The following is a 144179-nucleotide window of genomic DNA, read 5'->3' as shown; positions in this document are numbered from 1 at the left end:
GGTGGGAAATTATGTGAGATTAGCTTCAAGTACTGTCTATGGAACTGTAAAGGCAAGATAGGGCTAATGAAATATATAGAATGAGGGAATCTCTAAAATGGATGAGAAATACTGCTGTTACTTACTTCTCTAAAGGAACTTCTCTAAAGGCTCCAACTGTCCCTACAAGCATTCCAGTTATCCCTGGTGTTTCTTTACACTGCAGTTGTAGATACTGACTTCTATAAACTCTGGCTTTTCACCTGGCTTTTCCCTGACAGAAAAGCGTGTTACCACGCATCAGCACTTTTGCTGTTTTCTTCTTTTTGCAACAAACATAATGAAAGAGAAACCATTAAAAATTATACTGGCTCCTGTAAAGGCTTAGGAGCCCTCTCTGTTCTTTAACACTCATCTTACAGGATAAATTCCTCAATCCTTCTTTCACTTGGTAAAGAAATTGTACTCTCTAGAAAAATAAGAACTAAAATGGCTTTACCTGTATTAGAAAGATAAGCAATTGTAACAATAACTAAAAAACAAACAAAATAACTCTAAGACTTCTAAAATAAAGTGTCAGGGAATTCTCTAGCATTCTGACTCTTAGAATTTGCTCTATACTTGATTTCCTTTTTTCCTTTTTTTTTTTTTTTTTTTTTTTAATTGCTTGAGAAGCTATGTCCTATATATATACTAAGAAAAAACAACAACAGCCACCACCACAACCACCAACCAAAAAAATGCTACTAAAATGATCACATCTGTTCTCAAGTATGCCTTGAAACTTGATTATTGAAGAAACCTGGATTTGATTTCATTTGATTTAAAACCTGGTTCCTAATTCAGCAGGTAGCAAAAATGAAGTTTTATACCTAGCCTATAGTTTGCTGTTGAAAATAAAAAACTTCAGATTTTTTTTCCCCTTTTGTTGGAATATATACATGGATAACTAATAAATGAAATAGATCCTCTTTTGTTGATATAATCATTATTTCATGCCTCAGTTTCCTCACTTTCAAAAAAAGGAAGTGTTATCTTTTATGGTATTTTGAGAGGTACCGCTATAAAGATATTTTTTAAATTACAATTGTAATGATAATTAACTGATACTGGTATGAAATTCAATCGTTAGCAAAGCTATCCCTTTTACACCTAATAAGAATTTGTTTCTCCCAAGATCTACAGTCTTTAATAAAAGTTGCTTTCCTATGTACTTCAGAGTGTAGCAGGTTGGTAGTGTCAGCATGCACTATAGAGGAGCCAATAACTTATGTGTTTCGCTCTCTAGTTTTATTATTATTATTTTGTAAGCACTTAGGATGACTTAAAACTATTTTCTTAATCTTTAGATGCAACCTTGATTTACTGTTATCTGGAGATGCCATCTTGCCTGCTGGCTTGTGATGCCATGAGGCAAGTCAACTTGTCTGACAACAGCAACATGATGGTATCACAAAAACACAGTATTCATGAGAGCAGTCCTTGTACATTACAGGTAGGCATGTATGCTCACACTGGGGGAAATATGGGTTCTGTTTTGAAATAATTTTCTGGGACAATGGTAATAGTATGGTAGATGAGAGTGGGCATAACGACAGGTTTAAGTTTTGTTCTATTTATATCACATCTATCTAAAGATTCTGAGTTCCTCATATAAAAATAGAGGCATTTCTGGTTGTGCTTGCTTAATTTTTTTATCCTTTTTTGATGTCATAGTTTCCTGAACAGTGTGCTGGACTATTATACTCATGAAGATTAATTTCAGTATTATTATGAAGAGTTTCCAGATGACCTCCAAAATTTCAGAGGAGTTCCATAGAACGGTCTAAAATCATATGTCCCGTACTAAAGTAGATGGGAATATGGTTTGTCTTCTTTTTCATCACTTATAACTGGGGTAACTGAGGACATCAATAAAATTGTCATGAAGATTTTCAGGCTTCTGTTTTACCTCTGACTTAGCCTTTATGCACCATTGATAAATCAGTGCAATGTATGAGTTCGGAGTGGGTACTGTAGCTCTGCTGCTGCTCTACATGTCTATAGTATGGCAGCTGCACAGTGTGAGAGTCCTTGTGTTCATGCTCCACATTACTCTCCACTTGTCACCCTACTGTCAGGTCTGTGTTTACCCTGTTAGTTAAGCTATTCCCTTTTTTTTTTTTTTCCCCTAACCCTGTATTGCAGCTCAGCTATGCAAAGACCATTTCAGTGATAAGAAAAGGCATAGAAATGTCTGCTGTCTGTTACCCTGCCCAGAAGAAGAAAGAGCTGAATGAGAACCTCCCACATACACCCTTTGGAAGTGAGAGATTATTATTCTCATCTTTAAACTGAGAGCATCCACCAACACTTAAGGAGTAAATTGAGATTAAGGCTGTCAGCGGCAGCATTTCGTCCTTAAAAATCTATAGAATTATTTCAGTACATGGGGGGCTTGGTGTAAAAACATGATTCCAACTGCCGTGGGATAAAACCTCCACAGATATTTAAATGGTTTATTTAAACTACAGTTGTGGCTCTGAACCACAATATCATCGCTTTCAAAAAAGTTATGTATTTTTAATGTTTACAGTTTTCTTATGGAGGGTTTGTTGGTGGTGCTCACATAACTATCGCAGTACAATTGCAGTGTAATTTAGAAAATGCTGTTGCTCTTTCTGTTATTTAAATGTTTTTATTTCTTACTCATTTATGTCTTGCATCTTTAAACTTTTACCCACACTGAGGAGCCTCTTCAACCCTTCAAAACACAATGTTTATAAGAAAAAAATAGTACTAAGTAAAACAAGGCCTTCCTCCTTTTACAAACAAGCTTCCTCTGATGTTTCAGAGCTCTAGTGGAAAATAAAGTGCTTAAACATAGTGACATACAGTTCCACACTCAAATGTAAAGGCGCTATCAGTGTAGTGTATACAAAGTGATAGTGTAGTGTCTGTTCCCTAAGGAAGAGTAGATAAAGTAATCTACCAACACAAATGGACTTCAAACAGTAGCTTTTAGCTAACAAAAATAAACATAACATTGCAGATTTAAAAGAAAAATTAAAAATTCTTTGCACTTCTCAGCTTTCCCCCAGGAACATTCTTCCTTCCTCTGAGTTCCATGTTGTCATGGAGAGTGACGTGTTAAGGTCTGTGAAACTGGCAGGCTGCTTACTTTCAGTGTTTTAATGCACAACCAATGTTGGCTAAACAAAAGGAGACCTGGTTTCTGCAGTAACAGCAATAACTTTACAGTGCAGAACTGGCTACAAGATAGGAAACAGTCATCTTCTCCCATAGAGTCCATATTTGCTTAGGGGTTAAAATTAAGTATTTCACTGAAAACTCTCTGGTTTAAACCTGTAGATGTTGTGGGCCATCCTTGCAAGGTTATTTTTCAAGTTAATTTTAGGTGACATTGTAATGGGAGGCAACCTGTAAAAATTCCTGTCTGCATTTGAATCCATTCCAGTCAAATGTTCAAACCAAGAGTTTGGTTTGCCCATTGCTTCCAACTTTCAAACTGTGGTTCTAGGAAGAACCAGAAAGCTGTCTGTGGAAAAAGATCTGAAAAATAATTGTTAAAGTGAGGAATCAAGTCAATACCAGAAAGCTAAAGACTAAAATGGCAGGCATTGGTACAGGGAAGGAAATAGCAGGGCTTAACTGGCTACTGTAGGTAACTCAACCCTTAATGTACGTGCCACCTTGAATCCAAATTTTGACACCTAATACTTCTCTCCCTTCAGTACTGGTGCCTTTCAGGCACTGAGTTAGCTCATCCTGAGATTTCTGTGCTCAAAGTACATGTGAACTGGAGGATCTAGAAACCTAAGTGTTTCATTACTCAGCATCCTTTACCAAACGTTGGTAAATAGGGTCAGAGGGAATGGCCTCAAGCTGCACCAAGGAAGGTTCAGGTTGTACATTAGGAAGAATGTCGTCTCAGAAAGAGTGGAGAATTGAGAACATACAGCATATATCTGTATTTGCAACTACAGAGTATCTTATTTGAGTGTCTGGTGGACCGCATTGGCAGTACACATATCTAAGGAGGCAAAATTAATTAGATAACAATGTAGATTCCTTTGCTCTTCAGTTTAAATACATACATAAATTTTCTATTTTTCTAAGGAAATAATAAAAATGATGCAGACTTGCAGGATCAAAACTCTGAATCTAAGATCACTTTTTTACTGGTGTTATCAAAGAATTTACAGAAGCTAAAAGAATATTGTTTGCCTAAAAGTTTTCAGTGAAAATCTCTCTCACACTTAGTATATTCCATGCTTTCGATACATCAAGGTACAGTCATTCACAACAGATGTACTACAGACTCATCATCAATCTCCAGAAACTCTTTATCTGATACTTTGCTAGTCATAAAATAAAATAGCACTCTGAACTGTAAATGGTTTGCTTCTTCCTTTCTTCTTCTATTTATATTAACAGGCAATACATATAAGCAGTAGATAATGTATATTCTCATCACGGAGAATGAGTTTATTAAAATTCTTATTTTTCACAATATATTGATACTAACTAACCCATGAGTTGTTCTGGTTTTTGTTGTTGTTGTTGTTTGCTTGTTTGTTAGTTTGTTGTTTGGGGATTTTTTTGTACAGTCATATCTTAAAAGTATTTAAAGATAATTATTTATTCCACAATCAGTAGCATTCATATAAATAGCTGAAAATAAATGCAAATTTGATCCTTCCATTGCCTGGAAGAAATCAAGCTAAATTCCTCCCAGAAACCACTAAAGAAACAGTTTGTCAATATTGGCCTATAAAAATTAATAAAATGGACTAAAATTGTACGCAGCTTAAATATCCTGAAGATTAATTTTTACTCCTTCCCTCTGCATGATTTTGAGGGGAGAAAAAAAAAAAAGGGAAGTTGCAAAAGCTTTTGACATTCAGTGCATGGTATTAAATCAGAGTAAAATTAATTGTCTTGGAGGAAAAACAATTTGCTGAAATAACAAACAATACATGTTAACCATATGGTGGTTTAGCCAATAATAGTAAATCATTGCTGTGATCTAGCCACTGTGCATAACTCAAAAGTCCTAATCTGAGAACTTGCAGTAGCTTTTGTATATGTGAAATATTTGAATGACCCACCTGTTTTTTGATTCTTCTATGCTGGTGCATGTTTTTCTAGGTTGCATTTAAAAGTGGAGTAATAAGGAATGATATGTCTTAGTACTATAAAAAGCATATTTTCAAGGCTATAAAGTCAGAAATGCTGACCCGCAGCACCTTTACATTACTTCTTTGGGGATAGGGCTGACCCTTTGGACTGCCGTTGTGTTTGTTTTATTTTAAGGGATGGTATTTTTATCCTTTTTTCATACTGAGCTGGTATTGTAACTAGCTTGAGTCAGAGCCTAACTGTCAGCAGAAGATACTATGATACATTTCTTCTGTGTAAATCCAAGTACTGCTCTGTTCAGCCAACGCAAAGTTTGACATAGCTTTGGAGAACAGCCAGGTAGATGTAGTAGAAAGTCTTGAAAGTTAAATTAAGAGAAGATTATAGCAAAACATGAAAACAGCGATAGTTACAAATAAGTATACACGACAATATCACCAAAAGAAAACAAGTAAAAAGTTGTGATTATATTGTATTAAGTACAAATGTTCTCATCATCTACCACTATGCATCCTGGTATAAAGTTTGGAAAAGGGTATGTGTACTGGTAGGATTATGTTTTCCCTTTGCTGGACTTGGCAAAATATATTGATATATCAGAATTCATAATATTTCTCGCACCTCATTCCACCAGTATTTTGTTCTGAAATCATCTTTTTCTTTTCTTCCTTATCTCTTTTCCTATTAAAAAAAAAAAAAAAAAAAAAAAAAAAGGAAGGATGTATACTGTAAAGAATTTCTTTTATTGTTCATGCTTGGCTACATAGTCATAAATCAGATTTGTTATGTTTTTGTATATTCAGTGTGACCAAGTGATGAAAAAGACATATTCTCTCTACTGCTCTGAAGAGCCTGGAAGATCAAACTACCTAGACAGAGGTCCTTGTAACATTTTTCTTTTAAACAAATTTGTTGAGTAACTTGACTTACAGCAATTCAAAGTGGCAATAGCCTCTGCATATATCACAAAGTACAGGATATCAAAATATGCAAACTGTGATACAAGATACGACAGCCATAAAATTATAAACCATAGACTTTTCTTGTGGAATAACAAATTCTACATTTTTGATTCACACTGTGCAAAAGGGGACTGATAATGGAGAATTTTCATCTGCTTATGGTGAATGTTCTCTTGTCTAGAGGTAGGAAAAATAAAAGATGCTTATATGCAATCTTTGCAGTCTTTGGGGGATAAAGCAAATAAGAAAATAAAAACTCTTTTGTTTATACTCGAGGATAATTCAATTTCATCTCATTTGGAACATGACAGAAAGATGAAAACTAAAATGAAAACAGCTTTTGAATTAAAGACAATCTTTTCAAATCAATCAACATTAAAGAAGAAAGGAATTGGAACAATAAGTGAATGATATGCGCTATTGCTTGGAAACTTTTGAAATCTTAGCTTTGTAAACAAAATAAAATCTTCTATATTTGGGTATTGATGGGACTAATTTCATCACTTACATTCCTCAAAACCATAATACACAGGGTGACTCCAGTCATATTCTGTTCATAAAGCTGTTTGAAATTTATTCCCATCTTTCAACATTATGTCAGGCTTTATACACTTGAAAAAAAGTTTGCTCTTTTGTCAGAAAATATCTATCTGATATAAACAGAACTTCTCATGTCTACCTTTTGATTGATGAACCCAAACTTACAAAGTGTGTAGAAATATCCTTATAGCTTTATGGAAGATGGTATTCAGCATGCACAGAATCATAATCATAGAATGACCAGGGTTGAAAGGGACCACAATGATCATCCAGTTTCAACCCTCCTGCTAAGTGCAGGGTAGCCAGCCACGTGACCAGGCTGCCCAGAGCCACATCCAGCCTGCCCTTGAATGCCTCCAGGGATGGGGCATCCACAACCTCCTTGGGCAACCTGTTCCAGTGCATCACCACCCTGTGTGTGAAAAATTTCCTCCTAATATCTAACCTAAACCTCCCCTGTCTCAGTTTAAAATCATTCCCCCTTTTTGTTTTGGAAACAAACTGCAAGCTACTCATTACTCCACTGTTTTTTCATTGAGAATACAGTAAAATTTGCTGCAAGTAGTGCAAATTTATTGGTTTTGTATACATTATCTTTCTCTCACTTCTACGCTTGATTGCATAGTAACAAGATTTGAAATGTGCCTAACTAGAAATGCACAAAATGAGTGATTTGCACTTCATTTCTTTTATGCCACATATACACATGCAGTTCATGGCATATCCAGTTCCAAGGATGTTCATATAGTCAGACAAAATAGATGTTGCTGTAAGAAAGTTCTTCTGAGAGCAGTCATAAAGCTTGGGTTGAATATTATGGCAATTTGTGGCATATTCAGTCTTTTTAGTGAAAAAGTTTTTGAAGCCAGTTTTTAATTACAAAAGATCCTCTCTTTACATGTTCCCACTTATCTACACCCATCCCTCACACATTCCCCATGATGCCTGCTTCAGCTGCCACCTTCTCTGCTCATAAATGTCTTTGTGGCCTTTGTGCTTTCCCCCACACTATTCCTAAAGCAAGGAATTTCTTGCCTGAAGTAAATATTGATGTTCTTTCATGTCTCTTCTATGTTTCTACCACAAAACAGACAAAAATTAGCTAACTTGAAATGGCTAATTGAGAATCATTTGAAGCCTGAGGGACTAGTGGAGAAAGACTCCTTTCATACATATAATCAAAAACTGATCAAAATATATGTGAATATGAAAAGGCTTATATTGACTACCTACGTTTTTCCACTGCTTGTTATCTTTTATCTTTTCCTGAAATTTCTTTATGGAAAATTATTTTTTTATGAAATATTATGTCTTTATTTAGTTTCTGTTCTACAGCATCTAGTAGAACAAGTCAGTCCTTGTTTGAATTCCTGGGTTTTATGGTAGTGGCACTGTATAAGGCCAAATTATATGGATACAGTCATTGAGGCTAGCTCTTCATCCACTAGGAATTAGCAGCATAAAATTTTATCTTTGATGAAATAAGTCTCAAAGAATATTGTTTTTAATTGTAAATAAAAATAAATTCATCTCTGAAATTTTCACTACTTTCTGTTGATACCAAGTTGAGTACTTTATGAGTTATTGATATATTTACTTGAATATTACACCTGAGTAAACCCAACATCTAAACTGCAAAGCAACCCTAACACAATGTTTGTTCAAGGAGTTTTGAATCTCTACATTTGTTTGTTTAATTTCCAGCATCCTATGGAATAATTTTGTTGGAGCCCTAAACATAACTTCAAGTATTACATCTGTCATTGAGCCATCATTCTGGTGCTTAATAACCATGCTCAGTTCAGGAAGTATCCATTATTCATTTCCACTGTACCTTCTGGCTGATCTATTGAATCTACCTTCTGTTGGAGAATTTTTTAATAGATTGAATTGGCCTTTATGTGGCAGCATTTGAGAACCCAGCTTTTTCAGTTTCATCTTTTGCCATGCTCCATGCATCTGTAACTCCGCTTGACATCAGCCGAAGTCTTGGGAATTTCCAGCAGGAAATGCTATCCCCAGTACGATCAGACACACTCTTGTTGTCTGCAGTTGGCGTTTTATTTTGAACACCAAGCATTCCTCCCTTCATATAACTGAGAGTATTTCAGTTCAGTGATTAAGGCTGGTATTAGATGACCTTTACTCTTCTTTCCCTTGCTTTCCTCTTAAGAGTTAAATGAAAGCCTTCCGTTCCTCTACAGGGTACTTAGAACTAAGGCACTATGGCGCTAGCAGCAGGTTGGTTTCATTACATTGATAGGATACATGTGCTGGTTTTTATCTCTAGCATTTTCTCAGTAATTCAGCACTTTAAAGTCTCAGCTGTCTACCGATCTGCAGACAATTGTTTGGTGTAACACTATCCGGAAAAAGCTGATAAAACACAGATGTGACTAGGTCTCTGAAATTTGTGGTTTGCTAAGTGTTTTTTTGTTTTTTTTTTTCTGTTTTTTTCCATTTTCCTTTTTTTTTTCTCTGCCTTTTTTTTTTTTTTTTTTTTGGCCCATGGCAAGTTAGCTTCCCTAGTAGGCATGATGGCACAGACATATTAAAATGTTGTAACAAGAAGGTAATTGCTAAAAATTAAGGAAGTTAGTTGAAATGCAAAGCAGAAGCATCATATTTTTTCCCCTATTTTCAATATAGCTCTTGGCAATCATCTCTTCATATTTTGCCCAATATATACCCACAATGTTTTTTCTTTCTAAGCATTCATTCTAAAGTGTAGATTTCTGGCAATCCTATGCAGATCTTTTTTGAGTAAAATGTTTTCTAGGCTCTTTTACACCTAAGAACCAACAGCTTGATTTTTCCAAACAGGATGAAATTTTACAGCCACTGTGAAATTTATCTATATGAGATTTGCTAGCACTTGGACAAGACTGGAAGCAATCCAGTTAGGTGGCAGGATGTTGCCATCTCTTAGTGGTTAGTGTTTAGAAGAGAACAAATTATATTCACCATAGTATCAGCTGAACACAATTCTTCTGTCTTCCATTGACCTTTAACTAGTGACTGGCCCCGTGTCCTCTGACTTCGTTATCATAATTCCATTCAAACACAACCACATTTTGTAATGTGGTCAATCCTTACTGTCAGCATAAGGAAGTTTGCATGCATTCTGATCTTTTGCAAGCTTTGAAGTGCTATCTTTGATTTTTCTGCAAGAAGCTGTTGTTTAGAAAGTTTGCATACTGTAGATTTACGGTACATTCTCTCTCTGATGATCTCAATAGCATTTCTAATTCTTGCAATTGGTTTATAAATTCTTTAAATGATGTAAATGGACCAGTATAACTTGGAGTGTAAATGCTATTTGTCAGTACTTTGTCTATCTATGTCATAGCTGCCACTTACAACTGAAGTAGTACAAGCCTTTCCCCTCCTTCCTGAAATAAACCATCCCTAGTGGTGTAGTTACAGCTTCACTTAGGGGATGATGATTCACCAGTAGGCTCCAGGGTCCAAAGTACCAGGAGAATTTCTGAAGGCTCCATTTAAATGAACACATCTGAAAGTAAAACAGAATTTGCTGTGATATTCCTTTTTAGCTGCAGAATGTGGGGAGGGAAATAAATTCGCAGTAGGATGTTGATTGACAGCTGTGTGTCTGTATGACAGCTACATGCTGCTTTAGTGATTTATGCGCTAGACAGGTTTTCCATTCCAATTCAAAAGGAAGGCCATCTTGCAATTAAAGGCTCAGTTTGCAGTTCCTGATTTCTGAAGGAAGAGGGCGTTTCTATTTATTCCAGAAACATTTAGTGGTTACATGCATGGCTGGCAGCAATTTCCCACAATGTGTAAATTAGTCAATCCCAAAGTCAGTAAACTTTTGCTTTGAAGTGGACATTAATGAAGTGCACCATTAGAGCCTAATGATTGTTCACATTTGTATTTTAGGGGCCCCTCTTGCTTTTGATGTCTTAGTGCCTTGGTTTTTTGACTTTAGTTATCTAAATGCCAGGACTGCTAAACTCCTAAGAGAACTCAAAAAAAATTTAATGAAAAAAGTTAGTACTGGCCTGACTGATGTTGGCACTTCAAAGCTGGAACAGACTAAATTGCTGTAGACTGCTTAATTCAAAAGTGCTCCCTTGTGGATGACAGTGCATGGTGACAAAGTTCAATTGGCAACAGGAGACAGGCAAGATCAAAGGCCCTCTATTGTAATAGTTTTGTTCCATGAAGAATTGCTTATTGTCAGTAGTTTTTCAAGCCTTTACTGGCTCCAGCTTCATATCAGGATTCCCTGATTCAGAACCAGCTTAAATAAATAATTGTAATTACATCCTTCTGATAATACATTGCAGTTCTAAATGCTGCATGTTTTGTCTCTCCAAAGGTCCAAAAAAAACTATTCTGTGTTAGGAACTGGGACTTGGGTGAGAACCTTCATTTCTGGAACCAAAACACAAAGTTAATGCCATGTTAGCAGCAGTTGAGACTTGTTCCAGACAAAGCCGCTCTGCCTTTGCTAGCAAGGCAATAGTGCTGCATTTTCTAGTTTGCATCACCACCCTGTCTGCCAAACGCTTAAGCAAAAGCAATCCTGTAAATTGCTCTTTTTTCTCTGATTTAGGCTCTAGTCTGAATGAATTCACAAGAAATGTTAAACCCAGTGTTAGCAATGCTACAACTATACAAGCCTCAATAATATTTACCACTCACAGCAGTTCACAACTTCATTTTGCTTTCCTGACACGTACACTTCCAAAAAATGCTTTTTTTCAATCAGAAGCCAAAGACAGGCCTTATTTGAAATTATCCGGTTACTCTGGAAATCGTGCCTCTTTTCAGTATTTTTGCTATTGTTTATTATCCCAGCAGTATTCACCATGTGTAAGGAACTGTTGAAAGACAAGAAAGTCACCATCCCTCAATAACAATATTCAGAGATGTTGTCTCATAAAATGTACATGGCATTTTCAGAACAGCTTGTCTTGAGCTAATTATGAAAACATGTTTGGTGACAAGTAAACCACTGTACAATCATTTTCATGTATCATATTGATATAAGTTTCTTCTATTTCTGAATAATCACAAATGACAGCATTTTTTGAAGGATTTTTAATCGTTGTTTTAACAGATGAACAAGTATACTTAGGAAGGAGGCAAGAAAAATAAATGTATTGCAATCAAATCACAAGTAACAAAATGAGTTATGTTGATCTGATTCTATCACTTATTTCAATTTAAACAAACTAAAAGACCGCATGCTGTTCCAATCTTTCCTTAAAACTCATTTATGAAGTGCATTAGAAGTGTGGTTGGATTGTTTCTTTCTTCTTCTTTTTGGCAGAGTCTGAAAAAGCATTCTAAACAGGATTAGAAATGTACTATGCCTATACAATTTAGCTCCAGCAACTTCACGGTTGTAAATTATGATGGAACACATCATTAGCTGCAGACTTGTATGTTCTCCCTTAATCATGCTGAAGTACACATAAGCCCCAGCTGAGCAATTATGAATAATTAAATCAATTAGAGACAGTCTAACACCAGGTCTTGTGGCTAAACTGGTGTCAGCATCCATAATATTTTAACAGTAAATGCAAATGTGTGCATTTGGGTGGAGGGAAGGAGGTGGACAAAGGCTTATACAAATGCCAAAGCATGTTGCTTAGTGATGGATTTACAATAATATCATGAAGATTATAAGCTGCCTTCCCAAGGAAAACAATGGTAATGAAATTCCAATAAAATATTTCTGTACAAGGTTTAAACTTTAGAAATGAGTTAATTAAAAAAGGATAAAATGCAAGACCCAAGAAATATGCTGAGTTAATTAGAACTTTTCATACACCCCATACAAATGTTTTCCTTCGTGATTCCTGCCTAGTCACTTTTCTGCTGGTAAATAGGTTTCTGTAACTGGTCCTAAAAGCAAATAAATAAGCCAACATACTTTCTTTAGGACTGTCAGGGAAAATGTTACATTTTTTCCACTACATTTTATAGAAAGAAAAGAAAAGAAAAAAAACCTGAAGGAAAAAACATGCTCATCTTGCACCTCAACTAGACAGTACGAGACTTATCCTGATAAACTGTAGAGCAAGCCCAATGCATTTGCTAAAAAACAAAGGTTTTAGGACATCTCTGCATTCTTTCTGGGATGTAAAAGTTGTGAAAGAGTCCTTTTATTCACTTTCATGATGTGCTGAACTGCTGTGCAATGATGATAGAATCACAGAATGGTTTGGGTTGAAGGGACCACAAAGATCATCTAATTTCAACACCCCTGGCATGGACAGGATTGCCACCCACCAGATCAGGCTGCTCTAACCCAGCCTTGAATGCCTCCAGGAATGGAACATCCACAGCTTCTCTGGGCAGCCTGTGCCAGTGTCTCACCACTCTACAAGTAAAGAATTTCCTCCTGACATCTAAACTAATTATCCTATATTTTATTTTAAGACTGTTCCACCTTGTCACTATCAGTCTGTGTGAAAAGTTGATCTCCCTGCTGTTAATAAGCTCCTTTTTGCTACTGTAAGGCTGCAATGGGGTCTCTCCAGAGCCTTCTCCCCTTGAGAATAAACAAGCCCAGCTCTGTCAGCCTTTCTTGGTAAGTGAGGTGCTCCAGCTTTCTGATCATCTTCAAGGCTTCCTATGGACCATGTCCTTGTGCTGAGGGCCGTACTGGATTCAGTACTCCAGATGGGGCTGCACAAGGGTAGAGGGGCTGTCTGCCCCTCTGTTGATGCAGCCCAGGGTACAGTTGGCCTTTAGGCTGCAAGTGCAGACTTCTTAGCTCACATCAGTCTTGTCATCCGCTGAGATCCCCAAGTCCTTCTCCACAGGGCTGCACTTAAGGAGTTTTTCTCCCAGTCTGTACAGATATCTGGGATTGCCTTGACCCAAGTGCAGCTCCTTGAAATTGGTCTTGTTGAATTTCCAGGTCCCTTTGGATGGCATCTTTCTGATGTATCAACTGTACCAACAGCTTTGTGTCATCAGAGGACTTAACAAGGGTGCACTCAGTCCCACTAACTTGGTTGTTAATAAAGATATAGAGAGCACCAGTCCCAAGCCTATTCTGTGCCAGTTACCAAATTTAGTGCTTGTTCTGAAAACTTGCCAAGGTTTTGCTTGCAGAAAGTGTTGAGTCCTTCCCCTGCTATCTTCTTCCCAGTTAGAAGGAGAGGACAATCTTGGGACTTTCTCACCTTGTCCCCCTGAGCAGGGAAGCAATTTATTTCCACTTTCTCTAGATTTGCTATTGACTAATGAACCAATTCAGAATTAGCACCTAATCAGAAGGCTGCTTTCTTAAGTATCTGCTTAAAAACACATTTCTATCCTATTTACTGAGGTCCAAAGAAATTCCTTGCAGACTTTTAGTTGCTCTTCTGACCTAGATCTGTACAAAAATAAGGATTTGTGTTCAAGACTAAACATCACCACCCAACCAACATAATCTGAGAGGAATAGTTTGTTGTTGTTGTTGGCTATTTTGCCAGCAAAATTACTTATAGGTAGTATTTGCTATAATAGATCACCAGGCAATTGTACAAATACTGATTCTAGTTTTATTGTTATTAGTTATGTTATGGGTCAAGTTAAAGAGTCTGTTTCAGGGGCAAAAATGAGCAAACCATTCTGCTTTAAGATTTTTCAAGAAAATGTTTCATAACTGCCATTTATTATTACAGGAAATATTTTAATAAGAAAGTTTTTAACAGATGATAAACACAAGAAAAAAATAGTCATAACTAAAAATATTGAGTCAGTACTGTATTTAGGACTTGCTGAACACACAAACTGCATAGATGCAATCTTCTTTTTAAAAAAAAAAAGTAATGATCTGCATCCCATATTAGGTCTTTGGATACATTATGAAATCAATCACTGTAATTATTATCAGAAAGCCTATGTAGCAGTTTTGTGAGGAAGCCATAAACAGAATCTCTTTTCCTGATGTCAGCCCACTGCTCTACATGCCAGGAAACTGTTTCTTTGTCCCCCTGCCACTTCATGAACATTGAACAATTCTCACTTTTCATGTGTTCATTGTAAGGAACAAATCTTCATGTGCACTGTCTAATTCAGATCATGGCACACATGAAAATCCTTTCCTTCTTATTATTTGTGGAGAGCAGTTCAGTTTCTCTATAAAAAGCGTAAAATCTTAAACACTGTTTTACCTCTGACTAGGATTTCATTGGATTTACTATATAAACATATAGAGTTAGGTGCCAGTCTTACTACAAGAACTTCTAAGGAGAGATCTAATACAGGAATCAAGCTGTAAGTTGTATGGCAAGGAAGAAACTTTAGGTCTTTAGACCACAATATTTATTCAAGGACTATCAAAAGGGACTTAAGAGCCATGGGATGGCTGTTGGAAGCATCAAGACCACATGTCATCTTCTCTGCTTCCTCTCTGGCTTGAAGGGGAAGTGGAGTGATAGCAAGTATGACCACTGTAAGGTACAGAATGGTATGGTAGTTGGATTTGAGGGGCAGAGTGCTAACAGGGAACTCAGGCTGCTGCCTTGAGATGTGCTGCCTACACTACAGCACACTTGAAAACTTATGATAATGAGCCATGGAACACTGAGACAGTCTTCTACCATTACTATTTCAGCAGTTTTCCTATGTTGACTGGCAGTGTTGGGGTTTAGTGAACAGGGGAGGTCTCAAAGCAAAAGCCAATACTGGGAAATGTCTGAAAATGAGATGGACATTTAAAAAAAAAAAGTTAAAAGAACTTGCCAAATTTCTTCTTCTGCCTCTTCATCCTAAGGTTACACATTAGGCTCAGCTGTCTGAACTCTTACAGACTTCTGTGGATATGTATAAGCAGCTGTGGGAAGCTCTGAGCAACTTTTAGGGAAATAATAGTACTTTATACTTAGTGCTTTTGCAGAAGTACGAACAACAGGAAAGTGTCATTCAGAACAGAATAGAAACACATTACTCCTGCCAAAGAATAGAGTCGTTTAAGTATATGAATAGTATGTTTCATCTATCTGACCACAAGGCAATGCAAAGGTGCCAGATCCCTAACAGATAATCTGAGCACTAGACAGGGTGGTGAGCACTGATACCTGTGCTAATTCTATACAAGCCAGTTTAGGTAGAAAAGCAATCTTACTCAGTTTGCCAGGTGCTTTGCTAGGAGTCCTCATGAGGATGAGCTGACTGGTCCACCAGCAGTGTGCTGTACTAGACAGTCTTTTATTTTTCTAAGACTAGTGGTGCTTTCAGCCCTCTCCCTTATACAGTGTAGAAACTTTCTGCATGAATCAACTGCCAAAAATGATATGGTGATGACAAGCATTTGAATCTGTGAATCTTACATATATAATCCCCACATTTCAATAACTGGAACTGAAATTATTCCATTAAACTGGTTTGATGAGGTGGGATTGCTCTGAATATCTGGCAGATGACTTTCTCTGAAAGAAAAAAGAGATAGAACTTCTGTGGAAAGTGGACACTGAACAATTAAAATATCAAGTATGTCAGGGATTGGAAGGGACCTCAAATAATCATCTAGTCCAGTCCCCCTTGCCAGAACAGGAACATGTAGATTAGGTCACAATATAAGTGCATTGTTACCAAAAAATAATATTTCAAGGAAAGACATCCTGAAAAAAATGTATGTTACAACTGCCCAGCTACAGGATTGACAGCCTGGTACTAAAGTTAGAATTTCCTTATTTTACCTTGAATAATGCAATTAATATGCCTGCAGGTGGAAGTTCCTGCAGTCATTTAGTGACAAGCAGAAGCTAACAAGAAGAAAACATTCATTAATTTTTCGTTAGTCAAGTATTAAATTTCTGTAGCTTGCTTCATACCAGTTCACTCCACAACCGTTTTGCAGTGTTCTCTGGAGTCAGCCGTTCCTTCCAACTTCATCAGGGAATGAATCAGGTTTATCTTAATCTAGCTCACATTCCTTGTTGTTGTTTTGGTGATTAAGTTATTTTTTTAGTCTTACACTAAGTGTATTTTTTTCACTGAAAGCTGGAATCAATCTGAACTCTTTCTCACTGCACATTACTTATTGTGCCCCGTGTGAAGTACTGCTTGGAAGATACGGGGATGAGAATCAGGTGTTTTTTTTTAAAGGTATTAGTATACGCAGATCTGTGTTTGAAAGAAATTCAGTCTACAATCTTTAGCATCAAATCCAGGTCACCTCTACTTGAAGCAGGTTTGCTGAAAATACTGGATATACAGGATACCTCTGCTTAGCACAGCAATGCAGTGGTCCCTGCAGCAAATATATCTTCTCATTTCTGAAGTGTTTACTGTCCAGAAAAAGGACTCATTTAGTTCAGGAAGTTAAGTGATAAAGATAAAATAACAGGAAAGCGGTTTTCAGGTGTGAGGGTAGGAACTTTAAACAGAGAAAAGAAACAAGTGTGAAAAAAAATTGTAGGAGTCCTGGATATCACAGTATGTTAGTTTACTGAACATCTTAATTGTAGTGACAAGAATCAGGTGATATATTTATTTTTAAGGGACTCTCCAATTTTTTACAGACATTATTAATGTAGCATGATTAGGTGGCCTGAAGGGGAAAATTGAGGATAAATTGTATGGTTATCAACTGCAGGTTTATTGGTCTGAGACTTCCACCACAGGGAGTGGCTGCTGTATGGAATTGATAAACGCAGAGATTTATAAGGTCAAGTTTTATGAGCCTACAGATTCCTTGTGGTGTATTACCACATCCTTATTACAAGCCCTCGCTGCTGTCCAGCTAAGCCACCAGAGGTAATATATTACACTTGCTTCACTGTTTTTCAGGGTTGGGTTGTTTTTTTAGTTTTATTTTATTTTTTTCCCTTTTCAAAGGAAAGAGAAATAGGTAAAAATAAAGTGTGGCTTTCTGGAGATGTATTTGCAGCTTTCTTTGGTCTGCAGAGAATGTAAGGGCAGATTGTCAGGAACTAGGGAATCACTTTGAAAGATGTGGAAAAGGTGATCATATGTGACACTGAAAAACACCAAGTGAAAATTGTACAGGTGTAATGATTTTAATTTAATAAAGCTGAGGAGCAGTTGCATTACATAATGACAGCCTTTGAACAAAAAAAGCCAGTGGCTTCAGTACAATGGGGTAACAAAGCACAAGGGTCTCGGGCTGCATCGGAACTCTTGCCAAATGGTCATAACTAATAATTCATGAATTCTGGAAAATACAATTGTCAACAAGATATCTGACCATTCTAAGGTGTTGGGTCATTTAATAAAGTTAGATATGGTTTCAGTGTTCTATTTGTATAAGTCTTAATAGGATTAAGTTATATGTTGGTGTTGCAACATCGTGTGATAAAAACAAAAGTGTTCCTGTGTATTTATTTTATCTTTTTACAGAATTATTTCTTCTGAACAGATTGCTATTGCATATGCTGTCGATTATAGTGATTGAAACACACTTATCCAGTACTATGTGCTATACAAATTAATGGAAATACAGTTCTTCATTTATATCACATTTCTATGATGTGTCACAAAAAAGGACATTCATTGTGAAGTGTACAATGTATCTACATAAGCATATATGTAATTAAATCTAATATCTTCATGGTATCTTCATCCAATTATAGATTGAATGTATCCATGATCTTAAATTTTTTGCCAGTTGTAGTAATCCCTTTCTGCCTTAAGTATTGCAGATTGACAGTTAATTACCTTAAATGGCCTTAATGGCAGACTAATCAGAATTACAGCATATATATATATATTAGAATAACTTCTATTCTGATATAATTCCAATACTTCAGAAAATCTTTTTATTCGACAGAGATGGCAGTGCTCCTTACCAGTAAAACTTAGCTGTATTTGTGCCCAATGGAAAAGAGGTAGTTTTGAAAGAAGGCTTTGTTTTTCAGGTGATGATGTTGACAAAATGTTTTGTCAGACAATATCATCGGTCTTTTGATCAGGGAATGAAAGTAAGAGAAAGAGGAAAAGGAAAAAAATTATTTTCCTCGCCTTTATTTTTGCCCTTGTTTCAGTCTTTCTTCCCATTCTTTTCAATTTCTCTTTACTTTCTCCTTTTAACTCTCCTTCAGAGAAGGTCATTTTTTTTCCCCTCAGTTTAGGACTAAGTAGGATTTATATTTAAAATAGAATGTTCTATTCTCACTCTCAAAAAGATGCAGTGAAAGAGATCTGTGTATGGCAGGGAAAATAATAGAGCACTGCTTTTTACATACAATATTTGTGCAAAACTGGAAGAGAAAAATGTTCTAAGGCTGTTTAATATGTTTCCTGACCCATGGGACTTGTCAATTTCTCAAACAGTTCCACTTTATTAAGTAGTTAAAGAAACTGGAAAGTGCTTTGACCTGTTGGTACATCCTGAAGAGCCTCAGAGATTCTTTTATACTTAAACTCGGCACCAAAACGACATTAAATCACTGCAATTTCAAGTTTTTCTTTTGTGTCCTATTCTCTTCTCCTTGACAAGTTTTTAGGTTTTATTTGTTCCTATAATTGTTACCAGCTTTACATGTTATTACTGATTGTAGCCTGCTTGCTGAGATCAAACTAGGTCAGCACTGATTTTAAAAAAGACTGGATATGTTTTTTGACACTCAAGCTTTGCAGTACATGTCGTGAAATAAGGCAGTGATAATGCTGTTATATAAAGGGGTGATCGATCGATCCTAAGTATAAATACACAGCAAATGCTGACTTTTTTTTTTTAGTCTATACAGCAAACGGTAACTTATTTCAGTACTTAAAGTGTTAAAGCCTGAAGAGGTATATGATGTTTAGAAAAGTGTAAGACAGTTAAAATGAGATGTCATAGAGTGGCTGGCCATAATACACAATTTAGTCCTCTGTTTACATGGTTAAATGAAAGAAAATGTCTCCAGAAACTGTGGGTTTGTTTTGTACAAATCCATTCATCAGAGCATTACTCCAGTACCCTCATAGATTCAGTGGAGCAGAATACAGCTGACTACTGCAGAAATAGCAACTGCAAGAAGCCAGGCTGCTGCTATCAAAAGAGGAGAGAGCTTGATCCGAGGTTCAGCAGTGTACAAGGAAAAAGTTACACGGATTTCAGTGAGCTTTGGATCACACTGCTGTTCTTAGTTCCTCTTTTTCTTCCACCAGATTTTACACTCATGCATTTTCTTTGATTCCAAATGAGTTTATTCCTGACATAAACTTTTGTAATTGAGGAGATCAATCTCTATAACACTCACATACTTTCTGATTGTCATATTTTCTGTATGAAAGGAAAGGTAGGAAGGCACACAGTGATTCTGAAGTCAGTATAGCCACTGACTTTGACAGCAGTCTGTTTATACCTATACATGATCTGTTTCTCCACATTATGGTTGTTAGTAGTCAAGAGATACTTAAAAGGGGGACTTACCATTATTTAAATGTTACGCGCTTAACTCTGATGATCTTCAGTATTCAAGAGGAAGAGCTGAGCATTTCTAGTAGGTAATTCATCCTAACTCTTTTAGGAAGGAATGAATCATTGTCTAGAGTTACCACCTTCTCTTTACTAACTAGACAGGGAGCTTAAAGAATTAAGTTGTATGACTAATTCTTAGACATGCATCAAATCAGAGGAAACAAAGGTCTAAATTGCTTTAAAATTAGTTATCTGTATTCTGTACTTCCTAGACTTAGTATCGCATTTGGTTCATTTTAAAAAAATAAACAACAAAACAAACAAACAAAAAAAGACCCCACAGTGCATATGACCAAGGATTGTACCAGAAGGACAGAGCAACCCAAATTTGATCAGCTTGGCTGTTTCTTTAAGATTGCTTAAAGTTATTTGGGAAGGGTCTACATGAAATTCTTGGCTACAGTTAGCAGCTTGTAAATTTTAAATTAAGAAAAACAAAGTACAGGTTAAAATAATGTGTATAATTCTGAACATGTGAATTTCTAAACTTTAGAAATATCCTGAAATGTCCTCTGTAAGATGAAAGACAATTGTCTATTGCATTCAGAAAGTACTACCTTTGTTTTTCACTTTTGTTGTTTTTTCTCTTCCTATTCATTCAGAGATCAGTCATTTTCATAACACTGTGGAAGCATGACCTGACAGGCAGAGCATGGATCTAAGTTTCTCATAAAATCCATTTGTTTCTCGTCACCCAACCTTATGTACTCAGAGACTCTTTCTGACATTCCAGTTTCAGGTTTGTGTCCTTTTAAAGCCTGCTGATCTATGTTATTTCTCATTTGAAAAAAGACCTGAAAAATCATTACAAATACAAATCAAAGATCTAATATTTTGAAATGGAAAATGAATATTAAAGATTCATTTGTGTATCTGAATCTCTTCCTTCACAGAGCTTACCTTTTAATATTTGACATGGTCTGAGAATTTGGAGGATAGAACTAGCACTTAATTTCCATCTCTTGTGTCTCTGTTCATTGAATATGATAACCTTCTCTGGACATATCCATTCTGCTCTCCTCATAGCACCATTCTGACTCCACTGCATAGCTTCATAACACTGTCTTATTTCCCTTCTCTGTTATGTTCATCAACAACTTGCAAAATGACCCCTCTTCCTGATATACTTCCTGTGCACAGGATTGTCACTCTGCAAAATGGGCCAAGAAGGATCACAAGGTAGATCACAGTGTGAATCTTGTTTAGATGTTTGTATAATGAGCAACTAATAAAGGTTGGGCTTTTATTGCATAAAATCTTAGATAGTCGACCATAAGAGTTGTGCATTTATGTCTTCTATTACATGCTTGCGTTGCAGTAGGCTGAAAGATTTCATTTTGATCCATTTCTGTATTACGCTGGAGAGATGAAGAGTTAAATTGTTCATGATATCAAGGTCAAGTTATGGATATTATTATTTTAACCTTTACTCTATCTTTTTGTCCATAAATAGAATATTTTTGGTTTTACTGCTCACCTGTGATTCTGGAAATTTTCACTGTAAAGGCTTAGTTACTGCTCTATCTATGCATGTATGAAGCAGCTGTGCTTAGTGTTTGCATTCACTACCTTGAGATAGCAATGATCACTCTCCACTTTGGAAGGTAGGCACTGAATGCTGGGGTGCTGATATCAACACAACAATACAATAGACATACTGTAGGTCACTACTTCTACCAAAGAAGCCTGAAGTCTGTCTGAAGCTCTAGCACTAGCTCAAACTGAATTTCACACAGTCTTACTTGGCTGCAGAGAAGGTTTGTAATGATAGAGCTGTAGTAGTACCTGGCTGGGAGTGGATATGTCTCAAGAAATTGCCCCTGCAACACAAAGTTTATGCTTCTCTCACTGTGCACATTCACTCATGATAACAATAATCCTGATCAGACGTATCAGTACAGTACTAGCTCTTATCTCCCTCAGTACACATAACATGAAATAAAGATGTAATTTGCCACAACAAAGATGAGAGAAAGTAAATGTTGTGCGAATCCTCTGCAGGTAGCGTCTGCTCCTGACTGTTTATTTTGTTTTCATTTTCCATGTTGTTTCTACTCAGTGTCATTTTGCCCAGAGATCACTATTTTGACAAGCTCAGGATAAACCAATGGTTGTGTTCTGGGAGGCTCAGACTTTTCTGAGCAACACATGTACTACAGCTGCAGTTGAAATCTGTTTCATATTTAGTGTAACAAATTATGCAAAGTACACCAAATAAGACCCATTTCAAATTCCAGTGGGTCTTTCTGAAAACATTTTAGAGAAATGTTTTCTTTGCAGTTTCCCTTCTGCTCTCATTAAAAAAGGTGAATCACTAGAAGTAATTGTATAAGGAAACAAAATGAAAATAGGTTCTGAAAACGGAATGACAGGCAGCAGAAAACTGAAAATCTTTGTGTCTTTTATGTTAGTAAGATATTGCATAATACTAAATAGACTTTTCTTGCACATTCCTAGGCAAAAAGGAAAGTTTCGAATATTTCTCACCATAAAATATGCCAAACTATCCTTCCTGACATCTCTTCTGTACTGAGTATCTTTTCTTAAAAAATACCGTATAACATCAACAAGACTGAATGTTTCAGAGGGATGTTTAAAGAAACAAAAACATCTTAGTAGAAGAGATAACTAGAAATATCTGCAGCAGGGAGGAAAGGTAAAGGGAAAGACTAAAAGTAACTAGATGTCCCTGCTTCAGATAAAAACTGTACTAGCGATAACAAATGTAACAGCAGTTTTCCTTGGGGGATAGGGTTTTGTTTGTCTGTTTGTTTGTTTGTTTTATCACAACGTTAACTTCCTATTGTTAACCTTAGATATTAAAGTCACATCAGGCCACAGAAAGAATGACAGTTAAAAATACATAAAAACTTGGAGATTTTCTCTTTATTTGTTGCTTTGTTCTATAACTTTATTTATTTCATAGAAAATAATAATGAAAGAAAAAGTCTCAATAACCTTAGGGTCTGGAAACCTTCTGTCTGAAATAATCACGTGACTCCAAAACAGGGAGCTTACAGAGAAATATCGAATATCATATCTAATGCAAAAATTCACAAGAACAGACAATAGTCCTAATTACTTATTGATGATGGGTTGAGAGAAAAGTAAATCTAACTATAAGTCTTGCCTGTAGAAGTTACTGGACTATTCCTGTCCTACCTGAGGCGAAAATGCCTATGAAAAAAAATGCTACTCTATTTGTGTGTCCTTTATCATATTGGTAAATTATTTGCAATAGTCTATGTTGTCGAGGTGCAGACCTCTACGGGATCTTTTGGTTCAGCATTCCAAGCTACTAGTTGGGCAGCCTTCATAATCCTAATCTTTACTGGTAAGTCTATATTGCCATTTTAGTTTACAGATCAAGATAGCATGCAAGCCTATTCCCCAGCTATTATATATATGCTGGCTTCATATGGGTCACCATTCTCCTCTATCTAGATCACTATATGCCTTGCTCTGTATCTGAGTAGTTTCTCCCTCTTGCCGTTGCACAGTCAGCGAGGCAGTGCTGCTGTCCCTGTCAAGCTAAGTTAATAGGAAAGATTCAATGAGAAAAAGTATCAACCATTCTGCTAAGATGCAAGTATCTTCCCTCACTGTTATCATCTACTAATTTTTTACACTTTTCTATAAAGAAAAACAAATGAACAAGCAAACAAACAAAAACCCTCATCTGGATTGTATTACCCTTCACTAAACAGCTTTGGTTGATGGTTCCTAAAAGGAATGAATTTTCAAAAGCATTCAGCCACAGTTTTGTCAAAAATGGTATTATTTTTATTATTTTTACAATTTATATTTTGCAAAGTTAGGCTAAGTCTGAGCACTATTAAAGAGCCACCCTAATTCATCGCAGTGTATAGTTTTCTTGTTACTTTTAATGTATAATTTATAATTTGTGGTACTTTTACTGACTTACTAATGTCAGATCAAGAAAACTGATGGAAAAAATTGTTGATAATTCCCATCCTTTCTTCATTTTGAAAGAGTCACCTCTCCTCATCCATTTGTTTCAGCATCCCTGTGGGAAATAAACTTCGTTGCTGCATATTAAAATTAATTTACCTTCTGTTGAATTGCACTTAGCATTTCTCCCTCTCTTTCCCTCTTCTTGTTATTTCCACTATATTTATCCTGACTGTATTCATCCCAACCAATACTGACTTTAGCTGTCTATTATTTTTCAAATATTTAATTTTCATGGAGTGTAACTTCTTGTAGCTTCCAGTAGCTCAGCTCTTATGCACACACTTAAGTTCAGATTTGTTTGTGTTTGATATTCTATAATTACCCTGATATTTAAATTTAATCCATCCAATATAATCCAATTTAATCCATCCATATAATTACCCTGATATTTAAATTTATTTAAATAATAAATAATTTAAAATTGTTTTGTCTTTGTCTGCAGTCCTGGGGCTCTGGATACAAGAGGTACACAAGACATTCACTATGGATACATAAACCTGATTTTAAGATGACTTCAATTTCTATGCCTCCTCTTCACATATGATATTTCACTTGTATTGATAGGATGTTGCTATGAACTTGCTTTTATTTATAATGCAAAAGACATATCATTTTTCTGTTGATTTCTTTCTTACAGTTGCACTAGGATTTTTCTTCAGAATCCACCCATCAGGATTTCCATTATGCTTTCAAGGACATAATCATTGACAGATGCTGTATCATTCCTCCTGATCATTTGATTTATTCCTTAAATGCATGTAGAGACATGGAGGTAATTAAACTCATGTATCCTTACTATTCTTTTTCTCTTTTTTCAGAAAACCTTATCTTCTTTATTTAGCAAGTAACAACATTTTAGGTAACAGGACCCTATCAGCAGCTATTGCTTGAAGTATATTCAATAATGTCTTCCTCTTTGCCAGTGGTTGTCCAACTACAATGAAAATTATTTCAACCAGACAACACATTGCCCCAGTGAGACAGCTTGAGAATCAAAATTCTTTCAACCATCCCAGTGAAAATCAGGAACTTTGGATGTGTTTCTCCCACTTAGTCAAGGCTTTCATTCCAAAATTTCCTCCAAACGAGTGCCCAATACATGTCCTTCCAGAAGCTAAAGCTTTGTTGCATCAAGTGATTACCTTGCCCGACTAGAAATCACATTTCTGTGATGACAGAAAATGAACAGCATGGTTCTCTGATGAAAAAAGTTGCAGGTAGTGAAACTGCACGATATTGCCACTTATGAAAATAAAGAAGATCAATGGAGGTTAGTTGAAAATAATCTCAGTATTCTATTTGAAGTTATGTGTAGTTTGAAATTACGTATTGTGTATGTGCAAAAGTAAAACTATAAAAGATCAAGATCAACATGTTAATTAAGATGTCTAGGTTAGTGAAATCTCTATTTATTATGTAAAGATGTATGCAAGAAAATCCATGTTGTTCAAGAAAGTGGGGTTTTTTTGAACACAAACCCATCTGGTGATTTGATAAAAGTATTTAGTTTCTCAAGGCAATCTGAGTATATACTCCCTAGGCGCCACCGTTTATAGCTTAAATATGACTTGCATGTGGATTCAGCATTACAAATAGGAAACAGCAGCCTTTGGACTTGTACACTAATGTAGTCCTTTCATCACCCAGTTACCCTTAAGCATCTCCTTTCCTATTGTAATTTGGGCTAAATGCAAAGCATTAGTCCCATCAATAAAAACTAATGGTTCTACTTAGAAAAAGAGAGGTATATTTAAAATAAAGGAGATAGATAACTCGCTTTTCCTTGTATCCAGGAAGTAAACTGGATATTGGCCTGCAGCCATCCACTGCTGAACGTGGAACTATTGAAGCACCTCCATCTTCATGAAGGATCAACCTACACCTGCATCCTTCAAATCAGTTTACGAGAGAACGCATTTTATGAACTAGTCCATGCATTGAAGTGACACAGACAAAATCAAGGAATGGCTTTATTTTTCCGTTGTTAGTTTTACTGAAATCACAACCCTTGTAAATAGGAAGGAACAAAATTGAAGAGATAAGTAGCATAGGTGTAGCATCAGGATTTTTTACAACTTTTTGCCAGTGTGTGAAATGTGAAATTCTTGATTTAAGTTAGATGATATTATCACTGATTTTTACATTTAGTGCTGGTGCTTCAGTGACTTTGTTCAAGTTGGAACCAAGAGGTCATTATAAAAAAAAACATACAGAAATTATTAAAATGCCACAGTTCAGTAAATCAGGAGAATAGTCATATTTTCAGCTGCAGTTAAGCAAGGTAATTAAAATAAACATAAGAGAAGTATTTTTAACTTCCACTAGCAGAGGATTTGATACCATCTCCATTGGTATTAGTAAGTTCAAAATTGTATCTAATTGTCTAAATTTCCCATGTCATCAAAGATGCAATTTGCATAGAAAGTGAATTTGCTCTGTAAACAGGATAGAAATATTCAGACAATCACAGAACCACAGATCATAGGGGCTGTGACGTGTAATCACTACAGCTGAGAAGTTAGCAAACTGTGGTCCCTGATAACTGAATGATTTCTGACACTGGAAGTCGGCCCATTCTAAAGTTTTGATGTAACTGTAATTCAGCAAATGAAACCGCAAGAACCATGATGGATCAAATACATTATCAGTCTTCTAGGCACAGACAATGTGCTCTGTGCTAGCGTGCAGTTCCGAGCACAGCAAGGGGTGTTAGCAAACAGTTTTTCGTCCTCACTTTCCAGGCAATAGTTTGCTTCTCCCCTCCTGTTAATTCACCCTCATTTCCCCCTGCAATCCTACAGATTCTACTTCCGTTAGCCTCTTTGTTTCACAAGGGACACATGCTTTTGTTTGCTTCATGCTTCTTATCCCCGCACAATGATTCTGCTTTTTTCAGATCTCTTTCCAAAGCCTTCAGCTTTCACTTAGGCTCCCAGTGCTAAGCTCTTCACTGTCTTTGTTCCAATCTTTCCATGTTAGTTTGCTATAAATAAGCAAGTTTCATCTGTAACAGTCAGCTTATTTGTGACCTTTCAATTTTGCAATAATGTGTGTTACCTCACCCTTTTCCCATACATTTATATGGGAATATGTATTTGCTGTTCCAGTTAATTGAGTTATGGTCTTTTTTTAAACTACCTTTTAAGATCCACAGACACCTGGGACACAGGGTAGATAAATAATAACTAGTAAAAAACAAAGATATTGAAGCTCCCATTAAATTGTTTCGTGTTATCATTGACCTGGTGAACTCACATCTGGCAACAGAAATATCAGATACTTTATGCGGAGTATTAAAATGGGTTTTGAGGTAATTAATAAAAGATATGTAGTTAAAAATTCTGACAGACTTGGAAAATGCCAGCAAGGGATCTTTGATTACTGGATATAGTAAGGTAATAGAAGCTGTAATGAACAGTTATGAAAAATAAACAGAAAAGAAGGTGAATTTGGTCAGCATTTCTTTCTCCATTATACATATAAAGATATATATGTAAAGAAAAAAAAGGATATATATATAAATAAAAAGACAACATAATCTCATAGGTAAGAAATGCAGTGTGGAGGGGAAGGTAATCTTATGTAAGCTTCCAATTAATTCCAAATCTAAAAAGCATTTCAAATAAGTATTCGCAGGACTGAAATTTTGACTTCTGTCTCATCAGCTGAGTAAAATAACTCACAAGGTTATTTAATTATAGACTAATTTTCCACTGCCTATTGTTCATATCAATCATCACCATTAAAAAACAAACAACAAGGCTCCATCTCAGTCTAAAATGTCATAATTCATATATTCAGGTAGCAGAAAGCACAGGTTCAAATTTTTTTAGAAAGTAAAGGAAATCAAATTTAACATAACCATGTCTCTACTATCATGTGTGTTGTGGTTCCTGCTGAGAGCTGCAGGTTTGAATTATTACATTATTGCAAGAATAAGTACAGAAACAAAGAGCTAAGATTTGCTGAAGCTGTGTTGACTCCATACAGAGGCTGCTTAGAAATGTATGCATTGATCCTCTAGAAGTGAGAGAGCTGAGGAAACAACACTGTGCAGAGATAATCTTGTGTCTTTGGAGATCAACTGGAGTTCAGCCATATGCCTGAGTTTTACAAGAGCTGGAATGAGAGGTGGCAATGTCAGGGATCTAGAGACAGCCATAGCCTGGTACAAGAGAGACAAGAGTTAAGAGGCAGTACTTGATGCCTTCATGTGGGAAAGACTTTGAAAAGTGGGCCCGTGTGAACCTAATGAGTTTCATCACAGCCATGTGCAAGGTGTTGCATTTGTGTCAAGGCAATCCCAGATGTGAGTACAAACTGGTAGAAGAACTCCTTGAAAGCAGCCCTGTAGAGAAGGACTCGGGACTTCTGGTGGATAAAAAACTTGATGTGAGCCAGCAGTGTGCACTTGCAGCCCAGAAGTCCAGCACTACCCTGAGTTGCACCAACAGAGGGGAAGCCAGCAGGGAGTGGGAAGAGGTTGCTCCTCTGTAATCTGCCCTCATTAGGCTTCACTTCCAGTACTATATCTAGGTCTGGGACCCTCAGCACTAGAAAAACATGGAGTTGTTGAAATGAGTCCAGATGAGGCAATGAAGGGGGCTAAATTCTTTCCTATGAAGAAAGGTTGAGGAAATTGGGTTTGTTCATCCTGGAGAAAAGGATACAGGGAGACCTCATTGTGACCTTCCAGTCCTTAAAGGGAGCACATAAATAAGAGAGAGACTGACTTTTTGCACAGACTGATAGTGAAAGAACTACACAGAAAGAGAAGACTTAGATTAAACGTTAGGAGGAAATTCTTTCCTCAGAGAGCAGTGATAGGGACTCTCCAGAGAAGTTGTGGGTGCCCTATCACTGGAAGCATTCAAATTAGGTTGGATGGGGACATGGGCAGCCTGACCTAAAGGGTCACAACCCTGCCCAAGGCCAGGAGGGCTGGAGCTGGATGATCTTTGAGGTTTCATACAATTCAAGCCATTCTGTGATACTTTGAAGTGAAAGGTGAGATTGTAAGTGCCTAAGAGAATGGTGGAAGAAACCAGGGGCAGGATTTCCTAAACCCAGACACCAGTTTTACTGAGTGAGTTTTGCCTACTAAAGTATCAAAAACTGCTGAACCCCCATTAAAAGTGAGAGACGCTGTCCTCCTCCCACTCCAAATTTCAACTTGGTCTGATTTCTAATAAGCTTTCAACTTGCAATTTTTCTCAGTTTGTCTGAAGTGTTTTTAGTTAATTGTGTTATACAAATTCTTGTTGCTACATGTAAAACTTCACCAAAGCATGCATCATTATCCATAATGAAATGAGTGCTCAATTTGCCCAATACTCTTGAGAGGTACCACCAAAAGACTTTCCTATACAACAGTGCCAGTTTTCATGGACATTTAAATGTTTATACTTGCTCCTGATGTATGCTTCTTCAAAATATGTCTTTGAGACTAAGTATGTGTATAAGAATTTCAGCAGCATGTGCTAGTGTCTTGTGTTTTATGCATGTGCCTGTATAACATACTTGCACTCAGAAGTAAAATGGTATTGCAGTAGCTGCATAGAATAGTAAGCTTTACTTTCACACATATATATGGATAAAATTCTGTAAACATAAGTTGTAATTGTGGTTTTCTTACATGTTCCTTTTTTGGTTTTACTTTGTATAATATGTTACAATTACTAAGAATGATGAGAAGGGAGGGAATAGACGTCAGCGATGCCATAAAACATGTTCAATTTATTAATAAGATTTTAGAAAAAGATGAGACCCAGCAGCCTGTAGGCATGGGTAAGTTCTGCAACAGTCTGGTTACCAATCATTCTAAGAGCCAGCTAACAGCTGTCTGACCATTGGATATGGCTATTTGCATGGCTAACAATTGGATGTCTATCTACTATGTGAATAGCTTGCAACAAACTGTTTGTTTGGAGACTATTCATAATGGCACAGTCAAAAGTCTCCTGAAAGGCATACTCGTTTCCATTCCTGTTCTTTACCCTTCTAAAATTGGCAATTTATTACATCAAAAAATAGCAGTCAACCCAGAAAAGGACAAAATTGACACAGCTCCCTTTTGATCTTTCAGTTTTGAATAGGCACCCACCAATGAACTTCCCAATGAATATTCATTGGATGCAAAAGAAGTACCCAGCATTTATTTAAGTAGAGAATTTACTCTAAATATTTAATAAAAACAGTAATACTTTGATGCTTTATAAATGCAGTTGCATTTTCATTCATCTTTAAAAAAAGATAGTGCTAATGTCTTTGCATACATTTGCTGCAGCATTCCCTTTCTTTATACATATATATACTTATTCCCTATTTCTCCATATTTCTGTCTACCAGACAGGTTATTCCATACCTCTTCTTTGCATAGTTTCTTACATATTTCTTTAAAATAACTGTTATTCTCCTCTCTGACATTAATTGTTAATATGATAATTTGATCCAGAATGTCAACTCCAGTCTTTCTTTGCAATATGTAGAATGATTTAGGAATTTACAGTGAAGTACAGGAAAACTATCTGAAGTTTTCTTGCAAAAAAATAATGGGCTGAAGTATGCTTTGTACGCATCAAATTACATGCACTAAAACTTCACTGATTTCAAGGCAGTAATTCCAAATATTCATCAGTGTATTCAAGTGTGGAGGCTAGACCAATACTTTCATCCGAGGTTCTGCTGATTTGCTATGATTTGCTACAATGTAAAAATGAATTAATTGTAAAGTAGGCAATGGCTTTTGTCACTCTGTGACAGAATAGATTGATAATATGATTACACGTATGAGACAAACACTACATTTTTCCCTATGCTGTTCTTTATGTTAGACCTAGTGGCTAAATAAGAGTCCTTGGATGCAAAACTTGCTGCCTTTCCATAATGCATTTCATATCTCCACAAATTAGAGGATATTAATTTCACATCATCTATTGTAATTTTTAACATATTATAGTGTCATGTTCTACTTTAAATAGAGCACAGCAAAATCTTTTGAAAGAATTGTTCAAAAAATAGGGATTCTCTGCAATATTTAGTTGCTTCTCCACTGAATTAAAAAAAACAGTCTTTTGATTGGTTTGTCAGCTTGCTTATTTAGACACTTCAAGCAGAAATTTGTCACGACTTTGAAAATGTACAAAACTCAATTTCAGGAATTCAGCAAGAGTCGCTTTAGGGACTCTTACCAACGTAAGGAGCCTGCAGATTGGTGTTATCTGTAGATAGGACCAGAAGCTTTTGTCAATATTTCTTCAGCTCTCATTGAAGCAGCAATTTACAATCCAGCAGTTCAGAAGTCATAAGATAAAATGTTATCTAAGTTTATTATTGTTATGATATTAAAATCTCTGGCAATTTAGTTTATAGCATAGAAATCAAGTGAATTATAATCCTAGGAAGTACATTAACAAATGCAAGCTCAGAAATGTTGAGGGAAGCTCATTTTGTTTTCTTTTTTCAACTGGTAAGTTCTTCCCATTCTCCCACGTTTTGCCTACAGTCATGCTTTTCCTTTCACTGATTAGATTACCATGCTGCCTGCTAAACATATTATGCTCTTGAAAGTCGCTCAGAAGCTCCAGCTGGTGCAGATGCAGTGACCCGCTACTTTAGTCAAAGTGGTCAGAAGAATCACACTGCATCAGTACATTAGTTAGTGCTTCCCTTCAGAGTGCTAATCTGGATGCTATATTTTTTTTTTCCTTTGAGACCTCTACAAGTCCCAAGACTTAGCTACCTGAAATGCATTTTGAAATGCTCCTTGTGCCCTGTTGCGAGTCTCTCAGAGCTGCTGAGACCAAGTGAGTTAGTAACTCCTTAGCAGATGAGAATAGCAAATTTTCATGATACTTCCCAACTCTGGAGTTGTCATCCCATATTCTGATTATGGTTGTGATTGCATCTTCTCCATGCGGGAATTGTACCACTTTTATTAAACCGATCTGCTTACTTTAATGATACTATCACAGTTATGTGCATGTGACTACACTGGAATTAACATGCTAGTTTAAAATATTACTCTTCTGCTCAGAACATTAAAAATAGGATTCTTATAAATTAGTGTGAACTTTCCCAGATGAACAATAGTCCTCTTTTAGTGTCAGTGAGGAGAAACAGAAAGAAAATAATTCTTGCTAGGTTAAGCATTGGATCTACAGGGATCAAAAAGAGGGAAATGGTGATCAAATCTATAACATGTATGTCAGGACCACAGTAGAAACCAGTCAGTTAATTCTGAGTGTGAAGGTTTACCCACAGAGCACAGTACAGTGTTCATTCAAAGCAGACACATTATCACATGTTGTATCTATTTCTCAATGCCACCTTAACGCAGCCACCTTTTTTTACTTCCAGAGCCTGGTTAGCTAGAGTTAGCTCAGATATCTCTGCAGTAGGATGCAGAGCAGACATACCTCTCAGCAGTCACTCCTCAGTGAGTTACACTTGCATTGAAATAGCTGTGCCAGCTCTACCAAGATCAAGCATCTACATACTAGTAGAAGTCCTTCAATGTCAAGTGTTATATATGTTTAAAAATAGACTCCAAACTGATGTAGTTACACTATAAAGCAGAATGGGTAGACCAAGTCCCTCTCTACTGACCTTCAGGGCACAGTGCAAAGTCCATCTCTTTGTTCATGCTTACCTCCAATGTAAATAGCCTTTTTTTTCCCCCTGATTGCTCAGCTGGAGGGTTAAGGACATTACTCTTGTGTCTTTGTTGCATTATATCATAGGTAATTGAAAACTTAAGTAGTTTAATCTTCAGGCAGCCAACAGTTGGCAACGTATCAAATTTTATTGAATGGTTTTAATGTGGGGTGCACTGTGAGGCCACAGGCAAGGCAGAGCTTCAGCTTTATTGAATCAAATTTGGAGAGTATGTATTTGGTCTCCATGTATACTCTATTCATGTAGAACATCAAAGACTTTTTAACCATCCAAAACTTGGAATTTTCTCTCTTACTGTTCAGACTGACTTATGCTGTTCACATATTTCCAGGTGGATTCTCTAAAAGAAGAATACATGCCATTGCTATGGCCATGGGACTTACAGATCATGGCTATTAGCAATGATTTCTCCACTGAAATACTCAACATCTCGTTTCAGTAGAAATAATACCTACTAAGTCAATGATTTTGCACACATTGCCCCAAGCCTGTCATCTATATTCTACTAATGTTCTTAAAAAAAATAAAAAAATAAAAAAAAATCAAAATGAGGTGGTTGATTCTGCTTGAATTTAGTTTAATAACAGTGGTAAACATAGTGAAGATCATGCCAGTTTGAACTACCCACCATTACATACCATAGCTTCTGCTTAGTAGAAATATATTTAGTAACAGGAAGTTCATGCGGCCTTTGTTATTGTAGCCATATGACTGTCTTGAAGTGAACAGAGCTAGAAGGCTCTCTTAGCTAGCTGGAAATGGGTTTCAGCCCTAGGTGGAATGGTTAACTGGAACAATTGCCAAATTCTTTTTATTTAGCCCATCACATGAAAAATAAAAATTAACAATTGCACAGTATGAAGCTACACAAGAGAGAAGGTTGTGTTTCTTGGATTAAGAATACTGTTAAGATGAAATAATTCATTCTCTTGCTAAAATAACTAATAATATGTAGCTGTTCCATTAGCAGGCAAAAGTTAAAATTACATGTTCAGTAAGGTGAGTTTAAATGGGTTCTGTGCTGTGAGATAGTCAAGATTCTTTTTATATGAATCTCATATTGTTTTTCTTGCAAAGTCAGTGCTTCATCTTCTAAATCTGACCTGCCTATTTAATATCTTCTCTTAATTCTCCAGAATGCGTTCATAACTCTAGATCATTTGCAAGCTTAATTAATAGTCTTGTTACTTCTATAACCTCTTATATACAGCTATCTATCTACATAGGTAATTTTTTATCTAAGTGCTTATGTATTTTTTAATTGTAGTTAATATTGGTTTGTCATATACATGTCAACCCAAAGAGTTGCTGTTGATCACTCTGATCACATTGCTTCTAGAGTGGCATATCTCAGTTCGTTCCCATTTCTCTAACCGATCCCAGACAAATTCCTTATCTCAGTCACAAAAGCCTTTATTACATACTGCGTAGTTCATGTGATGTCTAGGCAGTATCCAAATGTCACTTATCACCTATCATCACATGTTATGTGAATTGCCTTTGCACAAATCTCAAATAAGCACTTTAATGTTTTCTCTCCCTTCCTTGTGATAAGTTTTCTATTACAATGTCCAATTTATTTCTTTGTTTTCTATCAAGTCTGGCCTGAAAGACACCCTTCTGATCATTTCATCATGCCCATAGACCATTGCACACCATAGTTAAGGGAACGCAAAACCTTATATCAATATATTGCTTATCTGCAGACCACATTGTTTCCCTCTGGGGTACAAATCATTATTTATGATTGTGGTGCCTGGAGTGAGTGTAGAACACATGGCATATAGGGGATTTTTTGGGGGGAGGAAAAAAGTGGGATCTGTAGCAAGTGAATTGATTGTTATACAGAAAATCGGTGTGTTCAGAATAATGTGAACCCTTTTATCCAGGCCAAATGGGAATGTAGCTAAGAGAATGCAGGCAAATTAATATGATCATCTGTGGTGAAGCAGCTGGTCAGTAAGGATCTAGTGGCAGTATCTCAAGTAATCACAACTTACTTAAGCTCTGAAATCTTATAAGAGAAAAACATCATATTAAACTTCACTCAGAAGTCAGTGTTGATTGTTATCCTAAGTATTGTTTGCTGTGTGGTGACTGGTATTGATCTTAGAGAAGTCTCGTTCATAGGAAAACTTTGAGCTTCAGTAAATAGACAATAGCATTTTGGAGCACGATTACCGTCAGACTTTAGTAATTACAAAAAGATCTAATGCTAAAAGAAACAGATATTTTGGCACATAGATCTACTCAGAAATCTGCAGTAAATTTCAGTCTCTTCCCTGCTATGAAAAAGAAAAAGGCTGTGATGGATTTGTCACAGTACTAAAGTATAAAGTGAAGAATTTCTTTGAGAAAATATTTGTAAAATACCTGTAATTTACTATGAAAAAAAAAAAAATCTACTTTCTGTGCACAGTTTTGTAATTCTACCCAGTATTTCCAAATGTCAAAATGGAATCCGTGGCCAGTCTTCCACCTAGATCAAAGAAAAATAGGCAAGCTTTTTTTCTTTTTCCTGAAGTGAACAACAGTTTAGCTATACTGTTAAAAGGCTGTGCCCCACAGAGAGTGTAATCTGAGATACGAAGATCACAATAAAACATTATACAACTTGTGTTAAAATGCCTAAAATTACTAGGATAGTTGAGACGGTAGTTGAGAAACCACTGAAGAAGTCCCAAAAAAATCTTCCATCTCTTATTTTTTCTTTAAAATAAATTTGAACTGTGACAGTTGATGACTGCCAAAAAAAAAGGTTCTATAATGACTCTCTAATTACAATGTATAGTTATCCCTTTCTATGTTTATAATTTGATTAGCAATGAGATTCAAAATAAGAATATTTGCTCTGAAATATGTATTATGATTAATGCAGTAAGATTTTAAAATGCAAATTAAATATAAAAGTGAAAATGCAGTTATGCATTTACATGTGAATTTGTGAATTATCCACAGTTACTAAAAAAGGAAAACAGCACAATGTAGTTATGTTCTAAATACAGCGTAACCAAAGTGTTGTTTATTTATGAACAACAAACAAGATTTTTCTGTGGTCTGTTCTATGACATTAAAATGTGGCTCAGACATTTCACTCATTAATTCATTTTTGTCCACTTCCTTTTGGATGCTCTCCAGTGTTTAACCATGACAGTGAAAGAGAGCAGTGCTGTGATATGAAGTAGTCAGAACATAAAAATCCCGTAACAAATTGGGATTATCTTCATAATTCATGCTGTGCAAGTCATATCAGACAAGATATTTTAAATGAAATGTAATTAAATGAAGCATTTTGTTGTGAAATTTATTTTATTATGCTCTTCAAAATTTAGAGTAAGATTAGGTCTTAGTATTAGACTTGTTTCTAGATATGCTCAAGCATCCTCTCACTTTACTGTATGTCTATTTTTAATTTTGGATGCATTTATCTTTGTTAAAAGCTTCTATATTAACATTAAATTTGTTCCCACTCATAGATGAGAACCAAAGCACAAACAGTTGAGTAATGAAATGTGCAAGCCATTCTCAACTTCTAACTTCAGTTATTCAGTGTGTTCTAACACCTAGCATTTTTAAGCTCACTATGAATGACAGGTCTGCTGCCCTGTGTACCTAATGTAGTTTGGTATTTCTGATGAGATGTGTGAAATAAAAACTCATTTGTCCTCATATCTGAATGATAGTCTAACAGTAGTTAACCCCAGTATACATTTGCCTTTTCATTCTACATCTTTTCCTGAAGTTAATTTATTTTCATTCTTACTTTCTCTTGCCCTTCCCTTTATCTTGCATACTGTTTTTCTGGAGATGGAAAAATATGAGTACAAGTCATCTCGACTTCATTCAGGAAAGTACAATGTTTTGGTGTAAGTCTGAGAATAATGTCATTGCATGGTGTATTGGGAAACTGAGGCAAGAAAATACTCTTCAAACTCCTGAATACCAGAAACAGCAGTTAATGTTCATATCATCCTATTAAAATATTCATTAAAAATAATAGTCCTTTTTTGTACAGCAGAGATTTCTTTTTTTCTATGACTGTTTCCCGTGTCCTTTAGTATAGCATCACAAATTTACTTCTATAAGAATTTAGCTGACCAGTTGATGTCTTACCTCTCTAACATTTGACATGAAGCTTTACCTAAACAGCAGTAGAAGGAACTGAGTCAGTAGTAGTGGAGGGGAGGAAGAGAAAACTGCTCTGGTCCCAACATTCCATCATCCATGGATGTCCCCTATGTAATAGTTTGCTCTAATTGCCAGCAACTTGTTTTTTTGTTTTTTGGTTTTTTGGTTTGGGTTTTTTTTTTTTTTTTTGGAATATCAACATGGTGCATTTTTCAACATGTCTCAAGGATACAGTAGGCTAAAACATTAAGCAGGAGATCAGTTTTGCTCACTGTATAAAATAATACTCTCCATACATTACTGGAGTAGGCAGGGCTTACTAATTCATGGCCATCAGATTGATGAGGAGAATTTTATCGAATTACTGAGGCTTCACAGCAATGACAATGAGACCCTGGGAAGCTAGCTGAAGAGAAAACAAGATTACACAAGTCCAACAATTCAGAATGAAATCATCAGTCTAATGAGCCATGAAGTTATCCACACTATTGTAAAGGAAATTAATTGTGGTTCACAATACCATTCTGTCATAGCTGATAGAACTCAGGATTACATAGATATAGCACACAGTAGAATAGTGTTCATCTTCAATATGTTCAACCTGGCAGGCAACCGAGTAAAGATTCACTAATAATTTACTAGACATCAAATAATTCCAAAGACTTCATTGGAAAAACTGCTTACTGGCATTGAATTATTTGTTGGTATTGCATACTATACATGATTAAAGAAAGAACATGCTAGATAAAATGTCTTGAAGTGCACATAGTTTCAAGTGAATGTACATTTTGAAATGGCAGGAGATTCATAGATCCTCTAATCTGCTCCTTCATAAAGGAACAGTTTCAGTGCAATCTATCATACAGCCATACTTAAAAAGAAATTAAAACTGGAGGTGTAAAAACTAGTCAGTAGCCTCTCAGTGGGAGAATATGACTATAGTTGTTCTTGCTTTAAAGTCCCATGCTCATAAAACCCTTGAAATAAAATGGATAAATAAAAGTTTATATGAGAGTCAAAGCACAACACTAAGTAGTGTATGTCTAGCAGATTCTGTCAAAGAAAAGTTAGAGAGGCAATGGAGCGACTCAACTGTCTGAGCAGAAGAAATTGTCTAAATTTTAGAGTTGGATCCAACAGTGTCTCTGTAGCCCAAGGCTTCCTCTGCTTTTGTGCTGCTAGAGAAGATAACTTTGTATAATCAAAGGAAAATAATTTTTCATACTTCAGTACTTCAAAGAAATTTAAGTGTGCTTTGTCCAGATGAAGAACTTGTTCCTGTAGGTTGATCTGGATGAATATCCGCAGTTGGAATGAATGTTTTGTGTTGAGGCTAATGAGGAATTTGCTGGCTGTGAACCTGTAGGAAAAAAAAGCCGTGATTAAGAAATATCCCCACTCAGAATCTGACCATATGAAATATAACTGGAGACACTGCACACACTAGAAAAGCTCCTGTTGGGATCCTGCAGTCTGGTAACTGTCTCAGCACAGCTGCAGTCCCTTCACTGTGACAACTTCCCCATCAGCAGCCACAGAGGGGCTGTGACTGCAAAGCTCCATAGCTGAGCCACCTCCAGACTAGAATGAGGACAGATTAATTTATTTTCCCTTTCCACCAGCTTTGCCTGCAGTGTTTGTCATTATATTTACCAGCCCAAAGATTCACAGCACATGCTGTTTCTCCAAATGTTTTCTTTGTTAGGAACTGTCTAACTTTGAATGCTGTGCAAGCATCATATCATTATTTCAGGTCATATCGGGGAAAAAGATGTATCATCATTGCTTTTGGCCTTTGTATTAAGATGTGCTTTTACCCACAAGAATAGCACAGTTCTAGGCACCACGCTTAAGCCTTATTGCTTAGCAAAGAGGCAGAAGAAGGATGTCAGGAAACCTTTGTTATAATTTCACTATTGAACTGGAAAGTTTGGTTCCCCTAATCTTATTCCCTGATCTTTGCTGGATTTAGCATTTCTGTAGATCATAAATATAAATCAAAAGAGAAAAATTTGTGAATTTGGAAGATGTTTGACAAAAAATGTGATCATACTTTTTCACCCAAATAGCTCAAAGCACAGAGAGGATGAACTGTCATAAATACAGGGGATTTAACTAAGAGGTTAAAATCAGTATCAGGTAAGCTGAGAAGTTACTGCCAAAATTCAGCCATTTGCTAGGCAAGGGATGCATCTCATAGTCTTCCTATGTACAATTATCAGTTGAAAACACAAACTTTCAAGAGCACTGTGTGAGTGGTTAAATTGTCTATATTAGTGTATGAAAACACAGGTTTATCTGATAACTACTCTAATTTAGACTTCTTCTAGACCTCAGCTTTTGATTTTGAAAAGTCTTTGTTTTGAGTGAAATGTTCTGTCCTTAGCACATCAGCCAAGGACTGATCTTTGTGAAGTGAAGATCACTTCCAACTTCAGTTGCTTCAGTCAATGACAAAGCGCAGAAGCACACAGAGAGGAAGGTTCAGAAGTAGTTTGTGGTTTGATATCTTTGAAGCTAAGGAGTATGTTTTATGCAGAGGAGAGATTCTATCCTGTTTTTTTCTTGATTAACTTACATAGAGATCTTCATGCATCTTATTACATCACAGGTTTCAATGAGAAAATTAAATATTTTCAACTTTTGGGGTACTTTCGGAAAAACTGGTGTTTCATAGTAGTTTCTGCAGTAAAACCAAGTCAAGAGTTATGATTCTAACGGCAATAGATGCTAAATATTCCAAAGGAAATGATGTGTTTATGACCATACACTACTGTGTTTCTGTTAACTGCTTCCACCCTAGTGAGGTAGAAGTGCATGCCTGGTTCATTTCCACATGTGCCATTGCAGTAACTTGACTAAATTTTGAAGTCTGTAGTCTGTTCATATTTTCATTACTTGTCTTTCATTTTCATGCCTGAGCAGCTCTTTATTAGGACTCATACTACCGGCCTCATTGCCATTCTCTTGTTGCTGTCAGTCTCTGCTCTTGAACTTTCAGATGCTTTTGAATGTTCAGATACATACTTATATGTGAAAGGTGTACAAGCCTGAAAAAAACAACCTTTGCATCGTTGTTCAATTATCATGTACTTCATTGTACTGTAACTGACTTACAATAAACTGTTATTAAAGCAAAACCAAATCAGTCAGGAATCCATGCACATCCATTACATATATATATCCGTTCCTGTCGAGTTCTTCTGATGAGGCATATGTTGTTTTCATAGGTAGTGCTTTCTTCTATACTGTAACCAGATCCATTTGTTAAGTAAGGAAGCTGAAACACAGGACGTTCCATCCAAACTATATCCCTCACCTATACTGTTTGAATTTGTCCTTGTCATTAGAATCTGTTACTTCTTCTACAGCCTGTGTGTCTCCACATGCATTCAGGACAACAAAAGAGGAGCTATAAGCTCCATCCATTAGCTTAACTCACCAAAACAAACACTTCAGCAAATTCCAATTCTACACTTTCCTCAAAAAAAAGTAATAATAAATGTAGAAATAATAATAATAATAATAAATAATAATAATAATAATAATAATAAACAATGATCAACCATGCAGACAGTTCCCTGGCTGTTAGAGAAGTAAAGCTAACAGATACGAGTTTTCACTGGATCTCACTTTATTAAGCATCACTATAGAAAACCGCATGCAGATTTACTTCATGAAAGCCATACCAAGTATAGGATGCTGGTGGCTCTGCAGTAAGGTGGGAGTATATGGGCTGCGTGTGATGAAAGGGAAGTACTAGGGGTTGAGAAGAAAAACTGATCAGTGTACTATAAATGGTGTGTGGAATGATTCAACTGCTTACTTATTTTCATTTGTGGTCCATAAAATTTAGGGGACTTGTCTCAAAGTTCATGAAAATCTGGTGCAAGAGTGTCTGTATGTGCGCATGTTTGTGTGTATGTGTGTAAAGTAAAATTAAATCTACCATTGTAGTACATCAAATTTTCTTATAGAGGAAGTAAAGCAGTCATTTATTTAAGAAGTTATGGGAGGACACAAGTACAAAGTGAGTGAGAAGGAATTAGAGCCAAAAGCTATAAACATATTACTCATGCCCAGTGTTTTGCTGACAGCTTATGGAGTAGTATTTAAAGAAGTGATTCATAATCATCTAAATGCCCCCTCTTGTGTTTGCTCTGAAAACGGCAGGTCTGTATGCAAACACGAGAGTTTTGCTTTTATTTAGTGAGAACCTTGAAAGGGATATTTTGCTGAGAATTGAGCGTTAATTGGAAGGCATTAAGGATGGTACTGAAAAAAAGTCAAATGTGTGAATGCGAATTCACTAAAGAAAAAATATCATGTGTTACAGGTGACGTTTCTGTTCAAACCTAAATTCGAAAATTGCATGTGAATTAAGTGTCAGCTTGACATTTTAGATGGAAATCTGGATGCAGATATTTTGTCAAAGATTTATGGCCTGTGGCTTAAAATTCTACAATGAAGAACAAGAATTTTAAACCCCCCAAAAAGAGCTGCCTTGGCACATGTTTTATAGTTTGCATACCTGAGGTTTATTTAATCTCTAATTCATAAACTTGCTCGTTTAGATCCTAGTGGCATTACTGGTCATGTGCTGTTCTCATTTGACAAAATAAATATATGCAATAATTTCTTTAGCAAAATATTACTTTTGTAACATTTCACATAATTTAATAAATCCTTTACATGATATTGTAAGCAAATGAGAGGCACAGGAGGTTGGCTGGAATGACTAAGGGACACAAACACATGCAGAGGAGCTTATAACTAGTCTAATCTAGAGTTTAAAATATATATATAAAGAAACTGCTCTGTATTATCAGTTGCAAGATATCATTTCATTTGTCAGTTCCTAACTTTTTGAAGAACATGTAATCGTGTTGAAATTCTGGAAAATAAATAAATAAAAATTCTTAGACAGCCAGATACTTTAGTGTCAGTTTCATTAGGCCTTTGTAATTCTTTATTGATTCTCCATTCATTTTAGTGAGTGTTTTGACTAAAGACTAATAAAAGTTACCTCTTTGCCTTTTGTCAAGAGCTTTAGCTTTTAAAAATCTTTATTCATTTGAATTCCTGCACAAATTGAATTCATCTCACTCTATTAAAAACAAACAAACAAACAAAAAACCCTCTACTTGTGCATAGCAAAGTTTTACAGGACTTGGACCTGGATGCCCATCATTGTGGGTAATTGGTCACTTCCATGGGGTTCTTCTTATACAGAAAGTTGGGACCAGTTATAATGCAATTTGAAAGGACAGGCATCCTTTTGCTGTTTTTTTTGGTGCAGAATGTTTCGTGTTTCATCTGCTACACAGCGAGCCCTGTGTCTGTACATACAGCTGTAAAGAAATCCTCTTCCTGCTTCATTCCTAACTGCACATGTGAACATTAGTCCCCAGGTAGGCAACTGCTAGCCATTTCATTACTGTCTTCCTCAAAATGAACAGTAAGAAGTTCCAGCAAGAATGAAGGCAATTATTTGTCTGTGAATTCATTCCAAAACAAAAAATGAGAGAAATCACATGAAATTTCCTAGAATCTGTGTGCTATTATCTCTCAGCTCTGTTGACCAAAGGTTTTTGGCAGATTTTCTCCTATATCTTTTAGCCAAATGCATATTTTTCCTTTTGATGGTAATTCATATTACATATAATTAGCTCTTGCTCAATATTATCTTTCCATGTTCTTCTTCACTGGCCTGAGGATTGAAACTCCTAACTATGTTTTCCAAAATAAGCCCGTCTGGTCTGTCTTCCATCATCTTAACCACATGGTCTACCCACTCAGGTCACTGGAACTTCACCCCATTCACTGAATTTGGCTCATCATAGACCTCCCACAGTCACTTGTTCAATAGTTTTCTTCATGCTCCATTCCCTCTAGCTGGCCCAAATATTTATCACAGAACATTATTCTCAAAGATCTTTAACCATCTTCCATTCTTTTTAGCACTTTTCCTTGTTTCCTGTTCAATTAAAACAGCATCTCTCCCAGTGGTTCTATATATTGGCAGCTGGATCTTTCTCTGGAGTGGCCTTGAGCTAAACATTATCTTCAGGGGAAAAAGAAATGAAGAGCTACTCCTCATCTGTTCTAGCATTGCATTTTCCCTCACCAAAACATTGCGGAAGTTTTCTGGCCACAGCTGTAATAGGCAATTTGGAAATTAATGTTATAAATGGTGAGTATATCATATTTGATTAAATGACTCTGTTTGTCAGATTTATTAGTATTTCTTTTGTACATATCACGATGTAGTTGCCTGTTTCCTTTTTCCCTGTCATAGCGAAAATGTCATTTTAAACTTCAAGTGTCTCGTATGAATTCTGCATGCACTATCACAGGTCCTTATCTTCCCAGAGCCACTGTTATTTTTTCTGTTGCTGACCACTAAGTTACACAGTTTCAATGTTGCATATTGTTTCCAGATTAACATGGAAATTTCCCATACAAACAATAGTTTTATTACATTTTACCTTTATTTACATTTTGTAAAAAATCAAATCCTTTAGTATTTGATTCCATAGCAGAGAGGGAACATAATATGCTGTAAAATTAGCCCTAAATCATGTAAATATCTCCTAATTCCTTTAGCTTCAGGCAAAAGATGGTATCTCTGAGAGAAAAGATTTTTAAAGCTTAAGGACTCCTATTTTGCATCCAAGCAGTAAAAGCCACTAAAGTATTACTGTTACCTTTGTATTGCTATTTGCGAAGAACAAAGGCCTTTTTAAGAAGTGAAAAGCATATTGGTGCAATTAAAGTCTGTTAATAACAGTTAAATGTATTTTCATAAGTCAGTGCAAACAGGGGTTTTAATCTTTGATGAAGAGATTTCATCTGTATTTTCTAACACACTGTAATTGCTGTAAATACTGGCAAACTGGTAAGAAGTTAGAAAGATAATTTATCTCCTGCTCATTTGACATTACCTTGTGAGTTTACTCTTCATCCACATATTTAATTTCATTTTCATAGTTTGTTTCACTGTCCTGTAGAACTTCTTTCAAGTCTTAAAATTCATTGAGTTCTAAAATGTTCCTTTTTTATACTGTTATGTAAAGTAAGTCTTTCAAGTGCAGGATATAAGATTTAACCATGAAAGAAGCAAAGACCCATTGTATGATTCAACGACAGCATGGGTAGGTTGGGCACTGCATTAACAGGGTTCTGTGGAAGCTGAACTTAAGTTCTGCATGAAGTTAAACATAATGTTAAGCATTTTTCAAATGGAATAAAGAAGTCATGATTTTTGTCAGACAGCAGCACATAACAATAGTGACAAACTCATTTAAAATAGGGAATAGACGTTAGTATAGAGAAGATACCTGCTTGCAGGTGCTTCATTGGCTGCAAAATTTTCATATTGCAACTTGTTGGAAAGCTCTCCATCAAAGTTTTTCTTTACCCAGCTAACTCAAAATCTTGTCATTGGCAAGCACTTACCCTGCAGAAGGGGCTTCCTGTTCCAGTTTGCCTAAGTTTTATGTTGCTAAGCTGATGTTCATGCCAATAGGTAACTTTATCTTCATAGGTTTTCAAGACAACATGAGTTAGGCAAGATGTAGGAGAAAGTCTGGAGGCAGTTTCCCTGTGCAGAATGTTGGTAGGGAAGACTCTCTTTGCCCTGCATGTCTGTCATTCTATGCAGAATGCGAGACCTCATGTCAACTGAATGTCTGCTCATTATCCTAGCCCAGTGACGTCAGTAGAAAGATTTGACATCTTCAACAGCACTTGATTCCCAGTTCATGTATGCACAAAGTGAACAATAATCCATTTAGGTCAAGGCACATCAGTACCAGTGTAATTACAGAAATGCCAGCTGTAGCTCTGCCACGGAGGCTCACTTACATGTGCCCAAAACAGAGAATGTAGTACTCAGGCAGCAAATTCACACCAAGTTCATAGTTCTGTAGTGTTGGATGAGTCTTTTAAGTCTTCAGGTAAATACATTATCTTAATTTAACTTAAATTTGTGTTTAATTGTGTCCTTAAGAAAATTAGCATGTGTCAGTTTTTTCTTGGAGTCTGGTTACACATAATGGAAATCCAAACAGATTAAAATTAGGGTAGTCTGGCACCAAAATAACTTTAACCTTGCCCTTCAGTGGCACCATAAGTAAGGAAAACACAGGACTGAGGAATCTCATGTGCTTTTGAAAATGAAATATAATCTAATCCAGGACCACAAATTCAAAATGCTATAATTATAGTCATATCATTACCACACAGATAAAGACGTTTCAGTCTTAATCTTCGTTGATTACCTTAATGAGTGGACCTCTTTCAAGTTTAATCACGTTTTCCAGCTTTGATTTTGATACAATCAAAACAAATCTGCGCAATATTTTTCCTTGAATTAATTGTTTTCTGTGTCTTAATGCCATCTTAATTTATTTTTTTATCAATGCATACCAAGTAATTGGTTTCTCAGATGAGTAGCTGTGTGCCTAGATCAATGGAAAAGCTCATTTTTCAAGAGATTTATACAGCATGTTAGAAAATTCTTTGCTTCAATTGAACTAAATACCCTGGCAGTAGGATATGCAGGGAAATTACTGAGATTTATAGCTCAGCAGATAAATATTTAAACACAATACAGCTACAAATATTCTCTTAAAAAAAAATCTTTTAATATAGTATTCCATGTTATTTCACTTCTGCATGATGATATTGGAATTTGATCACTTTTCATATTTCAATAAACACTATTTTGAAAGCAGAACACAAAAAGTAAGTGTTCTATCAGGAAAAAATCACAATTTATGTCTGTCTTTATCTTAGAAATACCTCATTTATGCTCTTAAGTAGGTTTGTTTTTCATGTGTTTCTACAAATTGCTTTGTCAATAAATGCCTTTGATCAAAATCTAGGGAGGAGCACCACTCTTTGATTATTATATCTATTTCTTAAAGCCACTCAGTGGCAAAGTTGACAGGAACAGAGATAAAGTTTAGCAGCAGCCTGAGATTTGGAATGTAATTGGAAGCTGAGACACTCACAAATCAGTGTTGTGCCCTTTAGAAAGAGAAAAAAAAAGGAATCATGAGCTAGAAAGATTTTTGCATGTTACCGTCAAGAAGGTTATCACAGCTTTTCACTAATGTTCAATAACTGAAGTCCAAACATTGTGTTTTGCAAAGGCTGTAAATTAAAGGTGAAACAGTACAAGTCATTGAAAGATTTACACATAAAACTGTTCTAGATAAACTTTACATGGCCAAACATTGAAGTATAGACCTGAACTGTATTAGTAAAACCTATATTTGTAAAGTTACAGCAAAAATGCAGGAAAACCCAAGGATGAACTTACACAATTCTCTCAATTCCTGCTGCAAGCAAGAGAGGGAGCTTGCAGTCATGCAGCTAGGCATACAGGGGCAGCCAGGGAGGGCAGTAACTGGAAATCAGGCTCTACATTGACTGAGTACTGGCGCAGGTTACCCAGAGAACTTTTGGAATGTCCCTCCTTGGAGATCTCCAGAAGCCACCTGGACATGGACCTGGACAACTTGCTCTGAGTGTACCTGCTGGACCAGGGGTTGGGGCAAATGGACCCAGTGGTCTCTGCCAACCTCAGCCATTCTGTGATTCCATGGTTCTGTGATTCTGCAAATTAACAAGATTCACTGAACAATATAGAAAATATCTAGTTTTGGACGAAGTATTTTACAAGTGGTTAGGTAGTAGGAAAAGTACATCATTATGTGCATAGCTGTTCATTCTCTGTTCAATATACAGCACTTTTAATTTTAGACTAATGTTCAATGCCCTACTTGATATAAGAGAAACAACTTGTACTTTAAGCTAGGGTATGACTTTTCCTAAACTTTCTGCAAGAGTTTTCCATGATATGTACATTGCTTTCTTTAACAGAACACTAGGAATCAGTAGCACAGCTGAACAAGTAAGTAATTTATATGTAAAACCTGAGCCTATCTAATGATTCATTCTGAGACTAAGCCCTGTCTGAGACCAAGCTTGTCTCTGCCTCTGGGCTGTTTCTTGTCCATTCAGGATAATTATGCAAGCATTCATAAAAAAGCATTAAAATCAATACTTTGTATATAACTAAATGCTTTACATGAAGCTCACACTTATTTCTAGCCACTGGGAAAACTCTCAGTGTGATAGCAGAGCACAAAATACAGTGCAAAAATGTGAAAACAAAAATTAAACCAAAGAACACAGTAATATGTCTGTTAACCTCTAATGGTAGCTGAGCTTCTTTTTGAAACTAACAAATTAGTAACTACTCTGCAAATGAAACTATGATGCAGTTACTGTGCACTAGAGACTGGAGTAGTCACTGTATCATAGTATTTGCTTTATTTAGTTGAATCTCCTACACAGAAACTTTTATTTTCACTTCAAAAGCACTGCGAGTTTACCCCCAGCTTAGCTACGTCACTCGCCTCCCTGGAGAAAGTGAGAAACTGCAGATGGGATTTATCTTACCCAAATATAGCTGACTGAATTTTATGAATCCAGACTACGTCCCTTACCCAGACTTCCTGTATAGCCAGTGGAGTCCTACAGTTATCTTCCTATGCAATAAATTCCATCTTCTTTAGGTGCTTTATTACAGTCATAGCTGTAGCTCCTACAACGTCATGAGGTATGCAGTGCTTCTTGCAGCTCCCTCTAAGATAGCAGATCACCTCACTCTGGGATGCCTCCAATTTGCAAGGTTAGCTCTGTTCAGACTTTTTTAGCTAGCTTTTATTTTCAGCAAATGATCTGACTTCAAAGAAACCCTGTTGATTCATTTTGTTACCAGATATAAACTGGTCTATGAAATGATTAAGCTTGAGTCAAGCACAAATTGCTAAGGGGGGAAAGGCAGTGCTGCAGCCTGAGGGCTGAGCACATGAGCAACGATTGCAATGGCAGTGGATCTGTGCAGTACCCTGGTGTGGGAGCTGCATTTCTTTTTAGGTCAGGAAGCAATGCCTAATTCATCTGTCCTCTGTAGCTCTGCCTGTGTGAACAGTTATGTTCTATTTCAAACAACAAACAGGTATATTTAAAGTTTTCTACTTAGCAAGGATTTCAGCCAGTCTGTTTGTTTGATTTTGGCATAACAGCTTTGCAACCTATGCAGAGGCTGCTAAATTTCTCAGCTGAGCAGCAGCTGCCTCAAAATCAGCACCTCCTTAAAGCATTTCTCATACAATCCTAACATTTTCAAAGCCAATTAAAGCCTGCAATCTTGGATTACTTTAGAACATAAGCAACATAAGCTAGTATCAGGCTAAGGAAGCAGCTTAAGAAGACATCCCTTCCTTTTTTTGTAGTTAATTACCACTTCACAGCTCAGACTGGGTACCTGATACATATGTATAAGAGGGCTTATTTGACTAAGATCAAATGGGAAAACCAATACGACATGTTAAGGTGACCCAGTCTGGGAATTAGAATACAGTTGCTTAACTACTCAAGCAAACTCTGTTATCCGATAAATTCAATGGCCTTTTTTGTTCTAGATAAAATCTTCAGTCATTCTGTCGATGCTGACATTCCCCTTGGCAGACAGATTCTCCTGCAGAATTCCTCTCCCAGAAAAGACTGTCAAATGCATGCTATTTCCATTGGTCTGTAAATGGTTTTATAGCCTCCATACCTTCTGTAATGAAGTTTCACAACTTCTGCAAGCACTTTATAAGGACTAGGAGAGACTTTAAAGAGGTTTTAAGGGAACATGTAATCTATTGTTCAAGTCAATCTTATCTTCATGATTAATTCTATAGGACAGAAACTGCGTATCCATATAACATCTAACTCATTTCCATGGCTGAAGCTTCTAACTGTTATTTTAAATTAAAAAAAAAAAAAATAAAGAAAGAAAGAAAGAAAAAAAAGGAATTCTTATTGTTTACAGCTTTCAAAATTAAGAGCAATCACTACAATGTAAACTTAAGAATGGGTAGTAAAATCATCAGGGATTTACTTGAATGTGTTGTGGTATTTTGAAATGATCAAGGAGAAATAATGGAAGTAAGATGTTTGTCTAATTTGCCAGGAAGTGACTACATAAGGCTGAATTTAAATGCAATGTACCCATTCACTGAGAGTTGAAAGAGAGCTGATGACTGGTGTAGTTTGACGTTATATCTAACCTCATGAAATTACACATGCAGCCCTCAAAAGGGCTTGTCCTGTCCTTGCGTTCATTCCTTCATATTTTTCCTTCCATGTTACTTGTCTTGGACCTAATAAGTGACCCAAGGGTAAGTTAGTACAGTCTGCTGTTCCCATGGAAAAGTAATCCACCAGAATATAAAAGAATAGGACAATTTTCTATTGCATCAGTTCACTGCAGCACTTCATTCTCTGCTACAGCTGCCACAGAAAGGAAAAGACTAGCCAACAAGGAAGGGAAAATGAACACTTCTGGTAGTAGTCTACAGAGCCTCGCGTGCAACAAACATCAGACCCTAGGCTTACAAGTGTTTTAATATTACCTAAAAACTGATTGCTGATGAAAAGCCCTACATTGACCTCCATATTGCTGGCAGTATGTTCTTATATCGTACTTCATGCTGACATTGCATTCTTGCTAATTCCAGCTAAGACAAATACCTCTTGTACAACAGAACACTTTATAGTATTTCCAAGTCCATCTCTTTTTGATACAGAAGGACAATGATGATTGAATTCTTTACGTTAAAATACAGCCATGAAGATTACCTGATCCAGATAAATGGATACTTATGTAACTGGAGAGTTTGCACAGGAAGAAATGTCAGGGTACATCCAGGGACTCAGCAAATGTCAGTACAGCCCCTTTGTATCTCATTCCTAAATCATCTTAAAGAAAATGTGAGATGTGATGCTGCAAATGATATCAGGTTGAGATCTAAAACACAGAAAAGAAAAATAAAATATCGCCGTTTTCATAACTTTCTCACATTTCTTTGCACATTTCCTGTTTTATGAATTTTAGTTTCATATTCTGTACAGAAGTAACTAAAACAGCAATTCTGCTAGGCTCAATCTCAGCAAGCATTTTCTCCTTCTGTACTGTTATAGTCATTACTGTGAACATCTATAAATGATATGCAGCATTCTGAAGATAATTTCTGGTTTTGATCTGTTGATTCAAATGAAATCTGTCTCTAATTAGTTTCTGAAAGAAAGTATTATATTTGCTGGACAAAATATACTAGTTTTCTGAGGTTGTGCATAAATCCAGAGTGTAACATAAATAGCCAAGAGACCTAACTGTATGCATTATTGGGATTAGAGGCAAACAGGGTCAAGGTACACTTTTGTAACAAATTATGTATTATATAACCAATTTTTACATGAAGTATTTCTTTCTTCTTGCCATTAAGTGATGCATACAACAGAATCATAAAATCATAGAACGGCTTGGGTTGGAAGAAATCCCAAGGATCATCAGGTTCCAAACCCGCTGCCATAGGCAGGGCCATCAACCTCCAGGTTTGGTACTAGAACAGGTTGCCCAGGGCCCCATCCAACCCGGCCTTGAACACCTCCAGGAATGAGGTGTCCATGGCCTCTCTGGGCAGCCTGTTCAGCACCTCACCACTCTCTATGAAAAGTTTCAGATGTATCTCTTTGCTCCAAATATATATATACATATTCTTTTTATTTATCAGGTCCTCCCTTCCAAATTTGTCTGTCATTTCTTGTAACTTCAATATCTTTAGGAGACAGGGAGTTGCTCTGGAGTTGCTACAGATTTCTACTCTTCTTAAACATTGAGAAAGAGGACAAACCACCAGGCTCTGGCAGTCATATCATTTATTGCTGACAGTGGTGCAGAATTTTCAGGTTATTCCAATATCAAGGTAGGGAGGAAAAAAAAAAAGTTGTAAGTAAGCCAAAGTTTAATTGCATGAAAGAGGATTCAAAGTGATTGTGAGACAGCGCATATTTACATGAATATGGAATTATTAAAACTAATTGAATTTGATCTTGTAAATGAAAAATAGCATCCAAGCATGTGCACTAATCTTCCTTAAAAAGTGTTTCATCTGTGAATAGACTCTGCTAAAATGTCTGAATTTCATTGTATGTTCTCCACATCTATTATTCAACAGTTATTTTTCACACATGGAACCCCTTGTCATTCTGATTTTATTTTTATCTTAATTTTAGTTACCTACAATTGCACAACATCAGTTTAAAACCATCCCCCCTTGTCCTTTCACTATCCACCCTTGTAAACAGCTGTTGCCCCTCCTGTTTATATGCTCCCTTCAAATATTGGAAGGCCAGTGGTCTAAACAAATCATTAATAAGATAGTGTTAAATAATCCCAGTAATCACTTGTACATTTCCATCTTCTTAACCTTTAACTCTTACAACAGTGAGATTACTGTTATTTTCTTCAGTACAGAAGATGAGAGAAACCTGGCAGCATGTTTATGTTGTTCAAGTTCCAAGCACCAACATATGATATGCATACGTGATAAAATTTCTAAGAAATATGATCAGAAAAATCAATATGCAAGTTGCAGCTTCACTTAACCATTTTAGCCTGTTTAACCTATTTGATGTTTTCTTAAAGAAAATTTAATAAATTCAAAAATCCCTGTACTTCCTGGCCACCACTGTCCCATGTTGGTATATAGGTCTTTGGAACTTGAATAGCTGGAGGAAACATGCATAGCCTGTTCATACTACCTTTGCTACTTACACTTAAATCCAGTATAAAGCAAATAAACCTTAATCTTCTAGGCACTTAAACTAATTACATTTAGCCAGAATCTCAAGTGCTTGAATTGGTTCTATATACAACCATTACAAAGCCAAACATCATAAAATCCAGATGCAAAAAAACATGGCAACTTAGTCTAACAAATTTGCTTTGGCATGAAACATGAACAGAACCATATCAACCACTGTAGCACTTCAAATGTCAAGGTGTTAATCAGAGTTTTAAAGTGAAAATTCATTTTACTGATGTTTATATGTGTGTACATTATTACTAAAACATACTTTGATTGAAACATTGGAAAATCTTAGCCTAACTAAGGAGAAGAAAGGAGAGATATTCCTGGATTCAACTCAACTGCTGCCATACAAAAGTGTTTGTTAATGGAGGTTTGGTTAAAAGCTGCCTAATCAAAACTCATAAGTGAATTCCATGATTTCAGAGTCCAACCATCAAATTATTTGACAAGCCTAATTTGACTTGTTCCCTAAACTCAATAAGCTCGTGAAGTGCTTGGAACTAGCTTTCACTAACATTTTTATTTAAGACTTTGAAAAATGTAAGAAAAAAAAATCTTATCTCTGAATGTTTTGGTCTTCACTGATTTGATTTTGGTCCTTAATGTCTTTAAATATTTTACATGCAAATAACATCTGAAAAGCTCAAGATATTTCTTCCTTTTTATGTTCTAATTAGAATCATCAGTGACAATTTCAGAATAGCTAGAGTATTTTTCTGTTATTGCAGTTGTATTAATGCTGGCTTTCCCTGAAATGTGATTATATCAATGACTAAATGTAAATCAAACCTGAAGTCATCAATTTAATAAGACTGGCATTTTTAAGGAGAAAATGTCACACAAGTTATACTTCAACTGCTTCACAAGGTATTGTTTAATTTTTGAATAGTTAGTGGGATTTCTTCCTTCATCTAAGTAAGCAACAAACCAGCAATACTAGGTTTATAATGTAACTTTAACAACCTGTGTTGTTTGATTTTCACATAAATACTGCTGGTTGTTACCTTCTTCACAGCCTTCTTTTGAAATTATTTCACATATTTTGCCTAGGGAGAAGCTAGATGTGGGGTTTTTTTCATTCTTTTCTGATAGCACATCTCACACTCTAGTACATTTTTGAGTCTTAGTTAAGCTTTGATGCTCCTTGTGCTTTAGATGATGCTACTATCTCTCAATAGAAGTTATCGCAATGGAAACAATGGAAACGTGTGTATATTGTCCATATTATGTGTATCTTATAGCCATCTTCACATACAAACTGTACACTTTTGAGGAAATCTTTTAGTAGCTGTAAGATCTGACCTACATAAGAAAACCATGAAATACATTTACATTGTTTACGCATGTACATAGTTAAATTGATGCAAATCTTTGCTAAATTGGGTTTTGTTTCATATGTAAACTAGGAAAGTAGTTGTGACATTTTTTTTGATCAATTTTTTGCAAAATGAGGAGCCTGGAGTAGTTGAAGTGTATAGGCCAATCTCAATGCAAACTTATAAATGATGACATCACAGACTGTCAAATGCATCAGTAGCTACTAATTACTTATTTTCAACCAAAGTCAAAAGTTTACACAATGAGCTCTTCCTTCCAATAGCAGTTTCTAATTTACAAGTATATTTTAAAGCAAAATAAGGCCATTCTTTCATGCACTATTAATAAACCTACAGCTTGGAGAAAAGTGGACCTGTGACCACTTCAAAATTACTGTAGAAATACTTGCTCACCCTTAGAGTAAGTTTAGCCATTCTTTTATACAACATGCTGCTAGGACTGCATTTGGTCTTTGAGGAGGCCTTTTCTAGTCAAACTGGAACTGGCACCAAGCATCAAGGACATTTATATGGGAAGTTCAACCAACATAAATTTAGGAGAACCCAGCTTGAGTCACTCAAGCTACATCTCCCATGAGGCCTCATGGTGTTTAAAGGATACATCCTGCTAGGTGTTCTGGCACTTACTGATGGAAATGGCTATAATTTATCCTACTCAGCAATAATGACCTTGTGCTCCAAAGGAAGATTATATCTCCAGGTGTCTAACCTAATACATGAGTTAAATGAAAATATAGTTTCCAATACAAATTTACTACAAATAGTAAAGAATGAAATCCCCAGTGGTATACTGAGCCAGCCATGTGCTTCATTTGTTTAGCCAGAATGATAAAAGCATGTCTGACAGTAATTACTTAATTATACTTACACATTTTTCCAGGTGATGTGGAAATATGATTTCAATATCTGAACTCTGGTAAGAGCATAAGTTTCCTCTGAGAATGGGGGCAACATTTCTTAACTACTTTTCCTTTTCTTTGTTTGCTGGTTTTTTTTTTCTTCCCAAAATATGTAGTGTTAGGGTCCACTGTTAAGGATGTCTTTATTTTGGCTTTCTTTTTGACCAAGCTCTCTGTAAGAGATGATGTGTGGTTTTCCTTTAGAAGAAGAAAAATTTTGTGAGTAGTTAGGGGCAAAAAATTGAATTTGTTAGTGGTGCATTCCACACTTTCATGACTAAGCCTGTAGCACATGTCTGTGTTACTGGTATATAACATGATACTAAATCAGCCCGCATAACTAAATTGAAGCATACCATTGATTTTAACCTCGAACAAAACACATGCATGTGTTTCAAGTGGTTTTAATTATCTGTTTATTATTAAAGTGTGTTTTCTCTTCTGAGTTTCTATGCAGTTTTGATGCATAAATGAATTTTCCTTGGAAAGTTAAGCTTAACTGTATTACTTGAGACATTTTTGAATAAGGCAAACAGTGACAAATGGCCATTTACAGAACCATTGTTCTTTAACTTCAGTCTCTTAAAGGTGCTGCAGAAATTACATCTGAGAACCTGATGTTCAGGTTAAAATAGATGAAGTTCTGATTGACCATGTGATAGAACTATGTGACTAGCTTAGGGAAATTGATCATTTCTTGAGCTGAGCATAGAACAATCTGTAAGCCCAACTAGAAGACTCCCAAGAAAGTGATTCCTTTCTCTCTCTGATCCAGTAATACCTGCTTCTGTGATTCCCTGTCCTTCACAATTTATTTTGTCTCAGTGCTTTCTCTGGCAGAGGAACTCTAATTCACTCTCATTACTTCTTTCCTCTTTTCCTGATCTTGCACAGCACAGTATGACTTGATAGCCTGGATGATTTCCTGCACCATGGCTGTGTTTTCCTCTCCAGTTTTGCCATTTCTATAAGTAGTGTTCCTCAGAATAAATCTACTTAAATAAATAAACTTTTTCCGCATCTCTGACTCACTTCTTAAGGTTTCCATCCTCCTGTATCCACCACTCTTTCCCCAAACAGCATCTCACTTATAGCTTCAGAGAGGAAATGTGTGCTAGGACCACGTCAGTTTAACCCATACCCCCTATAGTTAGTATTTTGCTGAAAGTTTTTATTAGCATGTTGTAACTACCAGCTATTTTATAGAAGTAGTAAGTGATGATATATTAGAGAATGCATAATGCATTTTTGTCAGGACAAATATTTTTCATTTACATTGTTTTTCATTACACTTCCAATTCTAAATTTGTTTGTATATCTTATCACAAATACCCTGTTTACAATAACCTGTCTCTCAGCTGTTAAAAATGGTAGACTTGTTCCTGAAACATAAAAGCAAATGTGGGCTTTTATATAAGTATTTTGGGCCATTCACTTTCCCTGAATCTTAATTCACATTGAGGTGCCCATTAAACAATTCTATTGAAGCACTGTCATTTGTGTTTATTCATTCTCCCTGTTTTTCACCTATGCTTGTGCTGACAAATTAGAGTCAGATCTACCAATCCTGAGATTCTTTGATTTAGTACAACACAATATCTCAGCTAGTAAGGTCTGCCAAGAGGCCAGAATAATATTTTAGTATTAGTCATGTCTAATGAAGTTGTATGAACTGCTCCTTCCTATCTAGCTCATGCCTGTTTGCCAATGTATTGAGATTAACATTTTGTACCTTAAATACCATGTACTTCATGACTGCATACAGGTTGCTGGCACATTTTCTTCCTTCAATCTTAGATCAGGACAGAGAAAAAACACTGAGTGGAAAACCACCTGCTCCAGCTGTGTATGTATATCCTGAAATGATACCTGCAAATTTCTGTAGCCCTGTGAAAAACAAAAGTCTTTTTCAGCCTCATTTCTATTGCAACAAAGTAGTTGTTATAAACTGTAACCTTTCAACACCAATCCTGATGAATATACAACAAAAAGATAAGGTTTTTGAGAAAAGCAGTTGCAGTCCTCTAACTATAATAATACCTAGCTCTTGTACAGTCCTTTTCATCAAGTGATCTCAGAGCACTTTAGAAAGGAGATCGGTATCATTAGCCCCATTTTATTCATTGGCTTCATTTTCTTACAGTGCATTGTCTTCATTTGCAAAATGTATACAAAACTCTTTATATCCCTCTTTCAGATCTAATGTGAAGTGGGAGTTAGACTTGCTCTGGCATGAGAGGGTGCTTTTTGCCTTTCACATCCTCCAACCCCTACGCACACAGACCCTTCTATTTTTTTCTGACCGAGTGGTTTTGCAGAGCAGAGATCAAAAGGAAATTTATCAGTATCTGTCTCCCTTCAGACCACTGAAGCCAGACTTCTGACAACAGTGTAGCAGCCTTAAAGCTGAAAGAGGCATCAAGAACAGGGAAAGAAAAGAGGGAAACAGAAAAGTCCCATGGCTATGCAGTCACTGCCAGATTATGGAGAAGGAAATCACAGTGTGAGCACCCTCAGATGCTTTGAAGGTAGGGTGCCAGAGGCTGTGGCCTCCCTTGATTGTTGGTTTGTCCAGCTCAAATGACTCCAGGGACCCAAGCCCCTGAAGACCCTTGAGCTCTGAAGTTAAAACAGCATCCTTGTGTGTTACAGGCATTTGTGGTTAAAGGTGATTCAGAGTGTTTTAAATGTATTAAGCACCTTCAAGTCTTAGATCACTAGCAGAACACAGATGCACATCTAAATTACATATACTTCACTGAAAATGCAATTGAAGATGTATTATTTAAAAACAGTCCTTCCTTCATCTAGTTACTAAAACCAGGACAGTCCAGAATTTATGCTGATTAAATAAATAAATAAATAAATAAATAAATAAAAATAATTGTATATATATCTTTATTAAACCACCTCTCAGATATGAACGTTATGTTGGGAAACCTGGAGTGAAGGCTTAAAAGTTCTGAACTTTTCCAGATTCTGAGGGAACAGGGCTGCAGATTGTCTGAAGTCCCTTGCTTAACCACTCAGCCAAGACTGCAGAGGTGATAGAGCACAGACTCTGTTCAGCTAAACCAGAGAAAAAGAGCAAGTGATCCTTTCATGTCAGATGTGCTCAATATTCCTTCAGCAGCAACCTTTGTCCGCCATAATGCAAGAGCTTTTGCTAAAACTTCTGGGGAGGGCTCTGCTTCTGCACTGCTTTAAGTAATCATGTTAGTGATGTGATTCGCTGATGAAAGAGAAGCAGATAAATCCCCAAGTTCTAAACTTGGAAGGCAGAATGAAATGATGGATGAACCCTCTCCATCAGCAATTCAATTGGGTTCAGATAATGAATCAAATATTTAGCTGCTTATCCAGACTCTATCCCCAAAAATACTCTCCAAAGAGTTGTACCTGACACTGGGACCTCATCCAGCTCCCTTTGAAATCAATTAACAGGCAGTCACTGACTTCACCAGGGAGGAGATCAGGCCCTGGGGCTTAAACAGGTTTACTCTCATGTGTGACTTTAAAGATATTTTCTTTTTGCATTTTGGGTGAGGTGGAGACAAGACTGATGAAACACTGAAGAAAAATCTTCAGTCAAGGAGAAAATGGGACAGATGAACTTGGCAAGGAGTTTAAAAATACTCTGAGAAAAACTGGTGGGGAACTGCTGTCACGTATTTCTCTTCTCAGGTAAATTGTTCATTCAGTTTGGTCTCTGGGGGAAAAGAAAACATATTTATTCTAATTTTGACTGTTCTGGTTCATCCACATGAGTAAAAAGCACTACATTTCATCATGAAATGGTAATTATTTTGAACTTTTTGCCTGAAAGATACATTTTATTAATGAGCAGGATCTGAAAGAATCTTTTTGAAATGGAGAGTAAATCTGATTTACCTTTGAGGTAATAATGGCAAGTATACACAGCAGATTCTCCACCTATGTTCAGGGGGTAGTTTAGAGGTTCCCATATGGTGACAAAAAGAAGCTGGTCAGAGAGGTAAATTAATTGAGACAGGTAATCTCCAAGCTTTTCATGATGTCATTAATACTCAGAGATATTCAGCAGGATGTGGTTATATTCTCAACACTTTCAGAAATGTATCTGAGACTGCACTGTTGAGACCCTTTTAATTAATTTCACGGTCCTTAGGAAAGCATAACCCTTGGGGAAGTGAAACCACAGCTCCCAATAAGATAGTGTCATTTTGAACTGGTTATACCTGAGCATTAATTTCATCAGGCACAACTGACAACAGAGCAGCTTTAATGATGATGGTCTTAAGTAACATAGCCATATACAGGTTCCTTCTGTGCTGACTTTTTCAAAACGTTTCTTAATCAATTTTTTAAATTATTACCTTGAGTTAAATGTAAATGTAAAATAAAGGTGGTCCATGTTACTTGTTTTTATAATTGTTTCCTGACTAGATTCATGGCCTGGTTTTCAGGCAGTCATAGAATACTAGCTGGATTCATAGCACTGGAAGGCAGTGATCAAATGCAAAACATCTCACATTATAATGGGCACAGTTCACGTCAATATTTTCATTCCTATTGTCTTTCAAAAACAACTTCATGAAAACTAATCTGAGGACCATAACCCCATGGTACATTGTAATGGTTGAAAAAAAAGGCAACAAAAATATGAAAGTTAATGTTCTTATACCTATGCTGAAGCTGCTACTATTTCTGAAAGGTACCAAATATATTTCATTTCCACTCAGCTGAGGGTGTTTGTGGTGAAAGTTGTTTTCCTGAGGAAAAAGTGCAGATCTTACACTGGTTCTACTAAGAACTAGTGTGTTCACTACATCTGATGCAGCAAAAAAAAAGTATCTAGACTTGAAGCATGTTTCCCTCCATGGCTCCTCCTCTGTCTCCTCTGAAAGTAATCTAATATTGGTCTTATCAGTAGCAGGTTACCCCTCATGTCTGGATCTGTTACTTGTGGTACAACATACACAGTGCTTGAAAAGATAAAGCATCCCTGACAAGCCACATCAAAACCACAGGAATGCCATAGGGCTTTTTCTTTAGTCAATGTTGATCTGGAGGAATTGGTTATAAATACCAGTGTCCTCAGTGTGCCTATCTAAACACTAACACCAGAGGCTGTTTGGGGAACATCTCCCAGAAGAGGGCATACAAAAAAAGATGTTTTCTTCGTAGTGCTGAACAACAGAAAGTAAACAAACCAAATAATTTGCAGCAATAACTAAAGGAGTTGTTTGCACCCTAATTACAAGCTGTTAGAACATGAGGCACAGGTGATAATCAGATTCAGAACAACATGTTTTCAACACTGAAATACTATAAAAATCACCAAAAATCACCCGTTCCCTAGAGGTGTTTATCACAGCAAACTGAAGTGTCTTTCAGACAGTTTTGGACTGCAGATGTTTGTAGAAAATCACTTTGTGTAGTGAATAACTTCACAGCAGGATGTTTTCTGCTTCCACTTAGTTTTGATTGTATTTTTAAAAGTAGCCATGGATTTGCAACAGTGTACTGGAAATCAGACATAGCTCGTGGGTCTAAAACCTTGCCTGTTGTGGGGGTCATGTGGGGAGACAGTGCTGATGTTGCAGTTTCAGGTGTGCTGTAACCATTTATCTATTTTTCGCCAAATGTGTACTCACATGCTGCTGCAGTTTTGCTAAGATACAGCTTCCAAACTTCCTGCATACATATATGAAAAGTGAAAATCTGGCACAGAATATACATGTTCTGTACATTGAATTAGTGTGTGCAAAAAGGTGCTGTTTCTTAATCCTGGAGCTACAAACGCTGGGGCACCTCTTTGAAATCAAATGCCTCTGATATCATTCTAAATAGTCAGGCCAAAAAAGTATGTTTCCAAGTCTGTCCTGCTCCCTGGAAAGGCATCCTGGAACACAATCGTGACTGCAAGACAAGCAAGAAGCAGAGTTCAACACAGAAATTACAGTTACCTACCAAAATGCTTTGATTTCTTAATTCCATATTCTCTCTCTGTAGTCCTTAGGAAACGTTTTCAGAAGACAGGAGCTCCTCTTGTGCCAAATTAAGTGGTTGCTTTTCAAGACATCAGCAACTCCTGAAGGAAGAAAATCCCCCCCCCCCCCCCCCCACATAAACAGGATCTCCTGGGATCTGGTATGTGCCAAGCACTTTGAAACTATAAATCTCTCTTACCTGTCTAGCTGAGTGCCAAACTTTTGTGGAACTCTCGTCCCGTGATATTCAAGTAATGACTTTTGCAAAAAAACATGAGTTACAAAAATCTGCTTCTTGCAACCAAGAACACAAATTCAGGTTGTTTATCCCTTCAAAATAGATGTGCCTTTTACTTGAGCTAAAAAAATTTCTAGCCATTCCTTATAAATGTATATCAAAACACTTATCCTCTGCTTCATTCTAATGATAGATGTTTTTATCATGAACAATTTTCTATATAGAGGGAACATGTGATCAACATGTTATAAATGCCACAGGGTTTTCTCCAGCCGCATATTTTGAGATATTTTATAATTAACACTGTACAATGACTAAGAGACTTCTGAAAAGACTCTGGGAAAAAAACTTACGATGGTCTGACATACCTTTCATACCCTTTATTCTGCCGAAACATACCTCACAGCAGAAGTGCATCAGGTTTGTATTTATTTGTGCACATCTGCAAAGTGTGCAGTATATGTTGATGGTGATGTTTGTCCATGAATATGGACTTAGGCTCCTAAAGTAGTACTTAAGTGGAATTACAGACTCCCTGTCTCACTCATTCTTAACCTGTAATCACCTTTGTGTTTCTAGTTAATGAGCTACATCTTTCTTCCTCACTAATTACATTTGTTCTTTTAAACCCTTTTTTAAGTGATTTAACTCTTAAATTGCATGGCAGGCTTTGCACTACTGAGTTCTTGATTTTATTTCAGAAGACAGATGACAGAATGTTAGCTACGAACTTATTTAGTATTTAGTCTTCATCACCTCCTGAATTATTGTAGATGAATCCTTCAAAGCAAAAGCAAGTGAAGACAGATGTAATAAATATAATAAAATGGGAAAATAGTGTTTAAATAGAAACATTTTAATCACAAAAAAAAAGTGTGTTAGCACTTCTTGTTTTCAGGAGAGATGAAATAGTTGCTAAAGTTAAAACCAGAAGAGTATAGGCTGACTTAACCTTGTGCGTAGCAGAAGAAATACGGACTGAGATCCTGTTGTCATCAACACATTACAAAGTCAACATCTTGACTGTATGAAGGAAACACAAATATTAGTTTTATGTACATGTCTAAGTCATAGATGTTAGTCTTATCCAGCTTTCAATTACACCTGCACTACTTAAATGCTTATATAAATGCTTGTATACCTAAAATACTTGTGAAAGTGAATTTTTTTTGTCATTGAATTTTTCACAGTGAATTCTCACAAATACTTGAATTATAAGCATTAATGCCCATACCTTTGAGGAGACAAAGCGAATGTAAATTACATCATAACACTAATAAAACAGTCTCATGAACTACAGATTACTACTACTTTTTGCAGTAGCTGCTCTTCTAGAGCCCACATTTCCTTTCATGTTAGGAATACACATTTTGGCTAACTTCAGTGTCCAAAGCTGTTACTGAAATCAAAGTCATTTTTCATTAAAATCATTAAATCCACTGAAATACACACAGTTTGCCAAATTTTCCTTCCAAGTGTAAGTCCAGCTGCTTAAAAACATTGCTTAGTATCTCATCTCTGAATACATTGTTTATTGTTAAGCTTCCCAGAAATGAAACTACTTATAAGGTGCTAAGTCTCCTGATATTTCTCCTGCAACAGTTGATTTATATTTTCTTGGAACTCAAATGTACTTGGAAACCATGAGAGTACCTGAGATCAGCTGGGAATCATTAGGTACCTTACAAGATTAGACCCATATCAGATGGTCTTAGAATCACCTTTTTTACTCATCACTAACCCATTCTACTTCCTTTTATTTCCTGGTCACTTTATTTGCTTCAAGGGGCCTGATAGGGTCCTTAAGGCAGTCCCATAATGATACTAATTAATTAATAATTGGTAGCAATTTGGGTGTGTTGGAAGAGCTGACCTCAGATAACTCAGGCATTGTGACATGATGTACTTTACAGTGCCAGCAGCAGAAACAGCAGGAGTGCCATCCTCCAGCTGCCAGAACTAATTATAAACAGTTTGTCTTTTCCCTCAATAGCAGATTCTGTTTGTTTTGCAACAGCCAATTTAAGTCACTATTAATATCATCATCAACAAAAGAATACCTAGGGAAAAAAAAAAAAAAAAAAGAGCCATTTTTTTGCCAAGAAACTTTAGAATTATTTGGGTTTTCATGGTTGCTTTTGTTTTTTCAAACAGTGAACAGAAGGTAAAAAGCAAATGGAAAGTCTCTTGCAGGAAAATATATAAGCTGATATCATTTTTGAACAACTAACATGGTGCTGATGGGTTAGTTAACACAGCAACTCAAAACATGAAGTCCCTTTCTGAGACACATATCCTATGACCAAGGTTATGACAAAAGACCACAGATTACTTTCTCTGCACATTGATTCTAAGTGATAAAGGTGCTGGGAGTAGTCTTGTAAGATCACCTCATTGCTCATTAAAGCAGAAGGTCACTCACTGCTATGCGTTCTTATCCTTCCTGTTATTCGGTGCACTTCACACTATTAAAAATCCTCCTCAAAATGTCATACTTCCTCTATGCTAAGGTGAAAAGGTTAATTCCCAAGGGACTAATCCTGAGAGGTGCTGAGCTCCCTCAGCTCCCACTGACTTCAAAGTTAAATATTTGGTTCACATGAAAGCCTCTTTAATTCCCCATTACTGTAAGGTATACTTGTATATAACAGTGGGAGCAGTTGTCATTATAAATCAGACAGTTTATCAGGGGAGCTATTCTCCAGGGCAGAGCAGATTCTAACACACCACGACATACTTTATTTGTTAGCCTCAATTCCACAGGAATTTTATTCAGGCAGACACCTCAAGGCATGCATCTTTTCAAAGTGTTTAGGCAGGAAGTGAAATTCAAATTAGATACACTTACGATGCAAATGCATTATTATTTAGCTCAAAACGACTGAGGCTCAGGGGTCGTAAATCCTGCCATAAAGAGATCTTTCAATTACCTTCTGTTCAGTGAATCAGAGAAGAGGAACCCTTTCCCTGGCTTTTTCATGCAGAACAAATTTGACTCCCAAATAAATATCAATCACCATAATACTCTATATTTTGGCCTCTATGTAGACCTAACTTCAAGCTTTTTTATATGGGGTTTTACTTTAAAATGGTGTCAAACCAAAACCTTGCATCTTTAGTGTGACTGAAATCTGAACCCAGCCTTGAGTGACTCCACCCTTTGTAAGCTGAGCCAAAGCTCAAGCATAAAGGAAGTCTGAAAACTGGAGTCAAATCAAGATATGATTTAACCATGATTTTCTTTCCTTTCAAATCTCATTTCTTCCTTAGTTCATCGCTACTCTTCATTCCAAGCCAAGCTGCATTGCTGCTTGCTTCCCAGTGTTTCCACAGCATGACATTTGCTGATGGCTCACACTTCCCCTTACCTGCTTAGCTAATGTTTCATCTTTCTAATACTCATCCTTTTGACCCTGATTCCCCTGCTTCCAGTCCCAGCCATGATAGTTTGCTCTGCAGACCTTTTGCCCATTCAAAACATTGCTGTTGTGGTCATTACCCACCACACTGACTGTAGTGTCCACCACGGGCACCCTGAATCCTTTCACTGCTTATTCTTATTTTAGGGAATAAAATTCACACCTTTTTCCCCTTAAGACTCCAGAAACCTCTCCTTTTCCTTTTATCTCAGGTCCTATGTTATCCTGAACCCTCTTGCTTCACCATTCCTCCAGTTACACTGATCTGTTACACCCATCTGCTCCTCAGCACTACCAAATTCCACATTACTGTCCTTGTGTTTTATTGCATGAGGCATTGGGAAGTTTTTACATCTCCTTGTGCTTTGATCTCCTGGATAGGTGTAAGAGTAACATCTCTTTCCATAGTTCTTTAAAACATGTCTCTAAAACACAGACAGTGCCCACAGACAGTGCATGGGCTGGTAGCGTCCCAGTAATTGTGAAGTGTCTGCAGTCAGCATAAGGCTTCAATCAGTACAGCTCTTGGAATGTATATCTTGACTCGTTAGATTGTCTGTAGGAAATTTCAGTTTGTCATAGCACAGTGATGATTGTATAAATGGTGGTTTAAAGCTCAGTATGACATAAACGAAAGGAAATAAATGTCTCCTTGGATACACAAAGACATCCTAACAAGAGGCCCCTTTCCCTGACATGGAGAAACTGTAAGTTCAAGTTTTCAATCAATTATATTAAAAAGAAATAATAATAATCCTTATGCCCATATTTAAATACCATTTGAGGCTGTATTTATAGCAATACACAAATTCCAACATTTTATGCTGATCTATATTGTGAGTCCAGTAGAACAACATTTAAATGTATCTTCTCAGCAAAACTTGCTAGAAAATTTCACATTCGTCCAATGAAAAATGTGGTTGTGTTCTGGTTGTACGTGCATATTTTCTCACATAGAGAATAAATAAAACTCTGTACCTTTCAGTGTACTTTAAGTGGAAGCATGCTTGTCAAAAATAATAGTGTGGGCACAGTGCTGGTGAGAAGTGCCAAATAAATACCTTCAGAGGCTTCAATTTTCTGTGAGCCTCATCCAGAGACTATTACTTTACATTGAGTATTATGAAAGAGGTATAGGTCCTGCTGTTAGGGAATAGAAGTATGTGTCAAGAGGTCAGGTTTCCATCACCCATCCTGCTGGACCTGCTGCTTAACCGCAGGGCAAGTCACTGGATCACTTTGTAACTCAGTTTGCCCATCCATAAGGAGGGTTTAATCTTTCCTCCCACTCCATAGGAAAGCTATGGTGCTTATTTTGCTAATGTTCACAAAAAAGAATTTTGAAATATTTGACCTAAAAGTACAGCACAACTCTTGTGGAAATGTTTTTATCCATAAGACCAGTGCTTCACATTTAGTCACAACATAAGGTCTCCTGACACCACTAATAAAACCAAGTCATAATGTAAAAAGGGATTCCAATACTGTAACTTTCACATTTTTTTCTTCTTTTATATTTCCTCTTTTTCTGTAAATTCAAATGATTTTTTTTCCTTTTTCCAAACTAAAAATACAAAGGTTCAAAAGCAAATAAATTATTTTGCAGACCTCTTCACTCAATTTCAGCCAAAATGAGAATTGAAAAAGCAATTTGGACTGTGTACATTCAAAATTAATTTATAAAGGAATCCTAATGTAGATTAGCCTTTATGAGTATGTACTGCAAATAAATACATTGGAAGCAACCACAGTGCCACAGTTTAAAAGATAGTATCACTGACTATTGAGTGTGTGCAGGCCTACCTAGGTCTTTATCTGTGATTGCCCTATCTAAACAAAAGCTTATCTTTCTTTTACTGTTCTTATCTTGTTCGTCAGTTGATTGTTTGCTAAGCATCTCAGTGAACAAGACCTAAAGGAAAATGACTTTTCATGTATAATTTGTTTGGATCAGATTAAATTGGTAAGAAGGTAAAAGTGAAAGACAGGGAAAGTAGAATGGCTGTTACGAATGAGCAGCAGAGGTCAAAATGAATTAGCAAACATTATGTTTGAAGTTTTCTCTTCCTTTTGTCTGACTTTTCAGAGTAGTTTCTGGTAGAGGGCAGCTATAATAGCATGTCCAAAGGAAACTCTTTAGCTCATGTGAATTTGAAATGTCTCTTACTATTGTAACCTAAGAAAATGTCATGGGAAGAATGAAAGGATCTAACACAATCACAGCTAGCATAGTTAGCTCCCTTTGTCACACTGTTACCTGCTGACAATTCTTCCAGTGGCTGCTCTTACTTTCTGTTCTACCATACATTTCTCATACTGATTCTTTTTACTGTTGTATCAGTGCAAGTCTTTGAAATCCATTCTGCATTGCAACTCCAGAAGCCTGAAGCCTGGGATGAGATTTGGAAGGTAGAAATTAGCCGTGTTAAAAGTCTTTTGTTGGTGTTCTGTTTTTGTATCCAGTAATACCTGTGTCTGAGATTTGGACTCTGTTTTGTTCAGAAACAGTACTATCTTATGACTTTAAGTAGATAAGGTAATCATAGAGTGCCTCGGGAATTACAAACCTCACAGGACATCTTGACTTGCCAAAGACAAAGCATGTCAGCAGCAGCAGAGCCAGGACTGGAGTTCTGTTGTGCTTCAGCAGCATCTGCAAGCTCCTAGTAGAGGTGCTTGCACTTCTCACACTCATTACTTCCTCATTACTTCAGTCCCTCATAGATATACATCTGGAAGAAAATGCAGTAATTTATTTGACCCCTCTTCATTCCACAAGCTCGATAACTTCGAGAGGGGTCCTTTCTCTGGCCTATTTTAAAAGACAAGCTTGCTGATTTAAACCCAAAAAGGAAGCTACAACACTTCTATGTAATATTGCATCCTTACATAACCTCTTTCAATGATAAATTGCTCTGATTTTTTTAAGAGCATCATTTAATTTTACTTAGAATTTGTCACATTTCAGTTTCCAGGTGCTGAGCCTTGCTATATGTTTGTTTGATAGCTAAGATCTACTAACTAAATGGATGGTTTTGAATGGCCGTGAGCTTCGTATTTAATATGAATTAAACAATTTAAGCTCTTCAGTCTTCCACAAAGAGCTTTGTAGCTCTTTTCTGTGCTTCTGCTTTGTTTGTATTTTCTTCTGGTGAAATGAGTATCCACACTTGATACAGTATTCTGCTCCTACAGCAGCTCTAGAAAGATCACGCACAGTTATAACTCTTACCACCTCTTTGTCCAGTCCTCTGCTGACACCATCCAAAGATCTTCCTGCCATGTCACATTCAGTTCATTATGTCCCATGATGACTTGTATGTGAACTTTGCACACAGTCTTTCCAGTCTCCTACAGAATCTTCTATCAGGTTATATTTCCTCTCATGCCAAATCTCCCAGCTCTCTAAGCCATCCTGATTCTTCCTTACTTAGACCTTCACCGAGTTCCACGAACTCCACAGGTAAATTTTCATTCCTGCTGTGATCATGTCCAACAAGAAGTGATCAGTGGCAGCAGTAGAGAAGTGATTTCTGCAAGACAGTTCAAAATAAAAAGTCCTAACCACTGCTTCTGCTTGTCCCCAAAGTCCTTCTCTGCTGTATGTAAGAAGGGCGATGTGACGTCAATAGAAGAGGTGAGGACAGTAAACATGCAGCAGTGCTCTTCCAGCAGACTACCTAATCTATTTTTATATTTCTTTGTGTACCTTTACTTTTTAAAACCTGCAGTGCTGATAGACTCCCTTTTCTTTACCCATCTTACGGAGACATTCTCAAGATTATTTCGTCTGATATGGGCTTTGAGACCCTCAGCTCACAAAAACTGTAAAGTGTTAGTTACTCATTCTCCATACTGAGGATTTCAAGGTGCTGCTGGACAAGCTCTTCCTGCAGGGAATATTGTGCTGTGGATGTAGGTGGAGAACAGCCATCATGTTAAGGTGGAAGACACAAGTGTGTCTCTGCACTGACCAACTTTAGATTGCGGGTTGACCAACTTAAGGTTGGTGCTGACCAACTTAAGTTTGAAGTTGACCAACTTAAGGATAAAGCTGATGCCACTGCTTTAAAAGGAATTATTATAACCATCCTGAAAAAGTGAAGTCTTTGTATGCAGGACAGCACAGCACATAAACACTAGCCAGGACTTTTGCAGCTGTGTTTCCTCATGAAGAACAGGCTGCGGCTTTCTGGGCTCGATGTCCCTGACCCACAGACTGGGAGCGGGGCTGGGTACCGGGCTGATGTCGCCTGCAAGCCAGGCTTGCACAATCAAATATCTGGTGTAGCTGTTATGATTATTGTCAGTAACTGTCCCCATTGTTCAGGGGCAGGAATTCCTTTGGTCTCATAAACACGAATCCGAGTCCTCCCCTCCCCCCGTTAACCGTCAGATAATTACACAGTTGGCTTTAGAGTTTAACTTGTCAAAGGAGTTTCATTACTTTGTTCCTTTTGGGCAGCTTCCACTATTGTGCTTTCTGAACACTAAACAGAACCTATATTAACTGTCAGTTAATTACACACCGTTTTTCTTCAGTATTTACCAGTCAAAGGGGCAGGTAGGCTGCAATCCTATCATCTCAATCACTGTCTCTGCACACAAAAGAATCAATAAAGATGAGTCACTTAGTGTCACCCAGTGTCTGATACTCAAAGCCACCCATTCCTAATTGCCTTTAGAGATGGACGATAATACAAACTTTGAAGTGATAATCAGCCTAATGAGTGGCCTTGCTGAGAGGGTAGATCATGTGTCAGAACAGTTTGCAGATGCTTACGGGCAAACAAAGCCAGCTTTCCTTTTGGAGCTGGGAGGACCACGGCGAGTCTGGTACCCAGAGGCCGGCACAATGGCAGAGACTGGGGCGCAGCGGGGCGCTGAGCCTGCTGCCCGCACCGCCTCCATCCATCTTACTGCCGGCCTTTAATCAGCGCAGCCGGAGCAAGGCCGAGGAGCCCCGCCTGTTTACGCTGGATGTTTGGGCAATAACTGTGCAAAAGATAAATTCTCTGATTCTGAGCCATTGGATTTAAAGAATAGTGATTGGACTTGATGGGTAACGGCCGGGGATCGAGGCTGAAACTGCCGAGTAAATGTAATTAAATACAATCGGGTGCAGTCAGCCAGGCAAGGCAGGGGCCATAAAAGGCTCATTCAGACGGCAATGAAAACAAACAACGTCAGCAACAAAAACAAAACCGGTGTTTGGTTTGCTAATAGGAGCACGATCCGAGGTCCGATCTACACTCGGGTTCTGCACCCAACCATGCGACCGAATAGATAAAGTGAAAAAAGCGGCAGCAAATAAACAAACAAACAAACGAATTCAGATGTTACGATCCCTCGGTCTCGGTGCTGTTAGATCATAGTAAGGACGTTTCTTTTCCAAGTAGTTTAAATGTCATTCATCAGGCAAGTGAACAAATAAGCTGCGACCATGTACATGTTAATACTGCCAGGTCTCTAAAAAAGGGCTGTCCTCATTTAATAATTATTTACTAATTTAGCCAAATTTTGACAAGAGGGCACAGTTTAAAATTCAGCCATAATCTGTAGGATTACACCATTTTGTTTTCAAAGCACAAATGAAACATACAAATGTGTATAAATGGGCTGGTAATTCTTTAGCAGTTCAGACCTAGGAATTTACCAACTATTCGTGGGCAAATGCTAAAAATCATATCTTCTTTCTCAACACTTGTTTCTCCTGAGATAATAAGTCAGGGAGAGAAAGACTGGGGTAAAGCTGCCCAAGGACTTCAGGATTTGACACTGCTTTAATGAGAAGCTGTCAGAGGTTTCTCATATTTTGCAGCCAACTTTTTTGCTTGTGGAACCTGTTGGACAAATAAGGAATCACTGAAAGAAACCAAATGATGAACAGAAATTTTGCTAAAAGCAAACAATCCCACTGAAAGATTATTTCTTCCTTTAAAAAAAAAATAAACAGAACAAAACCAAAACACCACGGAACTGCACTCCTTTCAAGTAAAACCAGGGCTGCATTTACATATTGTTAACAGCTTTACATCTGCTTTGCTTCTTATCTTCAAACCAGTGAGAAAAGTGCAATCTTTTGGATATGAATGAACAGAAAGAATTCATCTTTTATTTATTTATTTGTTTGTCTTGTAACTCATCTGTGACTATAGCAGAGGTGGGACTGGAAAGGCTTCAGAGTTGTCTGATGGTATTTTTCCTTTCATTTTGAGGTAGTGTTCTCTAATAAGTGATGCTTAATAACAACCATTGAGTTCATGTAGAACTTTATCTTCAAGCCCTGTGCTACAATTAATGTTAAGCAATTAGCCCAATCTAATGCTTCCTGAAGCTGAATTCATATTAAGGATTTATTTTGGTTATTTGGTGGGGAAATATATATATATATATACACACACATATATGTATGATAACATAGATACTTTAATTGACTTTATCAATGGGCTCCAGAGCCTCATGTCCACCAGTGGTCTAAGCCCTGCCATAGCCCTGAAGCTCCTCCATGGCAGCTGTGAAGAGTACAGAGCTTTCTGTGCAGTCAGGCTCTGGGTGTGCTCCCTGCAGAGCCTCTGCTCCCTCATATCTGCTCACAAGATACTACTGAGAAGTCACAGTGCTACTTTTTGGGAAGGTAAATTTGAGCTGTAGAGACACTTCACCTTCCTTCCTACCTGGAAAATCAGGAGGAAAGATGATCTCAGCCATACTGATGTAATGTTCTTCACCGAGGGAAATTCTAACACACAGTTATATTTCTCCTACAGTTTAATATTCTTTTAAAGTCTTCTTAACTTGCACATCAATAGTTTATATGTTTCAGATTAATTTTTAGGTAAGAAAGTTACTAAATATTTTTTAAATGTCACTGAATAGCTCCATACACATATTCATAGGAGTATATGCACATCACAAATTCATGCTAATTTAAAAACACATAATTTCAAGTATGCAAGTTTAAATATGCCCTTTCAAGCACAAAATATCATTACCATTGCATACCATATCACTTATAGTTCAAAACTTTATCTGAGCTCCAAAGTGTGTTGAACAAAGGAAAACCGACCTGTGCTCCAAGCTATAGAAATGAAGTTGGTAATTTGTGATTAGTTAATGGGAAAGTGTTGACATATGAATTACAGTAGTGAGTTTAAGCATGTACACTGTGGGCAGCTATGGGTGGGAAATGAAAAGGGGACAATGAACTGAATAAATGTTTTTGGTGATTCATGATAGCTGATGTCCACTCAAGTAATCTTGATTCCTGATTTGGATTACAGGTGGGGAAGTTAAAAACCATGTGATAAAGAATCTATGATACACTGCAGAAAATTAACTAACTGCTCTTAAAACAAAACAATCATGGATTTTAATGTATCTTTGAAATCCATCCAGCTGATATTAACCTTAGGATATTTGATATCTTCTATTTATATTATTTATTTTGGGGTCCTTTTTGCTCTTCAGTTGTATCTTTGTAGAGGTTTTCTGATGCTCATCTCTGTACAGACACCAATTAAACAATCCATGTCTGAAAGAGTTGCCTGCATATAAAGCCCTAAGAAAGGAAACTATGATTTCCAAATATGCTTTTGATTTTGGATGAGCTCAGCTTGACACCTTACAGGGATGTGGCTCTTTCTCAAGTGTTCTCCAAGTGCTTCACAAATATCTGCAGAATCATGAAGCTTTCAATGAGGTAACAAAAGTTTATCAGGAAGTAGTTGCCTGCCAGAGAAAGGCAGGTGCACCTGGAAGAAAACACAGCAGGGGTAGCAAAGCCTCACAACGCCATCACTAATGGACACCACAGGAAGAAATGAAGGAGGTTAAATACAGTTACTGGAGATGGAATTTGGCCAACCCATTTCCCAATCTCATCCTTTCCTATTTAAAAGTGCCATGAAATTGTTAGTGACAAATAGGAGCTGGAAGCTCTTTCTGTCTCATTTGAAATGTATTTTCAAGAAAGAAGCTTGTTTTAAAAATGCTTAGACCTCTGTTTACACTCTCTGAGCCAGTCTAGATTTTACCAATGATTTTAATTTGTCCAGATTCTCAGTGAGCTACTGAATAAATTTCTAAACCCACTTCCTACTTTTCTTGGAAATGTCTCCGTTTCCCATATTCAGCCAGTCCAGCCCTTCTCTGAGCTGCAGCTCTTCCAAGTCTTACAAGTTATTGGTGCAGAAGAGAGAACTGTAACTGTAGAACTCTGCAGCAAATTTTGAACATTTTCTTTAATACCTGCAGTGGGCTTGTGTAATTATAAGTAGATGACTATAAGAAGTCAAACAAAATCAATAGTGGCTTTTGCAAAGTCTCTTCTTTTTTTAAATGAAAGCACAGTATATGGCCACTGATACGTTAAAATGCAGCCTGATTAAACACTGGGTTGTATTGCCTTTCCTCTCATTGAATTCAAAATGAATAAGCGCAGCCTGGGTATTTGAGAATTCATTGCTGCTAAGACATATTCTGGCAGGTCAACACAAGCATTATTCATAGGCCTCAATTCAGTCTGTCATCTGAAATGAAAGAAAGCCTTTCTTTAAAAGGCTAAAATCCATCTTTAATTTGTTATCCTAGTAACTGTATCAAAACTGTTTTAAAACAAGTATTTAAAAAAATGAGAGCAAGCTGATGAGCAATTGAAACACAGCAAAATAGATGTGGAAGTGACTGCAAGGCCACGAAGTCCACCCTCCAGCTATTGCAGGAAGGCAGCTCATGCAATCTTTTTCATAAATATTTTCAAGCTCTATCTTAAAAGTATCAACTTTTATTTCTTCAGTTACTCCTATTGTGCAGTTATTTGTTTAGTTGGAGTTACAGATTCATAGATTATAGAGCCAGAAAGGACCACTGCGATCATTAAGTTTGATCTCCCATATAACATAATCTAAGAATTGCCCTGAATTCACTTAAGAAGCCAGTGACTTTGCAGCCATGAGGTTATTGGAGAAAGGGTACAAGAGCCATGATATCAGTGTTAGACTGATGGGATTAATCAGCTCATGTTAACACACTGATTATCATACAGTAAAGGGAAATGTTTCAAAAGAATACTCCAGACTGAAATGTAAAGTGAAATCATTTGGACTTCCAGAGAGGTCATGGTTGAAATATCACAAAACTCTCTTTACTCAAAGCAGATGCTTATTAAGATTAATTTAGTGTGAAAAGTGAACCAGAAAGCATATAAAAGACAATGCCTCCTCAATTATGTAATAGGACACCTCCTCATTATATAGCGTTCACTGAAGATGATGGTATTTTCCTAAGGGATGTATAACTACAGTTTGCCAAAGTGCCTCTCACCCATTTTAGATTAAATATCTGGCTGCAGAGAATGAGGCCAAGTGAACAGAAACAGGAGAACTCAAATAAACATCAATTTAAATGTAAAAGAAAATGCCCATTACGGGTGTTTTCTAAATATGCATGTTCAAAATAGGTCACAGTGATGCCAGGATACAAGTAAAAAGAAAACTAGCATTTAATATAAACACAAATACATCTTTACTACATTTGTACATCAACTGAAGTGACAGATGACCTGTAGTTGTAAATATTCACATAAACTTGCACATAACTAGAACAACTTCTCTTTCTTACCACCTTTTTTCTTCCTGTCTCTTTCTGTGAGCTCCCTCCAGTGTTCTCAACTAAGTATTGTATCAATGTATTTTGGCATATTGCATTTTTTATCACAAAAAGTACAATGACCAGAAAGGCAACATTCGTACCACCCAAAATCAGCAGCCTCAAAACTAGACGCTTCATCTAATCCAAAAGTCTCACCCAAAGTAGACTGCAAGCTGCAAGAAGGAGCTGCGCCTCATCCACCACAGGTGTCCTTCACAACAAACAGCCCACATTGCCAAGAAGACTGTTGGCTCTAGTGGAGCCCAGAGAATTAGTCAAGACTGCATTAACTTTTAGATGGTCGGTGTTATGGGGTTTTAATTCTCTCCTTCTCTTCCACTTAGGGGCTACAAAGAAAAAAAATGCTGCTAAGCAGGACATTAACCATTCAGAAAAGACAGACAACCAGGAAAGCCCTGATGCTGCCTCTCAGTCATCAACATGAAAAGAACAAGTTGGCTCTAAAACCCTATCAGGTAAAATACATTCTGTATAGTAATAATAATGCCTTTGTACAAGCCTAAGCTGAATGGCTAAGGGGATATGATTACATTCCAGAAGAAAACACTCAGGGCACTGAATCCAGTACACTGTGGATGTGCTAGTCTGCTTGGAGCCAGCTTAGGGAGCTCTATACAGTGCTGCTATGGAGGCTGTAAACATGTCATGATGATCTGACACCCATTTACATCCAGATTAATTCCTGCTTCTGCCAAGATAACAACAGTAGAGTCAGATGCTACATTTTCTATGCCACTTCTCTGGCTTTGTGGAGTTGCTAAATTGAGCTGATATAAATGAGAGTAAAATTACCTTTCATAGGGTTAATCTGCCTGGTTTAATTATGCTGGTTTAATTTGCAGTCCGTTTACTGGCAGAATAAACCAGCAAAAAACTGGGGCTTCGAAGTCTCATTGTGTTCCTTAAACAGTTCTTACTTTTCCCTTGTTCTTACCAGTGCTATGTGTAACTGGGGCATCAAAAGTTCAGGGATCATAGCTGTAATAAAACTCAACAACTATTGTGAGAGCACAGACAATCTTGGAATCATAAGCAATAGAATTAAACAGAACCTTGTTTTGAGTACTGCAGTATCAATTCAGTTGGTATCATTACTGGTGCTTTACTTATTGCAAAAGCCAGGATGACAAGCCACTGTACTGCTAATCTGCATGATATTTAGCAGATAGTGAGGCATTGCCTAACCTCAGAAATGTCAGAACAGAGAGCTATGGAATTACTCCAGTTCTTCGTGGTTCTGGCAAAGACTTTGTAGGATCTCTAGTGACGTATGCTGGGCCTGATTCAAATCCCATAGACGAAAGTGTCTTTGATTTGTTTTATTGTTATTTCTGATCCCATAAACATGGAGACAAGGCAAAAGTATTGTTTCTCTAGCATAACAGATAGTTGGGGCAGTTGACTTCAAATGAATGAAAATCTTGGTATCATTTTTCCTCTTTTTCATTTAGAGCACTTGCAACATTATAAATCCAATCATTATAGTTTGTTACGTATGCACCAGGATTTGAGTTTCTTATGAGAACTTTACAAAAATTGACTATATTTCAGAATTCTTTCTCATGCCACTATCTGTAAATAACTTCAGTCTTTCTTTATCCTCTTCTCTCAGCCTTAAAAACAGTTATTTAAACAAGTTCTTTTTATTATTTTTTTTTTCTACCCATTCTCTTGTAAGGGCTTCCTCACCAACACCCCTACAGGTTACTAGCATGAAATCAGTGGAAGAACTGCACTTGTTTCAGGGCTGAACTTCAACCTAATACTGTATAATGTATGTTTCTCTATTTTTTATTAAGGGGCTGGAATTGCTAGGTTGGTCTAACTCTTAAACCCACAAATCTTGAGAAACTGAATTTAGACTATATACCATATATAATTAATGTTATATCTTGTCACGTCATGTCATATCATTACATACCATTTGGAACTCCTGTGTTTGTGCTGCTTTTTATTCTTCACTGCAGGATGGTTCCTGAAACTTGACTCTTATCACACTCTTTCTGATATCATTTAGAGGGCTTTTCTTGGATGATTTCTAATGGATCGCTTGCACATATACTTTTAGCTCTGCCAATATCTCAGAGCCTGTGGGACAATGTGAACCTCCAACATATACAATGTTGATTGCATATATATTTTCAAAACAAATCCTCTTGAGTCCAATATGGTTGGCAGTGGTGTAGAAAATCTGTTGTGTATTCATGGTATCCAGTTTCTGAGGCCACATAGGTTGACAGACACATATACAGTTGTTGGGGATATTTATTCTCTTCTCTACCTACATTAAATAACACTTGTAAGAACTTTGTGCTGAGATTCCTTTGTGTTGGCTGCTGATCAATTTGTAAGGGTTTGTCTACTTATGGAAGACTGTAATCATCAAACTAATTTGTGAATGTACTAGGCACTAAACCAAGCTCTGCTTAAAACATCTGGACATTCCAGTGCTTAACCAAAGCTGTCTCTTATTCATCAGTGCCACACAGAGAGCGTTCAAAGTGCTCAGACAGTGTTAACTGGGTTGTTGTCATGTGTATTTTCACAGTTCTTAAAATTCTCTCTCCAGCCACATGCTGTTGTCTGTGCCTGGACTAGAACCTCACAGTCCCTCATTTGCTTTACAGTCTTTTCTTCATTATAATTTGCTCCCAGCTTGTATTTATTGGAATATTTATATTGATGAGTATACATTTCATTTACATCATTTTCATTTTCTGTTTGACCTCTAAGCTTGATATATTTCTTATCTCATTCTTGTGTTCCCATTCTTTCAAATGCCATAATTTCTTCCAAATATAACATTTTCAAGGCACATAAAAATAACAGCTTGTGGTAGTAACAATGTAAAACTTCCTCTATTATCTTGCTAATATTTTACTGATTGCTTTCAAAGTTCAGTTCACTGGAGAAAATTAAATAGTAATCCAGCTGTTTTGTCATATTTTATGATCATCTATGTACATGGGGAACAATGCTTTTTGTTATTGTATGCATATTTTTTGTTATAAAAAAAAATCTCAGTTTCTATTGTTCTTCCTTTTTTTGCCTGGTAAAAAAACACATTGCCTCATTCCTAGATGTAGAGGCTGAGCTCTTTTAGACAAATGTTAATTGATGTTGAAGAACAAAGTAAGAACAGTGTGACTTTGAGAGTCTCTGCAGTAGTATCACACAGAATTCAGCAGTCTGAACTTTGTGTAAATGCCAGCTTTTTTATTTCCCTGCAGAGCTTTGCAGAAGTCATACAGGTTGCAAGAATCTGTGAGGGTATGGAAAGTTCTCAAAGAAGATAGGCCATATATTCCTCTACATGCCTATAGCTCCCAGAGGCTCTGAACAAGCTCAAATCTCTACGGCAAAATTTAAGACAAGGAATACACTGTGCCTATTGACTTTTTCCAGGTATATGTGCTGGTTGTGGGAAATAATTGCCATAGGTATTAGTGGCATTATCTGCTCTATGACAGCTACAATGATGAGACTGGGATGCCCAACTATAAGGGCAGAGTGGGATCCTGCTGCTTCGTGAGCAATGGTGAGATTGACAGACACCACAGCCTTCAAGGCAGGGCTTGGCCAATTGAAGCCTGTTCCACTGCCCCACAGTGGCTGGGGAAACCTCTGCTCATCAACCACATTCTTAGGGACAGGGACAGTGTGAGGCCAGGCTGGGATGTGTCTGTGTTTTGGGCCTGGCTTGGAGTCCATGGACATGCATCCTTCAGAGTCAGTGGGGCAGGGACTGATGACTGATGACCCTGGGGCACGAAATAGAACTTTGTGTAGGGTTGGGAAAAGCCCCAAGGAAGGCTAGATAGGGGCAAGAAGGGCTGTTATTGGGTCCTGAGACCCAAAACTTATTAAAATTGAATGATCCATGAAAAATTAGAATAATTCAGATCTCACTAAGAGTTAAGCTCCTTATTACCTTTTGGGTGGTGATGTGGGTGGCTGTTTTATTGTGTTGTTTTGTTTGTTTGTTTGTGTGTGTCTACAAATTTTGATGAGATGGTTTAGTTTCAAGGGGAGTAAGAGAACCTTCATGTTACTGCCAATTGAACCAGCTTGGGGCAGTCAGTATTTGTTACCACAGATAGCAATACCTGTGTATTACTGCCTGGCAGTTTACATTTATTGTTTCCAGATAACTTTTCACCATTTTAAATAGTTGGTATACTTTCCTTGGTCAGGTTCTACTGTCTTCCAGTTCTTCTTTTAAATGCCAAAGGTTTCTTCACATATCCACAAATTTGTTATATTTACTTTGAGTTTAAGCCAATAGAATGCATGCTACTGACTTGAAAGTTCATACAACCATCAAATACAGTTTCTCCCTTCTTGATTTGTCTCAGTTGCAAATGTGCACTGTAGGCAAATTGTCTTCCTTTTGATAATTCATTTAGTTTGTAATATCACCATCACATTAAAAAGTTACTGCTTTTATGCCAGAAAAAGTATGAAATGTATGAAATGTACAGCATAGAGCTTTCTGTTTTCTGCACCAAATTAGGACAGAATGCATCGGAAGGGAAGAAGTTCAGGAGCTTTATCCCTTTTATTTACCTCTCCCACAGACAGAACTTATCCACTGCAGAGTTACCTGTCTCTAAGCAGAGATGAACCCCATAATCATTGATAACCATAGAAGAGCTTTGGACTCCTTTTCACTGGCAGGTTTACCAGGGCATTTTACCATACATAGCTGTTAAGTAGATACACTGAAGACCAGCGTGAGTTCCTCACACTGCAAATAAAACTTGTAATTTGCAGGCTCCTAATTTTTCCTCTTCTATACATACTTCTGCTGAGGCATGAGTGGGTGCACAGCGCATGTGGTCTTACAGATTTACCTGCATTGCTTGAGGTGCCACTGTAGCCCTTTGTGTGTGCTTTGGAATTTTACTCCAATCTTAAAATCTTAAATTTCAAAGTTAGCCTTTTAGCAATTACAGGAAGCTCTAGCATGTACTACTGAAACCTATCTGCTCCAAAGCAAGATTTAAACTTTCAAAACAAGGTGGTTGTGGAAGTGCAAATAACTACTGAGTAGATGTAGTTACTGTATACAGGAAGCAAGGATCAAGTTCAAATAAAAGCTGTGGGCACCACTTCTTAGCAACTGATTTTAAAGTAATTGCAATCTTCAAAGCTATCTATTTATCTCTACAGCAGAGGCCTGGGTATTATATACCTAATGAGTTAGACCATTTGAGAGCAAGCTTCTTTCACATTGAAAAGGTATTTTAAACTTTTTCCTTTACCAGATCAACTGTTCAGTCCATTTCAGAGAGATGAGATCAGCCACATGGAATTTTAATACTGTGTTTCTTATAAAATGTGTCTCTGCTGATTTCCTTGTGCCTGAATGGGAGCTTTAGAAGTACTGAGGTTCAAAATCAGTTGCCTAATACTCCTACTACTTCTTTGGGGTGGTTTTCAGTAACTACTGGTCACGCACATACACCACATATTTGTGGACATAAAGCACAAATAAATAAGTAAAACCAGCAATAAAGACACAATCACTTTTCCAAAGAATCTGAAGCCAAGGTCCTGATCTGATAAAAGCATTATGTGCTTAACTATGCGCACTATGTGAAGCTCCATTGACCTCAGTGGGAGTATTCACACTATTCATTGCGGTTCAGAGCATACAAATCTTTGCAAAAATGGGAGGTAAACTACAGTATGTCTGTTGAAATTTACTTTGCTTCAATGTACTAAAGGGGTTTTTGTTTGTTATTTTTCTGTTTTCATCCAAAATTTCATGGAGTATTCCAGTTATTTTTCATTTCCTAAATTTCTTTAGAGAATGAGTAACAGACACTGGTAAGTTGTTTTTTCTAAAACCACAAAGGTAAGATGAAGCTTAGAATTTCAAACCAACTTTCATATCCTTACAGTTTAAATGTGAAACAGCAAAATGTATAGATTCTTATCTGGATAAGTATTCCACTTTCACGGGAATACTTCAGATGAGTGTAAATGTTAACTTCTTTAAGAAGAACAAGCTATACACACACAAAACCAGAGAAGTTAATTCCATATCCTACATTTTCTGGAACATATTACTCTGGGCCAAGTTGTGAATGGCTTATTTCTATTGGCACAGGCTTACCGGTGTTTGTGAAGAAACATGTTTGTGGAGCAAGGCATAGTTACCCTAAGGATGGTAGAATCACAGCATACAAAAACTGCTCTAACACGTATTGATCAACAGCATGAAGTTCAGCTGAGGTAAATGCCAAGTTCTGCACGTAGGATGGTGCAGTGCCAGGCAGAAGTACAGATGGGAGACAAATGGCTGGAGAGCAGCTCAGCAGGAAGGGCCCTGCATGAGCCAGCAGTGAGCTGCATTTTGGGCTGCATTAAACACCATGTAACCAGCTGGTCAAGAGGCAATTCTCCCACTACATTTAGTGTTGATGTGGCCTCGTCTTGACCATGTGCCTTAGTTTTTGGTTAGCCCTGAAGCAGTTAGGCTGTCTGACCTGATGATCTTTCAAAAGGTCCTTTTCAAATAACTACTCTATTCTATTCTATCCTATCCTAGTTTGTTCTGTTCTGTTGTAACACAGCATTAGTAAACATGCAGAATTTCACAAGTGAATTACAGACTGTGGGTGTCAATGCAATCCATGACATATTCCTGGAATTTTCTCTTGTGTGCTTAATTTGTTTTGTGTAACACAAAGGGAAAGAGAAAACCAATTTCTGGAAATATACCTGAATATCTGATTTATTTTGTCTAAATCTTATCTTTATAAAATATGTCTTTAGTTAAAAGTTAATCTTGAAAGAGCAAGACATCTGGCTGGATGTCCAATCCTCCTGGCTTTCCTGGAATGGAAACCTTAACCTCTTTGGCTGTACACTTGCTAATACTTAAATATATTTCCTGGTAAATCCAGCACCGAGGATAATGTCTTAACAACTGTATGTTTAATTAGAAATGCATATCCATAGAGCAATAAAACATGATTTAGAATAGAACAACAAGAATGGAGTGTGAATGAATACTAATCACAAAACAGCTATGAAGGAACTCACAATCTATTGCTGAGACTGAAGTGAACTGAAAGCAATGTAGTAATTATCAGCAGAAGTCTTGATATTCTGGAGCAGGAGCTGGTTAAATTCCAGACTGATGGGGAAAGGCAGGATTTTTATTCTTTTTTCTTTGGAGACTGTCTCAGGGAGGTTACTTTCAATCAGTGAGAGCAGTTAAAATCATGCAATGTCTGTGGGATCCTAAAGTATAATATAGCATACACTCACTACCACCACTAGTTATTTGGTCAGAAGTTTTCACTGCTGTGCCACACAGTTTCCTTTCCAGTCACTTATCTCCTGCACAGCACATGGTAATGAAATTGCCACAACTAAAATAATAGCAAAGGGTATTTCAGAAAGCTTTCCTCTGATTCAGTCAAGTTAATAATAGCTGTGCATTGTAGCTCCCTGCAGGGTTTGCCCTTGGAGTACCAGTGATGCTGACCAAATGTGGAATGGCAGTAGATCTCAAGGGCCTTAACAGGCACAGAAATCACTACACACATTACAGGTGTATTGAAGTTGTTCTATCTATTGTGTTCAAGAAGAAACATAGCACTCCAGAGAGACCCAGAAAGACTCAAGCTGTGGGCCCACATGAACACATGAGGACAGGCTGAGAGAGCTGGGGCTGTTCAGCCTATAGAAGAGAAGGCTCTGGGGGAGACCTGAGGGTGGCCTGTCAGTATCTGAACGGGAGCTGTAAGAAAGGAGACAGACTCTTTAGCAGCATCTGTTGTAAAAGAACAAGGGGAAATGATTTCAAACTAAAATAAGGGAGATTTAGATTGGATATAGGGAAAAAATCTTTTACAGTGAGGGTGGTCAGGCACTGGTAGAGGTTGCCCAGAAATGTGGTGGCTGTCCCATCCCTGGGGACACTCAAGCTCAGGCTGGAACAGGCTCTGAGCAACTTGATGGAGCTGTAGGTGTCTCTGTTCATTGCAGGGGAGCTGGACTAGATGGCCTTTAAGTGTCCTTTCCAACTTTAATGATTCTATGAAATAACCAATAATCAATATATTAATACACATATGGCCATCTCCAATGGAAATTTCACAGCAGCACAAAACCCATCCCCTGGTGCAAACCTGCTGAAGCCCATTAATCAACTCCAATTAACTCTTCTTTCCTAGACTGAATTCCAAGGCCGACGGCTTGGATGACTCTGTCTAACAGCACCACCTGGTGACACCTGCCGCGACACCACAGCTCGGCGATCCAGACGTCAGAATTTGGCTGGAATATAGATTTTATTCCTCAATCTTTCGCTCCGCGATGGGAGGCAGCAGCGCAGGATCCCTGCACAGCAACACCGCGATGCTCCCTTCCCACCGCACCCATCCCTGGAGCCGACCGAGCGGAACGCGCTGCGCGGGGCCGCGTTGCTCGGGGAAGGCAAAACGCGGAGGCACCGGTGGACGGGGCCGGGCCGGCCGCCATGGCGGTGGACATCACCCTGCTCTTCAAAGCCAGCGTGAAGACGGTGAAGACCCGCAATAAGGCGCTGGGGGTGGCGGCTGGCGACAGCGCTCGGGATGAGCTGCTCAAGCGCAGCGCTGCCCGCTCTAGGAGCGACTTCACCGGGCGGGCACGGGAGGTGGTGAGTGCGGGCAGCGGGCGGCCGGGGCAGGGGGAAGGCGGCGGGCAGCCCTCCCCGGGGAGCCGGGGCGAGAGAGTGGCCCCTGAAGGGCCGCAGAGAGAGTCGGGGCAGCGCTGGCCCCAGGCGGATGTGGGCCGGGAGCCGGAGCTGATGTGGCGGCCGGAGGGATCCCAGCCCCACCCCCCGCACCCGGCTCCCGTAACTCCAGGCTGGGGATCCGGGCTCCCATGGCCGCGTCCCCTCGGTGCCCACGAGCCCTGGGCTGCCATGTAGGTCGGCTCCGGAACGAGTGGGCGAGTCTTTGTAGTGCCGAGTTGTGCCTTATTGCACATCTGTTTCTTGTGTCACACGGTGTGGCGGGTCCTCGTATGCTGGGTCCGTATGAACTGGGGTGTCATACAGCTTGGAGAGACAAGCACTGAGAGGCGAAGGAATTGATGAGCTAGAGGTTGATCAGTGTTAATAATATTACTAAGTATGATTGTAAACTTGTTGCAGGTTCTTTACCCCCGTACTGAGCAAAGCACGGTTTGAGTAAGGCCCTTAATCAGGCACTGGAATGCACCATGGAGGGGTTCAAGGCCAGGTTGGCTGGGCTGCCTGCTCAAGTGGGTGGCAGCCCTGCCCATGGATGGGGAGGGGATTGGAGCTGGGTGATCTTTAAGGTCTCTTCCAACTTAAGCCATTCTGTGATTTGGAAAAGCTGGGATGGAACAGCCTGCTCAGTGTGCTCTGTGATTCTCTATGAGGAGACAGACTTCCAAAACACACGTGCTAGTGTAGGGCTGAGCAAGGGATGGCGGGGAACCTTTGGCCCTCAAGAAACCAATGATACAGTGATGGACATTCCATTGCTTCACATTTATGAAGTGCTGTTAGAATTTACTGTTTGGGTATTAGTGCATTTTGGTCAACAAAAGCAATTTTGGTTATTGTCCTTGGACTTCTAGTTTGACAGAACAATTTTGCATTCAGTGAATGTGGGTATTAAAGATTGTTTTAATCACACTTCTATAGACTTGCATAATAACTTGGTTTTGGTATCTGATTTGATACCAATATATAACCAGTACAGATATCACATAGGACCAGCTTATGTGACACTTGTTCTCAGCTTTACCGTAGCCTTATACCAACAGGTTGGCACTTGCACTGTCTTAGACAATCTTATTTAAGCCATCTCCTTTACTTTTTATGGCATGTACAAGCTATTAGGAAGATCATCTGTCAAATATATACTTATTTGAAAATATTGAAGGGATGAGAATATTTAATCACTGCTGACTGTTCAGTATGTGTTACAGAAATGAAATTAAGGTTGATACAGGTTATTAAGAGAAATGCAATGAGTGGCAAAGCTGAATCTCACAATGGGCTTGATTCCAACCAAAAGTTATTACTTTTTTTTTCTGTTTTGTTAGGGAGATTATCTGGTTTTTAATGTTCTTGCAAACAGCTAGAAAATTTAAGTGCTACAAGTTAAATTCTTCAAAAGCAATACTAGCTGTATCTGAAAGCATGTCCTTGAGAAGGGAAAATTTGAAAGGTTAATAGTTTCTGAGCCTTTAAATGCAGGATTTCAGAATGATAGAATGTCTGCGATTGAAGCTGTTGAACGCATAAGAATGCCAGATTCGTGGGGCTACAACATCTGTTCTTCATATAACTTCTTTCTCTGTATTCTGTAGAATGATCAATTCTTTTATATTTTATTTCATTTTTTAGTCCATATAATAGGCCCATATTCACATCAAGAATATGTTTGGTTGCGCTGTTTCGTCCTCTATAATGAGCAGGAAAAATCCCCATGTTCAAGTTAGTGGCTTCAGAACACAGTGAATTACATCTGAGTTTTTAGAAGACCAAGAAATATTCAAAATGCTAAAAACAGCGGAGAAAAATGTGGTGCCTACTAGCCTGGTCCCTACTAGCAACTAACACACAGCCCCAGTTATAGCACTGTTTAATTTGCCTTTACATGTGAAAAGGAGACAGTAAAGTGAAAGCTGGGTCTGCTTTGTTCTCTTGCCAGAGAAACCAGAATGTCAGTATTAGCACTCAGACTTTTTTCAGTTATACAAACATCTTTAATAATCCAACAATATTGTATTTTTCAAGACCACCTGCCAATTTCCAGTTAATTACTGGATCAAGTATTCCTTCTTTTCTTGTTGAAAATGTCAGTTAAAAAAATAAAATAACCTGAATCAAAGAATCACCAAGATTGGAAAAGACCTGCTTACTGTATTAACCTTTTTAATAGGATAGGACATGCAGTTGCCAGGTCTAGAATAGCCCTGAATAAAACCTCAATAAAACCTGAATATGGCCTCAAGTTGCACCAGGGCAAGTTTAGGTTGGATATTAGGAAGCACTTCTTTACAGAGAGGGTATTTAAGTACTGGAATAGGCTCCCCAGGGAGGAGGTTGAATTGCCATCCTTGGATGTGTTTAAGAGCTGTTTGGATGTGGTGCTCAGGGATATGATTTAGCAGAGGGTTGTTAGAGTTAGGGTACTATGGTTAGGCTGCTGTTGGACTTGATCTTCAAGGTCTTTTCCAACCTGGGTAATTCTATGATTCTATGAAAACAATCTCCAGAACATCCTTAGCTGAGAACTAACATTAAAGTGTGTGGCAGAACACAGCTGGTAAGTCAGTCTGCATGGCCATCATTGAGTTGCTCCATGTGTAGCTGAGTGGCTGACTCTAATAGCACTGCAAGGGGAATAGCCAAAACTGGTTAACACTGAACACTTTAATTTCTTCTGTTTTATACTGGAGCAGACTGAAAAACTCCAAACCTGCTTTACTCAGGTTAGTTTATACAATCATTCTGGCTCTAACTACTACATAAGAATAACTCCCACGAGAGAATATTTGGATGCCAGGGAAATATATATTGCTTACGGTACAGCCAATTACAGTCCTTATTAGAAATTAATGACTGTGCCAAATTTTGAACAGCAAGTGATATTTCAGCTCACTTTTTAGCTCTTAATGAGAGGTAAATTCTAATAAATTGGTCCCATAGCTGAGGTCATGGAACTCATGCTGACGTCTCCCTTGTATCATGCTGAACACTCAGTTCTGCCCTCTGTGTTCACTGGGGGCTGCATGCTGTAGTCATTTGCATGCACCTGGGATTCCCTTTCCTATTTCCTAGGCAGAAAACAGTATTCTAAGTTATACTTTTTCAAATGGGAAGGTACAGCATAGTGCACTATATTATTTCAGATTTATCTCTTCCTCTCTGCAAATTGCTTTTTTGCCTCTCATTTCCTCCATCCTTGTTAGAAAGCAACTCAGGCTAAAAGAGTTGATAAGTTAAATTAGGAGGGTAGAAACTAAAAAAGTAGGTTAAAGGAACAGCAGGGGAAAGGACCTTTAAAAGGTTTTTGGAGAGGAATGAAATGCTGGTTTTTGAAAATGCAATGGGATTAAAAGCCAAATCACTAATGTGCCCCATGTGATGCTTCTGGTTTTAGTAAAACTTCCATCAGTAACAGTGGTGAGAATGTAGGTTGGCCTTGGGGGAGGAGCCGTGAACTCTTTTGCTTTGGGAAGATCTGAAATGTCTGTACAAATGTCTGTTGTCCTCCCTTTCCTTTGTTTGTTTGCTTTTCAGCACATTCTGAACTCCATGGGAATTATTTCTGAACATAGGCTGAGCAGCTGGTTTGAAAGCTGGCTTGGGAAACAGCTTCCATAGCTGCCCACTGAGGTTGTTTTGGTTATCTGGCATCACGTGGTGCTGCAGAGCCCGGTGGGGCTGCAGTGTGGGTTTGAGGGCAGAGGGTCCCCTCTCCTTGTCCTTTCCTCGCCTTCTTCTAGGCCCCACTTGGCTGTGGGAAGTTCTTTCCTGGTTTACAGTTGTTGGAGAAATTATTCATTGGAGATGGTTACTATGAACTCTTTGCAGCCTATGGTCTTCCATTAAGTTGACACCAGAATGATTTGCTAGTGATGTAACTGCTGAGATTTATTTTTCCAGACATCAACAGTGATGTCATAATGAAGTTCGTTTCTCTGAAATTAAGTGACTTTCAGGTTTTGATTCTCTCCTCCTTCATAATAAGACAGATCTGGGGGATTGTGGCCCAGCAAAGAGTGTAGAGTCATAGAACTGTTTGAGTTGGAAGAGACCTTTAATGGTCATGTGGTCCAGGTCCCCTGCAATGAACAGGGACACCTACAGCTCCATCAGGCTGTTCAGAGCCTGGTCCAAACTTATATGTGGCTTTTTACAGCATCCTGCCCTTATTTTCTCTGTGCATATTGTATGCTTCTAAAGTTGCATAGAGGATGATGCCTATTTGATTGTTGAAAGGCACTAGTTCTGTTTACTACAAAAAAAAATCCTAGAATTGGATTAAGCAGCTTCCTCCTCTATGACGATTAGCAAATAGAATTTCTGAGCCATCCTAGATAGTAATTGCTTTGAGCTGTCACGTGTGTTGAAGTAGTAATAAGTGAGGGAGATGACTTAGGGTATTGTGCTGAAACACTGGTGAAATCAACAAGAAAAGTTTAAACTCTCTTAGGGAATGGATATTTCAAAGCTTAGAGTTTGCAGCTTCAAGCAAATTAATAACTAATCATTGCCTTCACCTAGGTGAATCAAGACTCTTGTGTTGTTTTGCTTGTATTGGTTAATGAGATTATTTACTGCCATAACACTGAGCTGATTCCTTGTGATTTTTTTTTTTATTTTTATTTTTTTGATGACAAAGGAATCAAGTTTTTTGTGTTCCACCATAGAAAAAAGGGTGTCACTGTCAGTAAAATATTATGAAATTACATGCTCTGTCTTTGAAGTGTCAGACCACTGTACTTGAGTATTTATCAAGCCAGCAAATATTAAACCCTGGTGTGACAGCTTCAGTGAGAGCAATTAAAGGGTGAAAACTGGAGATACGAACCATTGGCAGCAGTTTGGGGGCAAATGTTCTTTAATGTCAAAAAATAATTCGATTTAGTGTAACTGTTTAGGATTTTAAAGTTATGAGTACTTTATTGAAAGCATAAATTTCCTGGCTTCAGAGTGGCATGGCAAAGCTTTTTGTCTGCAAGAAATGACAATTTCCAGCAACTGAGTGTCAGCCTTGAGGTGTGTGCTTGTCTTTATCCTTTCATTACTTCAAACCCTTGTCACTGTGGATAGTGGGGTCAGTAGAAAAGTGGATGTACCACATCTGCTGAAGTGTAAAAAATATTCCATTTCTGTAGGTGTTGTCCAGCATGTAAGACAAACAAAACCTATATGAAGTAAAATGTGTTCAGGTTGGATAGTAGGAAGGATTTCTTCTCATAAGAGTGGTGAGGCATTGGCATGGGCTGCCCAGGGAGCTGGTGGGCTCACTGTGCCTGGAGGCATTTAAGCAAAGGGTAGATTAGTACTTAGCTACGTGGTTTACTGGGCAATATTGGTGGTAGGTGGACGGTTGGACCAGATGATCATAGAGGTCCTTTCTGACCTTCATGATTCTATGGTTCTGTGCATGTAATCTAAATCCATTCCCATCTTCACTTCTCCGTTTTCAATAGACTTCTTGTATTACAAGCTGGAAATTTTTCCCACTTTTCCATGTCTCAGCTGGAAAGCGAGAAACTGGTTTCAGGTGAATATCAGCAGAGCTTCTGTGAGGACAGTGAAGGACTCCTCAGTGTTTTGTTGGTCTGAGGCTGAAAATAAGAGCAGGGACTTGTTTTGAGACTTGTTAACAACAAGTCTCACTGCATTTTACTGGATTTCTAAGAGTAATATTCTAGGTAGATTTTTATGATATGGGTATATAATTATTATTATTTTAATGGAAAAGCCTTATTTGGGGAGGGGGTTGGGAGGAAATGAAGTCCTCAAACATTTAGTGCATATGGAATGGAGTAGTTTATTCTGAGATTAGAAATAACCTGGTGTGAAGAAGAGGAGCTTTGAAAAGAGCCCTGTCTTTGTGACAACCCAGAGAGCTGCATGGATACTGGAGCCAATAGTGCTCAGAGAAGAGGAAAGTGGGTTCCAGCAGCAGGAAGAAGGGAGTTTGTCAGTAGTTTGTATTTTGGTCAGGAAAAGCATATTCTGGGTGGTTGTCTTCTGGGAAGTGTGGTATCGTCTGCTATTTTTTCAGATTACACGAGTAAAATACAGACCCCAATACAGACACAGGTTTGGATGTTCTTTACAAAGTAAAACAATATCAATTTGCTGGGCTTTTTGGTATTTCTCTTTCTGAAAAGAAAGCTGTAATTTCTTTAAGAGTTTTTGGCTGAGCTAATGGTCTCCCCCTCATTCCTCCCTGTCTCCTTTAATTCCATTTCAGCCTGTTTTCCTTCTTTTCTGCCCCTTCTTAAGGAGAGAACACAGCGCACACAAACAAACAAAAAATGCTTAGTCTAAGAACACTTTTATACATAAGGCATCCTGTACATGAGATCTGTCTTCATAACTAGTTCACTCATATTAAAAATAAATATTGATGGGAAACAGACATGTGAAAAGCAAACATAATGGTGACAAAAATCATTTAATGATAAGTAGAGAAGCAAATATTTATTGAAAATAAAACCATGTCTAAAGGCTCTAATGCTGACTTTTGGAAACATTACCATGTAGCAGTATTAGCAATACTGTGTGTCCTGTACAGTAGATATTGTTTAAAATTGCTTGGGAACTGGAGCTTGCAATTGTGAGCTTGGAATGTCCTGCAGATAATTAAGTTGTGGTCAGGCTTTAGAAAAATAAAAAGTTCTCGAACTATGATTTTACAAACATGCTACAATAACATTTCTTTATATTTAACAGTTTCTTATAGAAAGCTGATACTCTCACGAGGCATTCACTAAAGGTAAAACATCAAGAAAGAAAAAATATTAAATTAAAACTTCACTTAGGATGTTGACAGTTGGCTTGTAATATTAAACAGATGTGCATGTTCTTGGGATATTCTTCATTTAGAACTTTGTTTCATACCCATTTTCAAGTGACAGCTACAAATTTTTGATTAATTTAAAATACCCTTTTCTTCAGTTGTTTTTGATACATATACATCTCTATATAATTTTCTTTAGGTCAGTTCAGCTGGACTGTGATGCATGTTGTGTTGTCCAAGGAGAGAGCTCCATTTTTCTAGGCTTAGATTGCAAGAGAGTTCATTCAACTCTGGTTTTAAAGAAATAAATTACACAAATGGAAAGATCCTTTGGCCAGATATTACCTTTGCATGTGTGAGCAGGGCACTTGCTGATTCTGGTTGTGGGTATCTTAGGACATAGTTTGGTCTTTTTGGCTCATAGTAAATGCTGCACTCGAGATGACACCCGAGTAAAGAAATTCAAGCTCTTAAAAGAGAAAAGTTTAATGAAATATGGAGGGAATGATCAGTTAAAAAGAAGAGTATAGTATTCTTAAAATGGCAGTATATTGTGTCTAGTTCTCTTGTCAGTCAACCTTCTTCAAATCCAGTGTTTTGTTCTTCTAATAGAAAAGAGCTACAAAAACGATCTTAAGTTTGGAAAATCTGTGTTGTGGTGGGAAATTTCCACCTCCTATTTTGCTATGGCTACTTGCAAAGCAAGTCTCATTGTCTGCGGATTTTACACACAACCAAAACTGGGATACAGTGCTGGAGAAAGTGTGTTCTTATGATATGATTCAGCTGCCCTTTGATTTAGTGGGTTGTGCACCACGTGAATTCAGGCGCAAGTATTGTAACATCCAAATGATACTCAACACATAATGCAGGAGTTAATACACAGGGGTGGATCAGGAATTACTTTTTATTTGTGGGACGTTGCTTCTTTCCAAAGCAAAGAATTGGATACTGTGTTTACCAGATCTCAGGCTACTTCTCTTCTGGTGACCTATGACTCTCATCAATCTGACCTTAGACTCTGAAAATGTATGAATGTACTATCTTTATTTTTTAATAATAAATGAAATTATAGGAAACAATGTGTTTAAGTTTTTTCTAAACTAAAATAGCTCTGTTAGACTTCACAGGGTGCTTAATATAGTTACCTACCAGAGGTGTTGCTTACTGCAAAGCATATGAGCTCTTATTCATGGTGATTTTTTTTTTCCTGACTACTTCCTCACAGCTTTCGGAGGGTATATGAATGTACAAAGATGGTTAAATGGTGTTTTGTTAATTTGTTTTCATTAAGAATGGAACCCAGGTTATATATTAATTGATTAAATAATACTGCAGCCCGCATACCAGCTTAGGAGCTGGATGTCTCCTTTCCTTATTTTCCAATCTTTCCAATCTCACTCACAAAGTGAGTGAGACTGGGTTATTGTAAGAATACACTTCATTACAATTAATGGTGTTATTTCCAGTTCCAGAGATTCTTAGTTCATTATTCAATCTATTGTAGTGTAAATGGGAAATGCCTACAAGAATTTAGATATACCTTATTAAAGAATATAAAATGCAGCAGAGATGCCTGTAGACAGTAAGGACAAATACATCTGAGACGGAATTATAATATGAAGGAAAGGAAAAACAGAAAAAATCCAGGAGTTAATCAGTTTGTCTAAAATGTAACTAAGTTCTATATTTATTTTTCTCGGTGGCATATAGAAAGCACAGTGCTGCGGTCTGGCTCTGACTTCACCATTTTACCATACAATGCATCGCAATTTATTGTCCCTGTCCTGACATTTACAGTAGTTTTAGGAGTGGTTTGTGGGTTCACTCAATACACTTGAAATCTATGGTATAATTTTATTTTGCAGGGAAAATTAAAGCATGTAAATTTTTCCAGAGGAAGCTTTTTTTGCTTAGAATGAATGACAAGAAGCCCTTCCTATAGGGCTCTCAAAATAACAATCTCCTGAATTAAACACTACGTAAATTTTATTCTGAATATTATTTCAATTTTAAAGAAATACATTCAGATGCATCCACTGGGAAAAAAGATAATCCAAATACTATGTTAATTTTATCTTTTGAGTAACACTCATTTGCACACTTGTCTTTGTCACTAACAAGAATCAAAAGTTTACTTTGAATATTTCCTTTTCAGAAATGGTAGTCAAGTACTAGAATAGGTTCCCCAGGGAGGTGGTTGAATCGCCATCCCTGGATGTGTTTAAGAGCCATCTGGATGTGGTGCTCAGGGATATGATTTAGCAGAGGGTTGTTAGAGTTAGGGTGCTATGGTTAGGCTGCAGTTGGACTTGGTGATCTTCAAGGTCTTTTCCAACCTGGGTAATTCTATGATTCTAAGTGATTGCTACTGATGTTTTTATAAAGGCTGTTACTTCCAAAAATGCTGCTGCCTAAGTAGGTGTGCTGAGAGCTGTTCTTATGTTATACAGCATCTTTCTTCTGGTGTTCTTGTAGTGATTGGATCTGGCATCAGGATATGTCCCTTGCATGGAAGGCTATGAAATAGAATAGATAAAGTGTTCATCATGGAAATGATGTGAAGTAGCACGCGCACCTGTTGATAAGAGGGAGATTGCCTTAGCATGTGTGTTGTGTAAGTGATGGTACTGAGCATAGTACAAACTCTCTGAAAGAACAACTTTGTAGGTATCCGATCCTGCATAGATATATTTGACCAAGGATGTTTCCAGTGTGATAGCGTTACAACATAAATTTGTTTTTAGATTCGTAACAAATAATACTTTATTACTAAAAGCAAGATTATTGTAATGTAAATAAACTGAAACTCAGCATTTTGGATAGTGAACTTGTTTGCTTGTTTTTATTATTCCAAACATTTCCTCTTTCTTTTGAGGCTCTGAACTGAATGACTGTATTGCCTTTCTTTTATGTTCTGCTTTAAATTGCTGTTACAGTAGCTCCCAAAGCCCCTAACTGGGAGCAGAGCTATGTATCCTTTGCAGAGCTTTTGAACTTTTAACTAAGCAAGGCATTTAAAGAGGTAGGGGTAGACATAAGATGAAAACCTGCTTGCGTTGAAATACATTGCAGAGTTGCGGTCAATTTAATTGAAGGAAAGATTTTGCACAAAAATTCTTAAGAGTTTAATGCTTATAAGATAGTACTAAAAGAGAAGTCTGAAATGCTTTTAGGCTTTTTTAGTCAGGTACATGCTGGGTTTTTTTGTTTGTTTTGTAACAAATGAACTGAATTCACTGGTGATATTCATGCCTTATTGAACTGGTTTCTAAGAAAGCGTTCTTGGAAACTTCTGACCAATGGGAAGGACTCGTCAATAAGGGCATTTCTAATTTGTGTTATTTATTCCTGCTTTAAAGACGTTCTTTACTCCAAAAACAGAAATAAGTATATGAATATTTATACATAACAGTTATTAGGTACAACTTGCAGATTTTTGAGAGAGTTCAGTTCTGGAGATATGTCAGAGTTGTAGCAATTAACCTACATGCACGTTTATAATTCTAGAAAATGGACGGCGTATTACATTCAAAGACTGGATCTGATAGACCCAAATTGCTTAAAACATCAGTTATTGAAGATGTCCCCCTGGGACTTTGAGAAACCATTTAGCAGATGAAAGTACATTTTGAAAAGTTTGACCTTACAGGCAATCATAAAATGAATCAAAACAGTTCTTTCCTCCCCTGAAATGTACAGAGCCCATCTGTATCTAATCCAGTAATTACAGACTGAGTTCAATTACCTTTTCAAACTTGCAGCAGACTGGAGACTAGGCAGTGAACAAACATAGGGTTTTGTCTAGACCTCAATTGACCACAGTCTAAAACTTGAATTTATATCTCATTTTATTTCTAGCTTCGCTTGATAGTTTTTTAAAGATTTATTTTGCTGTCTAGTTGCTATATTGTGATTATTTATTTATTTAACTCCTTGACCTACTGCTTATGGCTACATTTTTATCCCAGTGAACTTTATAAAATTAGTCCTAAAAGAGTTTAATGAGTTGATCATTTAAAATGTAATGAAAACTGGGCTAACCATCTCCTGAGTCTTTAGTGTTGCTACAATAAGATTATGAAAGAATCTGAACAACTTAGCAGATTTTATGCTCTGTGCTCACTCAATATATTTAATGTCCGGATTAAAGACACAAAAAACTTTTGGTTTTTTTGTTCTCTAAGAAAATTGGATCCCATTTCTACCAGGTTCTAATGGTGCCAGGAATTGGCACTGGCTAGAAACAATGATGAAAATATGCTTTGGGCTATTTTGTGAATTTCTGTTAGGTCTCAGTCTCTGAATTCAGCTACCACTAAAGAATACATCCACCGTTGTATCAGCTTATATAGGTTATCCTTTTGATTGTCAAGTCTGAGGTCAGGCATCTCGATAGTACCCACAAACTCTGCAGCCTACCCTGTGGCATACTTGTCATTGAGAAGTGCTCTGCTGAGCTCACTGACTTGTGTGAGGACATTGCCAATGTGATGGTGTGATTCCTTATGTAACTGTGATATACGTACAGCCTTTGGAGAGCAGTCTTTGCAATGAAAATGTGTGTAGTTTGCAGAGGAAGTTGTTGAGCTGTGCAGAAGTCAACCACAGCCGAGCTTTTTGCTACAACCATGTTTGCTTTGTCTGTGGTAGCTGTTTAGAGGCAGCAGTAAGGACAGTAAGTGGTACGTTCCTGGGCTTTGTAGGGATATGCATAAGACTTTTGTAATCCAGTAGTGTTGCTGTCAGCATGTAGATGAGCTATCTAGGAGGCAGAACTGGGCTGTGTTATCAGGTGCCTTACTAGCTTGTGGATGGCCTTGCAAAGTTCACATCATCTGGTCTCTTCCTTCCCCTTTACCTTATGGCACAAACTTTCTTATACCTGTGTAATCAGTGAGTTTGGCTGAGTCTCTGACTTGATTCTCTTCTATGGATTGAGGGGAAAACGAGGGGGGCAGAAGCAGTATCTGCCACGTTAGCACGGGTTGGGGTGGTGGGTGTTTGTGTGTCATATTACATGACTACTGAGCTTGCCCCAGTCACTTCCAAGGTGACAAAATGGTTTTGAAGAGCAGGCATTAGCATGGGCCCTAGATGTGTGTAGTTTTAATGTGTTACTGTCAGCGCTGCTAAGGGGTGTTGCTAGATAAAGAGAGACTTATGAACACTTCTGAGGTGCTGGTAGGAACAACGTGTCAGTGAGTTTGGAGTCACTGGTTGTTGCGTGCAGCTGGGAGAATTCAAAGCTTTTCCTGGAGGGTGCACATGTGTGAAGGGCTGGGGCCTGGGGCAGTAAGAGCCTGTCATTTACTCCTCTGTGCAGGACACGAGGAAGTTACTTTGCCAGGAAAAGTCCCATACGTTCTTTGTTTGATACACAGAGAGAGCTTTGAAGGGAGCTCTTGTTAAAATATTGGCAGTGTGTCATTTGCATCACCTTTGTTTTCTTGAATATAAAAGTTAAAGCTGCTCTGAGTAACGTTTCAGTTTCTGGCTGTGAGTTAAAAGCCAGCTGCCAGTTTTGCTCAAATGAAGTTCTGCAGGGGGATGTATGGGTGCAAGCATTTGGAGAAAGCCAGTAATGCTGCAGCTTACGGTCTGGCCAGATTGATGACCGGGTCTTGAATGCACCCATATGTTTTGATAGAGAATAGCATAATTTTATGTATTGATTTAAAAAAAAACCCACAAACTCTTTAAAATCAACACGTATCTAACTGTATTCTAGTTGTAAATAAGGCTGAAATGATTTCTCATACAATCTGATAACTTCCCATTGATATAATTGAGGTAGACTTATAAGTGGGTAATAGAGCAGCTAGAACAGTTTTCCATAGTATGTGTAGATACAAAAGAAGTGTTCTGTTAGGTTGCATTTCTTTTGAAGAAGGTTCATTCTACTTTCTGTTTTCACATCTTTTGTTAGATTTATGTGGTCGATCTGGGTGTTCTCACAGGAAATGATTTCCATCTATATTTCACTGTGGAAAAAATTTCTGGGTTTTGGGCTAGAATTTGTTGCCTTGGTGAAATATACCTGTGTGAACCTGGCCAGTTCCCTTCCATACTTCTACCTACTTAACTGAGCTGTCAATATTTAATGATTTTAACCTTAAGATTCTTTATCGTTATTTTTCCACAGTTGCGTTCCTTATTGTTTTATTCAACTTCGTAAATACTCTTACACTATTGTGAACACTGTCAGTTGGTGTTCTTAACATACTATAGACTATCATTCTTAGCTATGTTGATATATAAAAGTGGTTTCAATTTGTGTTTGTTTTTTTTTTTTTGCCATTCCCAATCTTGTTATATCAAAAGCCCAGAAAACTTTTGCTTCGTGTTCTCGTCAGTCTCCCAGTGTAGTAAGTTTCTTGTGATTGCCTTTATCATTTAAAAATGTTTCTTGATTGAACTACAGCTTCTTACTTCTAAAAGCCTTTAACTTTTATCTTACTGTTTGATGTGCATCTCAAAACTAAAATACACAGACGTCTGAATGCCTTATTCAAATTGGTTAAGTATTACTGAGTTGTAAGAAGGAGCCCATCACTTAACATCTTACGACTGCATACAAAGCAGAATTAAAACAAACAAACAAAAAAACGAAAACACTAAAAGCACCAAAAAAATGGTGCAACAAAACAGATTAACTTCCACTTGCACTAGCAGTATTCTGACTTTCATTATTTTGCTTTGCTCTATTTTGTATAAACTCAGGCAAAATTTCTGTGGCTACAGGGGATATAAATCACGAGCTTACTTGTAAAGGGGGTTGTTTATTCAGAGCAGGGCTGACAGTCTCTCCTTAAGAGAAGCTATTACTTAATTTTATTTTCCTAAGTATAAATTCTTAAAAAAAATAATTGTAATGATACCCCAAAGGTATCATAAACATATATAAATAATTATAGCCTGAAATTATTAAAATTACAGGAAATGGACATTTAAGAAATCTTAATAAGATTCATAGCTGAGAGGGGAGAGAAAAGGTGTCTTGCTTCACAACTAAAATTCGTGTCAGGAGTTCCTACTTCTAAGTGATTAAATAAATACGTATATTGGAATTGTCAGCATTACTCACATGTGAACAAATAGTGCTGATTTCCCTTTGAATTACAGCTGGAGCTTACTACTCCTTAATTCTGAAAGTACTTTCTTGGGAAAAATTTCTATGTGACCATGTACTGTAAGTTTTCCTAGTAGAAATTAGTCTCCCCCGTTCTCTCACCTCCATTTCTTCGCAGGTTAAACCAGTCAGTACATCCTAGGTAGATCAAAACTGATAGGAACAGCATCTTGTGGTGATGAAATGAAGGGTTCTGGAGATGGTTTGTCATGCCACGTTTTGTGGTACCTTACTCAGGTGGTGGGTGGATCTGGTAGCAATGTGTGGCAGTAGTGTCGCCTACAGGAGATTTTGCTCAGATATTGCTGCTCAGGTATGAGACAGTGGGGTGGGCCCAAAGGAACCTGCATTAGTTCTTAGTGCTGCTTCAGGACAGCTTGAGCTTAGCTTCAACTTCTGGCGCATGCTGTGGGATTGAAAAGCTGCCATGGTTTGTCTTAGTTGCTGTTTTATAAGACAGTTCTTTGGTTTTCTTGTTTGTTTGTTTTTAAAGTGTGGCTGGAGAGAACAAGGAACTATTAGCTGATGTGTTCAGAAATAGCTACTTTGCAGCTATTTACTTGCTGTTGTGAATTATGCCTTCTGTAGGTAAACAATAAAGACCTCCTCTGTGCAGCCGAGGAGCTTGGTCCATGCATAGTCCTTAAACATGGAAACAAAATGGAGCTTGTCCATTTGAATGATACTTGTTAGCACTAGGAATTTGAGGCATGGTGAGTACTGTGTCAGTTTGTACAGCATTGCTGTATAGGTGTGTTGGTGTAGACTGCAAATACACAGAGAACACAGAATGTAAAATGAAGATGCTGTGAAAGCAGAGATGGGGACCTACTGTGGAAAGTTCCCATTTGGCTACAGCTTCAACAGATAGGAGCCTGCCAGCTGGTGCCACATTGCAGAACACACAAGCATTCAAGCAATGACTTCAGCTGAAGTTTGGTCCCAGAGTTAACTCGTGCACATGCAGCTCCCCACAGATTGTGCTATAAAACCCTGAATTTCAGAGGGCTACTCAGGTAGAGTAACCTTTCATTACTGCATGTGCATTAAATGAGACTGGAAATCTTTTTACATCGTGAAATATAGTTAAACAAAAATACATAATGCTGCATGAGTTTCCCCTGTGAGAAAGGGGATGAGTAAAATCTCTCATGCAGACACAAATCTGAGTGCAGTCACTGCGGTGCTGTAAGTGGAGTGCTTTGAACAGTGATGGTAAAGGCCAATTATTGCAAATATGTATTTTGACCAATTGACTTTTATCTCTCAACCAAAACATTCCCCACAATTGTTGTGGAATTTATATTTTAGTCAATGAGGTTTTGGATGATTGTGTAAAAAAATATAAATGTTCAAGAAAGTTATGATTAGAGTTGGACTATAAACAAGAAAGAGGGAAATAGTTTAAGTAAAATCAGATGTTCCTTTTTTTTTTTTTTATGGAAGGTATTTATTGCCTCAGAGAGAGTAAATGAAGACTGGTTAAATAACAACATTTAGCATGACTGTACATTTTAAAGTCTACTGTTAATTTTTTCTCAGGGTCACCTCACGTTCCTGTTGACCCTCTGTAGATCTTCAGAATATTGAGGTGCGCTTCTGTCCTTGTGGGTGTTAAACCTGGGCACTGCCACAAGATGAAAGAAAACAGCGACAAACTGAGCACAGACATCCTTATCTAAATTCTACGTGTATTGCAGTTCTCCAGTTGAGGATTAAAACTTAGCTTTTAAGTCATTATCTATAAAATAAGACTTTTCCCGTATTTACAAATCCCTGGAGTAAAATGATTGTAATGCTTTGTTAGAACACCTAATATGCATCATCATAATTTCTGTCATTTAAAAATAAAGAAGAGAAAAAGCTTCAAAATAACTTTTCAGTTGGAATCTGACGTGGGTACTACACACATTGTTCAACAATGCAGCAACCTCACCCCATAATAACAGCCCAGCAAAACCTAAATCCCCTGATAACACTGGGTGCTTTCAGTCTCTATGGTATTTGATGGGAAACTGGAGCTTTCGTCCTTGTAGCTTCTAATTTTACTTGACTCTTACTAGAAAAATTCATAACAAAAAATAGTCTGTCCATCTTTTACTTGACCAAAGCTTACACCCCCTGTAAATGGATTATGCTTTAAGGAAAGAAAGCATGGGAAGACACAATTTGAAGCTTTCAGACTGAGAACAAGTTATTTATTACCAAATTTTCCACTTGTAATAAACAGTGAATTAAAACCTTAAAATGATTAAGTGCATACCCAGGGCGTAATTAGAGGCTGAGCATTCAGGGTGAGAACCAACAGTAGCAAAAATCAACGTGAGAGAATATCTGAACCCCAGGGAGGATGTTTAAATGTATCCTCAGGAAAGCAGGTATTACAAAATGAAGAGGATTTTCCCTAAACGTGAGTTTTTTCCCATTGTACTGTGCAAGGCGGTGCTTTTTCTCTCTGCCATTTTTGCCAGGTTGCTACTAAGCAAACCAAAGCGTTTTCTGCCGCAGTCCAGCTGTTGCAAAACGGGCTTTGCCTTTTACTGCTATGTAGAGGCTTCTTAATCAGTTTCTTAATGATCCAAATACAGTCTGTTGTATTCTGCAACTAGATTTTATCTTTGAATATCCCACAGTGGATTATATATATATATATATTTTTAAATGGTTCTTTAAAATTTTTCTTCAGTTTTGCTATCCATCACCCCCTCTGAAAAATAAACTGTTGTTTTTAATTACAGAAATACTGATAATGCTGCACTTTTGATCTTCCCATGTTGTTTTGTTACCTTTGATGGATTAGCATGACTCAGTCTTCATTTTAATGGCTTTTAATTGACTCGGTTGGATTTTGAACGGTTTTACCCTGCGTACCATACTTCTTTTTAATGCGACTCATGCCTATTCTTGGTTATGTTCATTACTGCGTTGTGTACGAAAGTCTACTAATAAAATGCAGTTACGATTTTTCCCTGCCCGCGTCTGCTGCTGTAACATATATGCTGATGGAAAGCAGGAACTGAACCAGGGCCCAATTTCCATGAGATTAGAGGTAGCCAGGCTGACTGTCTCCTTTCCCCTGCCCCATTGCAGTGTATGGCCACCCCTATGTTGTTTAGGTATTAGTTGCTCTTTTGGGTTTCAGGTTACAGGAGCAATTGATCTGCGTGACCTAGTTTAGAAACTATAACGTTGGCAGTGGAAACCTAAACCAAATGTATACCCTCCAGAGACAAATCTTCAGCAAACGCTGGCGATTTTGGGACAGTGCGGGCTCCTGTGCTGTGGATGCCGGTGGGACAGCACCACCTAATGGGCTTCAAATAGAAGCAGCAAAACTTCTAAACAAGCGTTCACGCTACCAAGGAAATGTCGAAGCTGAAGTTTTGTTTTGGCACCGTGGCAGGGAATTGCATCGCTTTGTCACTGAAGTTTGAATTTCCAAAGGGTAGAATCCAGATACTAGATTTTGTTTGTTTCTTTTTGAAATGCTGTCTGCTCCTGTAGAAACACATGTGAATTCAGCTGGCTTACAGGGCTTAAAATATTACATATAAGGAGCACGTAACAAAATCTGGTCTTTCATTTGCAATTAAAAATAATAATAAAGTTCATACCTCTATATTATCAAAGGTAGGTTGTATTGGAGGAAGCATCCATATGAATGATTTCTGTATCAAAGCCTTTCTGATTAGCGTTTCTTGATAGTAAATAGTATAGGTAAGAACCCAAATTCTTTACTTGAAATTGTATTTAATATTGTTTTTTCTCCTTCTGTGCTATTAATTGGGATTTGTTCCAGATTTCATCCCCTAATGTCTAACTGAAACTCTTCATTTCTTCTGAAATGGAAAGTGAATATGTTTGGGTTGATTCTATGCTTAGAACTGAAAACATAAGAATGCAACTCTTAAATATTTTGCTCTTGGTGGAGCGGACTGCAAAATGTTGTCACCTTCTCATGAATCTATAAATGAAATCTACTTAGGACATTTGAAATAAGTACTTTTGAGCGTAGTAGAAAATTAAATGTAAAACTTCTGTGGTAGCAGTGGAATTTTTTGGTTGGTTGTTTTTGGCGCTTAAGGGGGTCCTTCCATCAGTTGTGCTTTTCCGTACTGCCACGTCAAACACTAAGCGCAGCATCTCTAACAACTTCTGCGGGGTCTTTCTGTTTTGTTTGAGTTTTAGGTATTTTTAAAGTATTCTTTAACAAATACGTCTCGTAAAAAATCAGCATAGAAACAGTACAGAGTGTAACAGTTTTATGTGGTCCCAAATAACTGTATTGTTCTGATGGCAGAGCAAATGGGCTAAAGCGCTGTTTGTTCAATGGAAGTGACTATTCAGCGCTGTCGGCTTCCCTCTACAATATGTCACGGGAACCTACTCCAATCATTTTAATCGTAAACAATGCTGCTCCTTCTTGCAATGGGTTAAACGTATGCAAATTGGAACCTACTGTTTCATGAGCGATCAATTCTTTGTTGTGAGTGGCAAGAAATGGTGTACGTATTGCTAAGATACTGCAGGAAACATACCCAGCATCTTTGTTCAAAGTATCCACATCTTTTCAAGATGCTGTATTTTAGGGAATAGTTTCCTGTTTAGCTTATTTAGAAATGTAACCCACTCTAAAGTAATAAGAAAAATCTCTAAACAGAATGTCCACCATTTCTAGCGAAGGCTTCATGTACGAATAGAGCTGTGCGTGCCACCTGTGGTAGCAGATGGCAGCCATTCTCAGCTCCTTTTTGTGCTGAACCTACATTATATGCAGTAGTTGCCTTTATGTTTTAATAAAAGTTTATTTGAAAAATCTACAGTGGCAACATAACGCAGCTGCGTGTGTTAAAGAGGTAATTTGCAATGAAGATAAACTTTGAATTGAAGATAAAGTCCGAACTGGAACATGTAATTCACATTTTTAAACTTATTTCAGGCTTTAATGTAAATTTATGGGAAGGTTTTCATTTGCACAGTGTTGACACTTATGTTGCCACCCAGTGGATAATTGCTGCTGCTTCACTGATGAGTGTTGTTGGGGTTTCCACTGCCAAAGCTGTGCTTGGGAGGGATTTACATGATTTCTATACAGCATCTTATGGGGTTACCATTGTAAATTTCTGAACCTGTAACTGAATGTGCTTCCCTCCTTGGAAGATGTCTTCTACAAAATTCCCTACTGGTACTACCCAACTTCTACTCCCCCTTGTGGTGGGAAAGGTACTTCAGCTTGGGAACATGCTGTTAATGAATAAGTGTGATTGATGTTGGTGATATAGGGAGGAATTCCTATGATTCCCAGGAAAGTGTCAGTTAAATCTAGAAATTCAGTAATATTCTTCCTCTTAAGTTAACTTTTAGTGTAGTGTATGTGTCCAGGGAGTAGAGGACCTACTCCTTAATAAGGAGAGAGAGACTGGCTGGCCAAGAAAGCTGTTGTAGAAGGAAAAGACTTTGTAAAGATAAAGTAGAGAACTGACAAGTTCACAGTGACTTAACCAGAACTATTAAAAGCCTATATGGCTAAAGAATATTTCAACTTATATATAAAAGGAGAACTAGAGAAAAAGTGGATTTTCTCCACATGTCTCTACTATAAATTAAGAATAGTTTAGGTGTGGTGTCCAAACTGAGTTAATTAGGAAAAGGCACAGACAAGCAGGGCAAAGAAACCAATGACATGGATATTGGGAACTGGGGCGTGGAACTGGGAATGTTAATAAGTCATGCCATAGCTATCAGATAATCTAGGGGCTGAGACAAAATGGGGTACGATTTGCTATCATACTGATATGGAGTATTCCCAGCCAACCTACTGAGAACTGTTGGTGGTGGTGGAAGGTAGGACTTGGATGATTATGTAGGTCTTTTCTAAACTTGGTGGTTCTATGATTCTGTGAACCTGATGCTTTAGGAAAATTGTGTTTCCATCTGATGTCAGATGGTTAAGGGTCTGACAGGTGCTAATGGGAAGTCTACAGACTGCAAAGAGAGTATTACCCAAGAAAGATGTGGCAAATGCAGTACTGTTGTATTGAAAAAAGTACTGCACTAAGGGGAGGCTAAGAGTTGAGTTATTCTGGGTCTGAATTCTAAAAATAATCAGATTTAATAATGATCTTATTTTGGGGAATGAAGAAGTAAGGTTGTGCTCTTAAAATGTCATGATGAGAGGAAGGAGAAGGAGGAGCGTGCTCTGTTACAGAAAGTGGTGAATGATTCCAAGGTCTTGAGTTGTGAAGAAAAGAAGGAAATCCAACAGTAGAATATGGAGTTTGAGATTAGACAAACAAAAAATAATAAAGCAAATACATGAAAATGGTGGATGGAAAGATATCTCCAGCTAAATTGCAAAGTACAAACACCAGTGTATGCCCTTCTGGTTACTTGTTTTGGAAGAGGATGGATACAAACTGGAGCAAACACCAAGAAAAGTCACAAATTAAGCAATGTCAGAACTACCCCGTGAGAAGAAACTAAATGCTTGGGAGTCTTTTGTTCAGGGTTATGGGTGGATATGACAGTAAACTCAGAAGCACACATGCAGGAAAGAAGAGCTTTTGGGGTAAGGACTGTTTGGAAACAAGAGCAGATGGGGTGAAAGATGTTAATTAGGAAACCTGAAAATCTGACAGTTCTTATTCCTAGAAAGATCAGTAAGATTCTCACAAGGGCATCCAGATGGATTAGGTAGATGCTTTATTACCTTTAAAATGGAGCGTGATAACTCTGTGCAGAGTGTGTGGTGTGCTTCTGATAACACAAACCAAATGCCAGTTGATGACCCTTCAAGATTTATATTTGTGGAATAATGGATGTTTTGTGTCTGTAGAAGATTAAGAACCTTAGAACAAGTAAATAGAATTGAGAGTACTCTGGGATAAAATTCATTTTCCCTTTATTTATGCTAGTGGGACTTTTTTATTATTATTATTTATTTTAAAAATGCCTTATGACAAATTGACGGTGCTAGTATTACATGATAAGAAAAGGCCAAAGAGAAATAGCCTTAGTGCAAGGTCACAAGAGATGCTGATAGAATCTGAGGGAAAGTAGAACAAGAAGTCTCACTTCTGATGCAAATCTTGGGAACTAAGAGCTTGATGTGAGTATGGGCATAATAGTGTCATTCTAAATTCTTGAAAATAGCTTTACAAATGAAGGAGAGGCAAAGTGGGGTCAGTGCAATTCAAACACACGATGACAATTTTAGCCTAAATAGAATGCTCTTTGTGGCTAGATGAATTAATTACTGTAAGACAGTGTTCTTGCTTGTCATTCTGATTCTTTCTGCTTGTTAATCACCCCTAAATTGTAGCTATTGCAATAATGTTAAGATTTATTACTTATAAAATTTTGCTAATCCCTTTTCTGGTTCAGTCTTTGTTCACGTATTAATGTAAATGTTTTCAAACGAGTCTCATTTTACTGTTCTACTTTGTTCTCTGTCGTACTTCTTGCTTATTAAGTATTATTATTCTAGTGAAACACTGTAAGACTATTTTGACAATGCTGCTTTTATAGTCAAGCTTAGTTTACCTATCAAGCAAAGTCCTATGAAGCAAAATTCATTACATACTAATGCTGAGAAAGAGATGAAAATACAAAAGTAAGTTCCGGAAGAAACATCTGTAGAATGATTTAAATGGACTGTTTGTGTCCAATTGATCCTGAGCAGCGTTTTCATTATTTCTCTCATTAATGCTACTGACAGTGCAAACACGCTTTATGGAACTTGGTATCTGCTGGAGTTACTGACATGTGCTGTGAATGCCTTGAGATTTCACACACTGTTCATCTCATGGAAAATTTAAAACACAAAAATAGCAAAATTTCCTGGCTGTTATCATGAACTGTAATAAAAAAGCAGCAGCAGATGATAACAGGGAAATGTAGGCCCGTGTATTTGTGCAGGAAAACAGGTTTTTTGTTTTAATAGATCTCTGTGGCCTTACCAAGTTTGTTTTTTCCTCTTTTTTTTCAGAGGCCTACAGATCTTGTGAAGAAATAATCGGGGATATTAATCTTCTATTTATGCAAACTATTCTGTGTTCTGTCGCTGTGGTTTTTTGTTTGTTTAATTACAGGGAACATTTGCATGAAAATGGGATTTTAAGACTTGAACAGCTTTTGATGCTTTTTCCCAGATACACAGAATAAACCACGTTTATTGTCATTTGTAAACCAAAACAACTACTGTATTGTGAAATTCCTTGTGTGGTTTTGTTTTTTTTTTTTTAATACAGAATTATTAATGAGTATTTGAGAATATGCTGTAGGATGATTCCCCCATTTCCCTGTCCTGTTGAAAATATATACTGGTAATACAACCTCCTCACTCCATTGGGTCTCTTTCCAGTCATGTTAAGGCAGCCATCTGAATTGAGTGTTTATATCATTCTTTATCAGTGTTCTAAAATTTCTTGTACGATCTAAAATGAATTAATTTTCTGAACTATATCTTGGATTTTTTGAATTGCCAGTTGATGCCATTTTTAATGTTCAGTTATGCTTGGAGTTATGTTTCCTGTTTTAATGTTTTGTATAGTATTTATGTTAAGCATTTAGTAGCATTTAATGTTTAGTTTATGCTTTCTGTATGTGAGACGTGCATTTTTACTGCTTAAATAGGTGATTGCCATGTATTGACTGCTTGAACAATGTGCAAAGAAAATAAATGTTATGATGCTAATTAAATTAGTAAAATTCACAGTGTATTAAGTTTGAAGAGTGGATGTACTGAACTTTAAATGTTTACAAATATTAATATCTTTAGCTGTGGAGTTTAAATATGATTTTGTATTTTTAATTTTTTTTTAAGATTTCCAATATTGGGAAGCTGAAAGATTTTCTTCTTCAACACAGAAAGGATTACATTAATGCATATAGGTAAGTGTGCATTGTGTTTAAATGGTTTTTATTTTCTTTTAATACATCTATAGGCATAATAACTAAAAACAAAAATGTAGGTTGCTTATTAATTGGCTTACTTGTAAGCTCCTTAAGAAGAAGAAAATGGTTCTAACTGAAATGAAGAATTTGATTAAGAGGCTTTTAGGATATGCTCAGGAACTAATCAGTGGGGTAGTCTGAGAGTAGCACTACTGATGGGCTGCAGAATGACTTATTGAAGTGGTTCCTGAGATAGAAGGAGATTAGTTTCAGTTGCCCCAACCCAAGTGCAACACCTTATAATTGACCTTCCTTAGGTTCACCTGTACCTACTTTTTCACTTTTTTAGATGACATTCCTTCCTTCTGTTTTATCAACTGGACTCCTCAGCTTCTCATCAGCAAATTTGCTGAGGGTGCACTCAGTCCCATTGGTTAGGTTGCTGATAAAGGGGTTGAAGAGCCCCGGTTTCAGGACAGACCCACTATGAGACACTAGTTGTGATAGGCCTCCACCTGCACGTATGGCTATTGACTTTAGCCCTCTGTAGCCCCCTGGCTGTGGCCATCCAACCAGTTCCTTATCCTTTAAAGCAAAATGTTCTGTTCATCCTAGTTATGCACAGAGAAAGAGGTGTTCTTCCCATGTGGGAAGGGAATAGGTGCAGCTGACCCTCTATTCCTTAGGCTCTGTCTGCATTGTAAGAGCAGTCAGTCTGAGAAACAGCTCCTTTTTAAGCCTTGAAAGAGTCACTAACAGCAATGGCATTGCTGTACAGTCAGTGATATCAAAAGGTGTCCTTGGGACTCTTCTGGCACCTTACCTGAGATTTTGAAAGCAGTTTTTTGCTATTGCAAAAATGAAACCTCAAAAGTAAAGATTTTGAAGTGCTTTGAATATAAGGCAATGAGAGTTATTCATAGTATTAGTGAAAATGAATTCTGTGTGGAAGGCATATGACAAGCTGCTTTTCCAAGCAGCAAGTCGAAGTATATGTGTGTATTATGTCTGGCTGTCTGCTTTTCAGTTCCTTTTCGAATAGGTAATGAATAACACTAGGTGGAGCTACCAACTGAATACTGAAATAACTTCTTGTGTGAAAACTTCCTGTGAATGCATAAGCTAAGAAACCGCAAATAATTGCAGGAAGAACAAACTGTCAGTGGATGACTTCTAGGTTTTATTAGCAATACTGTGCATAAGAATACAAGTGAGAACACATAGTACAGGTTTTGTCCATGCTATTTTGGTTTCTAAAAGCTGGTAATGTTCTTTTTGTAAACTCTTTTAGCCAGTTATCATGGACTTCTCAGTTACTTTTCCCCTCACTGCCATAGGTATTAGCTAAGGAGATGAAAAATAAGTGTCATATTCTTAAACAATAAAATAATAAACTGAATCTTACCTGTTTGCAGTTGAAGTGAGAAAGACAACTGGAAAAAGGATTAATTGAAGCTAAGGTCCAGACCCAGTTTATCAAGCCCTAATTAATCAGCTGAAATACCTAAACTGAGTCCAGAAAGCTCAAGAATTAGTAATTGCTTGTTCACTTCTTTTCTTGATTTGACGGTCAGCTGTAATGTATGAGAGGCAAACCTTAAATGAGTGACGGTGTGATCTAAGCTTACTCATTTTAAGCCATTGCATCTTTATTCTTTCCTGTTCATCAGGATTCAGTGTCTTACCCTTACACTTTGTTTTTTCAGCTTTCTGTTGTAGGGAGTCTTCCTGTCCTGTTATCTTTTCTATTGTATCCTATCTGCTGTTACTCTCCTCAGGTTAGAACTTCGGTAAGTTTAAGTGCTGCCATCTTCCACTGGCACAAGTTAGCACAAGTTAGAAGACTTATTTACAGAGGGGTACATATAAAAGCTCTTCCTTCAGACTCCTTTCCGAATGTAAGGTGGTGGTTCCTTGTTGGTTGGTTGTCTTTTGGAATGTTAGAATTTTATTCCTGCTAAATTGCAGGCTTTAAGGACTTCCCTTGCAATGTAACATTCAGCAAATGTCTGTCTTTAGTTAAAGTCAGTGATGAACAGTACCTTTTAAAAGAAAACAAAAAAGCTTTTGTAATTCTGTAATATCAAATTCTTCTTTGATAAGAATCATCTGTGATGATTCTTCTCTGGCAAGGTGGAGGCAGGAACTCTTCATTCTTGCATACATTAGTGGGATGTGGGTGATTTCTTTTTTCCTTGCTAAGCAAACTGTTCATTCTTTTGAGATAAAAACTGTTACTTGCCTTTGCATTTTCAGAGTATTACTGCTGTGTGTTCCATGTATTTTTCCTCTCTGTACATTAGTGTTATACATTCCTACATTACTTCCTTCGGTGAGATCTTTTATTCATTCTTAGGTAAGTTGTCTGATGTGAACAACTTGTGTCTTGCCTTTCGTTATGAGCTCCATCATGTTTTTGATCATGGAACCGTTTAATCATTTGTACATTTGTGTTACCTGTGGTTCTAGGAACGAGCAGTATTGCATTAACACTTCGGTATTTGAAATGTTCCTCTGCAGGTATCCAGTTTCTCCAAAGCAACTTTCTAGGCTGAGATAATTCAAACACCAGCAGTTTTCCTTACTGTTTTAATTTAACCAGATATTGGAAATATCTGGTTCTGGATTTTGGTGGTAGAACACCTCATACTTGAAAGGGAAATCTCTGAGGAGATCTTTCTTTCAGGGAAAGAACCACCAGGCTGGATGTGGCTGTGGGCGGCCTGGTTTAGTAGTTGGCAACCCTGCACATCGCAGGGGGGTTGAAACTAGATGGTCAACCATGGTCCTTTTCAACACAGGCCATTCTATGGTTCTCTGATAATTTGATGTCTAATTTACTGACTTTTGCAACTGTAGAGGTATTTATGTAGTTCATCAGTGTTGTGCAGGTTGGTTTATTTTTTTTTTTATTTCCTTGAGACAGGTGGAATGGATGGCTTCTGATCTTCACAACATCCTTCTGTGGGCCATACGTACAGTTCAGTGCCTGAACATTTCATATGTTTTTTACTTCAGTTCATGTGCTTTGAAAGAAAAAAAAAAAATGTTAAAGAATTCTTTTTGTCATAAATGTGCCGGAGGAACAATTATTGAGCTCTGACATCATTTATCTACCCACTAAAGCTGGAAAAAAAGCCCAATAAATCAATTACATGTTTGTCAGCTAATAGGAGATCGTTGAGCACATGCCCTGTGCTTTCTGGAGAGTATTCCCTTGATGTAACCCATAAAAGAAAATCAGCAGCCATTAAAAGATTCTAAAAATACTGTCTGATGGCCTCCCCCACAATGCTGGCCTGCTTTATTACAACAATTTAATTACGTCTTTAGAAGAAGCAGTGAAATGTGTAGGTGACCTGTAAGGACTTCAAGTCTAGCATCATCTTCTTGATTGAATATACAACATTTTTCTGTTCTCTAGGGCTCTCATGTCAACTGATTCATTTATCTTTTTATTTCTCTGAGTTCACAAGGTTCATAAATCACATCTTAGAAATTGTTCTTAACAGCATTCTGCAATTTCTCAGCAGTATTTTACAAGACTGAAAATACTAATTCAGACGTGCCTATACTGCCTGCTGTAGTACCTGAAGCTTCTGTGCAGGTTGTTGTGAGATGTTCTGTCATTACCTTACTTCTGTACTTCGTAATGCATTGCTGGAAGAAAACCAAGTTTTTCTGCTTGGTTTAGTGTCTTCATTGAGTGAGTAAGCAGAAAATATTTCATGCACCAGCAGAAAGAGTTACTAATTCCAAAAGCTGATGTAATGCCTCCATAGACTCTTCCCTGTGCTTTTCCAGCAAAATAAGTTCACACAAATGATGCGTTGGAATGAACATAGCTGACACTTATTCAAAAAGGGGAACAAGCAGGTCGTTCTTAACACCTTGTCTCGCTTGCTTTTAGGTATGTCCTTCAGTGGAGACTTGGTCGTTTTTTTTCCTCTTGTTTGAATGCTGTCCCATCTGGTGTTGCAGTGGGTTGTGGAACTGAAACAGTGCTTCAGCCAAGCTCCTGCCCAATGCTAAGGACTGTGGAAAGGTTACTGTTTATCTGCAATGGGTTGTGCTGCATTTATGCATCGCACAGTAATTTTTCACTGTAATCACTTTTTTTTTCCACAGCATCTTATTGTGTTGTTCAGTTGATGGTCGAACATGATCCTAGATGTCTTTCTGAAGTACCATTTCCTAATCTGAATAGGAGTAATGTGTCCTCCATCAGTTTTACCTTCAGCATTAGCTCAGAAGCACTGCACCCTGAGGTAAACTTGTGCAATGACCTGGATTGCCCAGTACTTTTCCTCAGACACTCACTCACTCAGCATCCTGTTATTAAAATAGCATTTCACGCTTGCTGTTACTGATGAAAGTATCAATTAAAAATCATTACTTCTTTCTGAAGGTCGGAGGTGCTAAACTGGGCCCAGATGATTCAGACAGAAGCAGTGATTTGAAGGGAATAGTAGCAGCAGCTTAAAATTTAACTCAGTGCTGAAAGTTAATGTAGAAAAAGCCAGCAACGTTTAGGTTTTCTTTATTCTCTACATATAGTTTTATTTCTTTACTGAGTAGCAAGCCAACATTTTCTTTGGTCTTTCTCTTATTAACGTTTGCAGAGTAACTTCTTGTTATCATTGGCATCCCTTGCCAGTTGTCTCATCCTGGACTTGACCCTTTTCTGATTGCATCCCTCCGTGCAGTGTTCCTTTAGAGTTGTCAGTAGCAATCAGACCTAATTTGCACTTTCTGTATTCTGCTTTATTGTGTTTGAACTCAGTGAAGAGCTCTTGAAATAGCACAGTTGATCTCTTACTGCATTGCCTGTTCTTCCTTTAGATCAAGGGCAGAATTGCAAGGTATCCCAATGTCATTTCTGTAGGAAGACTGCTGGTGCATCTGGACTTTCTTCTGTTCCATCTTAATTTTCCTTTTCTGTGTTCAACGTCCTAATTTATGTATTTTTACTTTTAGACTATTGGAGTCTGCCTACTTGATAGCCACTATCTTTTCCTTGCTTTCCAATACCCCTTTTTAAGTATCACAAATAACTTAAGTTGCTTTCCAGTCCACATTTCCCACAAAGCTTTCTCCAATTGATTAGAAGAAATGTCTAGAAGAATTTAGTATTCCCTTCCTCTCCTCTATCTGTATGCATTAGCCAAAGCTTTTCTTGTGCTCAGGCTAGTTCTTGTGGTTGCTTCTGGTTCATCGGGATTCATGTGATCTCTCCGGATTTAGTGATACAGCAGCTCATTGCTGTGATAATGTCACTCGTAGTACTTCTAAGCAAGTCTTTGCATCTGTGACATATGGAACACAGTTGGTTTATTTGTTTGATGGTTTGTGGTGGTGATGATGTTGCTTTCCTCTTCTTTGGCCTGTTCTTCTTAAAGTAGTTGTTCTTTCTACAGTAAGGTTAGAGGATGGCAGTGGGATGGGTGTACTGTATGTGCAGACTCACTGTTATTACCCAACCAGAAAAGAGCAATACAGATATTAAAATACAAGTTGAAAACTTTTCTGTAGGTTTTCGGTACATTACAGAGTACTTATAATAGTTCTGTGGGGTATCAGGCTAACTTTGGCAAATGAAAATCCCTTCTTTTCACTTCTTTAATTGCATTAATATAGTTGCATTATTCATATATTGAACAAGTGGGGAAATTTTTCACGTATAGAAATCTGAGTTAAAGTAGATTTATTCATTTAGGTTTTTCTTGCCTGTTGAAAGGCAGATATAACAGGCAGTGGTGACCAAGTGATCAAGAGACCCAAGGTAAACATAAGAATATACTTAGCATAAGAATATACTAACCCTACTAGAATATATTAAATGTATAATGGATCAACTAAAATGGAAATAAACAGTATGGACAAGTTGTAATAAGTCTTAGAATCTACTTGATATAAAAGGTATGAATTTACAGATTTCATAATACAGCTACTTTAAAAATGAAGCCCAGCATTTAGGAACTAAAAACATACATAGGTGAAATAAGTTACAAACTGTTATACTTTCTTTAGTGTTGGAGCTATTCCTTTATTCTATTTGTTTTCTTATATTTAGAAGTGAAGTTTGCACTTCTAGGTAAGTTAGGTAAGTGTTGAGGGTGACTATTTATTTTCTGGTTGTATTTTCTCCTTACTTGCTCAGTATTGGATAATACAGGAGACGATAGGATATATTGTTCTTCCTATATCTTTTCCCACTCCAAACAAATGTTGTAAAAAACCTTTCAGCTCTATAGAATTGATGGATATTGTACTTTTTATTCATACAAATAATTTATGTCTCCTTGTTCTGTGAAAATTAGTGTTGCAAAAAGGCTTTTTGTGGAGTTGGCGAGTGGGAAGAAGATCCTAAATGTGCACTTGTAGGTGTTATGTTAGGGATTTCATAAGTGACAGTTTGTCTTGTTTCTCAGCCATATTATGTCTGAATATGGGAGGATGACAGATACCGAGCGTGATCAGATAGATCAAGATGCTCAGATATTTATGAGGACGTGTGCAGATGCCATTCATCAGCTGAGAACAGAAGGTAAACTGAGCAGCTTCTAAATGTTCTTTCTTAGTTATCGGTTAAGGGTAATGTGAGAATGAATATTGCATGGCATTGTGAGTTCTGAATGCTTTTGTAAAGAGACTGGTAAAGCCTCATTCCTCTTTTGTTTCACCTTTAGAATCCCGTTGACTGAGTAGAACCATGACTGCTTCTTTTATGCAAGTGAAAGGATAAGCCAGAGCATTGAATGTTATTTGTTTGTGTGCACTAATTAACAAGCATGGTGTGCTTTGTTTTTAAATAAAAATGATAGTCTTACATATTTACTGTTTAGTTACATAGTTGCACTATGGCATAGAGGACTGAGTCAAAGCTCAGTGACAGTCTCTTTCTATGGTGTCCACCTATAACATTGTACAGGGATACTCTTTCCAAGTTTGAGATCATTAAGTCACTGTGTAAAATGGAATAACATCCCTATCGTTACATAAACTCCTCAGAAATTATCTTCAACTATGGATGTTATCTTGAGTTGTTGGGTATAGCTCTTAACATTTTTAACTCGAACAGAATAAACCCCAACAAAGCAAATCAATATTTCTTAATATAATAAAAACATCGTGTAATAGTGTGTAATAATAATGTACCGATTTACAGAACCTATGCTTAAATATAGCAACGTTGAAAAGAGTTGTGTAATATATATAAAATGTTAATAGGCATTTGGATATAACTTGTGTATGATCTGAAAATGCAGGCTTTTGTGCAATGCAATAACCAATTAGAAGATCATGCTGTATCTTTCTTTTGCATTTCAGCACACAAGGACATCCAGTCTGCTCAGGTGAAGGAGCACAGAACAGCTGTCTTAGACTTCATTGAAGATTACTTAAAAAGTGCGTAGTATTTCTTCTGCGGCAGTGAGTGCTTAAAAACAAATGAGTGTATTTTCCAAGGAGGAAATCATGCTCTCCTAACCTGAAGTTTTTTACTGATCTCTCAACTAGGAGTGTGTAAGCTGTATTCAGAACAAAGAGCCATCCGAGTTAAGCGGGTGATAGATAAGAAGAGACTGTGAGTAATGAGCTCTCGTTGTCAAAACATAAGCAAAACAGATTAGCCTGTGCCTTTAGCTTGTATGGCATTTAGCAAAACTTCTATTCATGTTTAGATTCTAAGGAGATTGTTCTAGATGGAAATCTTTAGCTGGGTGAGGAACTTTCACTATCAGCAGATGCATTCCAGGGCTCTCTTATACTTCTCGTGTGTTAATTCTGTAAATGGCAGAACACCAATACAGTATTATGTGCTGTTCTTATTTGTAAATGATTAAAACAACAAGCTAATAGAAAGTGGAAGAGTAAACCTACCGGACATTTAATAATATTTTGTTGTATACCCCCTATACCAGAAGCTGGGATATCACTTAATTAATCAGACGCAATACAAAGGAGGAAAGAAACAAAATGCAACACCTTCTTTTGAGCAGCGAGAGAAGATTGCGGATCATAATGAGATTAACTGTTGATTATATTTGAGAGGGGAGGAAGTGATGAAGGTGGCACAGCGTGTGATGCAGCGCGTTATTACTTGGTGGTTTTCTGCTGTTGTTCTTTAGCTTTTCTATCAGCGTGATTGTTAAGCATTTAACCATCTACGAGGTAGTTACAGAATTCATTGTAGACAACAGTAGACCTTGAAGGCTTACTAGAAAAAACAGTATGTAGCCACTCATAGTGAGGAATCCTTGACAAATACAGAAGTGCTGATGTAAGCACTGAATACGCTTCTCCTTTTTTAATTGCTTTTGTATTAAAATTACGTAGCAGTGACTTAGATGGAATGTGTAGCTGACCATTGCATACGGTTTTTCTTTGCTTTGCTTCTAAATGGTCTGTTTTCTCTTGGCAGACAAGGTAAGGATCACTCTCATCCTGGTTAAGCTGTTCCTTACAGCTAGTTAAATAAAATAAGCCTGTTTCAGGAAAGCTATTTCTGCTATATTTGTGTACTTCTTCCTTATGATAATTTAAAATATAAAGTAAACTAGTAGATGGTACTTGAAAAAATGAACTGGGTAAGATGGCTATTTTTTAGTTAAAAAATGTCATAGTGACCAAACATTGTATATTTTAATATGATTATTTTTGACAGGAACTTTAACAAAATGTCTGGTTTTCATGCTAAGGCCTTCAAAATTTTTCTCAACTCTGAATATGTGATGTGTGTTGTTCAAGATTACGTGCTTCCTTTGCTTTTGTAACAGTATTTCAGTGAAGGTTGTTAAATCTGTTTTGCATTTAGACTGGGAAATCTTCAATGTGAAGTCTGCAAGAGCAGGTTGGAGTGAGGTGAATTTAAGTAATCTGTGGTTTTTCTTAGTTTAGAGATGCACTTGCACTCAATTAAATTGCAGGCTCTTGTGCTTGTAGGTCCAAACTTGAACCTGAGCAGAGCAATGTGTCCAAATCAGCTCTTTCTCCTGAAAAAATTTCACAGAGTTCTTTAGATGAGTCTGAAGAAAAACTTTCTGCAGAGGAAAATAAAGGTAAGAATAAAACCATTACAAGCCTATTCCCGTTCCTGTAATTCGCACTTTCCTGTTTTCTTCTTCCCTGAATTATTTCTTCTTCATGGCCACAAGTTGTATCAGAACGTGTTTAGATTCGACATACGAAGGAACTTTTTCTCTCAGAGTGGTCAGGCACTGGAATGGCTGCTCAGGGAGGTGGTGGAGTCGCCATCCCTTGCAGTGTTCAAGAAGTGCCTGGATAGGGAGCTAGGAGACATGGTTTAAGGGGTTTTCTGTAGGTAAAGGGAGGATGGTTGGACTAGATGATCTTGTAGGTCCTTTCCAACCTTGTGATTCTATGATTCTTGGTGTGCAAAACCACCTAACCTTACTGGTGTTCTTCATTGTAAGGAATTTCAAAGAATGTTAGCATGGTTTCTCCTATATATAATTGGCTGACAATTAGCATTAGTCTGCTAATCTGTTGTTTATTTTTTATTAAGAGTGAAGTTTCTCTGAGGAGTGACATGTAGGTCCTACAAAGGGTGGGCTCGTATGAAGGGGGTACTGCATTTCTGAATGAAGACTCGAATATTGAATTACCTCACTACATACAAACTTTCTTTTTCGATTTGGTATTTGCTTATCTTTCTAACCAGTTTGTAGTGCAGACCTATGATACACATCGGGTTTTTTCCTCCTCTCAGGAGGCTGAATTTACTATAAGAGGTAAAGGTTTTGATGAGGTGTCATTTCTAGTGCTTAGTGTCTTGAGAGATGCAGCACACAGGCACATGGGTGAGTTTCACCTTAACACCTTATCAGTATGTCGCAGCAAAGGAGCACAGCACAATAACATCTGCAGAGCTCAGTGCTTTCCTCATTGTTGAATGTTTCCACAGTCACTGAAAGCACCACACAAAGCATCACCGCAATCTTTAGCTCAGAAATCTGTGTTACACTGTGGGAAGAAAACACTGTTCTGTGGTTGCTTTGGACACAGCAAACCACTGCAACAAATAGAAACTAAGAACAGTTTATTACACATTTTGTTTACTCCAGTTTTAGTTCCTACTAGCTTACCCCATAGTTTTGTATGAGAAGGCAGTTAGATGTATGGGTCTGGTTACAGAAGTGATGCTGATGTAGTACTTCCAATGGGGGGATGTAGTGCTTCCAATGGGGGGTGCGGTGCTTCCAGGGGGATGCTGACCAGTCTTAGAAAAAAACTAGGAAAGTTGTATGTTAACATAAATCTGAAATGGACTAGAAGTGCACAAAATGTGCATTTGGTAGCTCCTGTCCATAGAAGTCAGCCTTGTGGCTTTACTAGTATGTGCTTGTTGAAGCTTGTTGAAGGTGCTGGTCCTGTCCTTAATTTTAACATTATAATGAGAAACTGAGTGTCCTCCTTGGAGTACCGGGGCACAACTTGGGGTTTGTCTGGTGTTTCGGCAGGTATAAACCAAAATGGGATACTTCTGAGATAAAGCACCTACTGAGATAAGGCACCTACATGCCTTTGTGGTAGGAGAATAATCTCTCTGGAGACATGCTCTGTTGGCGGTACCATGGTGACTGAACACAGCTCTGAGGAGATGTGTCTTTCTCACTTGCCTCTTACTTGGGTATTTACTTATTAGCAGTCACATTGGATAACAGGTGCTGGTTTTAACAGTGCTGACAGTGCCTGAAAGTAATTGGTTCCTCTGGGATAAAATAGGAATATTACTTATTTCTTAGCTCCGTAAACTAATTATCTTCTTTGAATCCAATACATTTTTTTATATAATTTAGAAATATTGATCAGGTAAACAAGTTTTGTCTGTGTGAAATAGATTGGAAATACTGACGATGCCCAGTGGACAAGATTGGGTTGAATCCTTTCCATACAATCTTTAGAAATGCTCTTGTTTTTCTTCCTTACTACTTGCAAGAAAGAGTAGCTATTTGATTTAAGGTCCATATCCTTTGTAACATTCTCACTGCTTGTCCATCCTGGTTTGAGGACCAGTCTGTCCCCCCCAGAAACCAGCAGACCAACTAGAATAAATAGAAAACCTGAAAGCCGTAAAGAAATGAGAACTAAATCTTGCTGTATTTTAATTTGCAGGGTAAGTTAAAGCAAGTTCAAATCTGAATTCATTTGCAGCTGGTGCAGATCTCTGTTTTGGGCTTTGTAATAATGCCTCTGGGGGAAGGAGGCCTTCTCAAGGTTGCAGTGTTAATGTTAGGAGTTTAAACCAATATTAGAACAGCTTCAGAAGCAGTAGGTTCCTGTTGTAAAGTTCCTTTTTGTTCCCATTCTAACTTCCTCGTCTATAATTAGAGGTATATAATTAAGCCTAAAAATAAATCTTCTAGAAGGGAATATCCTAGAAATAGCCATTGAAGATGTTTTATGCCCAACTCCTGCTAAGATTTATGCAGATGATTAGCTTCAATCAAAGGGAAAGTGCTGGTGAAATCAGTGGAGCAGCTCTGATGTGTAGGGCTTATTTTGTGGGTTCAGAACTGACTCTGTTACATGCAGGAAGGCCCCTTGCCCAGAGTGCTGTGGGATTTGCTCTGTAAAACGCAGCCTGAGCAATGTGAATAAGTTGGATTTCTCTTGTCAGCGTAGCTCAAAATGTCTTTGGGAGTCTGTTTTTACATTTGTGGAATGAGGAGCTGGTGGTTCTGTCAGATCTCATTGGGAGATGGTAGCTCTGCATAGAGACTGGCATTTGGAACATTGGTTTAGAATCATAGAATGGCTTAAGTTGGAGGAGACCTTTAAAGATTATCTAGTTAGTTCCAACCATCTGCTGTGGGCAGGGACCCCCTGGTTTTGTTTATATAAATTCAGGTGCTGTGGTATATTCTGCCCTATTAAGTCTCGGTCCATTGTGCGTTGTTTTACATACTCCTCATAGTCCACAAATTCCCATGTACTTGTCCATCTCTGCCCTGGTTTAAAAGTTAAAGGCCGTTGGTGTAATTTTGTGCTATAACTGTACGCTCAATCTCAGTTAATGAGAAATGCTATCTAACAGTTTTATCAGAGCTCAGAAATATTGAGAAATGCTCATTGCTTCGCTGCTCACTGTCCTGCATTGTCTCAAACTCTGGTTGTTCTGTTACAGACAGGAATCTGCCCGACGCTCAGTCTAACCTTGGGCTATGGGGGGATGGGAAAGGTGAAGACGAGCTGTCACCTGAAGAAATACAAATGGCAAGTATGCACTTATCTCATTGTCCATTTCGTTGTCCTTCCTGCCATGTCCATATGTGCGAAGTAAGTTCAGATTTATACACGTTCATTTACAGCTTCCTCTGGTTTTCTTGCGAGCTGAAGCACTGGGCATTAGCTCCAATGGTGAGCAGGTCCTACTGCAGACCCAGGCTGACCTGTGTGTGAGCAGTGCCACTCTGCTCTGTCCCAAACAGGACACCCAGACCATGCACTTCCCTCAGCCACCTTGATGTGCTTATTCTGTTAATTAAATTGTAACTTGATTGAATTACACCCAAATCCCAAAGCCAGTTCAAACTAAGTAGATTAACAGCAGTAGAATTGGGCTTGCTGTCTTGCACAGATCCAATGTCAAATACTTTGGGATTTTAATCCTGTTTTCTGGTATTCGGGCTGTGCATACCACTGAAGATGTAGAAGTGAAGCTTGTTAGAGCACATGCCATGTAAGAACTTAAAGGTAGGTGAGTCCTGTGTGCTGCTTCTGTGTTATCACAGACTGGTCTGTCCTAGATTGTGAGAAATATGCATGAGATAACTGAAGTCAGGCCGTTGCATTTGTAAAGCACAAAGTACCAGATGGCAAAATGCTTCCTAGTGTAGTGAAATCTAAAAGCTGTAACTTCATGCTATGGGTAGTACACGAGTGAGGTGAATGGTGTTATAAAGACAGAACCACATGATGGGAAAGCTTCCCCCATTTAAATGTCTGAAATAAAAAAGGACGAGGTTAAGGCAGGACATTTTCCTTAGTGCAGAACTCTGGAGCCAACTGCAGGTTAATTTGGGTTCTGGTTTGTAACAGGAGGGCAGTGAGAAGCATTACAGTGTTTGACGATGGATGTGAAGGCTCATATTGTTCATTTAGGCTGACGGTGGTAATTCTGGAGGAGCTTTGTGAAGGGGAAGGGTGGGTGGGTAGGGATGGGGATGGAGAAGGTTCACTGAGTCCAGGCATGTGAACCCCAATGAGACTGACTGTCTTCTCTCTTCCAGTTTGAACAGGAGAACCAGAGGCTGGTTGGGGAGATGAATAACCTGTTTGATGAAGTCAGGTACGATTTGCTGTTCCTTGCTGCTGTAACCAAGGTAATATCCATGCACTGTGACTCTCCTGTGAGACACTGTGCTGTGGGGATCGTGATGCTGTGGGGAGGGAGGGACAAAAAGGGAATGTCTGCTGCTGTATGGTCTGCTGATGAACTGTATGGATTTACATGTTATGCTCTCTCACAGTGTCTCACAAGTTCCTAAATACACATTAAACATACTCAAAATAGTACTGGTTAAATGTGGAAGGTTTACATTCTGTCCACCTCAGTTAAGTTGTAAAAGATGAAGTTTTCCATTCAGAGTGAGTCTGTTGCATATACAGTGCTGGGGGAGGTGCTTATCCAGCTGGAGAATCTAAACCTGAGGCAGCGAGAAACGCTTGTGTGAGCTTCTAATGGAGTGTTTCTTTTCTTTGCCAAGGCAAATTGAAGGAAAAGTGGTAGAAATTTCCAGATTACAAGAGATATTCACTGAGAAAGTCTTGCAACAGGTGAGTAAACTGGATGTTACTGTAGCAAATACTGCTTTAAGGTCTTCCTGGTTGTATTTTGCTTTTGGTTTTATGCAAGATTTAAACACAAGATTAATGACTTTTTGACATAAATGTGAAGGAAAAGTTTGTGTAGGGTTTCCTTTTTAAACCAAAATCCAGGATGGTAACCACTACTGTTACATACTGGTGTATATTGAAAATGGAAAATGTAATGTGTTAGACTGAAAATGAGCGTCCTGTTGAGTGTATTATATAACAGCAGATTTCAGACAGTTCCAGAAGAGCCGTCAAAAGCTGGACAGCTTAGATTTGATTGTAGGTAATCAGGGGACTTTCTGTTGATCTTAGTGGCCTCAGTTCAGGCTCATAAAGACACACATGATTAAAAAATTACAGCTTAATTACTTCTGTGCCTTTGCATCGCTGAAGGCAGCGTAAATGAAGCTATAATGTTAATAAGATCATGTTTTATTTTACTTTAGAGTTCTTTCCAGATCCTTGCTGGTGTTTTTTTTTTTTTTTTCCTAAGCCTTGTCAGCGTTTATTATTATTTTTAACAGGAAACTGATATTGACAACATCCATCAATTAGTTGTGGGTGCCACAGAGAACATCAAGGAAGGCAATGAAGACATAAGAGAGGTGATGTCTCTAAGTAATGTTCCTAAATTGACTTCTTTCTCCTACATCTCAGCTGTGTCCAAGTGTTACTCTAACAAGCTGTTCACACAACATGGTCAGGGTGTATTGTGGTACTGGGATGTGATTTTTGGAAAGAAATGTAGCTAATGTGACCAAGTGACTGAATGGGGAAGCAGAAATCTGCTTGACATTACCCTATTTTGAAACATGAAGGTCTCCCCAATTGCATTTAAGCACCATTGAAGTTGGTGTGTCCTTTTGTTTTCCAGTTCTTTTAGAAGAAAGGAGAAAATTGGGCATAAAAGACAACGTTGGGGTTTTTGAAACTGGAGTAAAACATGAAGCATTATCAGTAGTCTCTTTACCATGCTGAACACATCTCGCATGTGTCTAGTAAACAACTCTGTCCCATTGTCCTATTAATGAGAATGAGATGGTGATTTATTCAGGAACTGAGATTTCACTAAAAACAGCTCCTGAATTGGGCTCTGGGGCAAATAGCTCAGTTTCATTTCCCTTTTTCCTCTTTTTTTTTCTTTCCTCTCCATGGAAGCACACAGACTAAGTAGTTAAAGGATGTGTTTCCTACCACTCAGCTAGTCTGAAACCTGCATCAGAAACATGTTAGCAAGCATGACTCAGCTACTTAACACTTCTGACTTGGGAACTTGTTTCCATGTTTCTGGGCTGCTCAAGTAGTTTCTTCCACTTCAAGTATCCTTTTCAGTGTCAGTCCACAAGGTGTGGTGGTGTGGCACGTGGTGGGGAAGATGGGAAGGATTTTTCAGTAGCTTCTGTGAGAGAAGCAATAGTGTGATAAAGGTAGAGAAGTATAACCAAGCTGCATGTTACCCACCTGAAATGAACGGCAAGCTTTGTTCTTGCAGTACAGACTGAAACCACTGACAGTCATCTTGGGTTGCCTTTGAGGAAATATGTACTGTACCTTTACCAGTGATGATAACCAAGATAACCTTTTCCTCACAGGCAATTAAAAACAACGCTGGATTTAGAGTTTGGATCCTGTTTTTCCTGGTGATGTGTTCATTCTCCTTGCTTTTCCTGGACTGGTATGACAATTAATTAAAATTACCATGTTGTCTACACGATTGGTAATATCTTATGGCTCTTTTTTCCTTCTATTTAATGGGGTATATGGTATACCTGTATATTTTATGCAATTGTTTCATACTGCTACGATGGAAATGTTTTCTAACAGCTAAGCACATCCCTATGTCCCTTAAGGCAGAGAGAGGGTAGCATTCATTTCTAATCTCTTTATCAGATCTGAAACCACACTAATCCTTCACACTTAAACCTCTGCAAGAACTCCTAAGAAAGCTGTGAGCTGGAGTACAGCTGAGGGGAGCATTAAAAGAAACAAGAGAAAAAAAGGTTTTTACCATTGTCAGTCACCCACATTTCTGATGCTTGAAGTCCAGCTCCCAGAGCACAGAACAGATCAAGAGAATTGTTGCTGTGTGCAAAAGCATCTACACTGTCTCAGGCTTTTATTTAATCACACGAGTTCAGTACACAGCGATCGTTTTGCAGCTGTATTCTGACCTCTGCTTTTAATCCTGGAAAACTATTTTGTCACGTTGATTTAATAATAATTTTGAAAGTCAGCTACAGAGCTTTACTTTGGGGTGCAAAGAGATAACAATGCAGCCAACCAGACTGTGGAAACAGATGGTCTGAGGTGCCGGAACAAAGCCAAAGGATAGACAGTATTAAAGCCAAACTCTTCAAAGCACTCAACTTGGGAGCAGTTTGTTAACTAAAGAAAGTCCCAAAACCAATTGTAGATGAGATTCAGTAAACTTCATCCTGTTAAATCAGAGGGAGAAGCTCCTTTGGCTCTTGAATGCAGAGCAGCTGCTGTCTCTTAGATCATATAGCTCCATGTTTTGTGATGTTTGTTGTTGTGAGAGAAGTCAGCTTTCTCATCATTATGTACTTATGCATTAAAGCTGTTCTTAGTGTGCTAAATTTAAAGGGAGGAGGATGTAGTGTGGGTCATTTCTATGTAGGACAGTCCTGGGGAAGAGAACTTTCCCTCTTGTAACATCTGAATGCCTTCTGTGACTGTGGTGATCAAGAACTGTTTTGTTACCGCTCCTCTGATGTGCATATGCCTGTAAGTTTTATATGCCACTAGCAAATCCTTTACAGAGTGAAAATGTCAAAAGTTACATTCAGTAAAGCATAAATCGACTAGAAAATGCAAATGGGGTGATTTTGAAAATCTGAACATAAGTCTTTAGTTTTTAAATGCAAAGTAAAATGTGGCACATAACTTAATGCTTTTTAAGCACTCCACCCACAATGACTTAAAAATCCTTTTATGAATATTACAGTGTAACGCACACTTTGTTACCAAATGAATTAATAATGGTTCTTTTTACTGTACTGGTTAAAAGAAAGGCTGTTTATAATGTGATTCTACTGGAGAAAAATAAAAGCAGAGCTGATAACGTTTGTTCTACTCCACACCCTGATGGTTTTCCTTTGTTTTTGTATAGTCTCTACAACCAACTTTTGACATGTCCATGAGAAACTCTTGCTCTTAAATAAAATGAAAAAGAATCTGCTTACCCAGATCGCACCCTTGTCTGTTAAATTAATGATGCCTTCTTTTGTAATGCATTTAAGATTTATAATAAAAATGAAAACATGGTTTCACACAAAGAATAGGTAAGTTTGTAATTACAATGGAACTTGAACGTGCATCCACAATACTATGTTCTTCTACATCTTTGCCCATCCCAAGCCATACATAAACAGTTCTACTCTTCACTCGGTTTCACATGGAGCTTTCCAACAGCCACTTGTGTTACTAAGATGCTACTGTTTTGATGCCTTGTGTTTAAAAAGTATCAAACCGCAAACCATACATAAACTGAAAGCTCTAATTTATAAAAAGGATAAATGTCAATGGAATAAAAGAGAAGATTCAGTTACATCACTCCCTCTGCTGTATCCAACAAATTACATAGCGGGCTACATCTACTGTGAATAGGCTTTCTGCCTTTTAAGTACGATCAAAAGATGTCATTTCTCTTTCAGACATCCTTAACTGTATATTCTTATGCTATCCTCAACATCCATCACTAGAATTGCCTGTGTTTTTCCATAGTGTCTATCTAGTTTGTGTTTCAGTGCACATCCTTACCAAGATGCTAAAGCCACAGTGGAAATGCAGTTAAATCCTGTTGACAGCAATAATAAAACATTGAGCATGCCTTCTTGCAGAGAACTTCATTATCACTTACAAATAAATAACAGTAAAGAAAATGTAAGAAAAACGCTACCTGACACTTGTTTTTTCCCTTTCTCCATACAAGTCATTACATTATGCCCTTGACATCAGTGCTGATTATCGTTTTTGCTCGAGCCAAAACTAAATATTAAACACAGCTCTCAGCTAAACAAGAGATCACTCCAGTTATGGCTGTGGTGTTTCGGTTTGCAAAATGACTAACAATTAAAAAAAGTAATAAATAAAATATCAGTTCAGACAACAGAACACGTTTTAAGGTCTAAGCCCTGAAAATCCAGAGGAGAAATCTGTCAGTATCCAATAAACTGCAAGAACATATCTGTTGGTTTGTTTCAAACATTGAAAACGGTGTCAAAGCTCTAAAGCAACGCTGATACGCATCTTGTTTTATGCCCATGAATGTTCTGCAGCATGTTTTTTTTTTGTTTTTGCAAAGCAGTATCAGCAAACAGAAGCAATTGCACCATAAACATGAGTAACCTCTAAATTATCCATAATTATATTTAATGAAAAGTTTCTTAAAGTCCCTTAGTTACCTTCAAATGACATAGTGTTAATAATTAGCTTATCATACTAAGCTGATTTCTCAGCGGCTTCAGTCTCCTGCTCAGACAGTTTCTCTTCTGACAGTACTGTCATCCACGGGGACACTGAGCGCGTGATGGTTTGCTTGGCCAGATTGTAGTGGTTTATGACTGTGTAAAATTTCCCTCGAGCATTGGAGTCTTGTTCCGAGTAGTAGTTTTCCAACCCAGCTGGAATGCATTGATTATTCTGAAAAGAAAATCCATCACTTAGATCACAAACACAGTCCCACACACGACACGTACGTTTCCTCTTTTCCTTTGTGTCTAAGCAAATATTCACTCTGGGACTCAAGATGCAACATACAGCAATTACTACAGCGTTGTCCTAATGCGTTCGAACTGTTTTTCCCTGTAATCCTTAGGCCTCACACAGCATTTGCCAGAAAGACCAATCTGTGTCTATAGTCCAGAACAATTAACAGACAAGAAACTTGCACGCCCCAATTTAACTTATATAAGTACTCAGTCTCTTGTTGCAGATATATTTTGCTTTTTTCTACCTTTTTCCTTCCCACTGAGTTCCAAGTGGTCAAATTACAATTACACATAATGCATTCTAGCATCAGATTAGCTTCATGCAATCTAATACGCTGTTTTCAGTCTGTGGGCTAGAAATTAATAGAGATACATCGGTGCCAAGGTATGGCCAGTTTTACAGCCTAATAAATAAGACATAGAAGAAAAACATTGTGGGCAGCCCAGCTGATGTGTAACACGCCCACACAAACACAGTACTTCACTGCTGATTTTCAGAAAGATGAAGTCAGTATCAGGCTTTTAAGGTCTATCTTTAGCTGTGGTCCTACATTATTTAATTTCCCAGAAGTTTAAGAGCACTACACAGAAACTCCTCCGTGCTCAGAGCTTTTGAAAATGAACTACTTGATTTAGATGGTTAAATACTAAGTAGGAGCCAAACTTTGATGTCATCTTGAAAATGAAATCTGCACAGCGGGTGGCACTGAGCAACCCTTCCTGTCATGATGCAGTAAAAGCCTATGAAGCAGCAGATCACACTGAAGGAATAAATGATGATTTGGACAGATCCTGCTGACCCCCAAGTTTTGCTCCAGGAGGGTATGGGGCTCCCCACAGCATTTCTGCCCTATCTGCCAGGCAGAGCACCCTTGCCTGAGACCCTCTAACAGCACTCTAAGATCCACACTGAGCACCTGCAGCTCACACCAGCTCAAGGGAAAAGGAATGATTGCAATTGTTTCTTTGCTGACTCATTTCAGAAGGAATGATCTATGTCCAACACCAAAGACTAAAACTCATAGTACTGCAGGACAGCAGTGCTGCTGTTCTCATCAAACTTGGCAAGAAAGTCTTTATACTGGAAATTCCTGAGCAAAAAAAAAAAAAAATTGTTAACAGTTTTTATGACCAGATGCTATCCATCTCATATGTATACACATTTACTATGAATGCACGCCAGTAACTGTTCTAAGTCATCTGTGCCATCTAAGGCACAAAATGACTGGGCAAAAGATGCAGCAGTCTTAAGTAAAAGAAATTTTGTATCCCAAAAACACTGAAGAAAACGGTATGAAAGAACACTGCCAAAACTGTCAGCCAGTGGATAGTCTTACAAACTGGCTTACCTAATGACTACCATACAATCTTATGGCAAACTGGAAGGAAGGCTGACTGTCATGAGATGAACAGTCCCTCCCAGGAGTTAACAACTCATAAGTCTTAACCTGCCTGTGTGATGGAAGCTTAGATGGGCTGCCCTGTCCCCTAAAGGTGTTCAAGGCCCTGAGCAGCCTGGTCTAGTATCTGATACGGAGGTTGGCAGCCCTTCCTGTGGCAGGGGGTTGGATCTTCATGATCCTTGAGGTCCCTTCCAACCCAAGCCATGCTATAAATCTACAGTTCTATGCATGTCAGACTCACACCAGCATCAGAAGTTAGCAATTCCAACCAGGTTAACCTTATCTTTTTTATTTTATTTGTTTTAAACATAGTAGTCAAGGCAAAATTTGACTTCAAGTTTTATCTGAACTAGAAATACAAAGCAGGCAGGATTTTACCCTGGAGAAGCAAAGACATTGGCTGTTCTGCACTCTGTAAGGCACAGAGGCTTCCCTACAATCATCACTGATCGCTCCATGTGTGTCAGGTGCAAGTCTGGTACCTACCTCTCAAGCATAACTTTAGAAGGATAACTCTGTCATAGAGCTACATGCTGTGCACATTCACCTGCATCACTGAGCCATCTTGTGTTAGCATTATCTGTGCTTTATCTGGAATAACTGACACGGCTCTGGATGTGATAAAATGACTAAGAAGTACTTAAACACAGACCTCTTTGTAGTGATTATTTCACCCAGTCACAGGATGTAGTCACAACTCTAAATATTTAAAATGGGAGAAGGAACACAATCCATTGATCTAATTAAATCTGCCAAGAAAATTCAAGCAAATGGAATATAATTATTAGTGCTGAAGACAAGCCAAGATTATTGCCAGTCTAAAAAAAAATGCCACAATCTTTTGTTGCTTAAAAGGAGCAATTTGCTTTTTAACAGGCAAAATGACTCAGTAATGTTATTTTTTCGTAGTCAAAACCCCACAGCAGCTGACAGAAGAACCTAAAGAAATACACAGCAGAGTTTCCATTTTGACTGAATTTTTTGGCTCCTAGGATTTCATGCTTCTAGAAAAGACAAATCTCCCCTTTTACTCTGCTCCTTCTGTGCTGCCCAAGGACAACTCCTTTGCTTAGCATCTCATCAAGGCAGGCAATGCAACACTCAGGAGTTACTGAGCTGCATTAACTGGTGCTGATTCTCAGCTCTAACCCTCAGCTTAAGCAGAACATTCTTTTTCTCCACCCCCTCCCCCAAGTTTCCAAGTGTGAGAAGTAATAACAATGACTGTGAGGAGAACCTGGGATACTTCAGAGTTGTCGGTCTCTTGCTTCTTTCCTGGCCTTTCTATTTCAGAAGTTCATTGTGAGTTAAGGGCTCACAATGCCAGATGCCAGAGAAAGTCCTGGTTGCCAGTCTGTGTTTGGCTGTATTAAGATAACTCCTTTTGTCCCCCTGATGTAAACAGCCCAGTGGCATCAGTGTGTCACAATAATATGTCCTATTTGCTGGGTTGGTATTCCAAGCTAAATAGGTGATAGTGTTATCCCTAATGCGCGGAAGTGACTCTCTTGTACTGCCCATGGGTCTGACAGAAGGCAAAAGCCTCTGCAATGAATGGGAAGAGTAACAGATGCAGCTCTGAAGTTTCTCCAGCATCTGAATGTGCTCAGATCCTTGAGGACAGTTCTGGTGAGTTTCACCCTGAGCCAGAAGGAGTGCTGCTAAGGAATCCACACCACAACAGTACTATGTCTACATCAGCTTCAGCAAGCACAAATTCGCAGCTCAGGTAGTTTAAGTATGTTATACAGAGGAAAACAAGCACCTTTCTAATTACACTTACAAGCTCTGGATGTGTAGGACAGCAAAAAGGTTGAAGACACTGAAACCTTTGGAACCATTATGCTTATGATAGCAACAACAGCAACAAGGCAGAGAAGTGCAGATTTGACTCACAGCTGCAGTAGCTCAGCCTGTATTCATAGACTCCCATGGCACCAGGCTTCCTGAGGTAGGACACATAAACCCTTGCCAAGCAAATCACATCAAAATCAAAAGCCTGGTGATGCCAGGCCAGAGCGTATTGCTCAGTGCACCTGAAGCACAAAGCCTGTCCACAGAGAGACTGGTCACAAGGTGATCACAGCCGGCCACAGGCTTTTGCTTCATCTCCTGGGACATCTGTGCCAAGCCGTGCCAGATGATGTTACTGACTCTCTCAAAAGACATGCAGGCAATAAATAAAAATTCATGTCAGTACTGCTGTTCTAGGCCTGGTGTCATTTAGAAACATGTTTCTGCTATAAAAAACTCTTAAGAATTCCATGCCTAAAGATGCTGTGCCTCCTGGCATTATGCTGTTGAGCATCCAGGAAACAACCTTCACAAAACCCAACACTGGGAGAACAGCAGTAAAGTAGCCCTGTATATGTGCTGCACTGTAGAGCACTGGCTGTGGGGGGTTTTCTCCCTAACTTGGGTTTCAGACAGGATCCTGAGAAACCTGATCAGAAGGTTCTTTACACACCATGCAACTGAACACAGCTCACAAAACTCTTCTCCTCTTAAATGTTTGCGATGCTAGAAGGAAAAGGCAGAAGAAGCCATAATGCTGCAATTCACAGGAAGGGAAGATATGGGAAGATAAGGACACAGAAGCAGCAGACAGTCACTGGAATGATGATGGGAGCACATAACTGGCCATACCTATCAAGTCAGGATCACATCAAGGTAGGCTCTGTAGGAACATACAGTCCATATTCCGCATAGTTCAAAGAGAATGCTTAGAACAAAAGGCTGTCATCCCTCGAGACAGGAGTAAAGAGACGTTTCAGAACTTGTCTGAGACAACTCAAAAAGTACAGCAGAACCAAGACCTGTGTGTCCCAAGTTACTTTTGAGTGTTCTAAGCACCTTATCTCAACTTTGAGCCAAGGGAAAGCTGAATCAAAACTGAACAGGAGTGTCAGGAGCACTGGAGCAGCCACTCTTTCTTACATCATTTTGAAAATCATTCCGGGTACCTACCTTATACCTTATTCATTAGGTGACCAAGTAATCTTAATTAGAGGGAAGAATGCCATAATCACTGCTGCTTTTCTTAACTCATGACACCTGAGTTCAACCCTGTTACATCTCTCAATAGACATAAATCAATGCTACCTTCAGGACTTCCAGCTCAGGTCACAGCTGAGAAGCCAGCGCTACCACCTTGTAAGGAGTAAGTGAGTCCCAGCTTCCCTTTCACTTAGCAGAAGTATTTTTTCCAATAAACGTGTTCTCCCTTTTTTTGGCATCCATCTGGCCTGTGGCAGCAGGGTTCAGAGGTCTCTGTTCTAGAACAAGGAGTCCTTTCTATAAAAATAAGGTAACTCTGCTACTCTTAATGAGACCATCACTTCAGTCTTTTGATATATATACACGAGAGTCTTTTCCACCAGGTCTTTAGATTTATTGCTCTCCTTTTCTATGACATGAGAATTTGGAAAAACATGCAACATCTAATTGTATGACCCAATAAATGAGTGCTTTGCTCAAACAGCTGCACATGAAGGAGGTCTGAAGGACACCAGTGTTGATGTTTTTGCAACGTTTACATTAGCAAAAATAACAAGAGTGTGAAATCTGTGCGGTAGACACAACCTCCATTACAAATTAAGCAGAAAGAAACACAGCTAAAAGCACTCTCTCCTTTGGAAGCAACTATGAATTTCCATGCAATGCACCATGACTTTGCAAAGCCTATGCACAAAACAACACAGATTATATTATGATATTACATAATCACCCCTGTTTTTCTACAGCGTGTGCACAATTTACCTTGAAAACAAATCCTTCCGGACAGGTATGATCGTACTTGTAAACCTTGTAGACTACCAGAAATACAACGCATGTTAAGAACGCAAGGGCGAAAAGGACCAGCACAGTTACCTGTAAAGAGAAATACAACATGCTCATGTTAGTAATGCACTGCTTAATATGCTGCTGTTACCACAAAAACCAGCTATGAATGCATTTTACAGGAAAATCAAGCAAAGGCTAAAAACAGCTACTTAGTCATAGAGGAAGAACAGGGAAGGAGTATGAGTGCTTCCACCTCCCGCTTCTCACAGATGAAGGCAGATGATGCACATTCAGTGGCCCACTGCCTCTGTGCTACCAGGCTTTTTCAGATGCTTTTCAGTGCACACAGGCGGCCAGAAAAACACACTGGGGTGGTTTAGGTGTGCTGATTTTTCAGTATTTGGATGATGGAAGTGTAAACCTAGTTTACGTCAGCTGATAAGCACATTGGTTTTCCTCGTATCTGTCCAAGAATAGAGTCGGATGCCAAAATGTTAATACAGGTGGCGTCCAAATAATACAAAGATGGCTGTAGCGAGGCAAGGAGAAAGCAATGTCTGCCCACTATTGTTAGATAAGAGTTTGTTGCACCTGCTACAAATGTATGGATACACCAGTAGTCCACATGTAAACCAATTAATACTCCTTCAGACATCTTGTTTGAACCAGTGCTGCTTCACCACACAATGACTGCACAAGAGTCACTGCCAGATCCATAAGGAATACTCCATGTTCAGCACAGGGCCAGCCTTGACAAGTGCAGGTACAACTGTTCTGCAAATCGATGCATCGCGGATTGCACTGTGTTGTGTGGCACTGACTTCACCATGTCCTTAAGTACCTCTCTTGTCCTGAATTTGTGCTGCAGCAAAAAATAGGGGATACCTGACATTGAATCTGAAATCAGCATCACTGCCAAGCTAACATTTCCCAGGATTAAGCTCTGAGCAGCTGGAGACCAGGCAGCCTTTAGGTGAGATGGGAGATTCAACCTGAGGGGTGTATGAGCCGTGCAAAGAGCACTGGTTACCTGGGGAAATGTCCCAGATGTCTGTCTTTATTACACTAAAACTTCTACTGACACAGAAATGAGCAGCTTCTGGAAATCACAGGAAGAGCAGAATAAAAGAGCGGGTGAGAAGCCAACATGTGGCACAGCATAAGAATAAACAGAAACAAACGTACATGATTAATGAATCAAAACAATGTACAGTGTTATCTAAACTTTAAAGAAAATAACCTGGAACTTGAGAAAACCACTTGGTGAAAAAACAGAAATACTAAACAACCACACCTTCCCTTCCTGCTAAGCCTGCGATGCTGAAGGACTGTTGAACTTCTATGGACTTGTCATGCTGAGAAAGGTAACTTCACCACAGACAGACAACAGGGACATTAACATTTCCTGGCTGAAACAAGGCTGAGAAGTAGTGTGCTGCTGAAGCTAAGGAGTTTTGATAAAGAAAAAAGTAAAGAGAAAATATGTAATAAAAGGAGGGCCAGAGGAGAGGGCAGGGAGAACCACGGATCAAAAAGCAAATTAACAGAATAAATGTAAATATTAATGTAACAATGCCAATCTAAATGAGACACAAAGCAAATGACCTTTCTGGTTAATAATAACATCCTCAGTTTCTCAGAACAGACGCTGGATTAAAAGTAAAATCATATTCTTAATCATCCTCTGAAAACCGCAACTGACATCAGCTTTCAAATCCAATTAGCCTTCTCCAAGTTGGTTACTTATGGACAGATAGCTGTGCCTTGCCAACCTCGCGTTTCCAGTCACAGCTCAGGATATCATGCGCGAATCTAAAAGACCCTTTCTTGTCATCTTCTGTGGTCCAGCTCAGTAACAACCAACATCTCTCCCCTCACACCTAACAGCCCTGCCAAACCATGCCCCTTCCCATGTGTTTTATTGTGCCTCTCCCTTTTTTCTTTACAGATGTTTGCAGCCCCTTCCTGCATGTCCCCAGCCATCCCACCAACAAACATTGCCCAGTCCAAGCTGCAGGTTTGGGATCACTCACCTCCCAGCCTACAACCCACTGGCACTAAGTATGTGTTGCATTGTCCCACTCACTCTGATGATCACTGCTCTTTTCCTTAGAAAACGACAGAGAAGAAAGGGTAAAGAGGTGCTAAAGAGAAAACAAAATTCCAGAGGGATTATTGCCAAGGCCTCCATGCCCTCCAAGATGTATTCCACACAGCCTGCAAGAAAGCCGCTCTCTGTAGAACAGCTCTGTGACACAAAACACGGACACCAAAAGAACTGCTGTGGTACAGACTGGTTTAGCTCACACCCATCTCCTCCACAGACAGGGGTAAACAGTTTCCTAATGTTATTAATTTTGGTATTAGCATGTATATTTTTACTCTCATTATCCCCAGTAATTTACAATCACATTCCATTTGCAAGTCCCTAATCAAGTAAGCTCTTGTCTCCTTCCTAACAGCAGCTCTCCTCTCCAACCAGCCGTCAAGATACAAGTAGCGTGTACTTCAGTAAAGGACAGCTGCATGTGCCAATGAGATGGATAGAAATCCATCACTGCATTTCAAGATGATCCCTATCATCTGTTCATCCAATTCACTTCTCTCCTGTAAAATCCCTCTCTTCCTCCTACTGGCTGTTTCCCTTCATTCTCATTGCCCACAGAGATGGTCCACACTCCAGCCAGGCTGCTGCTTTTTTCCTGCTGGTCACCCAGCAGAGCCCATCTCCCACCTCACCTCCCTGTTCCCTTTGACAAGTGAAAGCACAGAAAGAGAGAAAGCAACAAGCTGCTCTTTAGACCACAAGCCTGACCAAAGCTGACACATACTGCTTTCTTCCACAGCTAATCTGCCTACTTGCCAAAACCCAATGCACAATTATTTCCTTCCTCCTGCAGGGGAACTGGTAGCAACCCACCCTTGCCTTCTGTTCCAGGGAGGAGAGGATACCATCCACAAAGAACCACTCCCTCTTTCTTACAGGAGAATGTTGCATCTCTTCTGCCTGTGGCAGCCAGCTGGCAGAGCGCAGGACCCATACAGTGGGAGCAGAAGCCCTTCAAATTACTGTGATCCTTCACTGCCACATACATCCTGTGGAACACCAGGGTCTCTGCCACACTACATGGGAGACAGGCTTTTAAAATAACTAGAAGGGAGCAGAAACAAGTGTTTCTTTAAACAAGTAATGCAAAGAGTAGCCTTGTTTTCATCTCAAGAGTGCCCTTTAAGGTTAGTTCTGAGGGGATCTGGCAGCAGAACCAAGTGAGCACAACAGATGACAAGACATTATGTACGTGGCAGATTTTTGAATAGATTGTAAGTGAAGAGCAGAAGAAGGACGACGTCTAGCCAGAAGCCATTACACTAATCGAAATGAGAGATGACTAATGAATGAACTAAGTGTACCTGCAGCAACAAAAAAACAAACACCAAAACTCCCTGTTTTCTGACTGTAAGCATTGAGCCCAACAAATGAAGTTCACCAGATCTGACAACCACACCAACATGCACACAGCTCCTGGTAAGGCCTTTCCACCAGGGTCTGCTCGATCTTCCCGGTCAGTCTGTCCTACTCTGCTACAGCTGTATTACACTACAAGCTGTTTTTCCTTCTCTGCTTGGCTGCTGCAATCTCCTCCCCTGTTCCACCAGCCTTTATCGTGCTCCCTTTTTAATAAGCCAGAATGTTACAGCAAAATGCATCAAATGTGCTGGTTTGCCTCAGACCCTTCCTGACTCCTGGCCCTTTCAGAACAATCTGCAAGCTTCACGGCATGTACAGGTCTGCCTGTTTTGCTGCTCTTCTCTCTGTTTTGCTGTCTCTCTCTCATTCTGTTCTGCCTGTACCCCACTGTCCCCTATTGATGCCAACTCTTATCCCGTGTCACAATCTGCACACGCCTCTTCATGTCTCCTCCTCTTGCTTGAATTTTTGTCATTAATCCACTGTGCCTGTCTGAACTGCCTTCTTTTCCACCGTGCACCTTTCAGGAAGCATAAAACGCAGCTAGGAGCACTGCCTTTATTACAAAGGGAACTAAAGTGGAACTAACAACGTGCCGTCATTTACACTGCCCAGTCTCTGGCACTCAGTCACACCTCATCTCTGTTGTACATCTATGCACTGCCCATCCCACTTGCAGCCTCCTGGGAACGAGCTTTCATTGCTGGTTTGTCTCTAGGCACACACCTGGCGCTAGCACCAAACACAACGAGTGAGGACATGCATCTATAAAGCGCCTTTCATCTCAAGTGATTTAGAACCAATTCACGCTTTGCTCACCAGTGAAGTACAGAGCCCTCTGGGATGAAACACTGCAACTCTATGCAACTGTTTAGGGCAGAAAATTAAGATTATTGCTATCCAATTTAAACTACAAGAGAATTTTAGGTAGGCAGACTGTAATTACAACAGATTATGTCTGACTACATCCCACAGACTAAAATTCATAAAACATCATGCTTACTTCCCTGCAAATGGCTGTGACCTCCATTTCACCTCTCTCCACTGAAATCCTGCCTCTCCAGCATACAATGCACTCTACCTGCATGTGAGAGAATGTTGAAGGCAGCTCTCCATTTCCCCTAACGTTTTTGCTTTCCCAAAATGACTTTTCTTGCTATTACCCAGGCCTGTCCGTAGAAGTTTACATGAAAGATGTCTGAAACCATATGCGTAAGGAATAGGAATCATGGAGTTTGAGGAAAATGGCAATATGAATAAAGGGACCCTCACTTATCTGCATGCAGCATTTGATTCATGTTCATTGACAGAGCAGCACAGATTACACAGAACGATTTGGTACAACTTCCCATTCCTGCTACAGGACTTTACCTTTCATATACACTATGGCCGGTGACACAGAAGGCAGCCAGATACCTGCTTTCGAAAGGATATTTCTAAAGCAATAGGTCATGTTTAGCTGCATGGCATCTGTCTCTAAAAGGATGACAGCCTTGGGACGGACTGCAACGGAAAATGAAGAAATCAAAAGACTCCTTGAAGAGGCAGAAGAAGAGAACTGGTGTGGATCCTTGACATGACTGACAGCAGCAACGAGAAAGGCAGAATGAAGAAGGGAAGTAACTGAATAGAAACTACACTTGTAAAAACAAACAACGACTTGGGTTGGAATGGATCTCAAAGATCACCTAATTCCAACTCAGTGTTTCTTAGCAGCAGTGGTGCAGGACAACAGACCAAGTATGCAACGGAACTGACTAATGAAACCTGAGGGAGATGCTGTTAGACAGAACCAAATAACAAAGCAGCAGCCTCCAGAGTCTAAGCAATGCTGTGGCTTAATATGACTGCTTGTGGCAGCATCCCATCATCCTCTATCATATAGACACTGTGTATTAGACTGATAAGTAGGGAGATTTGAGGAAGCAGCCCAAGACATCATGTCTGAAGTTAGAGCCTTGTTGCCTTACCATACAGTCCTGGAACGCATTACCAGGGCCAAGAGAAAGGCTGGAAAAGGTTACACAGCCTTTCCTTACATGCAGCAAGTGTTAACATCTAGAGAGACCCAAAGGATCTTTTGTCAGCAGCATCTCAGACACTTGGTTCTGCTCCAAGACAAGGATTTCTAATGGGATTCAACGGCACCTGGACCAGAGCAGAGGAGCTGCTGTTGGGTATTACCCATTTCGCTTAAGCCCGCCAGCTGTGACTGTAGAAATAAAATCCTTTTAGACAATGCTGCAAAATTATTGGCTATGTCCTGTCATGGAATTATCAGAAATTGTAAAAATGGAGTAAAGACAGTCACAATTCATTGCCTTTATTCACAGTGTTTTAAAAAAACAGCAGAAGAATCTTTTTTCTTGCCTAAAGCAATAAAAGGAAAAAATTCAAAGTCTGCCAAACTGTTACAGCAGTGAGCAACTCTTCAATCCTGGGAGTAGCTCTAGAGAAGAAAAGAGCACTACGGCAGGCAGTAAGCACCTGTCATCCTTCCAGCACTGAGTGACAGACACAGCACTGCTTAAGGAAGTGCTCCTGTACAAGAATCAGCCGACATCTCGTGCCTTTAACAGATTTTTAAGTGGATGCAAAGAGCCACTCGGCACACAGGCTGACAAAGAAGTATTCTCTGCACGTCCAATTATTTCTTCGGTAAGTATAATTACTAAGAAAAACAAGTCAAAAAGGAGGCAGAAATGTGTTTTAAAATATGACCCTTTGAGAAAGATCAATCATGGAAGACTTAAATTCACGCTATGTTATATATTTTCTTTTTTTCTAGTAATTAAAATAATCCAATAAAACCTAGAACACTGAATTTGAATGTCTTGATTCCTCTTCCATAACCTCACACTTACTACTTGACATTACAGGCTTGCCTGGTGCGGTCTTACCTCAGAAGTAAGCTCCAGGTTTTGGCTCTGCAGCTACACATACATACAGATGTCAATAATAAAGCCTGAAGAACTGATCTGCCTTTGTATGAATCAAATGGCTTAAAGCATATCACAGCTTGGGTTTATCTGAGGGCTTTAATTACTGGGAAATACTTGCTTTCAAAATACTCCTGAGGGTTCCTTATTCAGGTTTCCCCAAAGACAGAAAAAATAATCGCATTCTTTGATAGAATGGACAATTTTTGACATTCCTGTGCTTGTGTGCAGCTGTCAGCTCCCATCAGGAACACACATCTCACTGCAGAACTCAACTGGACTTTGGAAGGATGCAATGGAGGCAAAGGCTTGGCCTCAGCTAACTGGTACTATCCGTTCATGCCTCTAACAGCTTCCTCCTGTGTGCTGATTCATAAGGCTCCTTTGAAATGACGTGTCCAGCCATGTTGTTCTATTCTGTACAGCAGACAATTTGCAGGAGAGGAAAAGCTGCCTCGTTCAAAGCAAAGGACCAACTCTCTCCCCATTACTCTACACTGTTCAAAAGAACAGAAGAGGGACTTTTAGATCTCAGTGAGAAATAAAATCTCCAGTAAGAACGCCATCTCCCTTGGTGTGGTTACTGCCATGAAACTGAATTACAGCAACCTCAGAAGCAGGAAGCCTTCCCATTCTTATGGCAGATTCTGATTTGAATTCAGAACGCAGCTTCGTACAGGAAAATTATTCTTGCAGTTTTCTTTGTAAACATTCTCAGCTCTGTTGTAATAACTGCGGTAATGTGGATTGAATGCAGAAAATACATTTTATAATTGCATATTCACCCAGCTGCTAAAACAACAAACCATCTACATGACATATGTACATGCTGGAGTGGCTTCATTTGTTACAATGTGTAATTTCTCAAGAAGTGCAGCTCTGGATGATGTGCACTGCTGAATCCCAAAGAAAGGCAATCTGTTCTGTCCTTACTTAAGAACTACATCTCGGAATACACGTGAAATATTAGCAAAGACAACTGACTGCCTTTATTTTAGCACATTTGTGCCATGTCTTGTGGTTAATACCGTGCATCGCTGATGTGTGTTTAAGTCATTGAAACAGCATCTGAAGCTTTTTTCACGAGCACAAGCCAAAGTCAATATCCTACCAGTTAAATAATGCATTTCATAATTATAGCAAATATTTAATTTTCAAACAAATATCCTTTTGCTCTCTCGGAATCAACAGCAGCAGTTAACACGGCGGCTCGCAATTAATAATGACCCAGGAGGAAAAAAAAAAAGCCTCACACAATCAGTACTTTCCATCTCCATATTTATCAAATGGCATCAATTATTCATGAAATATTTACTACTGGGAGTGGGGAATGTGACAATTGTCCCTGGAGGAGAACCAGCCAGTCCTCTTTAAAACGATGCAGGCAGCACAATTCAATTCTGAAAACGTTACATAGAGATTAAGGGACGTTTTTAGGTCCTGAATGTTCTGTGTTAAAGTACTGTTTTCAACTACCTGAGCCTCAATTTTCCTAATCGATCAGCCCCCACGCCCTCCTTTAAAAGCAGACTTACAGCCAGCGTGAATCATCCTGCAATTCCCAAGAGACAGAAAATCTTACCGAACCCTCTCTCTGATGCAGTAGTTACCTAGCAGCAAAGCCTAGCAACCCTGTAGTATGAGATTAATCCCAGAGTGATCATCATAAGGTAATATCTAAAAGACATTTTCCTTTAAGTATGCCATCCAAAGGTATTTAAAAAAGCGACATAAAAACGCTCAGGCTTCTGACTCTTCAGATATACAAATTAGAAAAGACTCCCCAACAGCATGACAAGCTATTTATCTGCTGTTCACTGAGGTCTTACTTGTTCAGCATCCCCAACAAAGAAAGAACCCAGATCTACAGAGAAACATGTACAATGTTTAGATGCAGCTAAGATATTCACAATCCTCTCTTATCTACAATTTAATGCTCGACAGATGAAAACCCTCACAGTCCCTGCAGCAGGCAGAGCAGTGAAGAAGTCTGCAGACAGTGGTTCTGATCAGTTGCTTGGAACTGAAGTGCCAGCAGGGCGCTCAAATCCAACACGTTCCCCTCTTCTCTACTACAAGGTGCTATGTGTTTCCTGATCACATTAGTCTGACTAGGATGCACACAGAAGACAGCCACGCATGTTCTGTTTGTTGTTAGGGTACTATGGTTAGACTGCAGTTGGACTTGATGATCTTCAAGGTCTTTTCCAACCTGGGTAACTTTCCTGCTTCATTTCACTTGCACAGCACAAGAAAACCCAACCTCCAGTGGGAAGTGGGATTGGCAATAGAATCCCTGCATCAGTTAAACTCTCAGCTTTTCTCTAGAGCTACCAAAGGGAATAAGAAGGGTGTGGACACGAATGAGTAAATGTGAGTCAGATTCCCACTGCCATCTCCCAGTGACCGTCATCATCAACCTGTATGATACAGCTGGACCGCAATATCGATAGCAAAGAGCTCTGTATGAATCCTTAAGTTGCCAAGTCATATATCTCACTATAAAAAAATACCTCATGGACAATGACAGTGCTTTTAAGAGAATGGTTTGGCTACAGAAAAAAAACAGTAAGCCAAAAAGAAAACACACACTCTTGTGGTTCTTACCCTTCAACAGGAGCTTTGTCCATGCTGTAATCCACACTTACGCACACCCCAAACAGACCCCAGTCAGCCGTGCTGTGAAACACGTGCTGACAGCACTGCCCCCAAGTCCGACTGCCAGGAAGAGTTAGAACCAATAACACCGCAGGGCTTCCTTCTGCTTCCACATGTAAAACAACCATTGGATATAGGTACACATTATAACGTAACTATTTTAACACTGAATTCCTTTTTCTCTTTTCCAGTTATGCCCCAAACAGCCACTCCATTACAACCATTCTTGACTACAGTCAGCAATTCATTTTAAGCATTTCTTGGAGCAGAACTGAGTCACTAACATATTTAGCTTGCATTGCTTACCTTAAATCTTTCTGAAACCCCTTCGGTGATGCTGATTGTGAATTCAGCTATTTTTGGAGTACGGAATTTTCCTTTCTTGCGATCAGGTTCATACTCTGTTTTCGTTTTGACCACAACCTTTAAAACAAAATATATATATACATATATATATCAAAAAGCTGTCAGTACCTTATGAGCACATCCTCAGGTGCACCTGCCAGGTTTGGAATAGCATGAAAAAAGCCACGGGAATCTTATTTTACTCTTTTATTGGCTTACAAGCAGATTTAGCACAACACTGTTTTTTTTCTTTCCTCCCCCATTTTGTGCAGTTCTCCTATGGAGGCTTCAAGCTGTTAGTTATTTCTGTCAGCTTTCTTCATAGCAATCAACAAAATTCTCTCAAAGAGTTTCTGATGGCTCCAAAGGAAGACTTGCTACACAACACTTCAGGAATGTTCAGTTTTTTCAGCTATTCTGTTATTGTGCTGCAAGCACCTATTTAGTTCAAATCCAAATCATAAAGCTTTCAGACTGTTCAAAGTGGGAAACAGCCATCTCCACTTGTTTAGGAGAAGTACATTCCACAGCCATGTTCTCCAACAGCAAGACTCTGAACTTCAGAGAACTGGAATGACCTATAGCTAGATGTGATTTGGTACATGCCAGACAAAAGCTTCTGGCACTGCAATATTTAACATCTCAGATAACTTTTAAGTTACTAGCAGCAAAGAACACACAAATCCTTACGTGATAATGACATTTCTCAAAATGCCTAAGGCTCTTTAATTTCAGTTCACAACTCGCTATGAGCTATTTCACCAAATTAACGTTGAGCGTCTTACCTGTATTCCAAAACTACTTGTGGTGTCAGTTGTACTTCAAATACTCTCCTAGGCATTCTCATAATACAGAACTTCCCTATACCTATTTCTATTTACCTATACCTATATATATTTCTATTACCTATACCTATTCCTATTTGCCTCATTTCTTCTACAGTTTTCCAGGATCTATTTTTCAAAGCATCTCAGACAAAACAGGCACAGTTCATTGTACTGCCATCTCCATTATGGTTTGGCCAATTTTCTCTATTCAACAAAGAACAAATATTGAGACTTCACACTTTGAGATCTTTAGAACCAGATGCTGTCTTTGGAGCAGCCCATGTTATCAGTGGCAGCTATTCATAAACTAAGACTGTAATAAGTTGTGATAAACTAAGAGACACTTACAGGTAGCCAGCTACTGAAATTAAACCTTTGGGTTCTCCTTTGTGTGACTGCAGCACAAAGCCTACTAGGTACTTTTATAACAGCACACAGACATAGAACACAGAGAAAATAGTTTCTAAATCTATTTTGAGCTATAATTAATAAGATAATTATAACTGCGTTACTTTTCAATTACCCAGCAGCTTCATGGAAGCAAATGGTCTGGAACGTCTTTTTAACATTATACTTCTTCCCCTTTATGTTGCATAATTCTCAGGCAACTCAAATCACTTTCAGCTGACACTGAACACAGAGTTCTATCTGCTTGGTTATGTAATGTCTTCTTTTGTTTAACATACCTAAATATGAATTCAAATCAGTTCATCCGTTTAATTTAGAAGCTGTCAAAACCATCAAATCCTTGGCACTACAGTCACTACTACCCAGCAAGTTATGCTTCGCTGCCATACCAGAGACTTGTAAGTGAATAATAAGTACAGATATATGAAGGACGTATTCTGTTATACACAACTCTTCATACTTTAGAATTTGATCCATTTGTCAATCTTGACAACGCTTATCAACTACTCTACTACTGCCTTTGTGCCTGCAGCAGCCACGAAGGATACACTGACACCACCAACCATGTCAAAGAAGGAAACCAGTAAGACCAACAAATGCATGCTTCTATTTTTTCCCCCTCATTCTTTGCAAAATGAAGGGAAAGCTGCCATACCAATAGACAGTGGAAAGTACAGAGGAGCCAACTGAATGTTTCTTTAAGTTTCAAGCCCAGGTGTACATTTGCTGATGTTGAAGGCAAATCTTGTGGAGGCAGGAGGAGCTCTGCCTGCTCCCAGCAGGTGCAGTCAGGAGGCACAGAGTCTCCTATGTTTGCCACAGCTCCACTCAAGGTAAACCTATTATCCCACATGGCCCTAATGCAGCCTTCTGCTTAACAGCACAATAACACAACGGATTCCCCTGGATGCTGCTCTCGGTAATCGGTTCTATACAGTCACCAGTTGGCAGGCGTATCAAACACAGTCAGACTTAACTTGTTTGAAAGCCTTAGGGTGCAATTTTGTCCTCGGTTACAAGATTTACACCCATGTAACCAAGGACAGAAAATGGGCCCTAAGGCTCTGTAACAGCTGTTATGGCTTATTGTATTTATGCCTGCCAACTGGTCACCAAACACAGCACAACGATGCTGATAGGAATTAAAATGGAGGTCATAAATGTGTTTGTGTTGCCTACAAGCAATGCACTTCTGAAGTGGATTTGAAAAGCTGAAATGCTTTACCCTGAGGTGGGATTATGTGATTTTTCTTACTTTTCACTGTGAGCAGCACGTACCCATCAGTTCGTCAAAAAGAACCGAGCTCTTGGAGGACACGATGCCAAAAGCAAAAACCAGAAGGAACATACTACTAACCATCTTCCAGTTAAAGCTTGGATTTAAAAAACAAACAAAAAACACCCCAGCAAGTATCTTACTGGAATAGGATACTGAAATAGCTGAAAAAGTATCCTACCCCTGTATGCCCCACCCACCCATAATAACTCTTACTGAAACATCTGAGTGAAATGAATATATAGATATATGGATCACTCTGTCATCTTCCTGTATCCCTAACACTGAAGCTATGAGATGAAGAATGTGGATACATGCTTCCCTTCCAACCTGTCAGCAGCACCTGCCACAGAGCACCTACATTCACCTCTATTTAGAGGTCTGGGGCCAAGTAAGTTGCTAACCTGATCTAGTACTTGGTCTAGATATTTGCAACCCTGCCCACAGTGGAGGGATTGGAACCAAATATCTCTGAGGTCCCTCCCAACCCAAGCCATTCAATGATTCTAATGTGAAGCTCAGTGATCTGCACTCATCCGAGTGCTTCAGGCTGTGTGGGGCTGGTAGAAGTACTACCAAAGCACAAAGGGAACGTGGAAGTTCTCCATAGCCAGTCTGCCTATATACATCCTGCAGAGAGACAAAGCCGTGTTCATAGCCCAGCAGGGGGGCCTTCCAGGGAAGAGAAAATTCCCTTCCACAGCACCTTCCACATACTAATGAGTCAGCCAGCGAGAAGGGATGAAACAACACAGCACAGAACACCTTGCATTTGTCTGCTCCTGCATTTCATACAAAAATCCAAACACCTCACAAATGCTCACGTTCCCCTGCTATGTTTCAATGCAAATCACCACTGCTGGGTCGCAGGTAGCTCCGCTGCCCCCCCAGAGGGGCTGACACTGCTCAGAACACAGCATGTGTGGCTCCACTCGTCACACATAACCCATTCTTTGTTGTTTGCCCGAGATTTGGGTGTGATTCTCCGGGTTGGAAGCTGAAGGCACCGTACCTTGTCAGGAGGTGGGAACTGGAGCTGATTGACATCCAGGGGTGTGATCAGGGGGATGGTGTCGAATCCATCCTCCAGAAGGGGTTGCTTTGTGCTCTTCTCGCTGAAATTATTCCCCAGTTTCACCATTCTTCCAGGAATGAAGGGGGTTTTCTGCAAACAGACCCACATACACACACAGAGAAAAAGGCACAGCGGAGCGGTGTGTCAGACAGCCGGGCTGCACCAGCCCCCGGAACACACAGCGATACACACACACAGAATCACAGAATGACCCGGGTTGGAAGGGACCTCAAGGATCACGTAGTTCCAACCCCCCTGCCTGGCAGGGCCACCAAACATACACACACGGGCTGGTCTATGCTATTTAAGCACGTTTCAGCACGTGAGAATGACGACCGCTTAAAAATTAATAATAAAAAATAGCACACATCCACCGCGTCGCGTTATCGCCATCCCGGCGACCGCGGTGCGGCATCGCCCTCAGCCCCGGCCCCGCCCGTTGCCCCCCGCCATGGCAGCTCTCCACACGGCAGCGCTCCCCCCTGCTCTCCCCGGGGCAGGCGATGCATCTCCCCGCCACTCACCGCGGCGGCTCCCGGCCCTTCTTCGGGGGGCGGCGAGGCGTCGTTCCGCCGCGGCCCGCGCAGCAATGGCGGAACGGGCGGCGAGTCGGCGGCTTGTCCCTCGGCGGGCACGGAGACACTCAGCGCCGTGACGCAGCCGCCGCGTGGCTCAGGGCAGCTCTGGAGCAGCACAAAGGGACCCCGCGGGGATGGGCCGGGCGGGCAGGAGCTCCCCCCAGCCGGCTACTGGCGCAGCGGCAGCAGGTGGAGCGGGAGGACGGCACGGCACGGCACAGCGCTGCACCGCCCAGCGCGCCCCTCCCCGTGCGGCGGCCCTTGGGTGCGGCTGCGGGGCGGCCCTGGGGACGGGAAGCTGCGGGATGCCGGACGTTTGTCAGCGGCTTTGTCCTTAAGGATGTCGCCTTTTATTTCTTGTTCTCTAGCAACGCTTGCGAGGCAAGGACAAACGTGCTTTAAGGAGGGGGAAAAATTCTAACGGACGATTAGACGCTGGCCTCAAAGGGTAAAGGCGTATTGCAGAGCTTTCCAGCCTCAGCGATGAGGACATCTTATGAGCAGTTAAAAATCGATAAATTAAAAGTGATTCTCGTTCTCTGCCTCCCATCACAGAATCACAGAATCACAGAATGACCTGGGTTGGAAGGGACCTCAAGGATCATGTAGTTCCAACCCCCCTGCCTGGCAGGGCCACCAAACATACGCCTTTACTAGATCAGGTTGCCCAGGGCCCCGTCCAACCTGGTCTTGAACACCTCCAAGGCCGGAGCATCCACAGCCTCCCTGGGCAGCCTGTTCCAGGGCCTAACCACTCTCCTAGTAAAGAACTTCCCCCTAACATCCAACCTAAATCTTCCCTCTTTTAACTTAAAACCATTTCCCCTAGTCCTGCTATTGTCAGCCCTTATGCCTCCCATAACCCAGGGCAACAAGCACGCTGGCCTTGCAGCTCCAGTTGCATCACTTCAGCACCCCGGGGTAGAAGGGCTGCAGGCAGTGCAACAGGTTGCAGGGCCCAGAGCCGGGCTGTAAAAAGATTTGTTCCTTGTTTTGCTGCTTGGAGTGAGCCGGCAGTGCTTGCTTACTGCACAGAAGGTCAGCAGTATGCTGGGCTGCATCCTAAGAGGGATGTGCAGGCAGGTGGTTTGTCCTCTCTGCACTGCCCTTGTGGGATCCAACCTGCAGCACGGTGTCCAGGCCTGGGGCACCCAGCACAAGGATGTGGAGCTATTTGACACTGAGGACTCTGAAACATTGCATTTACCCAAACACGATAAAGGTAACTGCAATTATATCCCCCTCAGTGCTGTATTTTTTTGGAGTCTTCATTGCTCAGAGCACACCAAACCCATGAGTCTGGCAGATATGGCCAGTATTTAGTTGTTACATCTCCATACATACTGATGTCTTACATTTGTTCCAGTTATCACACCAAAAACGTATTCTACCTTTTAATTTCTATTTTCTATTTTTTACCCTGAGGTCATCAGTCTGTGATGCAAAAGGCCCAGATTCTGTTGCTAGCAGGGGAATAAAGCAAGTCGTGTCTCTGACTATGGATCTTCCTATCTGTCTCATTTATTTCTCCCATCAGTGTTCTGTCCTGAGTAAATAAAGTGTAAAACAAGCTTGTCTTACTTGAGGAACGATTCATAAATCATACTAGGATATGTTAAGTAGAAAAAAAACATTATTCATTTTATATAGAAAATTACTCATCTAGGTGGGAATGAAGGGGTTTCTCAACAACAAGAAGCAATTCATTTAATTTTGGCAGTACCCTTGTCTTACAAATAAACGTTCGTGAAGTGATCAGATGAATAACCAATGGATGGATGAGCGCAATCCATTCGTGTGTGAAGCCAAAGTCATTCAGAATCCCAAGGACATCAAAAGTTCAAATGATGATCAGAAATACATTTGACAGCATAGTATAGGGAGTAAAAATAACACAGCGAATGTTTTAGCAAGTTGGCTGACTGGGTCCTTTCATCTTCAGCTCTCGTGATTTTATTGTCAGGCATTTCTGTTGGCTGAGGATCATCAAATGCAATGGGCCGTTGTGTACTAAGCTTGTGCCTGAGAAAGTATCACCATCAGGTTAAGATGAATGGAGGTAAATTCCACCTTTAACTGATGAAAACGCCTCATCAGTAATTTGAGCATGCTCACAAGGCACTTGTTTAGTACCTCTTGCAGAGAAAAGGAGAATTTTGGACAGCGCCAGTGGTGCAAGTTGTTCCTCTCTTTGGCACTGTGCATTTCTTTAATGACAACCTGCCCTT

The 144179-nt window shown here is 38.4% G+C and overlaps 2 protein-coding genes across 2 annotated transcripts; one reads left to right on the top strand and one right to left on the bottom strand.

Annotated features, from left to right (window-relative positions):
• Nucleotides 1–81542: 81542 nt before the first annotated feature.
• STX18 (syntaxin 18) lies at nt 81543–121666 on the top strand. The gene is made up of 11 exons (XM_015862702.2): nt 81543–81726; nt 104551–104618; nt 111053–111168; nt 111951–112028; nt 112140–112206; nt 113565–113680; nt 116770–116858; nt 117875–117933; nt 118352–118421; nt 118985–119065; nt 120053–121666. The coding sequence occupies exons 1-11, from the start codon at nt 81565–81567 to the stop codon at nt 120146–120148; spliced, it is 1002 nt and encodes a 333-aa protein (XP_015718188.1). The 5' UTR covers nt 81543–81564; the 3' UTR covers nt 120149–121666.
• A 36-nt stretch (nt 121667–121702) lies between these two features.
• Nucleotides 121703–142058, bottom strand: NSG1 (neuronal vesicle trafficking associated 1). The gene is made up of 5 exons (XM_015862703.3): nt 141898–142058; nt 141311–141463; nt 137749–137865; nt 128353–128463; nt 121703–123122 (listed from the first exon to the last, which is right to left on the bottom strand). The coding sequence occupies exons 2-5, from the start codon at nt 141437–141439 to the stop codon at nt 122922–122924; spliced, it is 558 nt and encodes a 185-aa protein (XP_015718189.1). The 5' UTR covers nt 141440–141463; nt 141898–142058; the 3' UTR covers nt 121703–122921.
• Between the last annotated feature and the right edge of the window lie 2121 nt (nt 142059–144179).

The sequence above is a fragment of the Coturnix japonica genome, chromosome 4 (genome assembly GCF_054131305.1).
Source record: "Coturnix japonica strain WE chromosome 4, WE-NBRP24, whole genome shotgun sequence".
Classification (NCBI taxonomy): domain Eukaryota; kingdom Metazoa; phylum Chordata; class Aves; order Galliformes; family Phasianidae; genus Coturnix; species Coturnix japonica.
The sequence above is the reverse complement of the archived record's forward strand: the minus strand, read 5'-3'. Positions and strand labels throughout refer to the sequence as shown.

What these genes read in the sequence shown, in the direction of transcription:
- STX18 (XM_015862702.2), top strand. Translation starts at nt 81,565, where the DNA reads ATGGCGGTGGACATCACCCTGCTCTTCAAAGCCAGCGTGAAGACGGTG. An exon ending in CCGGGCGGGCACGGGAGGTG is followed by an intron (nt 81,727 to 104,550) that starts GTGAGTGCGGGC and finishes TTTTTTTTTAAG; the next exon opens with ATTTCCAATATTGGGAAGCT. An exon ending in CACCTGAAGAAATACAAATG is followed by an intron (nt 116,859 to 117,874) that starts GCAAGTATGCAC and finishes TCTCTCTTCCAG; the next exon opens with TTTGAACAGGAGAACCAGAG.
- NSG1 (XM_015862703.3), bottom strand. Translation starts at nt 141,439, where the DNA reads ATGGTGAAACTGGGGAATAATTTCAGCGAGAAGAGCACAAAGCAACCC. An exon ending in AGTTCCCACCTCCTGACAAG is followed by an intron (nt 137,866 to 141,310) that starts GTACGGTGCCTT and finishes TTTGTTTTAAAG; the next exon opens with GTTGTGGTCAAAACGAAAAC. An exon ending in GGGTTTCAGAAAGATTTAAG is followed by an intron (nt 128,464 to 137,748) that starts GTAAGCAATGCA and finishes TTCTCTTTACAG; the next exon opens with GTAACTGTGCTGGTCCTTTT.